This window comes from Glycine max, chromosome 6 (assembly GCF_000004515.6).
Source record: "Glycine max cultivar Williams 82 chromosome 6, Glycine_max_v4.0, whole genome shotgun sequence".
Classification (NCBI taxonomy): Eukaryota; Viridiplantae; Streptophyta; class Magnoliopsida; order Fabales; family Fabaceae; genus Glycine; species Glycine max.
In genome coordinates this window covers 45,862,882-45,982,390 of record NC_038242.2, presented here as the reverse complement: position 1 = coordinate 45,982,390, position 119,509 = coordinate 45,862,882, and the positions used below count along the sequence as shown (strand labels likewise).

The 119,509-nt window shown below is 32.7% G+C and overlaps 7 protein-coding genes and 1 pseudogene across 9 annotated transcripts; 3 read left to right on the top strand and 5 right to left on the bottom strand.

Moving 5' to 3' along the window:
- Positions 1 to 15,325: 15,325 nt before the first annotated feature.
- LOC100803674 (zingipain-2) lies at positions 15,326 to 16,747 on the bottom strand. Its single transcript, XM_003526161.4, is given in 3 exon segments — positions 15,326 to 15,909; positions 16,304 to 16,501; positions 16,504 to 16,747. Coding segments are annotated over 3 exon segments (1,026 nt in total).
- Positions 16,748 to 22,495: 5,748 nt separating this feature from the next.
- LOC100803135 (senescence-specific cysteine protease SAG39) lies at positions 22,496 to 24,280 on the bottom strand. Its single transcript, XM_041016692.1, has 2 exons — positions 23,731 to 24,280; positions 22,496 to 23,297 (listed from the first exon to the last, which is right to left on the bottom strand). The coding sequence occupies exons 1-2, from the start codon at positions 24,164 to 24,166 to the stop codon at positions 22,714 to 22,716; spliced, it is 1,020 nt and encodes a 339-aa protein (XP_040872626.1). The 5' UTR covers positions 24,167 to 24,280; the 3' UTR covers positions 22,496 to 22,713.
- Positions 24,281 to 37,221: 12,941 nt separating this feature from the next.
- On the top strand, positions 37,222 to 38,999 carry LOC113001896 (senescence-specific cysteine protease SAG39). The gene is made up of 2 exons (XM_041016691.1): positions 37,222 to 37,716; positions 38,364 to 38,999. The coding sequence occupies exons 1-2, from the start codon at positions 37,281 to 37,283 to the stop codon at positions 38,954 to 38,956; spliced, it is 1,029 nt and encodes a 342-aa protein (XP_040872625.1). The 5' UTR covers positions 37,222 to 37,280; the 3' UTR covers positions 38,957 to 38,999.
- A 5,840-nt stretch (positions 39,000 to 44,839) lies between these two features.
- On the top strand, positions 44,840 to 50,372 carry LOC100797669 (senescence-specific cysteine protease SAG39-like; annotated as a pseudogene).
- A 14,802-nt stretch (positions 50,373 to 65,174) lies between these two features.
- On the bottom strand, positions 65,175 to 66,984 carry LOC100802616 (ervatamin-B). Its single transcript, XM_003526159.5, has 2 exons — positions 66,271 to 66,984; positions 65,175 to 65,807 (listed from the first exon to the last, which is right to left on the bottom strand). Exons 1-2 carry the CDS (start codon positions 66,695 to 66,697, stop codon positions 65,224 to 65,226), a joined length of 1,011 nt encoding a protein of 336 aa, XP_003526207.1. The 5' UTR covers positions 66,698 to 66,984; the 3' UTR covers positions 65,175 to 65,223.
- Positions 66,985 to 68,129: 1,145 nt separating this feature from the next.
- LOC100305912 (uncharacterized) lies at positions 68,130 to 70,435 on the bottom strand. Its single transcript, NM_001251707.1, has 5 exons — positions 70,369 to 70,435; positions 70,123 to 70,230; positions 69,920 to 69,962; positions 69,070 to 69,265; positions 68,130 to 68,514 (listed from the first exon to the last, which is right to left on the bottom strand). The coding sequence occupies exons 1-5, from the start codon at positions 70,369 to 70,371 to the stop codon at positions 68,319 to 68,321; spliced, it is 546 nt and encodes a 181-aa protein (NP_001238636.1). The 5' UTR covers positions 70,372 to 70,435; the 3' UTR covers positions 68,130 to 68,318.
- Positions 70,436 to 72,924: 2,489 nt separating this feature from the next.
- Positions 72,925 to 74,958, bottom strand: LOC100802085 (E3 ubiquitin-protein ligase RNF133). Of its 3 annotated transcripts, none has more exons than XM_014776774.3 (3): positions 74,403 to 74,958; positions 74,164 to 74,246; positions 72,925 to 73,653 (listed from the first exon to the last, which is right to left on the bottom strand). In XM_014776774.3, the coding sequence occupies exons 1-3, from the start codon at positions 74,541 to 74,543 to the stop codon at positions 73,086 to 73,088; spliced, it is 792 nt and encodes a 263-aa protein (XP_014632260.1). In that variant the 5' UTR covers positions 74,544 to 74,958; the 3' UTR covers positions 72,925 to 73,085. The 3 variants fall into 3 exon arrangements, with proteins under 3 accessions (XP_014632260.1, XP_003526206.1, XP_006582262.1); XM_003526158.4 differs by having other exon boundaries at positions 74,164 to 74,243; positions 74,403 to 74,954; XM_006582199.4 differs by lacking the exon at positions 74,164 to 74,246.
- A 31,522-nt stretch (positions 74,959 to 106,480) lies between these two features.
- LOC100799413 (long-chain-alcohol oxidase FAO1) lies at positions 106,481 to 111,308 on the top strand. The gene is made up of 3 exons (XM_006582198.4): positions 106,481 to 106,946; positions 108,612 to 108,884; positions 109,501 to 111,308. Exons 1-3 carry the CDS (start codon positions 106,710 to 106,712, stop codon positions 111,238 to 111,240), a joined length of 2,250 nt encoding a protein of 749 aa, XP_006582261.1. The 5' UTR covers positions 106,481 to 106,709; the 3' UTR covers positions 111,241 to 111,308.
- Positions 111,309 to 119,509: the final 8,201 nt, after the last annotated feature.

The following is a 119,509-nucleotide window of genomic DNA, read 5'->3' as shown; positions in this document are numbered from 1 at the left end:
GGTAGTGGCTAACAGCATACTTTTTAGTCCCAGCTTCCTCAGTATCATACTTCTTTTCCAAAGCCAGCCAAACTAATTTGGCAGACTTATATGGGCTATAATAATCATAGAGATCATCAGCTAACCCATTCAAAATGAAATTCTTGCATAGATAATCATTTTCATTCCAGAGAGCTAATTCCATAGTCATTTTATCCTTCACTTCCTTCTCAGCATCCTCAAATACCACCGGAATATCAGTGTTCAAAACATAGACAACTTTTCTCATAGTTAAATAAAACATCATCTTTTGTTGCCAACGTTTGAAATTATACCCTTTAAACCTAAAAGGTTTGTTGAGGTCATTGCTGTTCGAGCCAGTAATATCTACGGTAGCCATAGCAGAACCGAAACCGTCTTAAAATTGTTGTAACAAAAGTTTATGGCAAACCGAAAAATTACTGGCTTAGTCACAAACAATGTCTCTTTCTTTAAGACGTTTCGTGGCACTGCCAAAAATTGTGCAAGTAGACTATCAACCACGACGTCCCTAGGATAAAACAGCCCAAATCATTGTATAAGATTCCCACTGCACTGAGGGAACCTTTTCTAGAATTACACCCTCTTGTATGACTTGAAAAGTTACTCTAAAGCCACCTGAAAATATGACTTGAAAAGTCACTCTAAAAGGCAACCGGAAAATGTGACTTAAAAAGTCACTCTTAAAACCAACCGAAAAATATGACTTAGAAAGTCACTCTGAAAGGCAACCGAAAAATATGACCCAGAAAGTCACTCTTAAAGGCAACCGAAAAATATGACTTAGAAAGTCACTCTTAAAGGCAACCAAAATTTTAGAGCGACAGAAAGAAAGAGAGAGAAGTTTGCCGGAAATGCATCGGCTGAAATATGGGAGGGAGAAAGAAAAGTTGAGGAAATATTTCTCAACTGGGGCAAGGAAAAAGGAAGAAATGAGTTCTCTATATATAGAGAGTGAAACACTATTCAAGTATTTATCCTGAGCGATGTGGGACTTGAAGCTTTTTTTTCTTTTTTTTTCCTTTCTTTTTTTTTCAAACTTTCATTTGTACTAATAAAAAGAAAGACTAAATAAAAATAAAATGTTGCATTTTGACTTTTGAGATGCAACTTTTTGTCCTTTCATATGCATTCTCTATCCCACCTTCAGATTCGTCAAAGAATCTCACTTTTCGATGTTAAATGACAAGAAAAATGTTATTGCTGATCAGTATGCTATACAATCAAGATTATAATAAGCATGCCACTGGCCTAACACATATGTCTTTGTATCTTGATGTCAACAACAATCTCTGTAAATTCATGTCAACAATAACCAGGAGTTATTCAATATACATAGTCAATGTTTAATTGATGAAATATTCTATACACAATAGTCAATATAATGTTAATAATTGCACGTGTATATATGCATTTTTAGCTTGTGTGTTACACGGAATATATATTTTTATGTAATTAAATTTTATAATTATAATTATAATTATACATGTTAATATAATTACCATTATATATGCCCACTATTCTTCCAACTAGTTAAAAATATTTTTAACACCTATTTGGTCGATGTATAGCTGTAAAATGTTTGTTTACTGTAGTACGTTTTTCTCAACCAATTAATTATATATGCAATTGCTTATCCAAAACAAAACAAAAAATATTCGTTAAAGTCTCCAATTATCGGTGGTAATTAAACGCTGTTACCTCTGGTCGTATTTTATTTTATTTTTTTGCGCGTGATAGTCTATTTTACTACGGCAGTTGTGATGTATAAATAGATATTTACTTAGTTCATTATTTCTAACGTTCTGAATAATTAATCAGGTAACTTTTTATATTTGTAATATTACTCCATATTTTGGATTTGTATGTTATTTTAAGTGATATTTTTTTTACTTAATTGTAAATTTTATCATCAAATTTTTATTATTTTTATAAATTTTACCACTTAAATTTTACTTTTGTGAATTTTATTATTAACTTTTATAATTTTACAATTTTTATCACTAAATTTTCTTTTTCACGAATTTTAGTATCCAACTTTAAACATTTTTATAAATTTTATCATCCCATTTTTTTTTACTTTTGAGCATGTTTTCATCACCTTGGTAACAAAACGATGTAAAAATGACTTTTGTGCATTTTACTATCATCCGTCAACAGAGATGAAAGTCGGCCTTAGTGATCCAACGATGCTAAGTGGAAGGATTGTCACTCAATGGGTAAAAGTTACTCTAGGGATAATAGGCTAATCTTTCCCAAAGCTCACATTGACGAGAAGGTTTAGCACCTCGATGTCAGCTCTTCGCCACCTTGGAGTGTTGTATGTTCCAAGGGTTGGATTGTTCGCCCATTAAAGCGGTACATAAGCTGGGTTTAGAATGTTGTGAGATAAATGGGTCCATATCTGGTGTGGGCATTAGAGCATTAAGAAGACATTTCCCTAGTACAAGAATATTGGGAAGGACTCACCTTCGGTGTGCCAGTTATCGTGCCCAGCCACGGTAAACGTTGGGTTGCCAAGTGTGGAGTAGATAATTGCTGAAAGCATCTAAGTAGTAACCCTAAGGTGAGTGCTTTCATATTTCAACTTCCCCAAAGCCTCCGGTAGCACAACTGAGATAGTGATGGGTTCTCTGGCCCAACAGGGATGAAGTGAAATTTTTTAAAGAATTCAAGAGAAGGTCACAGTGAGATGAGTTGTTGCTAATTAATGATAGGTGTCAAATAGAAATGCAATGATGTATGTATCTGAGGCATCCTAACAAACCGTAGACTTGAACCTTGTTCCTACATGATCCAATCAATTCGATCTATCTACATCGATTGTGGTTATAACTGATGTAAAAAATTACTTTCTACATTGGTGATAATAATTACAACTGATGTCAAAAGTCAAAATAATACATCTTTCACCAATGGTGATAAAATACATAAAAATTTAAATTTTGGATGGTACAATTTTCAAAAATAAAATTTGGACATGGTACCACATTGCATATAGGATTGAGTTTTAGTGTATATGTTGCATAACGCTTGTGTATTGATCGACATTGATTGATTTAGTGATATTGTGTTTTGATCATTGAGTACGTGAATATTGTGAAAACGAATGAGACGTGTGGTGTTGTGATGTGATGTTGTGTGACAAATTGGTGAAATAACGTGAGCTATGCTTAAGTAAGTTGTATTTTGTTTATATGATATTTATACCTACATGCTGTCTTGTTTCTCTCTATTAGTTAGGAATGTGATAACTCACTCCCCATGTGCTATTTGTGTTTGGATCCTCTGATGATCTCGAACTTTGTATTCGTGGGAGCAGATGATTAGGTGAATGACTATGAAGAACCTCATGTTAGAGGACACGAGAACACAATACTCTGATAGGATGTGACATTAGGGTATAGGTTTCTATATTAATTGCATGAAGTCATGGACGACCTTGTTTTGAGCCAGATAATTTATTATTTATTTGGACAAATTTTATTAAGATGTTAGAAAAGTGAATGTGAACCTTTTATCCTTTTGAAAGGCTTGTATTTAAATATGTTTTAAAAACTTTTAATTAATTCTAATTTCTTATTATGTGAGGGGTAGAGGGTATCACAGTAAAAAATTCATGGGGCACACGATGGGGTGAAAATGGATACATAAGAATGGAACGAGGCATAAATGCCCAAGAAGGCCTATGGGGCATTGCCATGGATGCCTGGTACTAGGGGTAGGAATAGGCCAGACTTTAAAAATTAAAAGGCCTGAGACTATCTTTTTTATAAAATATGCTAGTTCAGGCCAGACTTTATGTAGGTCAGGTCGTAGGCCCCTATAGGTCAGCCTGGCCTATTCCCACCCCTACCTGGTACCCAACTTCTTGATTAAAATCCTCTGCTATATGTGATATTGTTTAGCATTTCCTTAGTTTTCCAATTGTTGATGCATGGAAATTTAAATATTCAATCTCTAATTATGTTTCACAAATGTGCTTCCATGCAAGAAAAAGTTTTACACGATTGATGTTTTGTTGTAAATTAATCAGTATATGGAGTTACTTTTTTATGGCTTAAAACTGCTACAAAATGATAATTTGAATATATATGATCAAAGACCTAATTAAAAAAATAGTTTAAAAACCTACGAGTAATTTAAACTAATATTTTTGCTAGTCAAATTTATATTTGTATAATTTGTTCTTACTACCTTGTTCACATACTATTTTAATATTCAAGGTTAAGAGTTTTATGACTTTTATCCAACAAGGCAGGGGATAGAGGGTTATTGTTATGATCCATTTTCCACCATAACAAGCATTGCTGCATTGGATATATTGGTTGAGTGCGCCTCTTTGGATTAACTCTTCAATTTTGTCATTTCGAGTCCATCATTCCTCTGTGATGTGACCATAATTCTGATGCTACAGTCATTGTTTGGTCTGTGATCTACCCAACCGACGGTCTGGATGGAGGTGGTGATGACAACAACTCAACATTAAATGCCTCTTCCAACACCCTTGCCCGATTTTCATTCGAAGGAGTATAAACTGTATAATATCCGTACTTAGGCCCCTTCTGTGATTTCTTAATTTCTTGTCTTGGTTGGGCCTGAAATGATCTTTCCTACTTGACTTTTCTTCTATTCTCCCGATCTCATCTTGTTGCTAAACTCGGATAACTCCTCTATTTGAATATATCCAACAGCCTTAGCCTGCAACTCGTTCATGCTTCCAGGTAGTTTCTTTCATAAGCTGTCTGCAAATTATCCTGACTTCAAGGCAGTTATCATAGAATGTAGGGCTAAACCAAGATATAGATCTCGGATTTTAACTGAAACTGTAGCAAATCTCTCCATGAATTTGCGTAGAGGTTCATCATTGACATGGTGTATGCTGCAAGTGCAACTGGTGTGGTCTGCTCGTTGCATACTATGCACCAAATCTCTAAGCAAGTGTTTCAAATGATACGATAGACCTCGGCGGAAGCTCTATTTTCTTACATCTAAACACATCAAAGTTCCTTTTGAATTGGGTCTGAGTCAGTAAAATGAGAGAAGTCATGAATACCTTAGTCAATATTTTTATTACGATTGTAAAAGGGATATAAGACTTGTTTTCTTTTTGTAAGACTCTTTTGAAGTTGTCTTTTATGTTAATTATTTTTTGTCTAAAAGACCCTTGATTATTTTATACTAAATGCTTTATGTATTAAATGAATTCTCTCTCTCTCTCTCTCTCTCTCTCTCTCTCTCTCTCTCTCTCTCTCTCTCTCTCTCTCTCTCGTGTAAGGATAGAAAAAAAATAGACTATCATACAATAATATTATAAATCTATAAAGAATTGGTATAAAGAATTTGAAGGGTAATTTTAAAAAAAATATTATAAATCTATAAAGAATTTAATGTTACTAACTAAATTGACTAACTTTCTTGAAGGTTGTGAATTACGTAAAAGAGTCTTATAATTTTAGGGACGGAGGTATATATGGTCAAAAATTAAACCCTTAACAATATTATTAAGAACTCAACTATCTATCAATTATGCTAAATCTTGTTGATTCTAACTTAATGTCTTTCATCATCAATCGTTGAAGACGATGTATCATGTGTTGTTCAACTGAGCAGTTCGGTACAATTCACAGTCAGTATTTATGAAATCAAATCAAATCACAATTACTTAATTTATTTGTATTATAATGTTTATTAGTTACATATAATAATATATAATACTTTTATTATTTATTAAATATTTTCATTTCTTTATTCTGATAATAAAAGTTGGAATGACGATACCAACTAGTAATATATTTATCAATACGTTCAATCACCAAAATTGAATCACACTGGATTGCAAATATTTTTATCTATAAATATAAACACTTATAAAAGATAAGAGAAGATAACACAAAAAAAATTATTAATAGGATTGAATTGATTGATAAAGTGATTAGAGGATAAGTAAAATAATAAATAAATAAAAAATGGAGTGGAGAGTGTTAGGTGGATATTGTTATTGTGTGAGGAGTGATAACAATTTAACAAACTTTCAAACTATAGAGCAAACATGAAACACAATTTGCATAATTGAACTATTTAAGTCGTTGGATAAGATGAATCCAAGGCAATTCTGCACAAACCATGCTTGCATTGCTTAGCAGTTATACCTCGCTGCATCCTTATGTATCCTTTCTCACCCCAACCTGTGCTCCATGAATTCTTCACTATCCCATAGTTAGTTTCATTAGTTGTGCCATAACCAATTGCAGTAACACCATGGTCTAGGTCAGTTCCACATTCTCCTGTGTAAATCCCACCCGAATAAAACATGAAATGTCCATTATTTGCATCAATGGAAACTGACACAGGTTGCTTAGCCACAACTTTCTGGAGTGCCTCCTCACTATAGGAAGGAACTTTCTCATACCGCTTAATTTGAGCCACTCGGGAAGCTGCTATGGTTGTGTTACTAGTCCCATCAACTCCCTTATAGTGAATCTTATATGTATAACTAAGATATGCTTATTCCATAAACTATGCATGTGTCACAAGGAAAGATTTGAACATATTCTCTCTATTGACACATGTGACTATCAATTTGTGTTCTGTAAACAGGGTAACCAAGTGGTTTCAAAATTATCTATCCTTGAAATACACTATGGAATTGCGTTTCTGTTGCATAATAGGGAGTGCGAAAACTATGCACAACGGAAAACTATGATTCTGTTGAGACTTTGGCAAGTGCACCAAATCGCTCTCAAGTAGTATAACTCGGAAGTCCGAGTATCGTTTCCGCAGGGACTTTATTGCTCTTTATTAAATACTTCTCAATTTGTAAGTATGAGTAAAGATAATAAAGACAGAAATAAGGGTGGTTACTAAATCAAATAGTTTAAAAGGAAAACGTCCCTTAGTTGCCCCTCAGATTTAAAATTCAAAATTCAAAATCTTACCTAGGCGCTTAGCATGGGTCTTCGTGCAGCCCACTTGGGTTTTGCTATTGGTACCCCTTCTTTTGCTAACTTCACCTGTTGGGCTTTTTTTTTTTTTGAAAAATAAAGGCACTACATTTTTACAATAAATGTTGGGTTGCCTCCCAACCAGCGCTTAATTTATTGTCTTTAGCTAGACAGTAAGCTTTCTCAAGGATCATTCAAATAGATGATGGTCGTCAATCGCTCTAGTTGTCCTCCGTTATACGGCTTTAAGCGCTGGCCATTGACGATCCATTTCTTCTCGAAGCTCCCTTCTCTAGGGTCCACCAATTCCACTGCTCCATGAGGTCTAACTTCTTTTATGATAAACGGCCCTGACCACTTGGACTTCAGCTTACTTGGGAACAGCCTTAGCCTTGAGTTAAAGAGCAATACCTGCTGCCCTGGCTGGAATTCTCTCCTCTACAACTTCTTATCATGATATGGCTTCATTTTTTCCTTGTAAATTTTGGACGATTCATAGGCATTCAGTCTCATCTCCTCTAACTCCTGAAGCTGTAATTTCCTCTTTTCCCCGCATGCGTTGTTGTCAAAGTTAAGCTACCGGAGAGCCCAATATGCTTTGTGCTCCAGCTCCACTGGTAAATGGCATGACTTTCCATACACTAGCTGAAATGGTGATAAGCCGATGCGGGTCTTGAACGCTGTCCTATAGGCCCAGAGAGTATCATCGAGCTTCAAGGCCCAATCCTTTCTGGATGATGCAACTGTCTTCTCCAGGATTCGCTTGAGCTCCCTGTTAGAGATTTCTGCTTGGCCATTCATCTGAGGATGATAAGGTGTGGCCACCTTATGTCGGACATTATAGTGCTCCAGGACTTTCTTCAACTTGTTGTTGCAGAAGTTCGTTCCTCCATCGCTAATCAAGGCTCGTGGGACTCCGAAGCGGGAGAAAATGTTCTTCTTTAGAAACTTGATTACTACCCTGGCATCGTCCTTCGGCGTAGCTATAGCCTCCACCCACTTGGAGACATAATCCACTGCTACCAAGATGTAAATATTTCCATATGACGAAGGCAGGGGTCCCATGAAGTCTATGCCCCAACAGTCAAAGATTTCCACTTCCATGATGTTCTGCAAAGGCATCTCATTTCTTCGCGATATCCCCCCTGTTCTCTGGCATCTATCACAACAACGCACAAACTCGTAAGCATCTTTAAAAAGAGAGGGCCAGAAAAAACCTGATTGTAGCACTTTTGTTGTTGTTCTGTCCCCGCTGTAATGTCCGCCGTATGATGAATTGTGACAGTGCCAAAGAATGCTCCGTGCTTCTTCCTTTGTGACACATCTTCTCAATACATTATCTACTCCTGCTTTGAACAAATGGGGGTCATCCCACACATAGAAGCGTGCATCTTGTAGAAATTTCTTCCTCTGACTCCAAGTATACTCCTCTGGAATGACTCCCGTGGCTTTGTAGTTTGCCATGTCCGCAAACCAAGGTCTGGTGGTAACCTGCAAAAGAAACTCATAAGGAAATTCATCTCTTACCTCTGGCTCTTCCTTGGTGACTTCTTCATTCTTTAACCGAGATAAGTGATCGGCTACCACATTCTCAGATCCTCTCTTATCCTTGATGGCGATGTCAAACTCTTGCAATAAGAGGACCCATCTAATCAACCTTGGCTTCGAGTCTGTTTTGGCGAGCAGGTGCTTGATGGCAGCATGATCTGTGAAAATGGTGACCTTCGATCCTATCAAGTATGACCTGAACTTCTCCAAGGCAAAAACAACAGCTAGCATTTCCTTTTCCGTGGTGGCATAATTCAACTGTGCTTCATTCAGAACCCTGCTAGCATAATAGATGGCATGAAAGACCTTGTCGTGTCTCTTTCCTAGAACTGCTCCTATGGCATAATCACTGGCATCGCACATTAGCTCAAAGTCTTTATTCCAGTCTGGTGCAATCATCATAGGTGCAGTAGTGAGCTTGTCCTTCAGTGTCTGAAATGCTGCTGAACATTCTTCATCAAACTTGAAGGCCACATCTTTATTCAACAGGTTGCTTAGGGGTCTGGCAATCTTCGAGAAATCTTTGATGAACCTCCTGTAGAATCCTGCATGCCCTAAGAAACTTCTGACACCCTTAATATTCAATGGTGGTGGCAGCTTCTCTATGACATCTATCTTTGCCTGGTTAACCTCAATCCCTCTAGCTGAGATCTTGTGGCCCAGGACTATGCCCTCTCGGACCATGAAATGACACTTCTCCCAGTTCAGCACTAAATTAGTCTTTACGCACCTCTGAAGTACCATCTCTAGGTTCCTCAAACAACTGTCAAATGAGGATCCAAAAACCGAGAAGTCATCCATAAATACCTCGATGCTTTTCTCCACCATGTCTGAAAAAATGGCCAGCATGCACCTCTGAAATGTGGCTGGTGCATTACATAACCCGAATGGCATCCTTCTGTAAGCAAAGACGCCAAACGGGCATGTGAAGGTCGTCTTCTCTTGGTCTCTAGGGTCCACTGCAATCTGATTATATCCCGAGTATCCATCCAAGAAACAATAATACGCCTGCCCTGCAAGTCTCTCCAGCATCTGATCCATGAAAGGTAGAGGGAAGTGGTCCTTTCGGGTGGCCTCATTCAGCTTGCGATAATCAATGCACATTCGCCAGCCAGTGATAGTTCTTGTTGGTATCAAGTCATTCTTTTCATTCCGTACCACTGTCATTCCACCTTTCTTGGGAACCACCTATATTGGGCTTACCCAAGCGCTGTCAGAGATGGGATATATGAGCCCAGCCTCCAAGAGCTTGAGTACCTCCTTTCTGAGCTCTTCCTTCATTGTTGGATTTAGCCGTCTCTGGGGTTGCCGGACTGGCTTGTAATCCTCTTCCATCATTATTCTGTGCATGCAATAAGCAGGGCTAATTCCCTTGAGATCCGATATATGCCATCCAATAGCTTTCCTGTGTTTCTTGAGGATATCTACTAACATGTTTTCCTCCTCTGTCGTAAGTGCATTGCTGATTACTACAGGCTTATCTTCCTCCAAGAACACATACTTTAGATGATCGGGCAATATCTTCAACTCTACCTTCTTCTTCTCGGACGAAACTTTCTCTTCTAGCGTCTCAAACTTGGCTTCTCCCTCAGGAATAGTGTCTTGTCGATCCAAGTCTTCCAAGCAAGCCTTTAGATCTTTCCCCTCTTCACTGGCTAGACAGTCCAAAGCATTTACCATTGCTTTCTCCAGTGAAGACTGTGGTGTCTCGAGAATACTGACATCTTCCTTATCAATCTCTTCTACTCTAAAACACTTCCAACCTTCCTGTGGATACTTTATTGCTTTGAAGAGGTCGAAGGTGATCTTCTGATTGTCAATACTCAACTCCAAGTTCCTATTCCCCATATCCACCACACAGTTGGCAGTCAGCATGAATGGTCTGCCTAAGATGAGGGGAATGTCTGTGTCTTCTTCGATATCCATTATGACAAAGTCCACCGGAAAAGTAAAGTGGCGTACCTTGACTAGGACATCTTCTACTACCCCATACGGCCTTGTAATCGAGCGGTCTGCTAGCTGAAGCGTCATCTTGGTAGGATCTATCTTCAGATTCCCAATTCTTTTACACATTGACAAGGGCATCAGATTGATACTTGCTCCTAAGTCAATGAGGGCCTTGTTCACCGTCTCTTTCCCTATGGTGCGCGGGATGGTAACACTTCCGGGGTTCTTAAACTTCTTGGGTAGCTTCCTCTGTATTATAGCGCTGCAGTTACCCCCTACCACAATGTTCTCATTGTCAATGTACTTCCCCTTCTTGGTGAGGATGTCCTTCATAAATTTGGAGTAAAGGGGCATCTGCTGTAAGGCTTCCCCAAATGGCATAGTGATCTCCAACCCTTTGAATATTTCCAAGAAACGCTTGAAGTAGCGTTCCTTGTTCTTCTTGGTGGGTACCACAGGATATGGGAGATCTTATGGTAGGGCTGGTGGTTCTTCTTTCCTGGCTTCCCGCGCTTTCTGGCTGTTGGTTGTAGGTGGTGATACCACCTTCTCCTCTTCTTCTATCCTTTCTTCTGGTGTCTCTGTCATGTCTTCCTCTGACCGGTCTTCTTCTTCAACCTTACCTTCCTCCTGTGCTTTCTTCTGCCCTCGAGTCAGCACGGCCTTGCATTCTTCCTTTGGGTTCTTCTCCGTGTTAGCCCCGAAAGTTCTAGTGGGCCATTCGGCTTTGTCTTGTGCCAATTGGCCCATTTGAACTTCTAGATTTCGAATGGCTGCATCCATGCTCTTTTGATGGGATCGTGTTTCCTGGATGAATTACAGCAACAGTTCTTCTATATTGGTGGGCTTTTCTTGCTGATTGGGGCCCTGGCTTGGATGCTGGTATGGCGGTTGGTATGGTTGTTGATTCCTCTGCTCCTTGTACTGGTTTCCCTTATTCCTCCACCCTGAACCTTGCGTGAAGTTTCTTACTTGATTGAATCTCGGTGGTCCGTGATTGAATCCTGCTCCCCCTTAGTGGAATCCGGATGAGTTCCCCTAGTTGTAACCCTGGAATCCGCAATTTGGTATGCCCATATAGTTTACTTCTCGAGAAGTATCTTGTTGGCTTACACATTGTCCAGGCTCATGGGTTCCTCCACATGTGGGACATCCTTCTACCTGCAAAAGAGAAGAATGGGAAGAACTTACCGCTTGTAATTGTTGAGGTAATTTGCTGAGGGTTTCGGTAAGGGCTTCGATCTGCCTCGTCAACAGCTTGTTTTGTGCCAATGTCGCATCCTGCGTGCCAAGTTCCAAAAGGCTTCTTTTTGTGGGCACATAACTACGATCACGAAGGATTGCTTGATCACTAGCCGCCATGTTCTCGATGAGCTCCATTGCTTCTTCTAGAGTCTTCAGTTTGATTTTTCCCCCTGCAGATGCGTCTAGTAGCTGTTTCGATTGAGGTCGCAAGTCATCGATGAATATATTCAATTGTACCGGCTCGCTGTATCCGTGTGTCGGTGTCTTTCGTAACAGCCCGTGGAAACGGTCTAGTGCTTCGCTATGGGACTCATCCGGGAATTGATGGAAAGAAGAAATCTCCATTTTCCCTTCGACGGTCTTCGACTCTGGGAAGTACTTCTTTAAGAACTTTTCAACTACTTCTTCCCAGGTTCTTAAGTTGTTGCCTTTGAAAGAGTGCAACCATCGTTTTGCCTCTCCTGCTAGAGAAAAGGAGAAGAGGTTAAGGCGTACCGCATCTTCTGGGACTCCAGCGATTTTTACGGTGTTGCATATTTCTATGTACGAGGCAAGGTGAGCATATGGATCTTCACTTGGAAGACCATGGAAGAGGTTCCCTTGGATTAGCTGAATAAGGAAATACGGGTAGGAAATATTGGCGGCTTGCACCTCCGGTCTTGCAATGCTCGTGAAGAACTGAGGAGTGGCGGTATTGGAGAAGTCCTCTAGGGTGACTCTTCGTGCCGGTTCCCCGTCCATTTCAACATGATGTGGAGAAAGAGGAGGTGAGGTGTAACTGCTTCCTTCTGTGTCTTGTTCCCTTCTTCTTCTTGCAGCGTTGTTACGTCGACAAGTAGCTTCAATTTCTAAGTTGATAGGGACAACGTCTCCAGATGCAGTCCTAAGTCGCATAAAAACACAAAGGCACTACCCGTGCAATTATGGAAGAAAGAAAGAAAGAATAGAAGTAAAGAGAAAATACTAATAGAATAAGCCAAGAAAAAAAGAGTTGGGCTTACAAACTGATATAGTATGGTAATTAAGTGCGAAAATAAAATCCCCGGCAACGGCGCCAAAAACTTGTTGAGACTTTGGCAAGTGCACCAAATCGCTCTCAAGTAGTATAACTCAGAAGTCCGAGTATCATTTCCGCAGGGACTTTATTGCACTTTATTAAATACTTCTCAATTTGTTTAAAAGGAAAGACAATAAATAAGGGTGGTTACTAAATCAAATAGTTTAAAAGGAAAGACAATTAATAAAGATGTCAAGACCGGACAAACCCAATTGGCCTACGATGCATGTAAATATGATATTCATTACCAATGCACTGGTATTAGTTCTACCCACATCTATTAATTACTTGCCCCTGATGTCTCACGTCGGCAAGCCTATTTTAACTACCTATCTCCCAAATGCCTTTGCGAAGATTCAATAATTAAAATGCATTAAGGTTAAGTTCTAGATGTTGCTTAAATGCATGGGCAGTGGGTTATCATTCTATGCCTAGCAATGGTAACCCAAGGATTCTTTTCCTAAGATGTTTTGTTAGGTGCTACCCTTTCCCAAGTGTATAACCCCTAAAACTAATGCATGCATTGAATCTTAAATACTTATTAGGAAATACCCTCTCCCGAGCGAATAAAACCCAAAAGAAATTTAAGAACGAATGCAAGATAACAAGAAAAGAATTAGAACAGAAAAACCTGTGAGAAATTCCCTTTGCATTGATAATTCTTGAAGCACACCGTACATCGTTGGTTTTTTAGGCCTGCTAGGCCCTAGCTAGGGGATTAGCCACTCATGGCCATTGAGGGCTTACAATTGGGGGTGAAAGGAAGAATGGAGATGATAAAAACAAAGAATAATAAGAGAGAAGGGAGAGCTCAGGCTTGGAGTGCTGAGAATAGTGCTCTGAGACGAGATGATGATTCCTTGGGACTGGCTCTCTATTTATAGTTGCTGAAGTGGGCTTTTGGGCATTCATAGTCGCGCTCAGCGCCACACCTCGCGCGCTCATCGTGCCTTGCAGGCTTAGCCTGTGCTTCTGTTGGATCGCGCGCTGGGCACCTAGCTGGGCTTAGCGCGCGTAACGGTTTCTGTTCCTTCGTGCTTAACGCCACACTTAGCGCCTGCATTTGGTTGCTCGCTTAGCGCCTGATGCGCGCTTAGCACCACTGTTGGGCTGGGCCTGCTTCAAAATTTCTTCTTTCTCTTCATTTCTGTTGCCATTTTTGCTTAATGTAACCTCATTTTTCGTATCTGCAACCAGAAATTCAATTTAATTAATTTTTCAACTTTTAATTATAAATAACTGCTAAATAATTAATTTTAAGCCAAAATTTGACTATTTAACTACTATTAATTCACAATTATTTAGCAATTATCAGATTTTGTTGTGTGCTTTTTTTTTTATAAAAAAAGGTATAAAATGAAATCATGTGTTCCATTGAGTATTTATATTTTGTTTCCAAAATACAAAATGTAAATGGGATTCAATTATGTATCTTAACAAAGATCATAACAGAATCGTATTTCCATTGCATATTTAACAAGAGGTGAGGAGAAGGACTCAGGTAAGAGGAAGGGAGGAAGGAGGAAGGGTGGAGTGTTTGAACACATAGGTAAAATGATTTTTTTCCAAGAATTTTAAAGTTTTTGTAGGAACTTAGAACAATTATGATAGGGACCAATAGTAATACCGATGGATAATGATATAGTCTAGACTACTTGTGTCACACTTGAGCCCACTTGCATATGCACCTTATCTAGTGTGGGGGTAACTGCATCCACCAGATTTTTTTTATTTCTTAATGTATATAAAAACAAATTGTCCCTATAAAAAAATATAATTTTAACCCAAAATTCAAACAAACAGAAGGTATTCAATACAAAAACTACATACCAAGTCCAAACCATTTAGTCCAATTCTCATTATTGTTATAATAAAACACAAAAATATATACCACACGCTATATAAAACACCCTGCTTCATGTAACATCCCAACAATAATCCAATAAAAATTTAGATAAAGATTGTCTAAATATATCTTTTAATAAATGAAAGGTAGATTAAATTTTTTTAACATATTAAATTGTTATATATATTTTTTAAAAAAAATATTAGTATAATAATATATTAGATTAGGTAAAAATAAAAAAAATTAGTTAAACAAATCACAAATGATATAATTTGTTGCCTCTGCCTTGATGCCTCATGCTGTATTACTATATATACTACTACTAATGTGTTCCAATATTTGAGCAATCAAACAAATATTTTAACTTGCTAATTCAATTAGATGCACATATTGTCTCATTAGACTATAGTAATGTGCTGTATTTGAATGTATTTTGTCCTTCATTAAGAGTCACATTTGCATTACATGTACGAGGAAATGTCAGAAAATATCTCATTCAAATAAGAAATATTTGATTATCATCCTATAATTACATTAGTAATGTCATCTTATAAGGACAAAAAGGTATTTAAACTGACAAAAAAAGATATAGAGAGCAACGAGTGTTAAGTAGGTATTATTGTGTGAGTAGTAGTAGCAACACATGTACTCTAACTCACTTTGTTACACGTTTACAAGCTATAAAGAAAACATGAAACACGATTTGCATAATTGAACTCTTTAAGCTGTTGGATAAGATGAATCCAATGCAATTCCACATATACCGTGCTTAGCAGCTATACCTCGATGCATCCTTATGTATCCTTTCTCACCCCATTGTGTGCCCCATGAATTCTTCACTATCCAATAGTCAGTTCCATTTTCTGTGCCATAACCCACTGCAGTAACACCATGGTCTAGATCAGTTCCACATTCTCCATTGTAAATTCCACTGGAGTAAAACATGAATGTCGCATTAGTTGCATGAATGGAAACTGACACAGGTTGGTTGGCCACAGCTTTCTGGAGTGCTTCCTCACTATAGGAAGGAACTATCTCATACCCCTTAATCTGAGCCACTGGGGAGGCTGCTATGGTTGTGTTACAAGTTCCATCAACTCCCTTGTACGGGTAGTTAGTCTCACTAGTGATTCCACCGTTTTTAATAATGAATTCAAACCCATCTTCCATGAAACCTCCTTCACATCCATCATCCACACTATCACAATCCACTAACTCTTGCTCTGAAAGGGACACTAGGTTTCCTGTACTTATTTGGTGGATACCCTCAGTTGCAGCTATAGTTGAAAATGCCCAGCAACTCCCTATAATTTTTCAAACAAAACTAACTGATTAACCCATATATCTTTTCAAATTGAGGCACATGCAAAATAATAACAGTAAAGCTTAAATGTGGTTTTAGGCATTAAAAATTTGGATTTTTTTAAAACAATATATAACTATATGATCCTAGTAATAATTTCATATATTTGAAAAGTGACAATTAATAGTGTGCTTAAATTTGATACATAGTGAGAAATAATTAATTATGCTTTCTTGGTAGAGCTAGTAAATAATGATTTCTATTTTTTCAGACCATGATTTTTTAGGCTATAATTGATTTTTTTGTGTTATCCAAACATAAAGTAAAACGAGATGAAGGAAATAATGAAGAAGATGGAGCATAATGAAGTACTTATATGGTGTTATTTGTCTTACCACATTGATCACCTTGGTCTTTGATTGGAGTAACAGCTCCTTTTACCCTCCAGTCTATAGCTTCAGGAATATCGGTCACGTTTTCATACTTAAATCCATTTAACTTAAATGTTGTTGTGCTAAACTCGTAGGTCCTCTTCAATCCATTACGTGAATCCTTGAATTCCTCAAGTGTGAGATCAGCAAGGTGATTAACCCAAGCTTGTAAGGTTTGTTGCCAGCAGCATTGAATGATTCAATGAACTCCACATTGTCCTTGAATATCTGGAAACGTTTTTCCTTCTCTGCAGCATCCTTATACATTTTTCCATATTCTGCCATCCAATTTTCATGTCTTTCTCGCAAGGCTGTTTGATGCAGCTTGCGGGGCATCACTTGGGAAATCCCTACTGCAAGGAAAAGGAATAGGGCTAACATGTGTTGCTTTTGGCCAGTGAAAGCCATTTCTTAATTATCAGCAATGATCAGTTTTGTAAGAAAAGGTTAGTTGGTATATTGTGTTAAAGAGAGAAATGTGAATTGTATGCATTGAAATGAATGAATCTGGAGGTTTATATAGAGATCATAGTACCTTATGTTATGGAATTATTAACGTGAATAATTATGCTTGGTTGCTTAATTTCTGATTAATTCCTTGCCTTGTAAAATTTGCTTTGATTTAGACATTTGTTAATTTGCGGTTGTTTTAGAAGCCAGATATTGGTTTGTTCATTGTTATTGTACATTATTGCATCTCAGGTTGGATACAAGGCAGTTCTTGAAATCATCCAAGCCAACTGGCAACTACGTACAACAAAACAAAAAAGACTGATAGTAATGTTTTTTTTGCATTAATGCATTTTGACTTTTGAGATTACTTTTTGTCCTTTCATTGCCGTACGTTCACACCTTCCCCTAGGTCAAACCGTCTTACTTTTCGATGTTAAATGCACAAGAAAAATTTATTTTAGTGCTAAGAATGCAATATATGATTATAATAAGCATACGACATTACCACCTACTATATGTCATATATATAATGTCTTTGTATATTGATGTCAACAATATTAGTAATGCCTGTATATATGTTCATTGAAATACCATTATTCCAAATCAGGTTGGAGACAAGCAAGTCCTTGAAATCTTCCAACCTACAACAAACAAAAAAGACTAATAAAAGCGTGTTGCATTCTGACTTTTGATCGGTCACTTTTTATCCTTTCATTGCCGTTCCCACCTTCACCTTGGTCAAAGCGTTGATTTTTCGATGTTAAATATGCACAAGAAAAATTTTAGTGTTAAGAATGAAATATATGATTATGATTAGCATGCATGCACCTATGTTTTTGTATTTTGATGTCAACAATAACCAGCAGGCATATATATATGTGAACACTGGCAAAATAAGTTAGAATATCTCATTTAATTTGCAAAACAAAAAGTTTGATGAAAATATCATATTCTATATACATAATCAATGTTATCCCATAATTGCACGTCTAAATTTCAAAGAATTTTAATTTTATACAAAGAATATTCATATTTTCTGTATGTGTATTTTTTAGCTTGTGTGTTATACGGAATAAATGCATATTTTAAATAATTAAAATTTAAAATATTATTTAAATATTAATGATGGGTAACAAAAATTTAAAATGAATTAGTGATTATTAAAGGATTAATTTTATAAAATTTGTATTCTTTTTCATTAATTTAATAATTTTTCTTGGTCTGTGCAAAAAAATTAGGATGACAATTATCATGGGACGAAGAAAATAATTTAATTTTGGCTTATGAATTCTAAAAAAATTAAATAAATAATATTTTGTTAATTTATAAAGACTAAATTTTGATTGTTTAAATAACACCAAGCACTTCTTGTGATTAGGTTGTTCCCTTCTTGTGCTTTTATAATATTTTGTTTTTTTAAAATAAAAACGAATATGCAGATAAATCAACGCTTTTTATTTTCCATTCTTTTATTAGGTACAACATATATCCTTCACCAGATTTACTATTGTAGTATTGCTTGAGCTAGAATCACTTTAGACTATTAAGTTCTTCAAAGTATTTAATATAGTTGTCAATGTTCGAATATGAAATCACTAATTAAATTAACATAATTTTTTATAGTTAATTCACACACTTGATAATAATATTTTTGAATTTAATGTTGTTAGATATATTTTAGTTTAAATAATATTTGTGTTTTTATAATGCATTTAGCATAAATAATGTATATATGCATTCACAACAGTAAAAAGAGTTTTTGCATATATTGCGATTATTTAATCACAAACCGTAATGTAATATAAATTTTTATTTTTATTATAATAATCATAAATTTCGTATAATAGTGATTTTCTTTTAGTTAATAGTACAATTTTTTTTACTGATATATATTTCAAATTAAAATTATATCACTTAATTTAACAACTACCAATATCACTTTATTATTTAAGAGTTAACTAAATTTTTAATTCTTAAATTTCTCAAAATTTTATTTTTAGTCTCTAAACTTTTATTTGACTAATTAAAATCTCTTAACTTTTTTTCCGTAAGATTTTTAGTCCTAAATTTTTGTTTAACAAGTCAATATGTCCCTTAACTGTTTTTATTAAGATTTTTACTCCTTCAATTTTTGAAAAAAAATCAATATTTAGTACTTGAAATCTCATTAATTAAAAAATAATATAGGTTCAAAATTTTATTCAAAAACTAAAAATTAAAATTTTAAAATGTTTAGGAACCTTAACTAGTCAAACAAATATTTATAAACTAAAACCTAAATAAAAAATAAGTTAAAGGACTTTGACCAATCGATCAAACAAAATTTAGGGACTAAAATATAATTAATCCATTATTTAATAATTAATTTTGTGTTTCACAATGGTAATTGATTTGGTAAAAAAAAAAAACCTTAAGATATAAGGCCGTCTTCATCAAAGGTGTCTATTACACTTTTCTTATTAAGCACCGATGCTTGATAAGATTTTGTCAATAATGGAGTTGATGTTTACAGTATTGAGCAGCAGGTGCTTAAATAAGCACCAACTTTTTTCTTCTTTTTGTCTTAGTTATATTTTAATAATACTGAGACAAACAAGAAACTAATAAAAATTAGTATGATAAAATGGAGCACGTACGGTTATTTGTGTGTCTCCTTTTGGCTCTTATAAAAATAACAATCAGTTAATTTTAACCGTTAAATTATAACTAAAAAAATGATTGGTGAGATGAAAACTTTAATTTTTAATACATCATTTACCCAGCTGAGAGATTACAACTACATAAAAGAAGACTTTGTATATTGATTAAAAAAAATTACATTTGTTATACGGCCAATCTCTATGCATTTATAGAAAGTCATATTTTTTAAATCACTTAACTAATTTAAGCAAAGTTATCAATCTTGACTCGTGAACTTAATACGTAAGCTCGTAAAAGTCTACTTCATATAAAAATAATAGTAAAATATCTATAAATAACATCAATTAAACATTTTAACAATATAATAAACAAAATAGTAAATTATAAATTTCACAATAATTAAATAATCAAGTCTATAATGCATCATTACTAGATAATAACTCCAGATGTTATAGTATATAGTAGATCATTTCTATTGAGAGTTTGATGTTATTAGAGAACAAAAGTTTAATACTATTAAATTTGAAATTTTTGTATTTGAGAATAACACACTAAATTATGAAGGTATATTGAATATTAAACAGACAGACAAACAACTCAAATGACTTATATTTTGGTCTAATTTTTTTAACTTGTTAACTTACTGACCGGTGGTAAACTAAGAAGTCTATCTAGTTTACTTAGAATTTATAGAGTCTATCAAGATAAAAAAGAGTATACTCAAGAGTTAATTCACAAGAATAAGTGACTCATAAACTCATGAGAGTTGACGAGTTAACTCGAAATTTGATAACCATGATTTAAGTACTAACTTTTAGATCGATTTTTTAAGAAACTGATCTTAAAAGTTAATTTTCATATCAATTTTTTAAGTGATCGATCTAAAAAGTAATCATTTAAATCAATAAAAAAACATAATGTATTAAAAATTAGGATTTTAACCTGATTATTAATTTTTTTTAATTATAATCTAATGATTAAAATCAATAATTCTCATTTATTATTTTAAATTTCTTTCTCATTATTTTTTTATTTGTTGTTTCAAAAAAAAATATTATACTTTAACTTAAAATCTTAAGATATTATATGTATGAGTTATATATTTTTATTTAATATGTGACTTCACTTTTACACTTTTTAATCCAACAATATTAATTAATAGACTAAACAAAAATAAATTAAGGAACATAGAACACTACTTATAAAACTTATTTTACATTAATTATTTGGTAGAATTTTTTTTCCGTAAGATTTTTAGTCCTAAATTTTTGTTTAACAAGTCAATATGTCCCTTAACTGTTTTTATTAAGATTTTTACTCCTTCAATTTTTGAAAAAAAATCAATATTTAGTACTTGAAATCTCATTAATTAAAAAATAATATAGGTTCAAAATTTTATTCAAAAACTAAAAATTAAAATTTTAAAATGTTTAGGAACCTTAACTAGTCAAACAAATATTTATAAACTAAAACCTAAATAAAAAAATAAGTTAAAGGACTTTGACCAATCGATCAAACAAAATTTAGGGACTAAAAATATAATTAATCCATTATTTAATAATTAATTTTGTGTTTCACAATGGTAATTGATTTGGTAAAAAAAAAAAACCTTAAGATATAAGGCCGTCTTCATCAAAGGTGTCTATTACACTTTTCTTATTAAGCACCGATGCTTGATAAGATTTTGTCAATAATGGAGTTGATGTTTACAGTATTGAGCAGCAGGTGCTTAAATAAGCACCAACTTTTTTCTTCTTTTTGTCTTAGTTATATTTTAATAATACTGAGACAAACAAGAAACTAATAAAAATTAGTATGATAAAATGGAGCACGTACGGTTATTTGTGTGTCTCCTTTTGGCTCTTATAAAAATAACAATCAGTTAATTTTAACCGTTAAATTATAACTAAAAAAATGATTGGTGAGATGAAAACTTTAATTTTTAATACATCATTTACCCAGCTGAGAGATTACAACTACATAAAAGAAGACTTTGTATATTGATTAAAAAAAATTACATTTGTTATACGGCCAATCTCTATGCATTTATAGAAAGTCATATTTTTTAAATCACTTAACTAATTTTAAGCAAAGTTATCAATCTTGACTCGTGAACTTAATACGTAAGCTCGTAAAAGTCTACTTCATATAAAAATAATAGTAAAATATCTATAAATAACATCAATTAAACATTTTAACAATATAATAAACCAAAATAGTAAATTATAAATTTCACAATAATTAAATAATCAAGTCTAATAATGCATCATTACTAGATAATAACATCCAGATGTTATAGTAATAATAGTAGATCATTTCTATTGAGAGTTTGATGTTATTAGAGAACAAAAGTTTAATACTATTAAATTTGAAATTTTTTGTATTTGAGAATAACACACTAAATTATGAAGGTATATTGAATATTAAACAGACAGACAAACAACTCAAATGACTTATATTTTGGTCTAATTTTTTTAACTTGTTAACTTACTGACACGGTGGTAAACTAAGAAAGTCTATCTAGTTTACTTAGAATTTATAGAGTCTATCAAGATAAAAAAGAGTATACTCAAGAGTTAATTCACAGAGAATAAGTAGACTCATAAACTCATGAGAGTTGACGAGTTAACTCGAAAATTTGATAACCATGATTTAAGTACTAACTTTTAGATCGATTTTTTAAGAAACTGATCTTAAAAGTTAATTTTCATATCAATTTTTTAAGTGATCGATCTAAAAAGTAATCATTTAAATCAATAAAAAAAACATAATGTATTAAAAATTAGGATTTTAACCTTGATTATTAATTTTTTTTAATTATAATCTAATGATTAAAATCAATAATTCTCATTTATTATTTTAAATTTCTTTCTCATTATTTTTTTATTTGTTGTTTCAAAAAAATAATATTATACTTTAACTTAAAATCTTAAGATATTATATGTATGAGTCTTTTCACTTATATATTTTTATTTAATATGTGACTTCACTTTTACACTTTTTAATCCAACAATATTAATTAATAGACTAAACAAAAATAAATTAAGGAACATAGAACACTACTTATAAAACTTATTTTACATTAATTATTTGGTAGAATTTATTCGTTTACACACAAACATCATATCATAAGATAAGGAAACAAGCAACTTATTAGGAACACTACGTACGTAGGTGCATATACTAGCCAGAAAACAAAATGATGATTAGAGATACAATCCAACGTGCATGTACTAAATTACACGGTTAAAGGTTTATATATGATGGATTCATAGCAGCATTCAAACAGTTGGATAAGAAGCATTGGTAGCAATTCCACATAAACCTTCCTTGGCACGTATATCTCTCTTCATTCTTATATACCCTTTCTCACCCCATTTAGTGCCCCATGAATTTTTCACCAGCCAATACTTGGCACCACCACGAGCTTTTCCATAACCAATCACAGTAGCAGCATGGTTTGGAGCAGTTCCGCACTTTCCTGTAAAAATCCCACTCGAGTAAAATTGTAAAGCTCCAGCATCAATATAAACTGATACTGGTTGATTTGCCACAGCTTTTAGGAGTGCCTTTTCGCTATTAGAAGGAACATTTTCATACCCTTTAATCTGAGCCACCCCTTGAGTTTCCTTCTTAACCATACAAGTCTTGTTATTTGCTTTGTAGGGGTAGCTTATTTCACTTGCTAATCCTCCATTCTTGGCCACAAATTCAAAGGCTTCTTCCTTATAACCAAAATTGCACCCTTCGCTCTTACCTTTAACACAATCTACCAGTTCTTGCTCCGAGAGAGACACCAATTTACCTGTTGTGATTTGGTGGATACCCTCGATCGCCGCCACAATTGAAAATGCCCAGCAACTGCCTGTTTTCACAAACAAAACCACGTTGACATTATTAGCAGAGTTCTTAATGAAAATAAAAAAGAGGAAGAAAGATTGTGAGTTTGATCTTCTTTATTGAAAAAATTAACATTTTAATGATTAATATTAATATTTTCAGATAAAAAAATAATGAAACACATCAAATATTATGAAAGCATGGAAAGAAGCATCTTATAGTTATTTATTGGTTTATATATATAGTTATATATTGTAGATATATATATATATATATATATATATATATATATATATATATATATATAGTATGAAACATTATTTGGTTGTATTATATATATATGGGATCTAGAAGTTAAACGATTAAACGATTAGGAGAAAGGGAAAAGGGAGAGGAAAAGTTACACATTTGAATATTTCTAATAAAATTATTTGTTGATTAAAAAAAAATACATATACCGCAATTGCCTTGGTCCTTGATTGGAGTGACAGCACCTCTTTTTCTCCAGTCCATGGTAACAGGAATCTTAGTTATACTCTCATACCTAAAAGATGTTTCTGTTGCTGTCTCCACCCCACTTTCCTTTTTCTGAACATTAATTAGTGAAGCCTTAAATTCTTCATTATGAAGGTCAGCAAATTGATTAATGCTTAGGTTGAAAGGTTTGTCCCCAGCAGCATTGAAAGACTCAATGAACTGCACATTGTTTTTGAATATTTGGAAACGTTTTTCCTTCTCAGCAGCATCCGTGTAAAGCTTACCATACTGTGCCATCCACTTCTCATGTCTCTCGGAAGTGCAGACCTCAGACAACCTGCGAGACATGACGTGGAATGTCCACACAGTGAGAATAAGGAACAAAATTAAATAGTGGTTTTGGCTAAATGATCTCATCTTGTAATCAGAGCTATTTGGTTTAGAGAAGCTTTTTTGATGTGTTTGGTTTAGTTTGCAGCAAAGGAAGTGGCAAATACAAGTAATTTATAGTGGTGCATGAGGGGCTCTCTTCAACAGTTGTTTCTCGTAGTGCATCAAATAGTACTAGTTAGCTGTTAGCACAACTTGAGGCCTTATCTTTCACTTTCTACTCGTTCTCGACCGCACTGAACCACGTGTGCTATGCTAATTTGTTGACTCGCTTATTCAACATATTACTTTCAAAGATAGATCCTTTTCCAGTCCAATTGATTAGAATTAGACCACCACACGCGCATTTCCCTGTACACACAATGTGTCGCAAATCGCAATAATTTTAGGTATAAAAAAAATGTGAGTTCTATCTAATTTTATTATTTATTTTCTTTCTTTTCCATTTTCTTTCAACTCAAACGAACTCATCAGTATAACAAATATCTTACCATAATTCATATGTTAAGAAAACGAGGGTTAATGACAATCTTTGCTTACGCCAGCCTCAATGATGCCAGTTATGTATGGAAATGGGGCGGTAGTAATCATGTTTTATGCCTCTATTGTTTGTGAAATTATTAGGTAGTATGGAATAATTATGATTTATATTATATATATATATATATTATAGGGATGGCAACGGGCCCAAACCCGTGGGACCTGTCTTGATTTTGACGGGGAAAATCCGAGTTGACCGAGGTCGAAGTCGGAGTCGGGGTCCAAAGTCGGATTCGGGCTTCGGGGTGAGATTAATAATACCCGCTTCGAACCCACCCTGCTAATACTTAATTTACAAAACGCATTTAAACATGAAATTATTATATTGAATTTTATGTTGTCATGTATAATTTAAAAATATGTTATGGTTATTATTTAAAATTTTATTTTTTATTTTATGAAAAATTATATTTTTTAATAAAATTTTATAAACATGTCGGAGAGGAACGGGGCGGGAAAAACTCGACCCTTCGTGGACGGGGATGGGAAGTAAATGTACACCCCCATTGAGTTTCAGGAGCGGGGACGGGGAGGGAAATGGGGAGTCGGGGGTGGGGTAAGCAAAACCCGCCCCCGATCCGCCCCGTTGAAATGAGGAGGTAATTGATAGAAATTGATTGAAACCATAAATATATATCATAGTCTGTTTTTGCGTGTTAGGGGTAGAATGATATTATCTAGTCAGTTTTTGCATATTTTTTTTTATAATAATGTAAATTATTTAATATAACTCTTTAGGGATTAGGAACGATATTAGGTGATTTAGGCTTTTCCACTTGATGGATCATGATTAAAGTGAGTTAGTATATGGGGTAATAATCATATTCATGTTAAAAAGAGAAAAATCTATTACGATTGCATTAAGAGTATTTCTGGCAAGTGAAGCTCCCAACACATTCCATAACTCATCACCAACACCATTCTGGATCTTACCATTTTATTTAGTACTTGGACAAATTAGTACGCTTGCCAAGAAGTCCATACTAAGATAAAATTAAGATGATATTAGGTACAAAATAAATATAATTATATTATAATATGCCTAGTAAACATTATTTTATCCAAAACAAATATTCATCTGTTTTCTTATGTATATAGATAGGTAGATGTATGAAAAATATTTTTTTTTTAAAAATCAAATTGTGACAAAGTTTTCTCTTGTTTGTTATAACTTTGCAGTGCATTCTTTAGAGATGAGTATGTTGGAATTTTCTATTCCAATAACTAATGTGGACTAATATTATAAGATAATTATATTAGTTATTTATTATTAGTGGATTTTATTTTATGCGATTAAATTAAGTGAGCATGTTACACAACTAACTCAGAGGATATGGACTTAAATGAGCATATGTTAGTGTTGGTCCATTAGGGGATAATAAAAACCCTATTAGATTAATACGCTATGAAAAGATTATGATCTCCAATATACCGAGCCGACACATATAAAATGTATCAAGTGAGAGTGTTTCTCATTTTAATAATGTATAAACTTTAAATCTAAAAGTCCAAGATTAATAAAGTTATATATATAATGGTTATATAATTACTTAAAAAAGTCATATAATTTTTTTTATAATCTTGATATATCATTTAAATAAGATGTAATAATTTTAATATTTATAGTTGTCCTTTCTAATAATATATAAAAGTGTTTTTATTTTATACACTTAATATATATATATATATATATATAATGATAAAATTTTTTACTAAGAATTTTCATGACATACACCTATAAATTTGGACCATATATACAATTATACACAAGGGTCAAGACTAGAGATTATATGACCACGAGAGGAGGTTATGTGCATTTATTTAATTTTAATCTTGATCATCTATGAATAATCTAAAAGTTTATTTTCATTGTTTTGTTTTTCTAAAATAACTTGCGTTTTAGCTTATACACGAACATGTGCATACACAAACATGAAGAGAGAGATAATGTTGGTGTTGTTCAGATTTGTTCATCCCACACATATAACATTACTCTCACAAGCTGGCTTTTTGAATTAATACATTGAGGTCTTCTGGGTGGTCCTTAATTCTGTATGTGTTCATGGCAGCTTCTAAGATGATCCAGAGAAAAACACAGAGAGAACCAGAAAGAGACATAGAGAAGGAGAAAATATGGTAAAGAGGAAAAGTGAAAGGAAGAGGCCAAGAGGGCAACTGCATGTAGTGTATAACATTCAGCCTAATTAGCGTCGGTTTCAATGTTAAGCGTAAACATTTCTATGTTGTGTATGCCTCATATTTCATGGAAATTAAAGACAATATTGTATATTGGGTCACCTGTTTGTTGGATTAATATACTAATATTGTAATTATCAAACGAGAATAGTTTAAATATTTGATGTTATGTTATCCTATTTGTCTATTAATAATAATATAATTTATGTTTAGTATATAAATATCAACCTATGTAATTACTGCTCATACTCGTGCCTGCCCCATTGCGTCACTATATATGCTCCAACCTATCATCCTTATTAAAGTCAGTTCATCTAAATGTTTGTTTGATGTTAAAAAAATATATATTTCAATTTTATTCTAAATTTTAAATAAGAAATAATAATTTAAACATTTCATGAAAAAGAAAATTTGACAGCATTATTAAATAATTATGATTATAATTCAATAATTATAGAATAAATAAAAATTTCTCACCAAGGCTAAATTTCAAATTGAGGATTTATATATATCAAACTAACATTAGCATAGTAATTTTAGAATATATATATACACTTATTAATATATTTACAAGTTATTTCAAAACATGAATAAAAATCAATGTGACCCATGTAATCCCACTGGTAATTAATTATTAAAAGAGAGACAATAATATTAAACCAGCACAAGGAGTGCCAAAGCTTACAATAACCAAATATACTCCATTATTATTGAATAACATAAAGAGAGCAGAATTATGTCTTACAATTTTAAAGCCCTTAAAATATTTTTTCCTAGGTCGTGTATCTGATATTAACAATGTTGGATATATGAAAACTAATTAAAATGGCGAATGGGCTTAAAGGACACAACATATATGCGGAGAAGAAGCTCGACATATCATACAGTTATATATGTGTGGCTACAATGTTCTACTCTTGATGGTAATGGAGTATTCTACATGGACGAAAATATAGCTTTTTCTACAAATTTCATGTTTCAAATGATTCCATGGGGACCACAGATTCATCCATTTCATTGTAATACCAGTCAACCAATAATTGTTATGCTAACTAGCTTTTATGGGTGAAACGCAATTGCTTTATAATTATTTCACACGGAATCTTGTATTTTTTGACTAATGGATATAAGTGCCTTTGAATACAAGGAAAATTAAAGAAAAGAACAAAATGCGCATGGTCAAACATGGAAAAGCTGTCTTTTTGAATACACTAAATTCATATAGTGCCCTACCTTGTTTTTTTCATGATTTTATTATTGTTTTAATCAACTAGATCGATGTTATTTGTCATCTCCTGCTTCTATAAACGTCTTATGTCATTCTATATTTTTCTCAATTTCTGTCTGAAAATATAGAAATTGTAGGAATTGTGTCTAATCACTCTAACAAGAATATATATACATTTTATATCCTGTGTATGTATAGCATTGAATACAATAGAAATGTATCTGAGGCTAAATATCTAATTAACCACTTTTTTTTCTTAACTTTGTATTAGTAGGAAGTATCTATCATAAAAAATAGTGATCGATTATTAATTTTTGGTCCATGACCGTGAATGCTGATAAAATAAATATTTTTTTGATATGATTTATTTTGTACTCAATGTGAGAATTTAAAATTTGGATAATTTCGTTAAGATGTATAAATTGTTAACACTTATGTCAATTTGTTGGTACACTATATGTAACCACTAACAAAAATAAATGCAGTTTTAGTCTCTAATGTTAACCAAACAATATGACATTTCTCCAACATAGATATCATCTAATTGCAGTAAAAAAAAATAGAGAATAAAACATTTGTAAGTAATTCATGTACATATATATATGATTCTTTTCTAAACCCAAAAGAGCTGAGGCAGTGATATAAAATTTGGTTGAGTTTACATGAATAGAGATTATTTATTTAACGGGATTACTTATATGTAAAATTTCTGATCCAGGATTAGAAGATATTGATGATCTATGACCCAGGAAAAAAAATAATTCTTTCCGAGCCACTTCTATCATTAAAGTGCATTTTAATTTCAGTTTTTTCTTTTCTTTTCTTTGCACTCGTGGGAAAATGTAAAAATTTTCAAAGAGAATGTAAGAGAAAGATAATGGAGATTAAGTTAATAAAAAAAATTACTTAAGAACTTTTTGTATATATTAAATTTCAATTATTTACCTGTTGAATTAATAGTATATATTATGTCAACTACCATACACACAAAATTTTAAATAACACAGACATTTGCAATTAAATAATGTCATAATTGACATTTACTTACATTTTAGAAAAATACTATATATCAATTTAATTTATTTACTAAAATATTAGATAGGTTAATTTAAATTTTAATTTATAAAAAATGCTGATTTGATTTATTCAATAAGAAATTTTTAATTTAGTAGTGAGATTAATATTATTAAGTGAAATAAATCTGCGGAGAGTTATTATAAGATTAATTTGATCTCCCATCTTATTAAATTAAAAATTATAATTAAATAGTTCTTATAATTCTAAATAATATAAATTAATCCTTTAATATTTACATTGTTCAATCTTCCTATTAAATATATTTCTAACATATGTGTGTGTTTAAGACTTATAACATAGTTTTTCTAATATTAGAAAAGGGACTCAAATATATTTTTAATCTTTTATGTTATCTTCATTTGGTCCTCTATATTTTAAAGCATTGAATTTAATTTTTATGTTTTTAAAATGAGTCAAAATAGTTATTTTAAAAAAATTATCATTTTAATTTTGAAACATGATTTTAAACTCTTTTTTAACTAATTTGATGTGAGAAACATGTCTCGCTAGATTCACTAATTTACATGAAAATTATAAAATATACCTGACGTTTGAATAAAAAAAAATCCATAAACATAAAAGTGAATCTAATGAGCTATTAAAAATTTGAAAATATTAATATTAATTTCTTTTATAGTTGCTTGTGATGTACACTTGTTTTTCATGTAATTTTTATCATGGTTACAGCTGAATTCTATAATTTTTATGTAAGTAAATTTAATGACACATATTTCTTGTATCAAATTAATAAAATAAGAGTTTAAAATCGCATTTCAAAATTAAAAATGATCATTGTTTCAAAATGACCATTTTATTTCATTTTAAAAATTAAAGTGAACCTTTTAAAATATAAAAGCACCAAAAAGATCAAAACCTAAACTAGTAAAAGTATATTTTAGCTTTAAAAAGTGGTTTGTATTTTAGTTTCTTTGGATTGATCCATAAGATTGTTTTTCAGGTAACCCTTATCAACAATATAACCTTTATTTTTCTTAAATTACAACAAAGAAAATCCTTTAAAATTAACATTGTTAAATCTCTCTGTTATATATATTGCTAACAATATATTTTATGTGATAATCTTTAATTCTCCCCCGTTAATTTCTCTAATTTTTTTTTTTACTTTCTTTTAAAAAATATATAGCATTTGCCTCCAATTTTCCAGACTCTAAAATTAAACCTTTTTTTAGCTGCACATCGTGTATCTGTAATGTCACACTCGCAGACACTTTAATTAGTGCATCAAGACAAATAGCATAATCATACTTCACGTGCGCCACGATTGGTAAGTCAACTAGTTAGTATACTATTGTTGTTTCTTATGGCTGATTCGTTCCAATCTAATTAATATATTAATGCTCCCTTTTCGGACCATCTAGAATGTACGGCAGCCAGACATCTTAGTTAATGTTGTCTTTCAAAAACAAAATTGGGGCTTAGCAATTATCGCTGACATCAGCCCTAATGACACCTATTGCATGTAGCTATAGGTTAAAATGTGAAGTTTATTTACTCATTACAACATACAAATTTATATAATTAATTGTCAAACGATCGCTTTATTTTAATCATCAGTATAGAAATGGTGGGAAAAAATAAAAATTACCAACCAATTTACAATATATATATATATATATATATATATATATATATATATATATATATATATATATATATATATATACTAAAGCTCTTATTTTAAGGAATGTTGAGTCACATATAACCTTAACATATTATACGTCAAATCCCATACTAATTCACAATTGTGTGAGATCCATGTAGGATTAGAAGATTCTCAATCCTATATATATGCAATGTCTTGGGTGTTACGAATTTATATATAATTGCATAGAGTGATATTAGGTCACCCCAATAACTTTATGATCATTTCGTGGAGTCAAAAGTAACAATAACAATAATTATCTTAATTGTTGATACGAAAGTTGTTAAACTCTTAAGTTAATTAATAAAATCTTGAGCTTATAATTCTTGGTAGAAAAATTGAGTTAATTTATTATTTTGGATAAACTCACATAAATTCTTGAGTCAAGAAGCGATGAGTTTAAATCAAATGTTTGTCCTCTATTGACTCCACAATGTCTTTTTAGTAGCTTGACCCTGGCAGTGTTATTAATTATTTTACTATGGGTCAAACGATTTGAAGAAAAATCAACTTCTTTTCTAAATGTTCAGTTTTGGAAACCTAATTACCATTTTTTTTCTATTTATAAAACTCAGATTTTTAAACTTATTTGTTCTAAGACTTGATTCATATAGTATATCTCGTGCATTAATTATTTTAGACTAAAAATATTTTTAGTTAAATAAGAGAGATTATATTAACATGTATTTAGAAAAGAGATAAACATTAATGACAATGATATTTTTAAAAAAATATATAAATTTTAAAAAATTTATTATTATCAACTACATTAATTACTTTTTATTAGTTTTAATAAATTAGATAATTATGTCTTATAATTAAATAATAACAGGAAGTCTTTTTATGAACTTATATTTATGTTGAATTATTATTGTATTAAAATCATATAATGTTATGCATATCTGTCATTAATAGGACAAGGCTCTTGCTTGTTCCCCTTGGATCTATCTCACCCTGCATATAAGAAGCACTAGAGTCGGTCCAGCAGTGAAAAGTTGATATAAATGCATAAAAACTTAGGTTTGGTTTTTATTGGTTTCAGTGTATATAAAAAAATAGTCGTGCATACATATGTGATACACGTGTCGAATAATGTAGATTAATAATTTTTATCAAGTAACTTCCCAATCATCCCATGTATAGCAGAATGAAAAATATTTACAGAAGGAGAAAAAAATGAAACTTAAGTTAAAGAAAAATGAAAGAAAAGAATTGTAATTTTTGTCTCGATTGAAGAGGCAAGTGCTTAGTTTACAATCCAACCACTAATTTTCATTTTATTTTTTATATTCTAATTGAATTTAGCGTTATTAAAAATGTAATATGAATCCATTTAATTACAATGCCTATCCTGACATACAGCTAGCTATAACGTTCATAATGATGGAGTTTGGCATAGACAACAATTAAGTGGTTATTTTTCAGCAAATGCCAATGTTTTAAATCATTCAACGTGAAACTGGGAGTACAGCATATGTAGGGCAATCATCGAATAGTTAAAGTAGCTTTTCTATGGGAATCAACAGTGCACTATTTGGAAACGGAATTTTATAATTTTTGACTAATGGGTGCTACGTACGTCTTTGAATGTTGAAAGGTTCGTGTAATTGATGGAAATTTTATACACATGCAGAGAAAATGGCATAATTAGTCTCCATCTTGTCGAATCCCACAACTCATACAATCACCTTTTCATTTTCTTTTCACACGAACTCCTAGGTGATAAATATATTATCAGTAATGAGTATAACAATAGTCTCTAACAACACTCTTTTTGAACGCTTCCTTTACTACGGATTGATATTTATTAAAATTATATTTAATTTAACTTCTAATTTGAGAAAAAAAAAACTCATTAAGTGAGAAGTAACACCCCGCCAAAAATTTTATTTCTTAATAAATTCTAATCAATAGAAAATATAAGGTATTACATCTCCTTTTAATAAATATTCCGTCTCGTAAGGAATTACACTCTTGTTTTTGCTTTAAAAAAAACTCCACATTGTTTTTGTATATTGGTAATAAACTTTTTCGTAATGTTATTTTTTAAAATCTATTATATTAAATTATTATAGCATGCCATAGATCGATTGGTAGTAAAAGACCTGTATGCACACTCCTACTTGCTAACTTTTACGAGTAAATATTTTTATTCGACTTAAATTTATAAAATAGACAATTTCGTTTATTAATATAGATTTGCGCTAAATACACGTGGAATTGGCATCTTGAACAATGTTTTTTTTTTTTTTTTACTGAATCTTCAACAATGTAATACGCTTGATGCTAATTGAATTTCAAGGGACAACTTTTCTTCAAATTTCATGTTTCAAATAATTCCATAGGGGACTACTGAGTATTGATTGATCGCATATCATTCAACTAAAATGTTTACCAGATATTTTTCTGGGCTCGATAATGCAACTGCATTATTTGTGTCTGCGGAATATTGTTATTTTGACTAATAGATATGTCTTTGAAAAAAGCAGACCGATCCACAAAATAAAGAACAAAATCCAAGCCATTTCGAGGACGTGTAAACAATTCTCAACTAATAATTTAAGTGTAAAACAGTCTTAACTAATCATCTAATAACAAATTATTATGTGAATAACTTTAAGATAATTATTTTAAAATTTAACAATAAACTTAGTATTTATTATGAATTATGATTAAATGACTATGTTTATAAATATTTTTTTCTAAAATTAATATTAATATATATTTAATGTTCATTTTGAATTTTAAAAAACAAATATTTATGCCTAGACCTATATATTAATGAATCAAAATGATATAAAAAAGCAATTGGGACGACAAAGTAGATATTATATTTAAGGTTCCGTTTGGTTGAGTAGAAAGAATGGGAAGGGAAGAGAAGATTTTGAATTTTGAAATAAATAACAGAAAAAATGAAAAAAATATTATTTTTTGTTTATGAAAGTAAATTTTCTCTTTTTTATATTTTTATTTTCACTTCAACCAAATAAAATAATTGATTGTTATCCTTAAACTCTGCATGCTTTAGAGAGAAAAACTGAAGTAATTAAACGTTTAGGGCATGCATAAAAGCTGTATTAAGTGATTATTTTAATTATAATTAAGGTTAAATAAATTTATAATCCCTATAATTTTCCTAAATGTGTAATTAAGTTTTTGAAGATTTATTTTTTTAAAAAAAATCCTTATAATTTTAAAATTTATAATTAAATATTTAAAAGAATAAAAGTTAATCCAGTTAATTTTTTGTTAACTATCATTTTTCATCTGTTGTCTAGACAACTAATAATAAAATATTTATGTTATCTCACGGTTGTTGTGTCATAAATTATTTGATTATGAAACATATTTAAATAAAGTAACAAATTGATTTTTTATTATCAAGGTTTACCAACAAACTTATTAAAATAAATTAATATATTTATAAGAATCATAATTTTTTTGTCATGGGTACTCATAAATCATAGGTAATCTTAATCCACTAATTAAAGTAAAAACAAATCTCATTTATAATGTGTAATTATAGCTGATCTAAAAATATTTTGCACACGATAATTAAATATGAAATGAATAGTAAATTATTTTAACTCAAAGAAGTTTTATATAATTTCCTTAAAAACTTATCCCTTATACGTAAAAAGTGATGATATGATATTGAAGCTTTGCTACATATAAAACCGATTTGACTGTTGAAATTCTTTTTGTTCATAATGGAGCTGGACCAGTTTTAAGTGCTCCCAATATGCTCCTGACGCCCATGATGCTGAAGGAGGACTTGTGTGAAAGTGGACAGAACACACGACCCACATCATTGAATATTAATAATGTAACGTAGTATTATTTTTTTAATGCTGGTACCTCCTGAAATATATCACACTCACACTATGTTTATATTGTATATCAATAATATTGACTAATAAATAAAGAGAAAGTATATATTAAAACTAATGAGAGAGGGTGTGTACTGATATAGGCCAATAACAAGAAAATAGCCCATGGAATGTAATTTACGCACCCAATTTGCAAGACGCAATATGAACAATCCAACATAGTTATTATTAATAGGTACATGTACTATGTTAAACAAAATTAATTAAAAAATTAGTTAAAGACTAAAAGTTAGTCAAAAATTAAACAATTATCTGATAAACACTTCAACTGAAAAATTAATTTATTAAATCGTGTTTAATAAAACTATAGGTTGAAATAACTAAAAAATATAAAATCAAATAAATACAATATTTATAATATAATTTATATAAGTTTTAATTTTATTTTAATGATAAAAATATATTGAGGTATTATAATTTTATTTTTTTAATTAATTTTAAACTCATGATATTTTTATTTATAGACAAATTATTTTCACTATATTTATATTTTCAATTATTATATTTTTTATGTCATATATTCTACTAATAATTTTTTTAATAACTTAAAATATCTTTAATAAAATTTAAAATAAAATAAAAAAGTAGCCATTGTAATTTTATGTTAATTAACATAATAGTTAACATAAAACATATAATATAAAATTATTCACAAAATAGTAGAAAATTAAAGTCAAATAAAGCTAAAATTTATTATTTTCAATTTCGTAAAGTATAATATTAAAATAATAAATTAAATATTATAAAAAATACAATGGTTAAAATAAATAGTATGATCTCAGTAGGAAAAAAATAATTTATTATGAAAATGTGTAGTAAAAAAGAGTGAGAAAAAATTGATATTTTATTTAAAAAGGGTGATAAAGAAATTTAATAAATATTTTAAAGATAAAAATATATAAAAAATTAGAAATTAAAATTTAGCGTTTTAAATTCATGCAGTAAAATGTTAGACAACTGTTTATTAATTGGCAGTTAATTATTAGCTTATATTGTAGCTGATTAGTTGTTAGATTTGCCATCGCATTTCTATTGTATTCAACGCTGTATAGAATATGAATCATGAATGTATACAATTGTGTAGACTGATTAGACACCCAACTCCTACAATTTCCATAAATTCAAAGGTAAAAATTCAGAAGTAGAATATGGAATAATTTATGTAGCTTATGAAATACATGTATAGCGAAGATGATAAGTAACATTCAGCTGAATAAAAAAATTGCATAAAAAAACAGGATGATATTTTTTTATGCTTGATCAAAATAGGATGACATAGTTGAGTTTAACACTATTTATAGTACGTATATTCTTTATTTGACGTCGATATGTTGTTTTTTTATTTTGATAGACATGTATATACATCAGTAAAAAGTTACAAGATACCGTTCTGAAATAAATAATGCACTTGCATATTTTGGCCAGAAAAGCTAGCGTAACTATTACTAGTTGACTGGATGCCATTAATCTGTAGTCCAGTATTGAATTATTGAAACATGAAAAATTAACAGAACAAGCTATCTTTTCATCTATAGAATGCTCCATTAATAAGGAGTATAACATTGTAGCCACATATTATTGACTGATGCGGCGAGTTTCGATCTTATCCGTATATATGATGTGTCTCCACAAGCCAACTTTAATTGCATTAAACATTAATAGATTACCTGAAGAAACAAATTAATTTTTAGGTGATTTTTTTAAAGGAAAACATAATTCTTCTCTCTTTCTTATTATTATTATTATTATTATTATTATTATTATTATTATTATTATTATTTAATTTGCATATCACTTCGTCTATGATAATGGTTTTTACGTTTAGGATCGATTATTCAAACTCTAATTTTTTGTCCTTTCTCTTTTCTACTTTGCTCAAAGAAAATAATTCTTACACACTGATTAGATTATGTACACATGCGCGCCACGTTTCCATATGCACACATGCATAAATTATATATGATTAATTAATGACTAGCGCCACGTTTCCATACACACACATGCACTAGGCGTCATTCGGGCTTTCGTAAGCAAAAATTGTCATAAACCCTATTGTGTGTTTTTCTTATAAAAATAATTAATCATCGTACACCTCAACATTAATAGACACAAGATATTGGGATAAGATATGAATATAAAGATAAAAAGAAAATAGATGAAAATAAAATGGGAGAGAAAGTAAATACTGTATATGATAATATATAACTTCTTTTTTCAAGATAAGAATGGCGAGGTAAGATTCATTTTTTGTTGGTTTACATTAGTAGCACATTCTGGCTAGAGGGACATTGTGGTCGCCAACGTCTGAATCAAGTGGACTGGAAAAGCATGGAACACGTTTTCAAGTGGTGGTAATTAAGAATCTGATTAGGAAACCAAAGTTAATGTTGTGCTAATAACTATTTCATGCACTATGAAACACCATGTTAATTAAAACACCACTATAAATTAGTTGTAGTTGCCACTTCCTTTGCTGCAAACTAAACCAATTTGCTTTGTCTATGTAACAAACACTTCAACAAAGCTACTCTAAATCCAATTTACAAGATGAATTCCTTTAGCCAAAACCACTATTTAATTTTGTTCCTTGTTCTCGCTGTGTGGACATCCCACGTAATGTCTCGCAGGTTGTCTGAGGCCTGCACATCAGAGAGACATGAGAAGTGGATGGCACAGTATGGTAGGGTTTACAAGGATGCTGCTGAGAAGGAGAAACGTTTCCAAGTATTCAAAAACAATGTGCACTTCATTGAGTCTTTCAATGCTGCTGGGGACAAACCTTTCAACCTTAGCATTAACCAATTTGCGGACCTTAATGATGAAGAATTTAAGGCTTTACTAATTAATGTTCAGAAAAAGGCAAGTTGGGTGGAGACATCAACAGAAACATCGTTTAGGTATGAGAGTGTAACTAAGATTCCTGCTACCATTGACTGGAGGAAAAGAGGTGCTGTCACTCCAATCAAGGACCAAGGCAGATGCGGTATTCCTCTTCTCATTTTATTTATCGCTTATGGAATATTTTTGTTTCAAAATATTTGTCGCTTTAGAATATGAAAAAAATATTTTTTTTCTTCTGATACAATTAGACTTAAATTATTTTTTTTATTCTGATATATGACCAATTCTTGTATGGTTTTCAATAAACTTTTTAAACTTTTTTTTTCCTGATAAAATTTAATTAGATAACACTTTGGGAAGTAATTTGGGTAGCTCTTGAGGGATTATAAACAAAACAAAACTTTATCCAAGATTAAGGATATAAAACAAAATTGTTGAAACCAAAATTGATCATTTAGAAATACAAAATATATTTAAGTCATGCTTTTCATAAATAAATTCACTAGTATGTTCTGTCAAAAAACATTCACTAGTATGTGTATAATGTAATTAATTATTTAGTTAGATAAGGTTATATTATCACAAAACTTAATATAATTATTTATTTTCTCAAGATGTGTGCATTACTTTAAATAACAAATAAAATGAGAGGGAAATGGAGGGTAAACCAAATATCTCATTATGACAATAACATTGTGATTCTTCTTTCCATGCTCAATAATATTCCATTGTTTCATTAGAATCTAACTATGCTAAAATATCAACTCTCTTTTTTGTTTGTGAAAACAGGTAGTTGTTGGGCATTTTCAGCCGTGGCTGCGACCGAGGGTATCCACCAAATTACAACGGGTAAGTTGGTGCCTCTCTCTGAGCAAGAACTGGTTGATTGTGTTAAAGGTGAGAGCGAAGGATGCATTGGTGGTTATGTGGATGATGCCTTTGAATTTATTGCCAAGAAAGGAGGAATAGCAAGTGAAACACACTACCCCTACAAAGGAGTTAACAAGACTTGTAAGGTTAAGAAGGAAACTCATGGTGTAGCTGAGATTAAAGGGTATGAGAAAGTTCCTTCCAATAATGAAAAGGCACTTCTAAAAGCTGTGGCAAATCAACCAGTGTCAGTTTACATCGATGCTGGAACACATGCTTTCAAATATTACTCAAGTGGGATTTTTAATGCAAGAAATTGTGGAACTGATCCAAATCATGCTGTTGCGGTAGTTGGTTATGGAAAAGCTCTTGATGGTTCTAAGTATTGGCTTGTAAAGAATTCATGGGGCACCGAATGGGGTGAGAGAGGGTATATAAGGATCAAGCGAGATATACGTGCCAAGGAAGGTTTATGTGGAATAGCTAAGTATCCCTATTATCCAACTGCTTGAGTACTGCTATCAATCAATATATAATAAGATGCTTCTGTTTGATCTTAATTAAGATGCATGTGTAAACGTTTAATTTCTACTAAATATATAATAATGAAAAAAGTTATTATTTCACCTAGCTCATAATATTCTGTTTTCTTTTATTGTTGTTTATTAGTATATTTATAAATGTTATTGTTTTACAAAGTGAATATTATCCTTTAAAAAACATTTTAGGTTTAAATCTTGTATATGAAAAAAGAAATTATCGCTAACTAGTCTCTACCATATTTATTAAGGTAGACATTCTAAAAAATGTTGAAGGACATATGTCGTAGTAGTACTTATGCTAGAGGACGGGGATATAAAGAAAACGTGGTATGCTTTCCATTTTTAAAATGCACTAATTCATCAAAAAGTTGGAAGGGATACAGAGTCTAACGTCTAATGCATGGACTCCGCAAATTCGTGGTCTTTATTGACATGGAATTTAATATTATGATTTTTTATGTAATATTCATTTTTTATGGAGATGATTTTGTTCAGGATGGATATGTAAGACAATTATATATGAACAGTAATTTTTTTTTCTTTCTAATACTTAATACAACTAATGCAAGATTCGAATTTGATACTAGTCGTTATATTTAAACAATTAATCTTTGTATCATGAAAAAATAATCTATATAATAATAAATAATGTAACATGTGAAATCATTCCATTTTAACTTACAGAACGAGTCATAATTAGTAATTTTTATTTTTTTTAAAAGGTAAAAGAGTAGTTGGAAAATCAACGCTCTCCAATGGAAGTATCTCCTAACACTTCCATAATATTACAAAATTTCACTTTGTATCATGGTTCCTCTTCAAGACTTGACCATTCAAATAGCAAATGTTACTCATAACAGTTAAATATGAGTTATTTTTTATGATAAAAATATATTGAAAATATCTTTAAAAATATTTATTTAGCAGTTATTTTTTATTTAAATGTTAGGAATTGATATTTTCATTATTTATGACTTAAAGATATGAAAAGAAGGGATTAAAAGAGAAAAAGATCCAAAAAAAATCAAAAATATGAATAAGGATGGTTTTTAGCATGAGGTCTAAGCCCACTCCAACAACTATAAAAAGAGAGTCAAGTCAAGGAGAAAAGACACCACCCCATACCACCCCGGAGACTCGAAATTCTCTAATGAATACATCCTAAGTCTGAGCATCTCAAATAGAAAAAATCCTTCTTTTTATATCTTTTTTTCATCCCTTCTCCTCCATCAATTTGAATACCTCTTTTCAAGTGTAAGACCCTTTGTGGCTATAAGAGACTAAACCCTTATAGTTAGGGTCTGACAGACCTAAAAAGCCAAAAAAAATGTATTGTATACTTCATATTTATCAATACAAACAGGTGTTTTCTTTCCTATTATCCTTTCTTATTTTAATTTCATGTATAATTCATTCTTACACCATCTTTAATTTAAGAGTTACGTGCTCGACAGAGGATAATCCTTAATAGAAAAATAAGGAAGGTTTTACATGCATCAATTTTAGGGATTAGTCACTCAACAAAGGATAATTTCTAATAGAACTAAAAGGAAGAGATATCTTAATAAAATCATTGCTAGACATAGAGTGATTGCATTATGCCCATGCATCAAAGCAAACATCTAGAATTAGAACTTCATGCATTTTATTTATTGAGTCGTTGCAAAGACATATGAGAGATAGATAGGTAAGATAGGTTTGTCATTGTGAGATATCAGGGGTAAGTATTTTAACAGATGTGGGTAGGAAAAATTCACCAAATTGATAGAGAAAAATCTAAAATAATACATCTTAGGCAAATAAGGCAGGCTAGGTCCCAACATTATCACATTCTGAATTTATCTGTCTTTATCTTCATCTTAATCTTTTAATTTTCTTATCTTATCTTTTTTATCTTCTATTTTTTTTATCTTTTTCATCTTTTAATTTAAATATTTTATCTTTTCTATTTTCGATTTTTATCTTTAAATCTTTTATCTTTTCTTTTAAATCTTTACCTTATCTTCTATCTTTCTTTATCTATTATTTTAAATTCTTTATCTCTTGCTTGTAAATTGGGTTTGCATCAATCTAAGTACAAACAAAGTCTCTGTGGATTCAACACTCGGACTTCCAAGTACTTTATTACTTGTGAGTAATTTGATGCACTTGCTAACGAGTTAACAGTTACCTCTATTTTTCTGTCCTTACAACACCAAGTGTCTCCCCTTATACACTTTGCATCCCTACTTTGAATCAACATATTGGTACCCTTGTGATGTCATCTCCCCCATAGAAATCATATTGACAACAACATAAGGTACAAATCTCACATTTAAGAAAGTTCAAATAGCACGATCATGGAGCTTCATCCTCACACTCTCTATGCCTTCAACCTTCATTTTTCCACCATTCCCTAACTTGAAATGGCTGAATTCTCCATCGATTTTCAAAGTATCAAACATCTTTCGATCTCTGCAAATGTGCTTTGAGGCAGCAAAATCCATCACTCATTTTGTTTTAGCAACCTCATCGTTTGTTGCCAAAAACACATCATCTTCATCTTCAACACTTTTTACTACATTAGCTTGGGAGTTGGTGCCATCTTTGTTCATATCTCTTAATTTTTTCAAGTTCTCCTTCATTTGTTTGCACCTCACTTGCATATGACCATTCTCACCACAATAGTAACATTCTATGTTACTCATATCTCATTGTGGACGCGATTGCAATTTTGATCTTCCTCTTGGCCCATCATGTCTCCTTGAATGATTTCTCCCCCGCTCAGACTCCACTATAACTATTGCATTGTGTTCATTATCAACATTTTCAGTTCTCATCATTATCTCATTTTCTCTAAGAGCGACAGTCACCTTATCCAAATTCAAAGTTGATCTTCCCACAAGCAACGTTTGAACCAAAGCTTTGAAGAACCTTGGTAGTGAGGCCAAAAACAACAGGGATTGCTTCTCATCAGAGATTTTATCATCTGTATTCAACAATTGACTTACTAGTGGATTGAACTTGTTGATGTGGTCATGGAGATCTCTTCCCATCTCCATTTTGAGTTGATACAACTTCATCTTCAAACAAAGGCGATTGGTTAGCGACTTTGACGCATAGATATTCTCAAGCTTCTCCCACAAGGCCTTCGATGTTGTCTCCTTTCACACATTGTGTTTTATCTCGAGAGCAACGACTAATCGAATCATGCTCATAGCCCTCCTTTGGATCTTAGTCCACTCGGTTTCATAGTGTGTCACTCTACAAACTCAAGTACCCCACTCAATGATTACAAGAAATGATAACACTCGCACACAAAGATACTTTTCTCTCAACAAAGTGACTTTGTTTCACAATCTCTCTTCTCACACACTCTCTCTTCATGTGTTCTGTTTCTCTACTAATTCTCTTCTCTATTTATAGTGAAGATTACCACCAATTATGATAAATAAACTCTCTTGGAAGTTGAAACAAAAAAAACTTCCAATACATCCATTCAACTAAGGTTCATCTAGTAAAATGCAATCTTCCACTTTGCATTTAAACCACCTAAACCTTAGTGATAAAGATTCAATTCCCAATGTGCATGCACCTTATTTTTTGACTTGAAACTCTGCAGTTGTATATATTGATAAGGAACCTTGACACGACCTAGCACATATCGGTCTTTTGAGGTGTCTAGAAGGAATCTCCTCCTCCATTTCGAAAAAAAGCTAATATTTAAGAGATGCAGATTTTTAGAAAGATGAGTCCATATTTATGTCATACACATTACTTTTAGCATAGGGTTGGACACTTTGTATGTTTGAGATCTAGAGAAAAAGGAGTCAAGGTGTGTGTGATGGCTTTGGATGCTTTGAGACTAATCTTTCATTGTTTCACCATCAAGAGCTTCTCTCCCATGGTAGCAACTAATTTCTCTTTTGTTGAGGTTTAATGTAATTTCTACCTTAGTTTTATTCAATAAAGCATTGTTATTGATCTTCTTCTATGCCTAATGCTTGCTTTTGGTTTGATCACCATTTTACATGATTCTATTCATTTAATTATAATTGAGAAATTCTTTTGAATGGTAAAATGAAGGAAACACCCAATAATTTTGGTGCCTAGGGATAGGATAAAAAGTATTGGACATCAATAAATCATTACTCAAGGGACTTATGTTCTTTCACTTAAGAAATTAAGGTGGGATAAAATATCATATTAATGATAATACAAGCTTAATAAAATAGGAATATATAATCATTGCATGTTAGGAGGACCAATAAAGTTAAGCCCCTGTGATTTCTCTAATTGAAATTACTTTAATTTTCTAAGTATATCAAGTGTTTGATAGAATTCCTAACCTAATTTCTCTTACTCTTCTCATTTATTTTATTTTTTACAATTGTCTTTATTTTGGTTATTTAATTTCTCTTAGTATTAATTACCCAATAATCACACAAGTACCTGTGGAAACGACATTTTACTTATCATTGTGTTACTTGAGCGATTTGGTATTCTTGTCAAAATCTTAACATCTACCCTTTTCTAGGCTGTCTCCATTGCACACCATCACAGCCACACCCTCAATAATCGATGAGGAAGCTTCAAAGCGATTGATCCCAGCGTGGTTGTGGCATTTTTTTTCCTGGATTTGGAATTTTTTTTTCTTTTCTTTTTCAATTTTGATTCATGGTCTGGTTTGCTTCGTATCCCAGCGTGAAAGATCTGTGATTGTGGAACAATGAATTAGTTTCTGGGTTTGATTCAATCAGTAGTTTCAGGAACGATAAATATATATTTTTAGCTGCCACTATTTGCTAGTTCAAGCTTCAGTGAAATGTTCTTTTAATTTTTTTTTTATTCCTTCATAATCTTGTAATGATTTCTTCCTTGAAACGGAAATTTTTTATTGAAAAATATTGCTACATATTGGCCTAAGTCTGTAAAACCTTGCTAGTTCAAGCTATATAACAATAATCAGTCTTTAGCGGCACTCACCTATATCACCGGTAAAAGCTTCAGCAGCCTAGATTACGCCAGTTTAATTTAATTGCAGCTAAATATTTTAGCAGCCATATATATTGCCGCTAGCCGAAAGGTATTTTTGGTGTTGTGATCATTGAGTCTGCAAATTTGGGTTCATCGTAGTCTTTTAACATGCATAAAATATTTTTTTAAAAATGCAATATTAATTTTTAAGGAGGTGATTTTGTTCAAGACAGTGAAGATCACTGTAGACAAAACTCTCTCTAACTCTTCACCACAATCCAAGTCACATACTCACATACGATGGCTTCTTCATATATTTTTATCCTAATCCCATTTCTCGTCTTCTTGGAATACAACATCCTTTCTTATTATGATTCTATGTGAATTTGTGGGACCCCACTACTTGCAAGATTGTTGTTAGCACGGATGTAGTCTTTGCAGAAAATGAACTACAAAGTGACCACACTAGTGCAAAATAGGGATTTAACATAGCACTACGTTTCCACCCACTCTTATTCAACACACACATATTCTCTCCATAGACAAACAAACATGATACCAAAATTCCTACTTTCGTATCTCTTATTCTAGCTTCGAGTTATTATCTTTCATGAAAAGCAAGAGTATTTTTACCGAGTGAGTCCAACAAATTAGCATGGCACACTTCGTTCAGTAAGAATCTGATTAGAATTGAAAGTAAAAGGTTAATTGAGATCACTAGCTACTATTTGGTGCACTATGAAAAATAAACACATGTTGATGAACTTGAAAAGAGCCCCTTGTTCACCACTATAAATTAGTTGTGGTAGTTTTCACTACCTTAGCTGCAAACTAAACCCATTTTCTTCGTCTATGTAACAAACACTTCAACAATCTACTCTATACCCGATTTACAAGATGAGTTCAGTTAGCCAAAATCACTATGTTTTAGTTCTGTTCCTCATTCTCACTGTGTGGATATCCCGTGTAATGTCTCGTGGGCTCATTAGATCTGAGAGACATGAGAAATGGATTGCACAATATGGTAAGGTTTACAAGGATGCTGTTGAGGAGAAACGTTTCCAAGTATTCAAAAACAATGTGCAGTTCATTGAGTCATTCAATGCTGCTGGGGACAAACCTTTCAACCTTAGCATTAACCAATTTGTGGACCTTCATGATGAAGAATTTAAGGCTTTACTAATTAATGTTCAGAAAAAGGCAAGTGGGGTGGAGACAGTAAAAGAACCTGCCATGGATATACAAAAGCTTACAGAGGAAGCTTGCAGAGAAAACTAAAAGAAGAAGAATGAAAAGAAGGCCAAATTATCAATGAATGAAAGTTAGCTTACAATGATTAAATATTACAGTTTATATAGTTAGTTACAAGATTAACTAACTTGTAGTTAGTTACAAGAGTAACTAACTTGTAACTAACTAACTTTAACTCACTCTAACTAACTAAGCTAATTCTAACTCTAGTTACATGATAACTTATGCTAATAGCCCCCTTCAAGCTAGGAATGAATGTTAGACGTGCCTAGCTTGGAATACAAAAATTGAAAAACACCAGGCAGCAGAGCTTTAGTGTAAATATCTGCAAGCTGATTTGCAGAGGAAATAGGAAGCAATTTCACAAGCCTAGTCATCACCTTCTCTTGAACTATATGGCAGTCAATTTCAATGTGTTTTGTTCTCTCATGAAAAATGGGATTTGCAGCTATGTGGAGAGCAGACTTATTGTCACAATACAAGGTAGCAGGTTGTTGGAAATGTACCTTAAACTCTTCCAGCAAGAAAGTAAGCCATTGCAGCTCACAAGTGGCACTTGCCAATGCTCTATACTCAGCCTCTGACGAACTTCTTGAAACCGTTGCTTGTTTCTTAGATTTCCATGAGATCAACGAATTACCAATGTAAATGGCATAACCAATGGGAGATATTCTAGTGTCAAGGCAACCAGCCCAATTTGAATCATTGAAACCTTTCAGATGGATATTACTATCAGTAGGTAAGAAGATCTCTGCACCCAGAGATCCTTTGATGTATCAAAGGATTCTTGAGGCAGCCTGTTGGTGAGCAAAAGTAGGTTGAGCGAAGTAGGTTGAGCAACAAATTGACTCAAATGTTGTACATCATATGTAATATCGGGCTTGGTATTAGTCAAGTAAATCAATCTTCCGATTAACCTTCTGTATGAAGATGTGTCATCATCTAAGAGAAAAGATCCTGAATGTTAATGCAATTTAGTGGTGTAGTCGGAAAGAGTGGACACTGGTTTGGAACCAAGCATCCCACTGTTATTAAGTATATCCAGAGCATATTTTCTTTGATAGAGATTAATGCCTGTAGGTGTTCTGGCTACCTCAAAACCTAGAAAGAGCCTTAAGTCACCTAAATCTTTTATTCTGAAGGCACTATCCAATAAATGAGTAATGCTTTGAATCTCAATCAAGTCATTTCCAGACAAAACAATGTCATCTACATAGACTAGTAAAGCAATAATGGTCTTGGAACCATGTTTGATGAACAAGGAGTAATCAGATGCATACTGCTTGTACCCATGAGATGTTTAGAAAAAAAGATAATCTAGCATACCATTGTCTACTAGCTTGTCACAGGCCATATAGAGACCTTTGGAGCCTACAAACCTGTCCTGGCTTATCTACTTGCAAACCTTCGAGAAAAACCATGTACACTTCCTCATTTAAGTCACCATGTAAGAAGGCATTATTATTCACATCCAATTGCTTTAGATGCCACTGATTGATAGCAGTTAAAGCCAATAAAAGTTTAACTATAGTTAGCTTGGCCACAGGAGATAGTGTCCAAATAATCCTACCCTTGTATTTAAGTGTAGTCCTTAGCTACCGATCTGGCTTTGTACCTTTCTATGCATCCATCAGATTTGTGCTTGATCATATAAACCCATCTGCATCCAATAGCAATCTTATGCTTGGAAATATTAGTAAGAATCCAAGTATTTTTTAGCTCTAATGCTTTGATTTTTGCATTCATGGCTTCAATCCAATTAGGATCTTTAGAGACTTGATTGTATGACTGAGGTTTAGCTTGTTGTGTGAAAGACAAAACAACATTGTGATAAGAGGAAGACAATTTGCTATAGGAAAGGACAGAGCTGATAGGATAAAGACAATTACTTGTAGAGTGACTGCTACAATTAATGATGGATAAGTGATTTGAAAGTCTTTAAATTTTCTCGGCCTATGTACCTATCTCAAGGATCTTCTAGGGACCTGAGAGTTGTTCTGTGAGGTGGGAGAGTTAGAATCAATGACATTAGATCCATCTATGATATGATCAGTTAGTGATTAAGAATTAAAATCACCAAATTGATCATTGGTATCATGAAATGAAGAAGTAGGTACAGGTAGAATAGTGATTGGATCAAGTTTATTATGATTTGTGAAAGGAAAACAATCCTCATAAAAAATGACATTTCTTGAAACAGAAACAACTCTAGTTTTTGAGATCTGGGGTGACATATCCTTTTGTGTTAGATTTGAAACCCAGAAAAATATAACTAGCAGCTCTTGGATCAAGTTTCTTTCTGTTGGCAGTCAAGGTACTAGTAAAGCACATGTACAAACAACCAAAAACTCTTAAAGAATCAATGTCATAGATGGATCTATACAGTTTTTTATATGGAGTTTTTTTGCCAAGAAAATGAGTAGGCATACAATTAATAAGAACAACATAATGAATTAGAGCATAAGACCAAAAAATGGAAGGAAGATTAGAGTGAGATAAGAGTGATCGTGTAACATTAAGTAAATGTTGGTGTTTTCTTTCTACAATCCCATTCTGCTAAGGAGTTTCAATGCATGAGGTTTAATGAACAATTCCTGTTTCACCATAAAATTGCTTCATAATAAACCCTGAGCCATTGTCTAATCTAATGGTTTTTACCTTTGTATCAAATTGTATTTCAACAAAATTAACAATGTTCTTTAAATGAGATTGTGTTTCAGCCTTTGAATGCAATAGAAAAACCCAAACAAACCTCGTATGATCATCTACTATAGTTAAGACATATTTGTAACTATTCATAGAAGTCACATTACAAGGTCCCCAAATATCAATATGTATAAAAGCAAAGGCACAAGAGGCATAAGAATCACTATTAAAAAATGACAGCCTTTTCTGTTTTGAATGGTAACAAGTATCACATACAATATGTTTATTTAAGGTGAGAATAGGGTATGATTGTTTTAACAAGTATCACATACAAAAGGTTGTGACATGATCAATTTCTCCTGAATCAAGAATCCATTCACATGGACTGGATTTGCTTATATTGCAAGTGATAGATAAAATTTTACCTTTTTGTATATTGTTGGAACCAACAGAACCAGTGATTGTACCAATTTGATTCACATGTGAATTGTTGTGAGCTAAGTTATGTTGTTGTTGCAACAGTGTCATCAAGGCCTTATAATATTGAGAAGACAGCTTTAGTTCATCATTTTGTACTTCTTGACTTCTTTCCAGAACAAGGCCATCACCTTCTTCTTTCACAACATTTACATTGTTAACATTTGATCCTTGAGGCCCATGAAGCTTATGTCCAGGTGGATATCCATGTTTTCTGTAACATTCATCAACAATGTGATTTGTGAATCCACTATGTGTACAAACCTTGCTTCCTTTCCCATCAGAACTCTCTCTGCCAGAGCCTCCTCGGCTACTTCTTCCTCCTAAGTATAGTTTGGAGGAAAACCATTTTTCCTATAACATTTGTCCACTGTGTGATTATCCTTACCATAGTAGGTACATGATTTCGATGAAAGTGAGCCTGCTGCATTGATGAGACTAGTGTTTCCCATCATATCACTGCGATTGATCTGCCTTTCTTGTTGAACAACATATGAGAAGACCTGTGATATGCTAGGTAATGGATTCATCATTAGTACATTGGATCTGACAATGCCAAAATGATCATTTAAACCTCAAAGAAACTGCATAACTTGATCCTATTTCTTCCTTTCTATAACACTACCAAGAGCATCACACATACACTTTGGGTCACATGTACAAATTGGACTAGGCTGATAGCTTTCTAATTCATTCCAAATAACTCACAATTTTGTAAAATAATCACTTATTGTATTATCACCTTGTTTAATGGATGCCATATCCTATTGTAGCTCATAAATTCTCGGCATATCACCTTGTGAGTACCTTGACTTTAAGTCTTTCCATATGTCTCGAGCATCATCCATCCAAAGTATGCTCTGTCTAATTGAAGGTGAGACTGAATGAACAAGCCAATAGACCACCATGTTATTTTACCTCTTCCAAGCTGCGAGAAGTACATGATTTGATGCATATCTCTTAATTGAGTCATCGACAAACTCAACCTTGTTCTTCGCACTCAATGCAGTGAGTATTGAACGACTCCATGAGTTGTAATTTGCTGAATCAAGCATTGGAGAAACCAATGCAATCGCAGGATTTTCTCTTGGATGAAGATAGAAGGGATTGTGTATATTTAAGGATTGATCTTGATGTGATTGATTGTTACTCATGATGAGAAAATGAACAAACAAAACAAGAAGCAGATGATGATACCATCAAAGAACCTGCCATGCATATAAAGAAGAAGAACGAAAAGAAGGCCATATTATCATTGAATGAAAGTTAACTTATTTTTTTCTAATTCACCCCCTCACGCCCAACACTCTTTGGGTTTGGTGCATGGTCCTTTTGAATGGATCTAGGATAGGCTCTGATACCAAGAAGAAATTTGGGCCTAACTCAACCCTAAAAGCTTGCTCATAGGGTGAGGGTTGCCCTCACCTTATAAACTCTATCTTGAGACTATCTCTAGCCAATGTGGGACTTGGGTTTTTTTCTAATTGCTACAATCGAGAGTCTCCATCAAATAACTATAGGTGAATTGGTGTTCCTATCAGAGCAAGAACTAGTAGATTGTGTTAGAGGTGACAGTGAAGCTTGCCATGGTGGTTTTGTGGAAAATGCCTTTGAATTTATTGCCAATAAAGGTGGAATAACAAGTGAAGCATACTATCCTTACAAAGGAAAAGATAGAAGTTGTAAGGTTAAGAAGGAGACTCATGGTGTGGCACGGAATATAGGGTATGAGAAAGTTCCTTCTAATAATAGTGAAAAGGCACTCCTAAAAGCTGTGGCAAATCAACCAGTATCAGTTTATATTGATGCTGGAGCACCTGCTTACAAATTTTACTCAAGTGGGATTTTTAATGCAAGAAATTGTGGAACTCATCTAGACCATGCTGCTACAGTTGTTGGTTATGGTAAACTTCATGATGGTACTAAGTATTGGCTAGTAAAAAATTCATGGAGCACTGCATGGGGTGAGAAAGGGTACATAAGGATGAAGCGAGACATACATTCCAAGAAAGGCTTATGTGGAATTGCTTCAAATGCCTCTTATCCAATCGCTTAATGTGTTCTGATAATTCATATAAATCTTAAAAGGTCATTATAATCGTATATATGCACGCATCTACCAAAAAATAAATAATCGTATATGCACGCATAGGTTGTGCTAGTACTAAAATTGCGTGTAAACTTTTATTTCAACCATATATAATCAGAATAAGATATTGCTAGTATGAATATTCGGAGAATAAGATATTGCGTGTAAACTTTTATTTCTCGTATTTGTATCTTCTGCGCTCTATTGAATTTGAAAGGTAAGTAACTAAGTATAAGGCTTTATCTAGCTCATTCTTACTTTCCTTAATTTTTCGCGTTTGGCAAGGATTATGCTACCCCGAGTAAGGTGCGTTCTAACTGAGTCGGCTCCTTTTTACTTATAATTAAGGTGGGTTGATTTTTATGAATACAACTTGACTCAAACTTATGATAGGCCAAGTTATCAAAGGAGAATTTAACTCAGTTAATTAAAAAGTATGTGTAAATTGTTATAAATCTTTTGATATTTATTTTTAATTTTACTATATCAAAAAAAAATTATAGCCGGCCAAGTTGGCAGATTACAGCATACTTTAACAGCTCAAAGTTGTACGGGTTATGCTGTAATTAATTAGGGCAATGCAATATCTTTTGACCGCAAATATTTATTGTTCACTCTTAATTACCAGGTTGGACTAACAACATTTCTTACTTTTGAAAGTTATACATAATTGGTTTACCTTTCTCCTTCAGCCCTTAGTTTAATTTTGTCTCAAACAGACTTTACCTGGCCTTTTGGCTTTTAATCATGGGGATCAATTTTGTAGTATTATATAGGCCATCGCTTTCTTTGACTCATTCAAGGTTCCTATATTTAGGTTTATTCCTTTTGGTATCAAAAGTTTAGAAGTGATTTTTAATGGAAAATGTTTGATAAACACCTCAAATGTTATCTAATATCTAAAGAGAGAAATAATATATATATATATATATATATATATATATATATATATATATATATATATAAATAATATATGGTTGAGTAATTTAGATTTAAATATATTTTTTGTCCTTATAATTTAGTAATTTTTGTTTTTGTTCTTGTAAAATTTTTATTTTCGCTTAATCCCTGTAAATTATGTTTAATTTGATTTTCTTCCTTAAAGTTCTTTAGATAATGTCTTTTTTTCACTATTTAAAGTGTTATCTAAAGTATTTTAAAGAAGAAAAGTAAGACAGACATATTTTGGAATGACTAAAATGAAAAAATTATAAAAATAAAAATGGAAAAAACACTAAATTATATGAAGGAAAAAAATATTTAAATATAGAATTTATGATGCGATAGAAAAGAGATATAAAAAAATAAAAAAAAAAATTGGTGGAATGTTTAAAATAAAGAATGGTTGACGTATTATTGCTCTTCTTGTAATATTTGGGTTAGGCTATCATAGCCATGTAAGATGTAAAATTGACTGTTTTGCAATGGGAAGAATTTCTTTTTTAAAGTATTGTTAAATATAAATTATTAAAAGTTATTAGGACAGTTTCTTATACCTTTTTTTAGTAAAAAAAAACTCACTTTTTTAAAAGAATAATTAGATTTTTAGTGTTTAATATATTTATTTCAACTTTTAAAAATAATCAGAAGTTGAAAGAAATTTAAATCTGATTAAAATTAGAAACTGTTTTAAATAATTTTTCAAAATATAATTACTTTGTTTAAAGAAAAAAATTATTTTATAATTGTAAACATAATTTAGTTTCTACTTTATTAAAAATTTCTAAACAATAATCACTGAATTATTTGAAATCAAAATCGTTTTTTTTAATATGTAACAAACTCACCATTACCACATGCATCTAAAACTTTATATTTCGATTACATGACAAGCAGTGTATGTTATTTTCTACTTATTGGGGACACAAGATGCTAGCATTTTCCATGTGAGTTCCTTATTAATTGGCATCTGACAATTTTCTCTTCCTAAGAAGTCTTGTATTTTTTATCTTAAAAAAAAGCATTGAGAAGAAATTATATATATATATATATATATACACACACTAGTATGAGAGCCCGTGTAATGCACGGGCAAATTGATTAAGCTTTCGAATTTTTAGTTGTATGTTATGTTTTTTGCAAACCATTATGTTTTGCATCTATTATTTATAAATTTGTAGAATTAGGAGTAGATAATGTAATTAGAAGTTGTTTTGGTATCTGCACTTATATACACCATGGAAGTCTCAAATTTTGAATTTAAATGAAACAAATGTACCAATAGCAACATGCAAAGCATACCAAAAATTAATCACCTCCAACACAACCACAAAAATTGGAAGTATCCCAAGCATGCAGTTTGCAAAGAATAATATGGAAATAAATACATGAAAGTCAAATGTGTAATAAAATTAGAAATATATACATGTTTGGTATAATAAAGATGTTCAGATAGCTAATAAATTTACAAAATTATAGAATTATAATCTAAAGCATCATTTGTGGTATTATAAACCACCAAGAGTTATATATAACAGCTAACATAGATTCGTACAAAAGTTTTTTAAATACTAATTCAGAATAGAACAAAGTTGTCTTCTGGATTTGGAAATTCAAAAATAACTTCTTGTCCAGCTTTCAAATTTTTTTCAACTGCAAAATACCTCCATCCAAAGCCTATTTTTGCACTCTTCTTCTAATGATTGTAGACAATGTTGCATTCTGCATCCCCTTCCAAATTGAAATGTGTGAAATTTGCATTTTTCATGAATGAATACATAGAACTTAGCACGTCCTAAAATTAAGATTAAGTTGATGTGAGATATATTAAATATACAGTATTCAATCCAAGATTGTTTCTAAATTTCAAAAAGTCTTGAATCACTTACCAAACTGTTGCATGTTATTTTATATTGATTCAATAGGACTTTGAACGTGACTAAGTTAGGATTTTGCTTATACAACGAATGTCATTTTGGAAAAGCTCAATGGTTGAGAGTTTCTTTTCAAGACAGTCAACAGGAAAACTGATGATCCCTAATAGGTCATAGTTAATTAATGATTGTCTATTAATCCATAAAAATCTCTTAGCTGAGTCCAGCCAGACACTATAGTTGGAATTTAAAGATTTTTGTTGTATTTAACCGAGTGTATGTTGCCATCTTTTGTCTAGAAGATGTCAAGTATCATCTAAGTCATCTTTCCATCTCGTAGCAAAACTCCTACTAACCTCACCATAAGACTACATATAAAATAAACTAATTTAAACAATATTGAAAAGTTATGTAAGTCTTGAATATTTGAGAATAGTGTTTAAATTGTAACCCGATCCTCAATGTGTACTTTGTTGAACATGTCAGTTTCTTTTTTGTTAATTTTCATCATTAATTTAGCCATGACTTTCCAACACTTCTAATCCCCATCCATTATTCCTAAGTTCTAGCATAAATAGAGGATATACTCATAGAATGGTTAAGCATACATAAAGATGAAAATGCTCAAGCAATGCATAATATAAGGTGTGAACCTATTATGCACACAAAATATGATGTTGGGTCAAACTGTTATGACACCAAAGAATAATAAGAGGATACACACATAAAATGTTATGTTGTCATTACAACATATTTTTCACATTGCTTTCAAATAAAGACACTCCTCCCACCTATTATTCTTAGACAAAATTAAAATTTATAGGTTGAAAGTATCAGTTTTTTGTTTAACATTCACAAAAATCCTGAGCTAATATACTAATGTTGCTATTTTTTTAACAATTTAATGAACACAAAAATGTAGCATTCATTGAATAATCAGTGAAATCCAGAGAATTTTGGAATATCATTTGACTGTAGTGATCCCTTAGTAAAGTTTGATTTTTTATGGTTTAATAACACACACTGCATATATCCATTTTTGTTATCGAAGAATGATACTTCTAGAATGAAAGAATCAGTTTTGTGTTTCAAATTAAAAGCCCTAACATAATTTGTTAAGACTTGATAAAGTTTATCTCAGTGCTCACCACATTCAACATGTTTGGTTAACCAAATTTAGATTTTGTCACAGAGGATCAAATTTATAAACATTCAGTAAAGTAGTATGAAGATGCTTACCAGGTGGAATGGACCGTGGCGGAACGCTACTATGATTGGGTGTCAGACGGCTTGAGCTTGCTCTAGCAATGTGCTTTTCTTCTTCAATGTTAAATACAATCTGGTCCTGCACCAACGTTGCCTCTATTTTCATATTTTCACGAAGCAATGTCACTGAAGCAAGTGAAGTGAAAGGATGTTTGTACTGGTTAGTGGTGCAGTTAATTGAATGAGTAGTTATAATGGTCTAGTGGATGAACGGGCTAGCTAGAGTTCCAAAATGACTAAGGCTCAAGTGTTACATGGATCTCATGTGTTAAATATTATGCCTTTTTTGTATGCAACTTGTAGATTTCTTGTACACCCAACACATATACAAATTTTCAAAAATTACCCTTGCTAATAAATGGATTGGTGACAAAATAGTTGCATTCCTTTCTTCTACATCTAACACAAAACATGTTGGCAAAGACAAAGCGAAGAAGGCCAAACGCAAAAATTCCTACAAAAGTTGAAAAAAATGAGAAACCTGAGATAAAAAAGGACAAAGGAAGAATAAAAAAAATATATGAAGGAAGAAATATGCTAGTAGAGATTTAGAACTGTATCCAAAAGCCTCCACAATAATTCTTTTGAAGTTAGTAAAATGAAAATAAAAGATTAGAAGCATAAGTAACACTGTGATACAAACACTTCTAATACAAATCAAGAAACATTGTATGTAATCAAATCAACGCTGTTAAAAAGACATGAACATGTAGATATTAATAAGAAAGTTTTTATATAAGAATGTTCCAAAAATATTTTCTACACAATATCTAAATCTTTCGTCTTAAAAGCTTCGAACATAATAAATATAAAGAATGACAAAAAAAGACAAACAACTACATCCACCACAATTCAATGATAACAATGTCTTGGAAACAATCTCTAGGTTATTTTTCTTTTTTTTAATTCTAATTTTTAAAATTTTTTTATGTGGGTAGGGGCAATCTTGAAGGAATGCAATTTTTACTGAGCTAATGAGATTCTCAACCAAAGGAAAACAAAGGAGAGAACCAAAGGAAAACAAAAACTTATTGTTGTCGATGTCCTCGTGCTTCCTCGACAATTTTCGCTTCAGATAAAAAAGAAGAACAGAAAAATGAGAATGTATCAGAGGGAGAGAAATGAGAAATAGACTTCATAACCCATGGAGATCCAAATTCAAAATTCAAAAACCTAAACTCAAAATGTAGTGGGAAGACAAACGAAATTCAAATTCAAATTCAAAATGGAGCAGATTTCCTTCTTCAATAAAATATATTATGGTTGCACAAAAACATTCAGCTATACTAACCTACAAAATTGTGAAATAGATCATACCTAAAAGATTTTGACTTTGCTTCTCTACCAATTACATGAACCAAATATTTTGGGTCATCCTGCTAAAAATTTTCATAACATATCTGGTGTTACTCTGTTACATATAAAGTATCATCTACATGTAACCTATTATGTGGGGTGCACGAAGGGAGTAGCTCTTCTTTTGTGCATTTGTTTTGCTTCAAACCAGCCAAGTTATGTGCATTTTGTGCAATTATGCAACTAGAATGGTTATTCTGATGGTTTTATCATGAAAATGTTTTACTCAAAGGGACAAATGTTTCAAAGCTATTTTGCATACCTCATTGTTCTATTATTGCTCATCATTGCTCTGTTATTTCCTTTTCATGGTATTTTCTATCATAACCAATAACAAAAATAACAATAAGGCAATAAAAGGATTGATCATAAAACAATTTTGGTTTGTTCTAGGTTTGCTAAAAAGTAAGGAATATCCCTTTGGCTAAGATTACGCTTAATTCCTGACATAACTTATTGTTTTCTGCATCATATTGGGCATGCTACCCATTTACCATCTGTTGCTATCATATTCAGTCTTTCACAGGAAATTAACAAAATGCAAACAGTTTAACATTTATAATAATTATCAATATAAAACATATAAAACAATATTTATTCACAACAAATACTAATCATAGAGACTTACACAAAAGTTGATACAAAAGCTATATTTGTGCCACAGTATTTGTCTAAACATCCACATCTAAATCATCAAAACATAACCATAACTACAATTTTTTTCTATTACAGAATAGGAACAAATATCATTTTCCTTGCATACATTGAGCATGTCTTCACAATTCCTCCTTCTCCATTGGTACGCGGATAATCTTGGATCATCAATGTCATTAACTCCCGTATTTTTTTCTTGCAATTGCTTAAACGCTCTTGAAAGCTCCAGATCTCCTTTGAAGAACCTAACATGGAATATACGGTCGCCCATATAAATAAACATTATCTCCCTAGGATCATAAATTTCACTTAGCCTTCTAAATTCAGGGCAGTCTTTGTAGATAACAATTGAGTCTTTGTCATTTTCAAGGAGTTCGACCTTTGATACCCTCCCTTGCTTATTGATCAGCTCCCAGTTTGTAGACGCTTCATTCTTAAATGTTTTCCAAAACTTAGGACAAACAATGAGAGTCTTATTTCATTGACATAATAAAAAATGTTTAAAAAGTCGATTTATCAAAAATGTCATTTACATACTAATGTATCTTGTATAGGTTTTTGAAAAACAAAAATAACAAGTACCGAAACAACTCAAGAGGCTATTAAGATTCATGATAAACATTTAAATAACTAAATTATAATCAAGCAGTGATGTAGAGTATCTTGTTTCATATGCACCAGAAACAAATATTATACTTTTCATTTTACTAATTTTTATTTGATTTTATGTTTAAAGGGTTATGTAGCTGAGATCATTTATTTCTAAAGACATCTAGGAAAAATGACTTTGTTTTTGGCTTAATTTATATTGTCTCTATTTTACGGTCAACACATGCACAATGGACTCAATAAAACTCAATATAATATATTATACTAAGACATATAAATGAGTAATAGATACATTGTGCCACTATGTGGAACTTTACTAATCTCAAATTATTCCAAAATATAAGTATGAATTTGTTTTTGCTTAATCACGGTTAGAATTTACCACTCAAGTCATCCAGCAATCCTAAACAATTTCATTTCTTTAATTAACTATTTTACATGTCAAGGTGGTGATTGTTCACATATGAACAATACCAAAATCGCAAAGATCTCTATTTATGGATGACAAAGTAATTTACACTGAAAAATAACTTTTTGAAAGCAATTTCGGAACCTAATTTCTCATTAGTGTTTTTCTTACTATAACCCTTAACAGTAAATTTGTGTATCCTTGTGAAATGACACAACGAAACAATATATGGTTCACTTTTATCATTTCAAAAAACTATATGAAATGGAATACATTATGAGGAAGAAGACATACCCGAAGAAATCGAATGTCGTGAATGCACCAATCATCGCATCTCTCAAAAAATTGTCGTTCCCTAAAGCATCAGCCATGGCATTCTTATTGTTCTTCATTGCTCTTCTTCCCATGCTTTATTTTGCTCTACTTCTAAGAGTATGTTGCCTATTCAAATATGTGCGTTTTGACAGAGAACTTATGAAGTGTGGACTTTTATTGATGCACCTGTTGATATTCTTCTACACCCAACAGTAAGAGTAAAAAACAAAAAATGCCCTTAAGTATAACTTATACAGATTGGCAATCCCGTGATGCTATTACGGATTCACAATCCGTAACACCATTAAGGATTCACAATTTGTAAGGCCATTACAGATTGACAATCGGTAAGAATATTATGGATTGCAAATTCATATGTTTATGAATATTAGAAAATGTCAGATTTAGAAATAAATCAAAAAGTGTTGGGCTTATAAGATTTTCTTCCGGTGTAGAAAGAAAATCCCGTGAAGTGTTTGTTTGTTCAGCTACATATTGGGCGAACATGCATTAGTGAGATATATTTGTTTGAGCCATTTTCTAGTTGCACCACCAAATTTATTTATACACCCATATCTAAACACCAAATACAGAAAATGTCCTTACATATAGATTGGTCATCCGTTTTCATCCATAATTGTATAATCATGGACTTTGGTGACAATTATTTATATTAGTTAACAAAAAAATTTCTTGCATCCAACATATCATTTTATACATGTTGGTTAAAGGCAAAAATAGAAAATACACTTACAAATTGCAGATACAAATTAGTAATCCAGGGCTATTTTTTAAAAAAATTATGATATAATTTTATTTTTTTTACTCAGAAAATCATCGTTCCCTGAAGCATCAGCCATGGCGTTCTTATTGTTCTTCATTGCTCTTCTTCCCATGCTTCATTTTGCTCTGCTTCTGAGAGTATGTTGCCTATTCAAATATGTGCATTTTGACAGAGAACTTATGAAGCGTGGACTTTTATTGATGCACTTGTTGATATTCTTCTACACCCAACAGTAAGAGTAAAAAACCAAAAATACCCTTAAGTATAACTTATACAGATTGGCAAGCCGTGATGCCATTACGGATTCACTATCCGTAATGCCATTACAGATTCGCAATCCATAACGCCATTAAGGATTCACAATTTGTAAGGCCATTACAGATTGACAATCGGTAAGAATATTATGGATTTCCAATACATAAGATTCTTATGGATTGCAAATTCGTATGTTTATGAATATTTAAAAAATGTCAGATTTAGAAATAAATCAAAGTGTTGGGCTTATAAGATTTTCTTCCGGTATAGAAAGAAAATCCCTTGAAGTGTTTGTTTGTTCTGCTACATATTGGGCCAACATGCATTAGTGAGATAGATTTGTTTGAGTCATTTTCTAGTTGCACCACCAAATTTATTGATACACCCATATCTAATATACCAAATACAGAAAATTTCCTTACATATAGATTGCCCATTCGTTTTCATCCATAATTGTATAATCATGAACTTTGGTGACAATTATTTATATTAGTTAACATAAATTTTTCTTGCACCCAACATATCATTTTATACATGTTTGGTTAAAGGCAAAAATCGAAAATACACTTACAAATTGCGAATACAAATTAGTAATCTAGGGCTATTTTTAAAAAAAATATATATGATATAATTTTATTTTTTTTATTTGGGTGGAGACAATATTGAAGGAATGCACCCACCTATTGTTCTTAGACGAAAAAAATAAAATTGTTATGTTAAAAGTATCAATTTTTTGTTTCACATTCACAAAAATTTTGAACTAATATACTAATGTTGAAATTTTTTTAACAACTTAATGAACAAACAAATGTAGCATGAATTGAATAATCTTTGAAATTCAATGAATTTTGGAATTAAGTTGGTATATAGTGATCCTGAAGTATAGAACACAACTAAAAGACATATTTCATATATCTAATTTTGTGAATATTTTCTTTATCGGCTCAGATTGATGTGTTTTGTTTGACCCTTTGGTTGTATACATCTATTTTTAAAATTGACTTCAATTATATTACATTCTTTTCATCCATAATATCAGTAATGAAGAAGTCATTATAAGTCATTTTCCTATGTATTCTTGTGCTACAACCACTGTGCTATGACAATATCCTGAATGAATTGTATCCTCACATTTTTTTTAAGTTTATATTACTAAATATTTTACCAACGATTGAAGTTCAAAACCCACCAACATGTTGTTCACCTCAAATTCATGTGTTTTTCATTTACATTTTGAAATTTATATCTATAATTTGCCAAAAGCCATAATCCATTTCATTATTGTGTTATTAACATTGTTGTTGAATTTAAGACTGGTAAAAATCATATAACTCAGTTGTTGAATTGAATATTAAAAAATCATGCAGATTACACAGTAAAGAAGTTAATTCGAAATTGTAAAATAGAGTTGTCACCCATTATGAATAGTTGGTTAAAAAAACAAACACATTGGTAAACAAACAACATTAACTCTTGAATCACATTACTTAAAGTCACATAAATTCCAATCAAACTTGACATTAACAGAGTACAGTAGTGTTAACCATCACCAAATATTGTCTACAATTTGATATCAAAATACAAAAGACAAAGTAGAGTAAAACAAAACAATCATCCCTACAGTAGCTATAGTCCACTCAATTGATATCAAATCTTCTCAACCTTGATCCTTTTCTTAAAAGAGTTTAGTGACAATTGCATTTCTGAAGATTGACTCTGTATCAACTTCATTCAAATATTTTGTGGTTAAAGTTTAATAAGTCAGCTACTAATACATTAGAAACATAATTTAACAACTAAGTACTAAATTTAACCTAAATGTTGAGGCTGGTTTTCGTATTCTGCACTATAAAAATTCAATATGGTTCTTCCAACAGATTGTAGTACATCAGTATATTGTTCTTTATATTTGCAATGCTTAATTCTACGCAAAGAAATGTTCAAGTTTGAACATTGAGGAGAAGAATCTACATTAATGTAACATAGAATGACATAATTAAACATAGGATAGATATTTTAAATAAGGCAGAGGAGTAAAATAGGGCAATAGTAGGATAGTTTACTAATTAGAATCTTGTATGGAACCTGTGGTGCTACAACCACTGTCCAAATCTTCACACAATATCGATCTTTTCTTAAGTCTGAGGTTAGGCGTAATCGGACTATTTTGGATGTTTTGAAAACTTGTTACACCAAACATTGTTAAATATTGTTATTGACAGAAATCCTGTGGGTGTATTTTGGCTGAGTTGCATCCTCAATGTTATTTTACATTGACACCACAAAAGCATAAAATAGATATGTCATAAAACCCGAGTGTATAAGTATAGAAGTATATAAGTATTAAGTATTTAATATAACTTAGATTAGTCATAAAACACCTCAACTTGGATCAAAGATGTGTCATCAACCAAACATTCTTTGAACAACTTGATAATGGATAAATCAGTACAAATCTTTTTTACTCTAAAAATTTTCTCAAACTGTGAGCTGCATCCACTATGAAAAGCAACAAATACTTATTACTTAATAGAAAACAATAAAATACCATAGAATAGAATTGTAAATACCAACCGTAAAATACCATTTACCCATTATCTTCTATTTGGAGTATGTTCACTTTGGCTAGATGAACCATGAACTCTATCTCCCTATATTCAAAACAGTGAGTAAAAATTTGATAATATTATAAAATATCACAAACGAAATAAATTATAAATTTTTGAAATGAATAAACCTTTGAGTCCACCAGCACCATCTCCATGGGTAATGGTGAATCCATATTTTGAAGCATCCTACAACATAAAGCTGGTTAATACAAATCACATCACAGTCAATACAAAAATGCATTTTAATATTTCAATCTTACAATCTACTAATGTTACAAATAGTTTTTAAAATAAAAAAACATATACTTGTTCAAGCAACACCAAAAAATATAGTACCTATTTGTAATACCTTGAAAACTCTAGACTTTGATAGTAATTTCAACAATCATTTTCGACAGTAATTTCAGCAACAAAGTTGTATTAGTTAACCATTTTTTTCAAAATAAAAAATAATTGAAAGACAATATTCAAATACTTTGGAAACACTTCACTTTGGCTAGATGAACCATGGACTCTATCTCCTTACATTCAAAATAGTGAGTAAAAATTTGATAATATTATAAAATATCACAAACGAAATAAATTGTAAATTTTTTAAATGAACAAACCTTTGAGTCTACCAACACCATCTCCATGGATAATGGTATTTTGCTGCTAGATGTTTGTTTGTTAGTTGAAATATCTGATAACATCCACAAACGAACAACCCTAACCATGATTCATCAACTCTCTTTCTCATCATTGATCTCAGTCATTGAGTTGAATTTGTTAGTCATTTTGTAAAACTAAAGCAGAGTATATTTATAGTGCAAATGGATTTTCAGCAAATGCAACAAAACTCACAAACGAATTTCAACCTACTAAAACAGAGTATATTTATACACATTACATATAATAGGTGATCAGCCTTACACTTGGGTGGGAACACAAACAAATTTGAATTTCAAATTCAAATTAAAAGATGAACATCAACCTTTACCTCTTCAATGAAACTTCATCTGCATGTAGAAAAAGATTATGCTACGCTCTCAAAAATACCATTTGTTGTGTGTTCTTAATCTGCCACACACAAAAGGTCACCTACATGCTACTTATTTCATGCTCATGTCGCTATTATACTTTATTTTTTGACCAAACGTAGTCAATAAGCAATCTTGATTTTTGTGCGTAACCAAACTGTGTTTTGCATGCAACAAGAAGCCTTGCCATGCTGCTTTGTAGCGTGAGTGTGCTGTTGGTTTTGGTTCCATTGGAACCATGTAGTTACTACCAAAAGAAGCAAAATAGTTGAAAGCCTTTCAATCTTCAACTGCACCAAATTGTGACATGTGTACTTTATTTTCAACTGGGGCAGTTTTTGAATCCTCATATGTTACTATTATATATATATGTGGGTGTAGGTGTGTGTATGTATATCTTCTCAAATTTAAGCATACATGTATGGTTGAATAGAAGAATAATTCTTAGTTAGGAAAATGGAGAGGAAAAGGAAATAACATGAAAAATTATGTTAAAAAATGTTCTACTTTGAACTTTTCAGCTATACTGGACTTGCACTGGTTGTTTTATTAGTCGTGATTTTTCATTTTTTTTATATATTGGATTTGACGGAATATGTTGAAAGAGAAACATTAAATACTTAACATTCTGTGAGTTCAGTATCTTTTTTTTTCCTATGTACACACAGTTTTGCCGTCGCAAGGCACAGTTTAATTTTTTAATGGAAATAAACAATGAAAATAAAACACCAATATGAGTAAGCTTTTCTTTTTAGGGAAACCCATGTGAGTAAGCTAATCACCATATTAATGAAGTTGCAAAATGCCAAAAATACAATTCAAGTGCGCGTAAATTTTAGAGAGACGCTTGCATCTCACTAGTCATTATTAAGTCTATTAAAAAAAAAAGTCTATGAGTCTTTAGACGTTATTCGTCTCCTAGAATGAATTAAATATAAGTACTCTACAAAATTAGAAATTTTCCTTTTATAATGATGACACTGAACATCAAACCTAAGATTTCATGCATGCATATTATTCAAATTGTTCAGCACTAGGCTGGCTCTAATGAATTCACAAGACTAAAGACTTTTAATTAGTCTTAATATGGGAATTAATGGGACATTATCTCTTGTAATTGTCTTCAAATATAACTCTTAAGGAATTAAGAGCGATATTAGGTGATTTAGGCTCTCTCACTTGAGAAATCATGATTAGAATATGTTCAAAAGTACAAATAAAAATCATATTCATGTTAAAAAGAGAAAATTCTATTATGATTACATCAAGAGTAGTTCTGGTGTGGAGAACCCCCAACACATTTCTAAACTCATCACAACACCATCTCACAACTTTAAGCATTTTTTTTCTTAACCTTTTATGTTCCATGCTTTGTAGTTAATTCATATAAGTCATATTTGTAGTTAATTAATGAACAAGATTCAATTTGAGTCACAAATTGCTTAAACACTATATATATATATATATATATATATATACAATCGAAGTTCCTATGGAATCAATACTCGATCTTACCATTTTAATACTACTTGTATGACTTGGTACACTTGTCAAAGAGTCAACAATAACAAAACAATGTAAAAAATGACTTTTGTGCATTTTACCATCACTCGTCGTGTAGGAACGAAAGTCAACCTTAGTGATCCGATGGTGCTGAGTGGAAGGGTTGTAGCTCAATGGCTAAAAGTTACTCTAGGTGTAAAAGGCTGATCTTCCCCAAAGCTCACATCGACGGGAAGGTTTGGCACCTCGATGTCAGCTCTTCGCCACCTGGGGATGTAGTATGTTCCAAGGGTTGGATTGTTTAATCATTAAAGCAGTACGTGAGTTGGATTCAGAACATCGTGAGACAGTTCAATCCATACTAGTGTGGGCGTGAGAGCATTGAGAGGACTTTTCCCTAGTACGAGAGGACCAGGAAAGATGCACCTTTGGTGTGCCAGTTATCGTGCCCACAGTAAACACTAGTAGCCAAGTGCAGAGTGGGTAATTGCTGAAAGCATCTTAGTAAACCCACCCCAAGATGAGTGCTTTCCTATACTGACTTCCCCATTGGAGATGGAGCGAAAAAAGTTATGAATTCAAGAGAAGATCACAGTGAGATGAGCCATTTCTAATTAATGATAGGTGTCAAGTGGAAGTGCATTGATATACACAGTTAAGGCATCCTAACAAACCGGTAGACTTGAACCTTGTTCCTACATGATCTGATCAATTCGATCTATCTAAATCAGTTGTGGTTATAACTAATGTAAAAAACTACTTTTTACATTGATGATAATTACAATCGATGTCAAAAGTCAAAATCATTCATCTTATGCCAATAGTGATAAAATACACAAAAATTAAAAATTTGAGTGATAAAATTTATAAAATAATAAAAATTGAATGGTCAAATTTACACTTAAGCATCATTTTTTATAGGATTTTAAGGTGAACCTTATTAAGCACTTGAGTCATGCCATGTTATGATTCATATGCTTATTTGTTTTCCTATTTTCATTTTAGGTTTAATATTTTTTTCGCTCCCATGATGTTTCAAGCAATTTCTATCCAAGCCTTCGGAATTCCAAAGATTATATACATAGTTAGGAAGTTAAATAACATTTAGTATATATCCTCTAGGGTATAACAAAATATATATATTGATATGGTAATAGTTTACATTTAAATACAGCCATAAGTTCAAACTAAGCATGCATGAAGCACAATTTACATAATTGAACTATTTAAGAAGTTGGATAAGATGAATCCAAGGCAATTCCACATAAACCATGCTTGGCAGCTATACCTCGTTGCATCCTTACGTATCCTTTCTCACCCCATTGTGTGCCCCATGAATTCTTCACAATCCAATAGTCTGTTCCATTAGCTGTGCCATAACCAACTGCAGTAACACCATGGTCTAGCTCAGTCCCACATTCTCCGTTGTAAATTCCACTAGAGTAAAACATGAAACCTGCACCGTCTGCATCAATAGAAACTGACACTGGTTGGTTAGCCACGGCTTTTTGAAGTGCCGTCTCGCTATTGGGAGGAACCTTCTCATATCCCTTAATTTGTGCCACTGGAGAGGTTGCTTTGTTACATTTTCCATCAACTGCCTTGTAGGGGTAGTTAGTCTCACTGGTGATTCCACCATTTTTTATAATGAATTCAAACCCATCTTCCATGTAACCACCTTCACATCCTTGGTCTACACCTTTTGTGTCACAATCCACTAGCTCTTGCTCTGAGAGTGAAACTAGTTTTCCTGTAGTTATTTGATGGATACCCTCGGTTGCAGCTATAGTTGAAAATGCCCAGCAGCTCCCTATAATTTTTCAAACAAAATTATGGTAAAACATTAATCAATTCGCCTTTCCATACATTAATGAAATTATGGCTCTCTAAGAATATAACTAAAATTTAAATATATTTGTAGTCCTTGAAATATATTTTTAATCTTTAAAAATTCTCTAAATTCAACTTGTTTATCCCTTAAAAATTATATCTTAAAAACAAAACAATATTTGACTAAAATAACATTATTTCCAAAAATGTATTGCAGTAGTAGAACTAGAAGGACTAATCAATGCAGTAGTAAGGATATTATTGGAAAAAAAAGTAATTAGTATTTTTTTTTATATTTTAAAGTGATAAAAAAAATTGAAGCAGAAATATTTTAAATGTGTCACATAAAATGAGATGAAGGAAATAATTAAAATGAGATGAAGGAAATAATGATGGTTATGGAACATAATGAAGTACTTATTATATGATGTTCTTTATCTTACCACATTGACCTTGGTCTTTGATTGGAGTAACAGCTCCTTTTGTCCTCCAGTCTATGGCTGCAGGAATAGCAGTCACATTTTCATACTTAAATGTTGTTGTGCTAAACTCATGGGGCCTCTTGAATCCATTACGGGAAGCCTTGAATTCCTCAACTGTAAGGTCAGCAAGGTGATTAACACCAAGCTTGTAAGGTTTGTTGCCATCAGCATTGAATGATTCTATGAACTCCACATTGTCCTTGAATATCTGAAAACGTTTGTCCTTCTCTGCAGCATCCTTATACACTTTTCCATATTCGGTCATCCATTGTTCGTGTCTTTCTCGCATCGATGTCTCGTGCAGCTTGCGACACATCACCTGTGAAATCGCAACTGCAAGGAGGAGGAATAGAGCTAGCATGTGCTGCTTTTGGCATGTGAAAGCCATTTCTTATCAGCAAAAAGTTTAATGAGTTTTGGAAGAGAGGGTTTGGTAAGATTCTGTTGTAGAGAGAAATGTTAATTTGGTATGCATTGATGAGAAAGACTCTGGTGGTTTATATAGAGATCATAAACTTTATGTTATGGAATTATTAATCTGAATATCTATGCATGTTGCTTTCTGATTGATTTCCCTGCTCGGGCAAGTTACCTTCAATTTACTCATTTAGACTGGTAGTTCATGTTGTTGTTATTTTATTAATTATTATTATTATTTGATGAAGAGTAGCTTCTGTTCGGACTAAGATGCTTTGCTACATAATCCAAATTCATTAGGCTAATGACTATAGTTTCGTCTGCTATGTTAAAAAACAAAGTAACGACCAACCGACGCATAATACACATCAGGGCATGGTCACAGATTACAGAAGATCCTTTGTATTGGTTTTTATTCAGGTTCGTACATTCTTTGCGTTGAATAAAATCTGCTCGTTGTAGCATTAGCGCCTGAGTTCGTTTGACATGTGGAATTTGACATACACAGGTACCCTTTGAATCATGGTGCTGTAGCACGCATTTTCTCCCCTTACCTCATGTGCCTTAATAATTATTTGTGCAAATGTATTTCTTGTTTGAATGAAATTTAGATGAGTTGGCCAAAAATACTTTAGAAGAGTCAATTAACTGAGGATATTAAACTTTGATCAATGTACATTATGAAAATGAAATAATCCCTTTTTTAAAAAAAAGAAATCTCAAAATTATCATTAATAAATTATTTTTGCAAAATAAATTATAGTATATTAAATCAATTAGCCATCCAGCAAAAAAAAAAAACTCAATTGGCCACGCCCTACATGTCATTGATCCGTCAGTTTCTAGAGGAAAAAACATGATTGACATTTGAGAAGAAAAATTCTACTAATCACTCAAATTTCTTGACAAAGTCTTATAAATATTTTACACCAACAATAAAAAAATATATAAAAAAATCAATTAATCAGGTAGGTGACCAAACTCCGAAGCATATGTACTATCATAGAATCACATCAGACATTGTTTTAATTCACTTTTTTCCCTCATTTTTCCTTATTAAAAATTTTCGTCCTCATTTTTCCTTATTGAATAGAGTTTCGAATAAAAAATATTTTCATCAACAAAAAAAATCTTATTCTTAAAACATAATTAATATGCAGTCCAACAACATCTTGCCCCAGTGTAGCAGAATTACTATTGATTATTGAATGTCAATAGCATGAATTTGCAATGGTTTGGTATTTAGGGGAAGAGTGCCAGGATACCACACTACTTCAAAAGCACACTCTAATAGGTTGGAACTTATTAAAAACAATAAAATCATGAGAAAAATCATTAAATATGATATAAGACCCACAAAATTTGATCATTTTCAATAAATAATCAATAAAGAGAATGCATTTAAAAGTGTCTCACATGTTCTTGTTGCAATAAAAGTGTCGTTTAAAAGGGCTATTGTTAATACATGTGCTTCATCACAAAACTGAAATGAGAAACATTGATTCATAACCTGCCTCAAAATTAAGATACTATCCCAGAAAGATAGTTGACAAAACTGATAAAAACACTCCCCTGAAATGAACTCAGTCTAACTAAACAATCGCCTGAGACTTGTTAAGGATCACTCCCTCATATTTCACCTGGAACCACTTCATAGCATCCTCCTTTGTGACACGGTGCTGGATTCCAACACGGGACTTGCACCTTCGGCGACGTCCCACACGATAGCCAGGACGCTCCAGAACAACAAAGAAGTCCATTCCATAAATACCAGTTGAAGGATCATACCTGAAGCAGAGTCAACAGTCAAGGACCAATATGTGTAAATTGAAATCTTCATAATCAAAGAAATTGAAAACATCATCAAACATGAGGGGAAATTAACCAAAAGTTAGTTGACATAACAAGGGAATGAATCCAAGAGGAATGAATCCAAGAGTGAGACTCGACAATGTCATTTAAAGACGGCATGTAATTTGCAAAGCCAGTCAATCAATTATACATACCATCACGCCTAGACTAATTAACAAATCAACCTAACTAATGCAAGTCCTGCTTTCTCAAAATCATCAAAAACATATTTCATATAAGCGCCAAAGTCCAAAACAACAAAAGAAAATTTTGAAACAACCATATTTATAAACTAGTTAGCATTTGGTTCAAGTCAAAAGTGGAATGCAGCATAATGGGGAAGAGATATGTTATGTCATATCCAAAATTTTGAATATGCATTGTGCACACGACAACCTATATCAAATCATCAACTTCCCTTCAGTCATAAAATGCTTACCGCAGGCAAAAGTAAAAACAACAGCATAAAAACCCAAGAGTTCTTCAACTTACTTGATTCCCAAATCGATATGCTCCTGAATGCCAAAGCCAAAGCAACCAGTATCACTGAAGTTCCTTCTGAGAAGTTCATATTCCTTCACCTTCAAACCACTCTCCAAAAGTTGCATTGCCTTGTCACCTCTGACAGTGACATAGCATGCAATCTTCTCATTTCTTCTAATCCCAAAGGAACGAACCGTGTACCTTGCTGTCAAAACCAAGAGAAGCAAAAAGATCTCTTACCATTCAACAGTGAAAAACAGCCACACGTATACAGTATACAAAACCTTTATCAAACACTAACAGTAAAACAAACTATTTAAAATATTTCACAGAGCAATAGACTATTTTTTCTATCTTTTGGACTCAGAAACATGGTTTAAATTAAATTAAGCAGATAAAAGACATACACTCAAGGATATCAGAGTCCTCATTTTCACTTTTTCCGCAGATTTATGAATCAAGTTCCTGAAGGAAACTTAAAAATGCATTCAATAAACCCACAACTATTCTGATTTTTCCCACAGAACAGGTTCACACTTAATATTGCAATTAATGAAAATTACGAAACTCAAACTACCATTACTTCCCTACTATCAGCCCTGTGAGTCTTGACATTGTAATTAAAGAAAGAAAAATGAAGCTTCAATTAAAAAGCCTAAAATAGACTACCCTAAATCTGGGGGGAGAATTCTACAAAACCACTTCATCAGCAATCTATATTTTTTTTTTAAAAATGATATAATGAGAAAAATTATCAAATTAATTTAAAAACAAAAACTTCCAATGAACACAGATTTGAGATCTATGTTCATTACCATCAATACAGAACTACCCATTTACAAACTTATTGAGAACTAACCTTTGGAAAACACAGGGGCTTGGCCACTAAGCTGTTCCAACACCTACAAGAAGAAAAATAGAAATTAAAAATTTTAATATATATATATATATATATATATATATATATATATATATATATATATATATATATATATATATATATATATATTCCAAAAAAAAAAAAACATTTGTGGAAGCTGCGAGGTGTGAAGGGGTTTCAACCTTAGCGGCTCTGGTAAGACGATCTCCACTCTCGCCAACGGAGATATTGAGGACGAGCTTCTGCACCTTTATCTCCCTCATTGGGTTCGAAAGTTTCTTCTCTGAAGCCTGAAATCAAGTTCATTCCAATTCCAATTAACTATAAAACTATAAATTAAAAAACAAAAAGTAAAGAAAAATCGAGTTTATGAAAAGAGTTAATTTGATTTCGAAAGAAGAAGAAAGGAAAGGGAGAAAGTGGTCTACCATTGGATTTGGGGCTGTTGCGGCGGCAGAGTTATGAGAAGAAAGAGTTAATCAGAAAACCCCAAACAAAAAGGTTGGATGTTTGTCAATTGCACGTATAATAAAGCGGATCCGAAACCACAACGTTGCGGGTTGCTCTTTTTTTGTTTTTGATCAACACACTCAATTTGTTGGGCAATTACTTAATACAACCTATTATTTTTTGGTGTATCTCATTGGAAATAATAAAGCATTTGAATTGACATTTTCACCCTTTATTAATTCTAGTTTAAGGGTGGGTTACTATGGAGGATGTGAGTGCCACCTACTTTGATGGTAAAGAGCCACCGTACGTCTGCACAAACTTCCTCATGGAAACCACTATGATAAGCAGTTGTTTTGTTAGCTCGCAACCTTTGTTGTTTATGATGTTATAGATTAAGCAATTTGTAATGTAAATATATTATGAATTGGTCAATCCATATTCCAGTTTTTTTTGCATTATGAATTAACCGATTAGTAATACCAAAAAAATATATATTATGGATTGACCAATCCGTAACTATATCAAGAAGGTGAAGAGGTGAAGTTGCGCATAGATCTGGTGTGCAAGGGGCTTGTGCATGCGATGGAGGGAGGTGGCAACGGTCACATGTGCAGATCTAGGTGATAAGAAAGTGATTACAACACACGATTGATGATGTCGTCGTTGGGTGGTATGCGCAAATCTGGTGGAAGGTGACAAAGCAACAAGGTGGCAAGAGGGGAAGAGTGGTTTTGGCCCACAAGTTGAAGGTTCATGGAGGAGGTAGTGAGAGAGAGGAAGCTAGGCTTTTGCTTGGAAGAATAAGAAGGATAAAAAAAAAAGGGGGATATTAGATAATATGGGGTGCACCAAGTAAAAGAGGAACTGCACTAAGTAATTTCCATTTTGTTGGTGTCAATTTGAGTCAGACTGAAGAACCATTGGACTCTCTTCAATGGGCCCCAAAATTTTGAATTGGGATAATTTGGGTCACGTTACGAATAAAAGTTTTGTAAACTTAATTCAACACACTGGTTGATTTATAGACTATCTTAAGAAAATATATTTTATTAATATCATCAATGTAATAATTATTTGTCATGTTTTAGCATATTGTGTATCATTATAAATATATTATCAATATTGCACAGTCAGTATAGTATATGACTACATGTTATATTAACATTATTTAATACTAGTTGGAAACTGGCACTATGTGCCTCGACTACTAATTTCTTTAATTTTTCTAGTTTTAAATTAAAAATAAAAGATGCAAATAACTGTTCCCATGGAGGATTTATTTTTTTAATAATTGTGTTTGAGATATAGTTGTGAAATTTGGTTTAGTCCAGCCAATCGAACCGGTCCAACCGAGATTCGGTAGTTTAATTAAGCCGATTCTACTATTAGATCAGTCACGTAATTGATCAGGATGATCTAGTCAAATTCAGTCGGTTAGGTTACCGGATCTCAATTTGACCAATTCGACCCGACCGATCTTACAAAAAAAATAGATCACCTCTACGATGCCCGTGTTGATGTCTCATTATTATTAATTGTTATTTTGAATTTTGGAGTATGGATGAAATTTTCTTGCTCAAATAATGTTAGTTATATACTTATATAATTTTAAAATTTTAATATATGTCAAGTCAAATAGAGCCAATTACTAGCCCGTCAATTAAACCACTAATCCATTATCTTGATTAGGAGAATGATTAGATCGAATTTCACAACTATGATTTGACAAGTTATTTTTTTAATAATTATTTGATTTAAAGTGATTTTTACAACTAGTTAGAGGATAAAATAGTCTATGAAAATATGTACACTAATTAAGAATAATTACCTTTATTAGTTATAGATTATATGTTTTTACATTAACATATAATATATCAAATTCAATAAAGTTATAGATAAAATTGTAGCAAAATGTATTTTATATTTAAATATCTTTTTTATATTTTTTTCACATAAGAATCTAACTTAATATAATAAATTTAATACAAATAAATAAGGATAACAAATTATAAACTCTTTTTATATATGTAAAAAAAAGTTGTGCACCTAGCTTAGATTGACTAGTCAAATTTCTGTCTGAGTTGAATTAAAATTAAAATGAAGATGAGTTTTTAAAACAAGGCCCCTACCCTATATTAAGTTATTTGGGTTATATATACTCATTTTGACCCTATTACACTTTTTCTACATAGTTAATTTTTCAATAAAAAAATAGTTATATAAATACCCCTATGATAGGTGATACTTGCAAGAAAAAAAATATAAATATCATAAGTAATATGATTTAATAAAAAGGAAATAAATGAGTTAAATAGGTGTATATTATATATGGGTTTTTATATAATATTACTATAAAAAATGGTAAATGTACATAATCCATATTTATAAGCCGAAAGTGCATCGCTTGCATGATGATTTGATTAGACTTGTATTTCTATTTTTAAGATTAACAACGAAGCGTTATGGTTCAAGTAGTGAAAAACAGACCAAGGGTCAATAGATAAATGCATGCAGAACTTTAAAGTATACTCTGAAAAATATTGGATAACAAAATGGTTTCCAATCTTATCTCATTAATTTTTATATCACTCACAAGTTCTACCTATCAAATATCATAGTAAATTCAGTGTATATGCTGGAATAAGCTACAAATAAATCAATCTCCCAACTCTAGCAAATTCTTGTGTGTACATTAGTAAGTCATTCTTCCCAATTGAAAAGCTTCTTCCATGGCCCTCAAAATTGACAAAAGCTCTCCATTAATCAAGTTGCTAGGTTCCAAATTTGCAATGTCATTGTTATTGAAGGATGAATGATTCCCCCTTCCAATCTCACAAATCACAAACCTACAAACTGGGCACTGGCCCTTACTTGTTAGCCATGGTACTATACAATCCTCATGAAACATGTGGTTGCATGGAGTGAGCATCACCTCTTCACTGGGATCAAAATCTTCTAGACAAATAGCACAACTCTTTCTATCTTCATCATTTTCTCCCTGCTTCTCTTTCAAAGGCTTTGCGGCATTGTTTCTGTAGTATAAGCTCACCCTCCTAGCATACCTCTTTGGGGGAGGGTCATAGACTACTTTCTTGAGCTTGCTCAAAGCTGCTGATTTGGTAATTTCTACCACCGGGAGAGCTTGTGTGCTTGTTTGGAATGTGGATCTTTGAGGGGGGTGAAGGAAAATCTCTCTTAGCCTTCCGATATCTTCATTGTGAGCATGAATTTGTTGTCTTCTAGGTGGTGGTGCAGGAAAACTGCAAATTGATCAAAAATTGGTAAATTAGCTAGACTTTTGTTCCACTCTTAAGCCTAAAAATTACTAGTTCATGCAACTAAATAGCATAAGCATATCATGGAGGGGTGGGGAGAGGTTGATATTTGATATGGAATTCAAATCATAGTGTTCATTTTCTGTCCTGCTAGAGAAAGAATTTCATTACTACCAAAAATTAGGCTCTTGGTGTCTTCCTTTTGGATTCCTTGAGAATAGTATTTGATTGTTAATTCATTTACCAATTGAGAACAAATTGTGAAATCCTGAATTTGTAGGAAATATTTTTAACTAGATTTCTCCTCAATGGTCATACTCGCATCAAACCTAATTCTTACTATCTAATTCAGTGAAATTTATAGAAATTGATACATGCATTCATATCTCAATCATTAAAGCATTTGATTATTCATTGAAGACAAACTTCTCACACTGATTACCATTCTTGGGAAGCCTAAACACATAAGCAAATTAGTATGCAACTTGGCCTTACTTTGGTATACTGTGGAATCCTAAAGGATTTCTGAAGTCCGAAAATCGTTCTCGAGCTAATACACCCGAACTTCTGCCATCCTGCTAATATTATGAACCAAGATTATATACTGACTATCATACTCAAACAATGATAGTTCCATTCTCTGTTTCCATGAACATAAATTTAGTTTGCCTTTCTTTTCTGTGTCATCATGTCCTAAAAATAATGTCACTAAAACAATAATAGAATAAACTTACGGTGGCATGAGTAGAGTGAGATCTGTAAAACACAGGCACCTCATTGGATTCACGATGATTGAAAGTGTGGTCATCAAAGGATCTAAAACCTCTTTGCCATGACCCTGGCAAAGGTGTGAAATTGTTCATGTTGCGGCTCATGATGGTTTCACCTTCCTCTTCAATTGATCATGTAAAATACTTTTCTTTTTCGGGGTGCAAATATTGCTTCATATGTCAACTTCGGGAATTCATTTGTTCTGTTCATGTGGGTGTAAGCAAGAATATATCCTTACAGTGATAATGGTGTCACTTCTACTCATACTTTTTGATGAGTTCCTTCATTTTCCATGCTGATTCAAAGCCTGATTCTCACTCCATGTTGAAGATGCTCTAGTAGCTGCTGCTCAGAAATTAAGCAAAATAAATCAAGGAAGAATCTTATTCTCATATGTTGATGGATGCTTTATTAATATGATGCGTATTGGAAGTTCTGAGAAGATGGAAAGGGCTCCTAAAAAAGGAATAAAATGAGAGATGAAAATTTTAGAAGGGAATATATATAGTTGCATCACTAGTTTGAAATTTGTATATGAGATGATAAGTGATAGTTTCAATTACAGACGACCATTGTGGGCCTTTCTTTCCGCTGCTTTCCCTCAATTCTTGTCCAATTTTGATCACAAAGCAGGATGGGAATTGGTTACTTTTAAAAGTTAGTGCTTTGTTAAGGACACCACCTGTCCCCATAAAATATATAAAAAAACAAAAACAAAAAAGGTGTTATTGCTTATGAAAAAAAAACTCAAATGTGAAAATTGAAAAAGAAAAATGGGAAACTTTTTGAAAGGCTAAAGTATCATTTTAGTTTGTTATATTTTTAATAATTTTTGCTTTTATCTTTATATGTTTTAAAATTCCTATTTTAGTTTTCTAAAGTTTCATAAAGCAACTAATTTCATCATTCCATCAATTTCAAACTAATGTCTTTCACGTTTTACATTTTAAAATAATTAATTTTATCCTAATGAGAGTTAAAATCTGCACACATTTAAGAGAAGTTTGTTATCATAAAATAATTAATCTAAATAATGTGATGATTTTTAATCGTAAATATAATGATTTTAATTTATAAAAAATTCCCAACACCAAGAACCGATTCTCAAATCCCTAATCTTAAACTTAAATCCAACCGATTTCAGAACATCCAACCAAAATAAAGTCTATCTTTCAGCCAAGTGCACGTAGTGATAATATACTTCTTCCCTTCTCAATTATAAGAAGAAAAAAGACATATGATAATCACAATAGGATCCTTCAATTGCTTGGAAGAGCTCAGGTTCCAAGAGTTTTCCTTTATTAATATTTTGGTTATGTGTTGTTGACTCTGAAACTTACACATTGTATCATTTTTTTGGAATTCAGAACAGATTGACATGTAGGATTACGAATCAATCATATGTGGGTCTAATACTTCCTAAAAATTTATACGTCTTTAAATTAGTTAAAAATCGTTGAATCCGTAAAAATCCGATAAAATCCAGTGATTAACCGGTTTCTCTTAAAACAATTTTTTTTTCTTAAAAAAACTTTTAAAATAACATTGTTTTAGTTTATAATTTATGATACTTTAAGTGAAATTTATTTTTTATTATTATCAATTTATACATATTATGTTTTTTTTCAATGTTGTTAGGATATTATATTAAAATATTTTATTGAAATTGATTCAATGCCCCTTAAATCATTGATCTTTATAGCAGTGCTTTCGTGGATTTGATGATGGGTCTCATTCCGATAACATTCCATTGTATTTCCATATGAGAGGCTGCTTTGAATTTTGCAAGTAATTACAGAAATGGAAATTGAATTGTTCAAAATTAATTACTTTGAATCATCTTAAGACTTACGTGCCCTGTGGTCTAGAAAAAGGGATGGACCATGCACAAAAATATAAAATATTAATTACTTTGATTAGTTAGGGATGAACCAGAAAAATATAAATTATTCAAAGCAAGTCCTTTGAATCTTGGGATCTTAAATACGACGATACTGTTTTAATAATAGAAAAAACACATATTGCTGAAAAGACTTTGCGGAAGCTCGCGTCGACGGCATGTGCAATAATTAAATTTCATACGACGAGAAGAGTCACGTATTTGTCCTTCACCTTCGTGGTAGCTTCTTATAGCCATGCCTGTCCTACAACTTTTATATACCATACAATAGGGCATGCAACTATTTGAAATCGATTTAATGAGTTGTAACTCGGAAGTAAGATTGGATGATGACTTTTAATTGGATAATTCATTTTAATCATGTAATTGAAATATTTTAAGGTGAAATTATACGTTTGAATAAATCATTTAAAGAGAAATTAAATTCAGTCATTTTAATAAAGAATTTTATTCAACAGAGAATGCATGAATTGAAATTTTTTGCAAAAATGAGAGAATTTTAATTTCTTTGCAACTCCTCTCTACGGCCGGTCTTCGTTTCACTCTCTCACAGTCACGAAAACCTTCATTCAAATCGTACACTCTCGATGGTTATTACCTCGTTCAGATTGCATACTCTCACAATGACTACGACCTCCGTTCTCTCTTGATTCAGATCGCACATTTTCTTCATACAAGGTTGGTTTCTCATCTCCATTATCTAGGATTAATTTGCGATTTGTGCTTTGTTCCCATTGTCGTGTTATCTGGATCTGAATTTTAAATAAATTTACTTCCACTATTGGAGATGTGGGAGAGGGCTTGGGGTTCTATTTCAGTTTGAAATTTTTATTTTTTGTTTGGGGTTAAGTTAGGTGGTGAACACCATGTGTTTGTGAATATGCATGAAAAAGGGAGAGAAAAATTATTTAAATTCCACTAGTAGGTTTAATATTATTTTCAGTTTCCATTAGGTTTAATATTATTTAGCAGTGAAAGGGACCTCCACTAGTAGGTGCATAAGTGGAAAATTATAGCAAGCAATTTGCACCTTTGTTGATTTTGCTGAAGCAACGATCTTTATTATATAAAGTATGTTTGTACACATTACAATACTTTATAGGTTAATGATAGTCCTTGGATATATTCCTTATTATCATCATGACTTTAAGTGCTCTATAAGATTTGTCTAAATGGTTATGCCTTTCATCGTGCCTGCCACCATGTGTTTGCTATGTTAGTATCAATGCTGAGAATTGGTAGCAAGTACATTTTCTTTCAAATGTATAGTAACTTATTTTTATTCCTGATCCACTGTTCTTATGTAATGTTGATATCCTAAAGATTAGGTTGAGCTAATTTCAAAAGCTTTTAACTTGTAGATATGGAGAACATACAACAATGTTATACTTTGCCAGCATAGAAGTAATGTGTAGTTAATAATACCTCTGATTATTTTGTTTACCCTGCTTCTTGTATCCTTTATTTTATTAGGTAGCTAACAAATACCAATCACCATATTTGAAAATACAGAAGGGGAAGGGGATGGGGTGGGGTGGGGAATTAGATTCTATGAAATGGAAACAAAGTTTTCAGTTGAACCATACTGTTCTTAACCAATAGGAATGTTAAAACCACCATGACTTTAGATGCATCTTCATCCTTCAGCAAGTCCATTTTCAGTTTTATTATTTTTGGGTTTGTGATCATCAATGTGAAACTTTTCAGCAAGAGTTGAATTTCTATTTTTACTTTTCTCACTTACCATAACGTGCACTGTTCAATATTGCTATGTTATGCCAATTGCCCGGACACTCACTAGTAGTAGTAATTAATACTGTTATTAACACGGTGCTGTATTTATAGTTTCAATTAAGTGGTTTGCTAGGAGTCACATAGAATGCTTACATACTGGAAATTTGACTAATGTGTTGGTGCCTCATTGATTCTAATTGTGGTTGGCATATTCACCGTGCATTTTTTGGGTCATTTGGAAAGCAATGGTTTGATTATTATATGCAAATACACTATCTACATTGAGTCATATCATATGTAGTGGAAGCACTGGATATTTATGTGCAGATCCCATATAGGATGAATAAGTTCCTATATCTTCTCATATTTATGTACTATGATATATAAAATATGATATATAGAAATCCTTCATCATTTTGCCTCAATTTATCACTCTGGTCTTTGATTGTTATTATGAATGAGTTAATGTATAACACATGCCATAGTATTTTTTTTTTTTTTTATCAGCACATGACATAGTATTGTTGTTGCCGGCTGTTTCAAAATTTGAACTATATGTACATTTATATATACTTATTTAACTCAATATATTCTACATTCTAATTTGTACTTCAGGATGAAAACTCTACACTAGTTAGTAATTCCATCTAGTTTTAGTCCTATAATTTCTTTTCATGAATATAAGCCCCTATATTTTTTCTTATGGTTAATTATGTTTCTAGGTTTGAAAATTCTATACCAATCATTACTAATACAATGATTTTTTGTTGATGTGTAGATCGTGAGAATGTTTTTTGGCTTATGTGGGGACTATTTTTTTTTAATGAAGCTTTTCAAAATATATTGATGTCTTAGGTTGTATTCTGGAATCATTAATGTTCAAATTATTCTCATTTTTATATTTTTAATGACACTGATGATGATAAAATATAAAGAAGGTACTTTATATATGCTTCCTTTTGTTTTAGTTTTTCTTGTTGGAATATATATTTTTTATGCTTTAGTTCTAAATTCATATTTTTAAAATATAATTGGAGAAAAAAATAAAAAAAAATGAAATATAATATATTGAAATTAGTTAATTCAAACAAAAGACTTCAAAAATATAAGGAATTTAAATTGGTTTATCCAAACAAGAAATTTGAAATTCAAGGAATTTAAATTGGTTTATCCAAACAAATAATTTTAAAATCCAAGAATTTTAATTGATGCATTTTAATTTCCCTGAATTTTAAAATCCTTGGAATTTTAAAATACTCCATCCAAACAAACACTAAATTCAATTGTGAAAAAGCAAAATGAGAAACTTCCTAGCTAGTCCTAGGAACCAACACCTATACGTACACTAGGTCAAACTTTCCACGAGATGACAATGAATTTAATTATGTATTCACACAGATATAAAATATACTAATTTATATAATAACTAATGTTTCTATCATTCATAACCCGTCATAATTTTTATTAAAAAAAAATTGTGATTTCACTAGCCCGGAAGTATCTATCAAACATAGTGCTCTCATATTAATTGAAGAATAATTTCAGAGAAAGAAATACTTAAATGAATAAGAATTTCCCTAGATAGCATTGTCTTCATCCCATTTCATCCAATTATAAAATTTTAACTAGTGGAGGTAGTTTCTCAATACCATCAATTTTAGCTTTGTCTACCTCAATCCCTTTAGCTAAGATCTTATGACCCAAAACTATCATTTCCTAGACCATGAAATAACGTTTCTCTCAGTTTAGCACTAGGTTAGTCTCTACACAATGCCACAACACTAATTCCAGATTGATTAGGCAACAGTCAAAGGAGGGACTGAAGACTAAAAACTCATCCATGAAAACTTCGATGCATTTCTTTACCATATCAGCAAAAATGGCTAACATACACCTCTGGAAGGTGGTTGGAGCATTACATAACCCAAATGACATCCTCCTATAGGAAAAGCACCAAAATAGCATGTAAAAGCGGCCTTTTCTTGGTCCTTGGGGCCCATTGCTACCTGATTATACCCCGAATAGCCATCTAAGAAACAATAGAAAGTTTATCTAGCTATCCACTCCAACATCTAGTCCATGAATGGCAGAGGGAAGTGGTCCTTCCTTGTGGCATCATTAACCTTGTGGTAATCTATGCACATTCTTCATCCTTTGACTATCTGTGTAGGGATGAAGTCACTTTTCTCATTGCGGACCACAATCATATACCGCCTTTCTTGGGTACCACTTGGACTAGACTCACCCAAGCACTGGCATAGATGGGATAGATAAGTCTTGCCTCAAGAAACTTGGGGACTTCCTTTCATACCTCTTCTTTCATGGATGGATTAAGCCTCCTCTATGGTTGTCTCACTGGCCTATAGTCAGCCTTCATCATGATCTTGTGGATGCAGTAGGAAGTGCTAATTCCCTTAAGATCGGGATGTGCCAACCAATGGTTGCCTTATACTTTTTTAGCACCTCCATTAACTGCGCCTCTTCATCTAAAGATAAATCATTACTGATCACTATTGTCTTGGCATCATTTTCTTCTAGAAAAACATACTACAAGTGAGCGGGCAAGACCTTCAATTCTACTTTAGGCTTCTCTGTTGCACTATCTTTCTTCAATTCTTTAAAGACATATTCTCCTAGGGGAATCTCCTTCAATTTGCCTAAGTCCTCTAGACAACCATGAGATCTTTCTCCTGCTCATTGGTCAGGCAATCAATTACTTTCATCAAGGCCTTTTCCAATGGTGAATGAATGGTTAAGCACTGCACAAAAAGGTCTGCTTTTTGCTCAACCGCCTCTACTTTGAAGCATGTTTTGTTGTCACTGAGGTGTTTTATCGTTTTGAACAAATTGAAGGTTACCTTTTGGTCCTCCACACTCATTTCTAAATTGTCATTCCCCATGTCCACAACACATTTGGTAGTAAGCATGAATGGATGACCCAATATTAAGGGAATATCAGAATCCTCCTCTATGTCCATGATCACAAAGTCCATCGGAAAGATGAACTGGCAAACCTTAACCAGGACGTTTTTAACTACACCATATGGCATGGTAATGGAGCGATCTGCTAGTTGAAAAGTCATCCAGGTTGGGGCAATCTTCAGGTTCCCAATTCTCCAACACATAGAGAGAGGCATCAAATTGATGCTTGCCCCCAAATCAATGAGAGCTTTGCCTACTGACAGTCCCAATAGAGCATGGAATGGTCATGCTTCTGGGATCTTTAAATTTTTGTGGCAAAATTCTCTATATCACAACACTGCAGTTAACTTCTACCACGATGCTTTCATTGTTGATGTATTTTCCCTTTTTATGAGGAAGTCCTTCAAAAACTTAGTATATATTGGCATTTATTGTAGGGCCACTCCAAAGGGAATGGTAATCTCCAACTTCTTGAATATATCAAGAAAACAAGCAAAATATCATTCTTTCTCTTTCTTTGATGGCACTAAGGGATACGGGGCTTCTTTCACTGGGACTGATGATGCTTTTTCCTTACCTCCCTCGCTAACTAACTCTTGGTCTTAGAGATTAAAACCTCATCACCACTTTCCTTATACTCATTTTTTTTCTTTTTCATTCTCCTTATTTTTTTCATTTTTCTCATCTCTCATATTTTTCTCTTTATTTTTAGCCTCTTTTTCTCTCTTCTTATCCTCTCCTTTCTCATCACTCACATCCCCCACTTCTCCCCCAACTCTCTTTCCTTATTCAGCACTCTCCCTCTTTTGGCTCCTTGTGAGAACCGCCTTACACTCCTCTTTGGGCTTCTTCTTAGTATTGGCCACAAAGTTCCCTATGGATTTTTCAGCCAATTGCTTGGCTAATTGGCCCACCAATACCTCCAAATTATTGATGGCCGACTCAATGTTCTTATGATTTGACATAGAGACCTGCATAAACTGAGTCAAAGTGTCTTCTGACTTGGTGATTCTCTTATACAAATTAGGTCCTTGATTGGGAAGCCAATTAGACAAACCTCCTTGATCCTTGTTGAAGTTATTCTGGGGGTGGGATCTCCAACCTTAACCTTCATTTTCGATATGAGGGCTTAGCCTACCAAAACTACTCTTGATGCAACGTTGATGATTTTTGTCTATTCAATATTATTTCAATTATAACATACATCTACTTGTATACTCTAGCCATGATTCCTCACACGAAAGAGCCTAATCTACCTAATTTCTCCCCTATCCAATAAGAGATAAACTAGATAAATTGCATTATAAATAAATATGCATAAAATAGGCTAAAGAACACCATTATATCCTTAGAGAAGAGTTATTTAGATTCTTAAGAGATAAACATTTTCCAATGCCTAAACCCTATAACATAACATGAGTATGGATGATTAAGTCGCAAACATGGAAATAAGCATAGAAAAGAGACAATGAAACTGAAATAACATTAAATAGATAGTAAGAATCATTACATCAAGAGTGTTTGGTCGCTAAGCTCCCAACAAGGGTGGTTTAGTTTCCCATCATCATAGGAGGCTTATAAATACTAAAAGGGATGAAGGTGGTGGAAGAGAATGGAGGAAAATGGAGAGGAAGGGCAAGAAAAGTTCCAAATGGATGGGTTTCACTTCAATAGACGTGCCTTAGCTTTATGCTCTCCGTGGGATGCTAAATGAATTGTTCTCTCTCTTTGTTCTTTCTCTTTGTTACCTTCAATGGCCATGCGCTAAGCGCTCCTGCATGTGATAACTGGCTTCCCATGTGACTTCTTCATGCTAAATGAGGGTTACGTGCTGAGCAACCACAATGTGCTGAGTGAGTGTAGCGCACTGAGCGAGACTCTCCAGATCTTCAAGTCTCTTACATGCCTTCTTCTGTGTTTCAACAAAAAAATATATCACCAACGCATTATAAATTTATCAATTCGAGCACCTACTAGATAAAAACTCAAAAGATGCCAAAATGCTAATATTTAACATAAAAAGAAGCAATAAAAAAGGGAAAATCAGATGGTTTCTGTGTGACTTAATTACAAAATTTACTTATGCATAACAATTAGCATAGCTGAAGAAATAAAGTGAAGCTTTTGTCACTCCACCCATATTTGACCTTCACATTAACCAGACTTAACACTGCTGAAAATAGTGTCAATGACTTCTTACACCCCGAATACAAAGGCTTTTTTTGAATCACTTTCTAATGTATCATACATAGGTGCATGTGCTTGCTAAAAATACTCTTGTCCAAGATCACAAATCATATCCTCTAGTCGATCTCTCATTTCTACATTAATCGATTTAGTTTGGAACCCCATTTGCATGTCTGTCAATTCACCATGTCATATCCATGTCCTATAATTCTTCTTAATCTCATCGCATAGAAAATGTTCTCATATGTCATCTAGTACTTTTCGTTTCCATTCAAATAGTTTATACAAGAACAAAAATATTTTTCATCCTCATTTGGTCGAGTTTTTTCAAAGGTGAATTGCAAGAAGTGTTCAACCCCTTCCTCGTACGCAGGGCTCATGCAACTCGCATTCATCCAACTTTGATCCATCTAATAACTCTATGATACTCACAAAGTTATTCCATGCACGAAAACCTCACTTTTTTCATTAAAGGTGTGATCTTATCTAATTCAAGAAGACATTTTTTTTAAGTATATTCATACATAAAGGTTAAGTCTTTTTTCTTTGATTTCATAAACTTTTTGGCAGCATTTCACATTGATCTCCAAGTACACGACATGAAAGTGGTGACATGAATTTCACCACAATCAAGTATGCACGTGGAGAGAAAAGTGAAATACATTATACTGAAATTTCATTAATACTACTAGAAAATATAGATTTAACATCGTTACCTTAACATCAATTTTGGATAAAAATTGATGTTAACAAAAACGTGGTGGCATAATTGTAAATAACGTGACTTCATTAACATCGGTTTTTTGAAAAATCGATGTCAACATGACTGAGTTAACATCAGCTTGTTGAAAAGCCAATGTTAGTGAAGTAATGATAACATCAGTTTTTCAAAAAATTGATATTAATAAATGATACGTTAACATCGTTTTTTATAAAAGAAAATTGATGTTAACGTTAACATCACTTAGTTAACATCAATTTTTACTAAAAAACGGTGTTAAAACCTACATTTAAAAATATATGAATTGCCTCTATGAGCCCTATTTTGTCGTGTTGCCTTCTTGTTCTTCATCTGATCAGTTCCTTTTCTTGTGCGCGTTCTCTATTGTGAACATCGAAAATTGCTTCCCCACCTCCTCTTTCATGTTCACCTCTTCGCCGTGTTTGTTCCGTCAGCAAGTAACACCTCACGCTTCCTCTTCCTTGTGTTCTAGCATTTTGTCGTCACCACCTTAGTCGTGTTTCGTCTTCTCCATTTGGTTTCAAGAAAACGAAACGTGGGTGAGATGGTGACAACATCGCAATGCCTTTGCTTTATGTCTGAAATTGATAATGGTGGTAAATGCTATGGTAGTTTTGTTGTTATTGTGATTCTCTAATGAAGCTTGTGTTCATAAGCTATGGTTGTGTTGTTGTTTGTTTTTTATTTTTGCTTGGTTTGTGGTTATTACCATGGAAGTTAAATTATACATATCTTTTTAAGCTATGGTAGTGCATCCTGTTTTATATAGTTTTGGCCTTTTGGGCTATGCATATGATAGTAGCTTCATGTACACACTACTAGAAAATAGGCTTTTGTTGCACAATTTTGTTTATGGTTTGCATAGTTTTGTGTGTATGTGCTTGTTAATGAGACTTTGTGCCGGTGTGAGAATTCTGCCACAGCCTTAGGCCCCTAAAATAGGAATATCATATTGGTATCATATTGTGCTGGTGAGAGAATTCTTGGTTGTGCAGATTTATTGGTATCATATAGTTATGTCAAATGTATCATGCATATTAATGTCATGCTTATATTGTAAATGGAGTTTAGAAACCATGGATGAACATCAACAAAACTGGAAGGAAATGGCTAACACAATGATGAAGATTAACAAAGAATCAGATGAAATGTTCTAACATTGTTCTTGTTATTGATCAGGTTAGAAATTATTTCAAGACTATTCTAAAATAAACATGACTTGATATATAACAATACTTTTGTTTATATTAATTTGTTTGTTAAATGTAGCCTTATGGTGAAATGAGTATGTCATTTGCTGTAAAATGGAAGGATGAACTAGAGCCTACTTGACATCTACTATACTCTAGTGGCAACATGCACTCTATCACATATAACTAAGATCTGGTGAGCCCAGCTCTACTTGCTAGATGGACAAAACTTAGAGAGTTCTATGGGCTCACTGGAAATCATCAAGTCACCTTGACCCACTATAGACAAAGTGTTTTCCTCCTCATCATCTTCAAAAGCAGCTCTGAACCAAAAGCTTTTCCTAAATGACACTCTTTGTTCCACCAATTTCCTAACTCAGTCACTTTTAAAGTCCTCCTAACTGAGTACAAAGTGACTTGCAGTAGTTTGATGAGTAATTAAGCACTCCTCTCTGTATATCAAATTTTGATATCGTATGGTTATCTAATATGAATTTCTTTTGCATTTCAGGATGTGCCGAGTACCATGTACTCATTTATGAAAGCTGCAGGATTCACCTATTTGAACTTTGAAAGGACAAAGTGTAGAATAGTTTATAATCATCATAAGAAGATCGTAAAAATTGGAAATGGATGGATGACTTTTGCACAAATAGAATTTGTTTCCTGGAACTCAAATTATATTTGAGAATTTGAGTTCCCAGATGATCTTCTAACTTTGTTTTATTTTGGCTTTGTTTGTAATTAATGTATATTACTACTCTAATATATTATCAATTTGCAAATTTTTGTTTATAATATGTTATTTTGTTTAGAAATGTTTATAACTACTTATGGTACATGATATATTGATATACTTTGTTTATAACATTTGGTGCATGGCTGATTTTATGTGTTTTTATACAACTTTGAACGATAAGTTGTGATATGCAGGTTGCTAATTAAAAAAACAAATACGATATTTAAAAATAAATCATAAAACAACATCAATTTTTTCGAAAAATCGATGTTGGTAAGAAAAAAACATCGATTTTTCAAAAAACCGATGTTTTTTGCTACAATAACATTGGTTTTTAAACAATCGATGTTAATGTTGATAAATTAACGTCGGTAGTTTTAACATTGGTTAATAATCAATGTTGAAAGTCCTTAATAACCGATATTAAAAACCTGTTTTCTAGTAATGTAAATTAAATAAAAGAGAGTTAACCTATACAAATGAATGTACTATAAAAAATGACTCTTTTCAAATTGTCCAAATAAACAGTTCAATATTCAGTACAATGATTAATTCAAACTATCAAGAAGAATCATTATATTGAATCTCAAACAAAAAATTAAGGTTCACTCGTAATTAACATAACTTATATATAAAACAATAGTTATTAATCACATAAAATAAGTTATAAAAGTATTTGTAGCAAAAAAGAGTCTAAAAAGAATATGAAAGACATTCGTACTTATGATGATGATCGGTAACAATTTTTAACAATGAATGTCGTGATTACAATGCAAACAATGCCTACAAACAAGAAGAAATAAGCAACTGAAAATAGTTCAATTTTTTAGACAGGTCCTCCCTATGGCTAATATTTTCTTTGAATTAAACAAATTGAGGGAAAAATCGTTGTAATTGATTTTTCCGCCCTTCTTACCATTCTAAAAAAGATGATCATACGTCAAGATTGGCTGTTCGGCTTCAATTAAGTATGGTAATCAAAAGAAGTTCTTCCTTGTTAACAAACATAAGCTACATTAATTAAGACTTTTTAGTATTTACGAATTAATTTGTCAACATCAACATTATTTATAGTTAAATATGTTGTTGGTCCTGTAAAAGTTTTTAATTGATTTTTATTTTTCTAAAATTTAAAATTACTAATTTTAGTTTTTACTGTTATTAGACATTGGTTAACTACTATTTAATGGAAAGGCACATGATCAACCTAGGTGACACTTAATAATAAAACATATCTACGGTCATGCCAACGTATTTCCGTAAAAAAAAATTGAGACCTAAACAAATGTTTTCATCTGTTCTAAAATGAATTCTAAGTATTAAAATTATTATTTTAATTTATAGAAGGATTAAAATTTAAGAAAAACTTTTACATGATCAAAATTAAAGTTCAATATTTTATAGGAATTAAAACAATCACTTCAAATTTTACAGGAATCAAAACTAGAAAAAAAAATATTTTAGAGATGAAAATTTAAATTTACTCATTAGACAAAATTTCAAAACATCTTTAATCAAATAATTTACAATAATAATTTAAATATAAATAGTTTTAGGAATTATATAGTGTTACTTGGGATGAGCACTTAACCTTTCATTAGACACGCGCGTTTAAAGGATGTCATATGATGATAGACTAAAATTATTGATTTGAAAATTTACAAAAAAAAAAAAAAAAGATTTTGACCATAACAAATAAGACATGCAATATCCTCAAAAACATATAAACTAGGTTTGGGCTCCACCAGATGTCAGGCTCATTGGGCCCAATTTCAGGAAGGAAGAGACAAATAAAATGAGTAGTGGTTACAGCTTACTAATAATGTAAATAGAGGCCGAATGGATGGGTATAGAATGGGTTAAGGAGCTACGTGTTCAAAAAATAATGAAGAATGTAAATACTCAAATTTCACTCTTCCATACTGAAGCACAAATAAGGAAAAATAAATAACTGATGCCCACTTCCTTTCTCACGGTCTAGCAATGGATAACATACAAGAGCAGAATTCTCATTAATGGGTGGGTAGGACTACTTTCTGTCATTGCTATTTCTGCAGTCCAGGGCAGTTATTTTATTTCGATTAGGATGGAGGGAAACTATTTTTGAAAAAAAAATTAACTGGTTTCCTAAAAAAATAGAATAGATTATTTAGCACAAATTTTCAGAAGGTTGAGTACTTTTGCACATGGACATTGTTGGGTTCTGTCTAACATGCCCAAACTTTGCTAGCAAAATAGGACACAAAGGAAGAACTCGGAAATCTGGTGTTCTTCAGCTAGATTTTACTGTTCAAGGTCCTTTGACTAGATCTAAGGGAATGGACCATAAAAAAAAAACCAATAATAATTGAAATTGAACGACATTTCACTTTGAAAACTAAATTTCACTTTGAGGGAAACATCCTTCTAAAACATGATAAAAACGTAGAAAGATATTCAGCATTAGAGAAAATATAGTTTCCTATCCCTCTACATAGGTTCGAGTGAATCTATGTTGATGACACAACCTTCTAAAGGATTGAATTGTGTTCTTACGTAGAAATTATTGCTTGGTCCGGAACTATCAGGTCAAATGTGATCTTAACCAATAATAAGTATGCGAATCTTATTTGGATTGAATCAAATTGTAAGTGAAACTAAATTTAATTGGTTTTGTTTCCAAACTATTTCAAGAAAAAAGGAATGCATTATTTTATAAAACCAATTCAGTTAACTAGATTATTTTTACAAAATTAATTCGATTAACCGAATTAATTTTTATTTAAATATTTTTTATTTGAAAAAAATAGTTCAAAAACTAGTTCGAAGTTAGTTCGACTCTTAGAACCAGTTAAAAACTAGGTTAGTTCATAACCAATTTTTTAAAATCAGATAGGTTTTGAATGAGTTTCTAAATTAATTTAGTTATTTGGATATAAAATTGAACTAATTAAAACAGCTTAAAACCAGTTCAATTCGGTTTTTTTTACAGAACTAGTTTTTGCACACCCCTATGCAATTCTTATCGGTCACGGAGGTTAATGATTAACATCATTATCTAAATCAATTTAAAACCCATCTTTCTTAATCTGCACTACAAATCATGGTTAACATTTACACATTTGTTTCAAATTCAAAACTATTCCAAAATGGGTGAAAATTGCAAATCATTCAAGGAATCTTCCCACATTTTCGTGGAAAGTAAGCAAGGGCCGCTGCATCGCCGCCCGGATGTAGTGAAAAGTAAGCAAGGGTTCCCACATTTTCGTGAACGGGTGTGGGTAAAGAAGCTAGTTCATGACAGGAGGATTCGCTTTGGTACATGGAATATAGGCACACTTACTGGAAAATCTATGGAAATAGTAGATGTTATGGTGAGGAGGAAGATCAATTTTATGTGCCTACAAGAAACTAAGTGGACAGGTGAAAAAGCGAAAGAATTAGACAACTCGGGATTTAAGCTGTGGTATACGGGAAAAATCAGATTAAGAAATGGGGTAGGGATTATTGTGGACAAGGAGTGGAAGAAGGATGTCGTGGATGTAAGAAGAGTAGGAGATCGTATCATAGCCTTAAAATTGGTAGTGGGACAGGACACCTTTAATGTTATTAGTGGGTACGCACCTCAGGTTGGGTTAGCAGAACACTTTAAGGTAAAATTTTGAGAGGATTTAGAAGGGGTACTTCAGGATATACCCCAAGGAGAGAAAGTTTTCCTAGGAGGGGATCTCAATGGACATGTAGGTAGCGTGACTAGAGGTTTTGAGGGGGTGCATGGGGGTTTTGGCCTAGGGGAGATGAATGGGGAGGGTAAATCCATCTTGGAGTTTTCGGAGGCTTTGGATCTTTCTATAGCCAATACATGGTTTAAGAAAAGAGCGGAACATCTTATCACTTACAAAAGTGGAGGGACATGTTCTCAGATAGATTTCTTCCTTATCAGGAAGCCTGATAGGAAGTATTGCTTGAACTGTAAAGTTATCCCGGGAGAGAGCTTGACTACCCAACATAGAGTTTTGGTCATGGATGTAAGAATTAGAGATAGGGCAAAGAGAAGAAGTCATATGGTAGCACCAAGGATCAAATGGTGACACTTGAAGGGTGAGAAACAAAGAATCTTCCAACAAAAGATATGGGAGGGATGGTGTGGACAATCACAAGGAAGTGCAAATGATATGTGGAACAAGATGTCCCAAGAGATTATTAAAGTGGCTAAAGAGACGTTGGGTGAATCTAGAGGTTTTGGACCTAGGGGTAAAGAATCGTGGTGGTGGAATGAAAGTGTTCAGAGCAAAGTTAGAGTAAAAAAGGAGTGTTTCAAGGAGTGGTCTAGGTGTAGAAATTCTAAAACTTGGGATAAGTATAAGATAGCTAGAAATGAAACCAAAAAGGCAGTGAGTGAGGCAAGAGCCCAAGCTTTTGACGGACTATACCAAGCTCTAGGAACCAGGGACGGAGAAAGATCTATATATAGGCTTGCTAAGGGTAGAGAGAGGAAGACTAGAGATTTGGATCAAGTAAAGTGTGTTAAGGATGAAGAAGGCAAAGTCTTAGTGCATGGAAAAGATATCAAGGAAATGTGGAAGGCGTATTTCCACAACTTATTTAATGATGGATATGGATATGACTCTAGCAGTCTAGACACAAGAGAAGAGGACCGGGACTATAAGTACTATCGTCGGATTCAGAAACAGGAAGTAAAGGAAGCGTTGAAAAGAATGAGTAACGGTAAGGCGGTGGGGCCAGACAACATACCTATTGAAGTGTAGAAAACTCTTGGAGATAGAGGGCTTGAGTGGCTCACCAAACTCTTTAATGAAATTATGAGGTCAAAACGCATGCCGGAGGAATGGAGGAGAAGCACGTTAGTGCCAATCTATAAGAACAAGGGGGATATACAAAATTGTGCAAATTATAGGGGAATCAAGCTCATGAGTCATACCATGAAATTATGGGAAAGAGTGATCGAACGGAGATTAAGAAAGGAGACTCAAGTTACTGAGAATCAATTTGGTTTCATGCCGGGAAGGTCGACCATGGAAGCGATCTATTTATTACGGCGGGTGATGGAGCAATATCGCATGGACCAACAAGACTTGCACTTGATTTTTATTGACTTGGAGAAAGCGTATGATAGAGTGCCTAGAGAGATTTTGTGGAAAGCTCTAGAGAAGAAAGGGGTTAGGGTTGCATATATTCGAGCTATCCAAGATATGTATGATAGGGTATCGACTAGTGTTAGGACACAGGGTGGAGAGTCAGACGATTTTCCCATCACAATTGGTTTGCATCAAGGGTCAAACCTTAGCCCCTACCTTTTTACCTTAATTCTGGATGTCCTCACGGAAAAAATCCAAGAGATAGCGCCGAGATGCATGCTTTTTGCAGATGACATAGTCCTCCTTGGAGAGTCGAGGGAGAAGTTGAATGAGAGGTTGGAAACTTGGAGACGAGCTCTAGAAACACATGGTTTTCGCCTAAGCAGAAGCAAATCGGAGTATATGGAATGTAAGTTCAACAAAAGAAGGAGGGTTTCTAACTCAGAGGTGAAAATAGGAGACCATATTATCCCTCAAGTCACACGGTTTAAATATCTTGGGTCTGTAATACAGGATGATGGAGAAATTGAAGGGGATGTGAATCATTGCATTAAAGCAGGATGGATGAAATGGAGAAAAGCATCGGGGGTGTTATGTGATGCAAAGGTACCGATTAAGCTAAAGGGAAAGTTTTATCGGACTGCGGTAAGACCGGCGATTTTGTACGGAACAGAATGTTGGGCGGTCAAGAGCCAACATGAGAATAAAGTAGGTGTAGCGGAGATGAGGATGTTGCGGTGGATGTGTGGTAAGACTTGACAGGATAAAATTAGAAACGAAGCTATTAGAGAGAGGGTTGGAGTAGCGCCTATTGTAGAGAAGATGGTGAAAAATAGACTTAGGTGGTTTGGACATGTAGAGAGAAGACCGGTAGACTCTGTAGTGAGGAGAGTAGACCAGATGGAGAGAAGACAAACAATTCGAGGCAGAGGAAGACCCAAAAAGACTATAAGAGAGGTTATCAAAAAGGATCTCGAACTTAATGATTTGGATAGAAGTATGGTACTTGATAGAACATTATGGCGGAAGTTGATCCATGTAGCCGACCCCACCTAGTGGGATAAGGCGTTGTTGTTGTTGTTGTATTCAAGGAATCTTCCAAAGCAACCTAAAATAAACCCAAACCAAGCGTTCTTGGCAGCATAGGTACTGCCAAATCATCTATGCAAACTGCATTTCTTTCAGCATATTGTTACCAAATTATTGTTCACAACTCACAAGGATAAAGTAAGCCAAAAACAATATTATTGATATATGTCCAATGTTGAGTTGGGTGTCCAGATAAGACATGACATGTGATTAGGGACTTCAAATAATTTTTTTTCAATTTAATAGGGACATCAAACAATGTTCAACAATTTAATAGGGACTTAAAATGTAAATGTCAATACCAATCGAAATTACAAAAATGATTATTGTCACAATTGAGCTTGTCAATACTTCTTCAAAATGTCATTACTAAACTTGAAAAAAACTTGTGATTAATTACATTAATATAGCCCCTAACCATAATCACAATCACAACCTTAAACTAGTTCTTCAACAAAAAAAAAATCAACAACAATTTACAAGAACTACTTCATTGCAAATGTAGTGGTAAAACACTCAACAAACCCCAAAGGAAGACCATAATGCAACCTAAGATCTTCACCCTCTTTCTCCTATGTTCTTCAATAACTTTGACATATCCTTGACATTGAGTCTCTTCTTTTGCAAGCATCTTCTTCAAGTTTTTTACCTGTTCATCATACAAATGAATTCTTTCCTCATATGATGCAACTTTCTTATACTTCTTCAAGTCATTGACATGCCTCACTCAAATGAGTCTTCCTGAATGCTTGAGCAAGAGGAACTTAAAAGCTAACACTACCACAAAAGCGTGTTTTTACATCGGTTCTACAACACATTCAAAGACGATTTTGAATCGCCTTTGTAGCCAACGTCATAAAAAATCAAGACTTTCAATGACAGTCTCAAAAACAACTGTCTTAGAATGTGCGTCCATTTCTAAGACGGTTCTTTAAAAAATCGTCTTAGAAAGAGATCCTTCTAAAACAGTTATTCGCTAAGAACCATCTTAGAAGGATTTATTTCTAAGACAAAGAACTGTCTTAGAATCCTCAATATATTTTAAAAAAATTAAAAACCTATTAAATTAATTACCTCTAAATAGTTATTATTAAATTCATAACCAACAAACAAATTTAATGAAAAAATTAAGCAATTTATCATACACTTAATTAACAACATAAGAGGCAAATGATACATAGAAAAAAAAAACACCAATACATTTAATCTATAAATTCTAGAACCAAAAGATTTGTCATTACTATTTTGCAGTCAAATATTTAGCATACACCAAAAACATGGATAAAGGTGGAAAAGAGACAAATATTTAGCATTCATATATTTAGCAGTCAAATATTTACCAAATCTTCAAGTGCCTTAAAGATTTGTGCCTCTAATAAGCCTTCCAATTTGATGCCTTTCTCAACACCCAAATCTAGAATTACGGAACAAATTATAGGAAATCAGGGTCCATCACAAATAGATTTTGAAAACGATGCAAATAAAAAAAAGATACCTTAACAAGATATAATCAGAAAGGAACGTCAAAGATGGACAATTGAAAAGCTCCCTTTATAAACTAGAATTCTTGCCTTGGAAATGTTTTAAATAGTTGAGTTTTACAATTGAAAAGCTCCCATAAGCTAGAAGCTAATCAACATTACATCATTATATGTAACTTTCGGGCCTTTCTTAAAGCAAGTGCAATATATATTTTCCTTATTTTAGATTCTCCCCTCCTGCGAAATTTGTCATGCATACCTATTTTGTTTACATTTACATAAGAAAGCATGTTGACCAAATTTTTTTAAAAATGATAACATAATTTCTTTCAGTAGTAATCTAGAAGTGCACAATAGGAGGGTATTTCTTACAACTAAATAAAAGCATGTAAAGTTATTGTGTTTGAGTATCAATTATGCCCAAAAAATGAAGCACCCTATAGATTGCAGAAGGCATGAACCTTATCCCCATGAAATTATTCTCTTGCAATCCAGATATATTAATGCAATATTTAATACAGGGATGGATTCAATAGGCTGAGATTTCAGCTACACAAATTTAACACCTGTACAATTGAATTTTCAACCACATTATATTATTTTTGTGTGCAAGAAAGAAGCATAATTTTGCTTTTGGATAACAATCAAAATTGGGATAATATTAAAATTTACTTTCTAGTGGCAACTAATACTATTATTTTTTCATAACTTTGCAGCCCCACTGAATTCTATTTTTTTTCATAACTTTGTAGCCCCAGATATGAAATTAAGGGGACAATGCAAATTAACTAATTTTTTTTGTCTAAGTGCATTAATGTCAATTTATAAATCCTTAGTTCATATTATAAAAACTAGGGCATGAAAGGGTTGGTAATGGTGATACAAAATGTGAATGCAAGACACAAGGTGACAAATTCAAATGTAAAAGATAAAGAATTAAATTTAAGATGGTTATACCATATCTTGACCATAATTGGGGTTCAACTCCACTGCACTCACGGATTAATATGGGCAATTTTGGGTTCAATGTCTTTAGTTCCTTATAATTCCTTTCCACAAAAGCCCTGGGATATAAAAAAAAGAATAAGAACTCATATATATTCAAATACATATGGCATGTAAGTATAACTAAGCAACCAAGCAATATACATAAATAATAAATAATGCTGAGAAATTTCAGCCCAAAGAAAGGTAACATATCTGTTTATAACCTTGTGGGTGAGCTTGCAGGTGATGACTGGCACATCCAAAACTAACGTTCTTTTATGTTTTTCAAAAGATTTCCTCTCTATGCCATTGCTTCCCTAGATCAAAGTTATAATATTTGTGAGATTTTACCTCATCACAAGGCAGAGAAAAAAAAGGTGTAGTCTAACAATGCTACTGCTACCACTTGAAGTAGTATAAATGGAAAAGCAAGTGTTCAAATGAAATCCTATTCCACAATAACTTTGTAGAATGTTCCCAAATATGAAAAGTGCAGTAAATACAAAAGTATTGCATGTCTAAACTACAAATAATTGACAACAAGTAAAAAGGCCCAAAAAAATATTTAGCATACAACAAAAAAGATAACTATAAATTTCATAGATACAACATTTCAACTACAGTGTAGTCTCATCTTAGTCCCAACTGCAGTGTGTCACGGGATTATGCAGCTGCACCCAAAAGCAAATATCTAGTAAGGTAAGCTTCAAAACTAGAAGTAAACATTAAATGTCATATCCTTTTGAATTATTTGAATAAATTTATTTGTCATATGCTACTATTAGATTCAATGAATGGGACGTAGACACTATAATTGTCTCTTCCTCCAAACCTATCATCACTGCCACCATTGACGGCGGCGACTATGCTTTTTCTATCGAACAACATCAATTCAAGCCTCTGATCGAGATAAAAAAGCATAGGTCCTAACAAAAACGGAGTGATCCCAGGAGCTAGAGTGAACCTCATCTCTGAAATCAGACATGTTGAGGAGCTTGGTTCCCTTACGGGTGGCGTAGAGGATCTCTTGTTGGAAGAATGGTGGACCCTCGTTCATGAGCTTGTTCACGAGCATCAGTGCCTTGAGCGACACAATCCATTCGCGCATCTTACCCAATCGCTTGGACATGGCGGTGACACATGTGTGGATGTAGCCGCACGAGTGAGACATGAGGTTCAAGATCTTTCTTATGTACTTGTCACTGACAGGGTCATCTTCGTGGCTCATCGCCTTCACAATCGTGACCTCCATCTCCGACGCCATGTTGCTCGCGACCTTGACTATTCCTATGCTGGTCTGGTCCTTCACCACCTCAATCACCTTCCGGATCATTGTCGGAGCCATCGCAAATCCCAACCTTATTCACTTAGACACTAAACCCTGGCTGAATTAATAAACTAAAGTTGAAAAAGCATTGATAATAATTGAAAATTCATGGGGGATTACCTGAGGTCCTAGATCCGAGTGAAAACGGGTTGGATTGGTGCTAGATTATAGGTACGGGGTGTTTGGGGTAACATCCAATGGAGAATAAAAGCGTTAACCTTGTGATCTCTGTTTCAGATCTATGGTGGCCTTTTCCTCTTTCAATCCATTTTGTTCGCTTTGGAGGAGTTACAGATTTTGGCTCTAAACTCAAACGACCAAGCTTAGTAAACATTCTTTCCTTTATTGGGCTTTATTGTGGAACGCATACGAAGACGGTTCTTTCTTGAAACCCGTCTTCGTTTAAATTTCCAATAATTACATAAATGCCACTGTGTCACATTCTAAGACGGTTATGCATAACCGTCTTAGAATGTGCGTTATAAAAATAAAATACAGTGATCTTAATTACAAAAATTCCTCCGTGTCACATTCTAAGACAGTTTCCGTATAACCTTCTTAGAATGTGCGTCGTAAAAAACAAGTTTTTTTAGTAGTGTAAATGATGAAGTCAAGCTCGCATAAGTGTGGCATGTTATGGGGAATTCCAACACTCAATAATCTTTGAGCTGTGGGAACTTCAATGATTCCTGGATTTGGACGACCTTCTATCTTTTGATTTTCCATGTTCATATCCTCTAGTTGGATTTCCTCCTCTTGATTCTATATGCAAAATTGAAGAGGTTGACATTTCACCTGACTTTCTCTATCAGATCTCTTCATTGAGAACTAGATCTACCCACAACTCTGATAGTAGCATTCCATCTTTCTGATAGAGAAGATAAAAGTACCAATGCTCGTACTTCTTCATCAAATTCAATTCCAACTGAACTCAATTGTGTTGCTAGTGTACCTTATGTCATCCGCAAACTAAACAATCGCCTCATCAAATTAACTTTGTTTGAGGCTGACAACTTTTCATACATATATACTTGAAAAATGCCGCCATAATATCCATTGTGGTAGTTTCTCTTGCAATGTTGAAAGCAACATTTCAGGATGATGTCAAAAAGATAACTCTGAGAGCTTGTTTGTCAACCTTCATCTGTCATGCCCTCTGGTCAATTTCCTGAAAGAGGTTGATACATTTTTTTATACAATCTTTGATTTGCATCTTCCAAAAGCTAAAGTTCGCACCATCTAACTTCTCAATTTTCACCTTTCCTTTTTTTGCAGCCATTACTCCCACTCAAATTTGACTCCCGCTGGATTGTTTAATATAATTGATAGAAATAACAACCATAACTCTCATACCAATTGTTGAAAAATTACATAAATTTCCTATAATCAAATTTGTGAGAAATAGAATAAATGCAGAATAATCACACACAATATTTATAATGGAGTTCAACCAATTATGCCTACATCCATGGGTTGCTACATACCTTTTAATGAAAAGGGAAAAATAAAATATAGTGTTTACAAGCACTCAACTCACAACCCAATTACACCCAGAAAATAATAATATTTTCTTTTACTAAAGTTTTTCTCTCACTAAAGCCTTTTTCTCTCTTTCTCTATTGGAATGATTTACAAATAAGGTGAAGGATGTTATTTATATGGGAAGAAAGAAATTATCTTTGGCACATTTCTTTTCCTAATAAATTGACATTTTATGTTTTTTAGTACTTTATGAAAATTTTAAAATATAAATTTAAAAAGAACCAATGTTATGATTTAATTTGGAAAATTAACTCATTTTCTTTAATTTGTATTAAAAAAATTTACTCGTGGTCTTGAATCTCATTTTGTAATTATACCCTCAAATAAATTTCTTTAATTTTTTTAAACATGCTATTTTCTTCCAAGGACTTCTTATAATTTTTTCTTATTTATTTAGACTAATTGTGTATTGCTCTTATTATTTAAAATAATTCTAATTGTTATTAACATATAAACAAATTTAACAAAAAAATGACTTAATTAAATTTTTCATACCTGAAAAATAGGTCATTTTCAAATTACTATTGCACATTCCCTTTTTTCAACTAAGTCTCTAAAAAAATTTACGTTTCAACTTCATACCTGCCATTAGTCCCCTTCCATTAAGTGATGATGTGATAGACAGAGTGTCACGCCATCAAGCCTTATCACTAAACACGTAGTGCCATGTCTTAATCATTTTCCTAAGTTGTGTTTTATTCTCTTTCTCTCTCTCTGCATTCTCATCTTTGAGCTTTGATGACGAGCCTGTGGTGCACAGAGACCAGCATGATGGACAACGCCACCAACTATGATGGAACCGAGTTATGGTTCAACCCCGAGCGCACTAACTGGCTCACCAAGCAGGGCGAGTACATCAAGACCTAGCCCTCCGCTGGTTCATCCTCTAGCAAGGCTAGCTTTTTTGGTTCAAGGAATCCTCCGTCATGTGCTCATCTTGTCCACACGGCATCATCCCCATTGCCACGTGTCTCAATCAAAGGCACGGAAGACATCCTCAATAAGCCAAATGCCTTCGAGCTCTCCACGCGCTCTGACACCATGTACTTCATCGTCGATTCCGAGAAGGAGAAGGAGGATTGGGTCAACTCTATTGGACGTTCCATTGTCCAGCACTCCAGATTCTGAGATCGTCGATTATTATAACAACAACTCGGCCAAGCGTTATGGGCTACTATGAGGGTTGGGTTCACCTCTGCATCTATAGTACCTAACTTGGGTTTAATCAGGCAAGATGATCATGTTAAGGTGATGAGAATTAGGAGAGACCAACTGAGTCAACTCAGTGAACTCGTTACTAACGAGGTCAAATAGCTCGATGTGGTGAAAGGTGAAGCCTCGCCTTCTGGTTGCGACAACAATGAAGTTGTTGTTGCCTGGGGAGGTAGAGGTAGCGAGTGTTGGTGGCATGTAAGGTGCTTCATGTAACACCCCATTTTTCATAAAATAAATTAAAAGGATTTTATTTAAAAATAAATAGAGTTTTTAAAAAATAATGAGGTTTTTGTAATTAAATTAATATGGAGAAATAATTTATTAATTAAAATAATGTTTTTAAGATAAATAAAATAAATATCTGTTTTTAGAAAATAAAAAAGAATGTTTTATTTATTCATTTGATAAAGAGTAAAATAAAGTTTCTTTTTATAAAATAATAAAATAAAGAAAAATAGAGTAAATAATAGGTTGAGAGTATCCTAACTATAAATAGAGACATATTAGATCAGTTTTTACATTTTAAGATACGTCTCTACACTCTTTTTCTCTCAAATTCGTTTTTACCTTTGCAACTCATTTTCTCACATTCCCACAATTGGGATTTGCAAAATAATGTTTGTAGAGAAAGAAATGTTCCTCGCACAGAGCCAGTAAAATTGAGGCTCCAATCCCATCTCCTTCTCTCTAATGTTTGGAAACCCTAGCAGAGTAACCTAAAGAAAAGCTTGAGGAATCTAAGGAAACCACTAAAGATGTTGTTATCATTGTCAGATTATGCACGTGAGCCCGTTTAGAGGTAAGTGATGAGTTATTCACAGTTAGGGAGTAGTGAGAACATGTGTAGGGATCCATAAAGGAACCATTGAGATGGGTTTTAGGGTGTTTCTGCAATTTTGATTCTATCTTTACAACTATAATTGTGAATTATATATGTTTGAGGATCAATTAATCTCCAGATGAGAGATTGTTGTGAAATTGATATGTTCTTGTATTTAGTGTGAACCCTAGAAATGAGGGCTTTTTCTAATTAGCGTGAATTGACGAGATTAAGTAAGAAGAGATTTATTGTAAAAGAGAGTGATGTGTGTGTGTGTGTGTGTGCGCGTGCGTGCGCACACATGTGTGTGGTTTGAGAATATTATGATTTATATGTGTATATTGTAACTTATGAATATTGTTATGAATGTTATGAAGATGTATACATAAATATGAGGCATAATGACATATCATTTTCAGATCATGAAATTGTGATTGAGATTGAGTATAAGTGATAAGTTGAGCATGTGTTAATCTGTGGGTATACAATGAAGAAACTTAGGTCCAGGTAGAGCCTTAGTCAAAGCATCTGTTGAATTATGATCAGTGCTGGTCTTCTCTAGGTTCAACTTTCCACTTCCAATGATTTCTCTCACAAAGTGAAACTTGATATCTATATGCTTAGTCCTCTCATAGAATGTTTGATTTTTAGCCAAATATATGCCACTTTGGCTATCACAATGGACCATAGCAACTCTTTTCTGAGCCTATAAACTCACTGTCATTCCTTTCATCCATATTGTCTCTTTCACTGCCTCAGTCACATCAATGAACTTTGCTTCCGTTGGGGACAATGAGACCACCTTCTACATGTTGCACTTCCAGCTAACAGTGTTTCCACGAAACTGAAACATATATCATGTTAATGACCTCCTAGTATCAATGCATCCAGCATAATCTGAGTCAACAAATCCTGTCACATTCTTTGCACTTTCTCTGTGTTTCTTATACAACAATTCAACTTTAATGGTTTCCTTCAAGTACCTTAGGATTCCCTTCGAAGCCTCCCAGTGTAGTTTTCATGGTTTCCCCATGTATATATTGACTAGACTTACTGAGTAGGCTAGATCAGACCTTCTACATATCATTACATACATCAAGCTCCTTACTGCATTTCCATAGGGTACATTTTTCATATAGTTTGCTTCTTCTTACTTTAGTGAATTTTGGTGTGAAAGTTTGAAATGTTGAGCCATATGAGTTGTCACTGGCTTGGACTTCTCCATACTAAACTTCTTCAACACTTTGGCTATATAGCTTTTCTATGTAACAGTCAAGATATTCTTGGTTCCATCCCTCAGGATCTCTATTCCTAGAACTTATTAGGAAGCCTCATATCCTTCATTTCAAACTCACCTTTAAGCATTTCTTTCACCTTTACAATCTCCACTTTGCTTTTGCAAGCTATCAACATGTCATCTACATATAGCAGTTGCACCTTTTGAATCCATTCTACACATAATGAAGGTGTCAAACCTTTTGTACCACTACCTGGGAGATTGTTTGAGGTCATAGAGTGACCTCTTTAACAAACACACCTTGTTCTCATCACCTTCTTTGATGAATCCCTCTGGTTAAGTCATATGAATCTTCTCACCCAGTTCTCCATGTAGGAAGGTTGTTCTCACATCTAATTGTTCCAGTTCTTGTTTGTTTTGAGCTACTAGTGCAAGTATCATTCTAATTGAAGAATTTTTTACAAGTAGTGAAAATACCTCATTGTAGTCAACTTCTTTCCTCTAAGTGAACCCTCTTGCAACTAATCTTTGCCTTGAACCTTGCTTTTTCAATCCCTGGAATTTCTTCAATTTGAAGATCCACTTGCAGTTGACTTGTCTAGTCCCTTTTGGTTTCTCCACCAAAACCCAAGTGTCATTCTTCTAAAGTGAATTGATTTCTTCATACATAGTAGCAATCCAATTTTTAGATTGTTTGCTCTTGATGGCTTTAACATAATTCCTAGGCTCATTAGTCTCTATTTCTTGTACTACATTCAGTGCAAAAGCAACCATGTCAGCATGGTCAAACCTTAGTGGTGGGTTAATGACTCTTTTTTCCCTATCTTTGGCCAATTTATAATTTTGTAGATTAGGTTAAGTCTGTGCAGGCTCATTCTTCTGATTCTCAACTTTGATCTCTAGTCTTGGTCTTTCTTTTACTGGCTCTACCTCCATCAGAACACTATCATTTATGCTTGATCCTGATTATTGATCTGTTAAGGCCTTCCTTGTGTAATACATCTTAGATTCCCTAAACACAACATCTCTACTGATCAAAACTTGAGGTTGGACCTTCTCCATACACCACAACCTATAGCCCTTGACTCCTTGAGGATATCCAAGGAACATACACTTTAGATCCCTTAGTTTTAGTTTTCCTTGCCTTATGTGACCATATGCCACACATCAAAAGGTCTTTAAATGTCCAAGATTTGGAGGGTAACCACTCCACTTTTCTTCTAGAGTTTTCATCTCAATAGTAGTGGATGGACTTCTATTTATTAAGTTATGGTCATCACAACTTCAGGCCAGAATGTGCATAACAATTTGCATCAATTTGACTCTCTCTATAAGGGTTCAGTTCATCCTCTTGGCTAGTCCATTTTGATGGGGAGTGCCCCTTACTATCTTATGCCTCTTAATCCCTTGTTTTCTACAAAACTGATTGAATTCTTTTGAGCAGAACTCTAAACCATTGTCTGTTACGAGTTTCCTGACTTTTTTGTTGGTTTGAGTTTCGACCAGTACCTTCCATTCCTTGAACTTCTCAAAGGCTTCACTTTTCTGCTTGAGTTGTAGATCCATACCTTCCTAGAGAAATCATCAATTATAGAAAGGAAATACTTGTTCCACTGTGTGATGGTACTCTTGTTGGCCCCTCATACATCACTGTTGATGTATTCAAGTGTACCTTTGGAGTGATGCACAACAGTGACAAACTTTAACCTCTTTGCCTTGCCAAGAATACACTGTTCATAAAATTGTGGTGACACAACACTATCTTTTCCTAGTAGTTTCTTCTTGCTGAGTTCCTTCAACCCTCCTTCACTCATGTGTCCAAGCCTTTTGTGCCAGAGACTTACATGCGAATTAGTTTCCTCGGTCACACTTGCCATAACCCCTTTTTGAACATTTCCTGCCAAAAGATGCAAGACATTTTTCAACTTGCCTCTCATGAACACCGTGGAACCTTTGGTGATCTTGAGAACTCCACCCTCAGCCCTGCACACAAAACCTTGCTTGTCAAGCATCCCTAGAGAGATTAGATTCCTCCTCAATTTTGGCACATGTCTAACCCCTTGCAGTGTATTAGTAACTCCATCAATAAGTTTTAGAGTAACAGTACCAATTCCCACTACTTTGCAAGCTTTATTGTTGGCAAGTAAAACTTGCCTTCCATCAATCTTCTCATAAGAATTGGACTGTTCCATTGTAGGACACATGTGAAATGAGTAACCCGAGTCAAGAACCCAATCTGGTTTGACTGGTGCCTCTGAAACACATAAGACATCAACACTTTCACACCCTTCTAAGGCAACGTCTACATCACCATTGTTGTGATCCCTTTATTTCTTTTTCTTCGTATACTCGGTACATTCTTTCTTGAAGTGTTCTTCACTTCCACAGATGAAACATCTCTTCTTCTTGCCTTCTTTCGATTTGGATCTTGTACCATTCTTGTCCTCAAATTCTTTCTTTCTAGGCCTCAAACTAGTGAACAATCCCTCTGCATCTTGATTGCCCTTACTTTCTGACTTCCTCCTCAACTCCTTTGTAAACAAAGTTGCATGTACTTCCTCTAAAGAGAGAGTATCCTTGCCATAGATGAGAGTATCAGAGAGGTTGTCAAACTTGTTCCGTAATGATCTCAAGTGCAAGAGTGCTTGGTTTTCATCTTCTAGGGTGATTTCAATATTTTCTAGATCAAGGATGATCTTATTGAAGTCATCCAAATGATCTTCCAACGACTTTCCTATTGTCATCTTGAGGGTGTATAATTTCTGCTTCAAGTATAACATGTTGGCCAACGATTTGGTCATGTATAGATTTTTCAACTTGTTTCAAATCGCAGCAGCTGATTTCTCTTTCGAAACTTCCCTCAGTATTTTATCTCCAAGAGACGGGATCAAAGCACTATGATCCTTGTCAAGAACCTCCTTCTTTTCCCTTTCTGACATTGTTGTAGGTAACCCATTTTCTCCTTCAAGAGCCTGCTCCAGTCCATGATGAACCAGCAACACCCTTATCTTCATCTGAAATCATTCTTGATGGTAAACTTCTCAATATCAAACTTTGTAGAACCCATTCTTGATTTTACCAAGAACAACTTCCCTAGAAAACCCAACCTGGACTCTGATACCAATATGTTATTGAAAAGAGAGGAACACCTAGGCTAATCGAGAGTGTTTTAAGAAGATGAGAGAATTATTGGGAGAGGAGTGTTTTGTGTATTGTTCCATTGTGAATGGTGCTAGTTACGAGCCTTATAAAGACTACTACACTTCCACTAATCACATAGGAAAGTTTGTTATGAGAAGTAACATAATTTCCTAACTCCTAACAAACTCTCCCTTCCCAAAAATAGAAAAAGCAAAAATAATTGTTTAAGGTAAAACCAATTCTAAGAGTAGTACTAGTATTGTGCTTGATTTTTCTCTTGTAATTTGAAAATTAAATTCAAAAGTACTATATTTAAAATGTTTAGTTTATGAACAAAACTTAGGTTGAGTGCCTTGTATCTTGTTGGTACTGCTTTGCACTAAAAGCATTGCATTTGGCTGATTAGTAGTAACAGTTACAAGGAAGTGGAAAGAGCAGTTGGCTGGTTTGAGGGAATGCAGAAAACATGTGGTGTTTCCAATAGTACGTAAAAAGAGTATTATATATATAACTGTGCATAAGTTTTCTCCATATATATGATGCAATGTTTATATTTAATTTGAGAAGCAGTAAAAACAATTTAATTTGAGAAAACATATCAATTTTCTGTAAGAAAATAATGTTTTCATATAAAGTTGCTTCCAGAAAATGAAGAATAATTTAGAAAAATATTTTCTAAGTTTGTCGGTAATTAATCAGGAAAACATTTTACTTCTTGAGTTCTTGTATTATAAACTGTATTTTTATTTCAGAAATTACATATATACCATTTATTTTATATGCAATTCATGCATAAATTTAACCCATGACAAAATAAATTAATTCACTTTGGTCTATGTGCAAAAAGACACATGTTAGAGAAATCTGAATCGGAACTGAGGCCTGCAAGTCGCGGACAAGAAAAATGGAAACAAAAAGAAGAGAGATTATCCAACTAGAAAGATTGACGGTTTAGAAATCGCAAACTTAGCTATGTTTTAGTAAGTTATATCATTAGTTTCTTAAGAAAAAAGTTATACCATTAATAAATTTTAAAATAATATTTAATTATAACTTACTAGTATATTTCAGTTATAAGAAAAAATAAGTAAACGCGTACATTAACAAATTTAATAAATATAATAATAAGAGCTAAACACAATTGCGCGCACTTAAAAATTAATATACGTAGAAATAAAATTCAAATTAATAGTTTGAGGGGACAAATTTAAAACACTACGTGTGTAGGGATCTAAATTTTCCAATGTCGCTAATTTACTTCAGAATAAAATAAGTAATTTTTAATTGTTAGTAAAAAATAACTATAAGTATTTTTTAAAAGACATTAAATATCTTCTACTAGACATCATCTTACTTGAGTGGAGTAAGATCATTTGCTCAAATAAGATTATTTTTTATTACAAATAAAATTATTATGAATGATAAAATTAAATTAATTATTACGAGTAATTACATAATCATAAATATATTAAAATGTTAATGATTAACTATTTTATCCACAATTAAAATTATTGACTTTATTTTGTATAGATTAGAAAAGTCAAATTTGTGTTGTGGAATCAGCTGAGATAAAATCTAACGCACCGCACGTTTGAGAAGTAACTAAAATTCGTGCCAACTGAAATTCAAACAGTCTCTTGTTTGTTGTTACAGATTCTCTCGATGGATATGGTTAAAAAAAAAAAGAACCATTTATTATCATTTATCAGCAATAAAAGTTGCATACAAATAAATTTAAAACACATGTGATCTGTCTAAGGTTTTTTTCTTTACCAAATTCTTAATTATTTGTAGTACTTCTTTTTAATAATAAAAAAATTGGAATATGTTTCTCGATAATTAAGACTGACTTTTGTAATTTAACAAATTGAAATTTCAATTTTATACAAAAATAATATAAAATATCAAAGATACTATACTTTAGTTTAGTTCTTTTCTCATGGGTAGTTTTGAAAATTGAGATAAAATAATGAACAAATAATTTTTTTTATGAGTATGGTAAAGACATTAACTAAAAAAACAAAATTATTAAAATTTAGATAAAATAATGTACAAATAATTTTTTTAATGACTATGGTAAAGACATTAACTTAAAATAAAACAAAATTATTATAATCAAAATATTACAAATATTTTACCCATAGGATATGTAAGATTTCGTTATATGCGCGTGCAGAGAGAATTTGATTCTCTTTGTGTATAATTTTTTTTATAATGAAACATCATAAACTAGATTAGTCTACCAATGAATTAAAGCTAACATGTGATCTTTGACGCATGACAAAAAAAATATTAACAATCTTTTTTAACTTCTAAAAACAACTTATTATTTATTAGTAAAAGCATATTAAACATTCTATAAATTCATGTACATTCATAAATAAAAGTCTATATCGAAATTTTAGTTAGTAGTAAAAAGTAAAGATATTAAACATTAATTCTTTAAATAGTTACATATTCATTAATAAATGTCTATATAAAGGTTGGGCAGCTGATCATAGTTAGTTACAAATACATACTTACATGGCAGCCAAATGACCCAATCGTGTAAATTACCCATTTCCACCGATGGAAGGTGTGATATAGAAAACTCCGAAAGTTAATGAGAGTGGAGCCACACCTCCTTGGCGCCCCACAACGCAAAAAGTATAAACTATATGAAAGTAATAATAAACAAAAACTTTATGGTCAATTACATCTTATGTACCTTTTTTTTTTTTTCATTTTCTTCCCCCTCAACCTCCTCACAATTATTTTCACTTAAATAATTGTTATTCTCTATTTCTATGTGTATATATAAATACTTGCATGTTTATACACATAATCCATTAAACCCTTGCATATCATATAGTTCTTCTTGCATAAGGTACTCAGCCATACTAAGCTGGTGGTCAACAATTCAACATCATAAGTGATCAAAGAGAGAAATTGAAAGAGATATGAGAAAAGAGTGTCATCCTTTGTTAAGGGGAGGGAGAGGAGATAACAAATATAAACATGGATTTTCTACGGCTGAGATGGAGTCACTGACAAGCATATGTGAAGTTGTGTTGCCTCCTTTGCCTATGGATGCTCTGAAGATCAGAAAGGAAGACCATGATGATGATGATTCTAGCAATAAGAGTCTTCAGTCCTTCTTGGATATTTCTGCTTCTCGCTATCCAATCCCTCATGAGGTATGAATATATAATAAAGATTAAAATATGTTTCAGGACTCTTAATTTCCTGTTAAATTTGGTCTTGGTCATCGTATTTTAAGAATGATGATTCTGGTTCTCCTATTTTTTATAATCAGCAAATTTGGTCTTTTTCTATAGAACTTGGCATGACTAAAATAAATTTTTACCGAAAATTAAGAAACCTAAAATACTATTTATCCTGTAATATTATAGTATACTAGTGTATTATAAGTATGCAATTAACAATTTCTTCCTCACTTCTTCTGTGTTATTTTTTTGTTCTGATTTTGCAAGAAACCCCGGTATGCAAAAAACAGCTTTGAGTGCATAAGTGGGACCCACGTAGTTACCATGTGCATATCGCAAATCCAGGCAGTTGTCCATGTTGTTAATGTGTGTGTGCCTGCATGATGATCACATAAATATGAGGATTTAAATGGTTTCAAATACTAGTAAGTGAAAGACAGTAATTGCAAAATCCAGATTGATATTCACCCCTTTTATGAGACTTGGGAATCTCGCAATGAAATTGAAGGATTGATACATGTAACTGTGTATACTAGAAATCATTAAATGTGATCCAAATATCACTTGACCTTATACCTGAAAAATTAACAAATAATAACTGAAATTGTGCATTGCAGCCTGGCAACTACTTATTACTGTCCTTGTATGTGAGTGTCGTGTCCTGGTCATGTACTTGAAAAAGAACCGCTTTCAAATAATTTGGTTTATTTGATAGGAAGTTCATGTGGCATTCATATATTTGTGCAATACGGGAGAAAAAAAAAATAGAATGAGTTTGTGTCCTAATTACTGGTGCATTCACTTTTGATTCAATTTAACATATTGCAGCATTAATCTACTAGAATTTAAGGATAAATATTTGGCTTATCTTCTAAACAATTAGTGCTTACAATTATTTTATTATTTTTTGTTAATTGAAATCCATTTCATCTTACCAAGAGAAGTGCTGAAACAGTGAAACATTTCGCTGCACCCTAGCCTGCTTCACAGATAAGAAATTCCCTGTAATACTATGTTATCCCAAAGGTGATACATTAGTGTCAAACCAAATCAATGGATTCATTTATATATTTAATGACTGTATTGTTAGTGTAAATTTTTATATTGTATATAATTCATAAGTTTTTTAAAATAGTTATTATATATATAGTAATTAGTTTGTAATTGGATAGCAGGATAATAGTGTAAAATTGTTTTATATTATTAGTGCATAGGTTATTTTTTTCTTCATTTATTTAGTATAACTTCAACTGGTTTTATTTTTTTTTATTTATTTCCAATCACTCACCGTCACAATGAATTTATGATGAAGCATTAGAAAGTTCAGAGCCAAGTGGTGAAACTAGGGGCCAGGGTACTCATTATTTAGTCTAGGTTAGGCTCCTACTATTAAATTTCTTTTATCTAAAATCGATTTATTGCATTCTAATTTAGGTGCAACTGTGATAAATTTTAGATTCCCATTTTTTTCCAACCATATTGGTAGAATCCGTTTATGTGGTGGTATTTATTTAAAAACTCTTTAAGCTGAACTTGAACAATGTGATTGTAATGTTTGTTAAATTAGTTGAATAATCTTTTTCTCTACATTCTTCATATCTCACATATATCCTGTTTCATTTTCAATGGCAACAGGTTGCCGAGATGATAACTAAGAGAAGTTTAATTGAAACAGTAATACTGATTAGAGTGGTTTTATGGCTGCTGGCAACAAGGTTGGGCACCTTGTTGCTCTGTGGTTTCCTCTGTCTTGGTGAAAATTGGCCCTATATCAACAAGTTCTCAAACATATCTTTGGAGAAAAGAGAAAAGATTATGCAGAAGTGGTTGAAGCATAGGTTCCTCACACCCATTAGACTGACCTTTGCTTGCATCAAAGTCTTGTGCCTCTTTGTTTTTTTCTCTTGGGTATTATTCAGCCTTGATCCAAAGTTCTCTTATTAACTATCATTGTTCCTTGTCATCTGAACATAGTGAAATCGTAATAGACAATTTAACATGCTAAAAATTGGCTAAAATATAATTTTTAGTACATTTTATTTTTTGGTTTTAATTTGGTCTTTTATGTTTAAAAAGTTTCACTTTAGTTTCTTAAAGTACTAAAGTGACTCTATTGGACCAAATTGATCCTTTGGTTAGAGTAAATTGACAGAAAAATCAACTTGGTTTCTTATTATTTATCTAACTTAGTAAATTGAGCCTTAACCACAATTAGCTAAAATTAAACATTTTTTATGTTAATTTTAGTTAACTTGTCAAGGCTCATTTGATGTGATATCTCTTAGAGTTTGTCATGTGTTATCAAGTTGACTAAGTTATTATAGTAAATTGAGAGAAGAGCCAACTTAGTCTAATAGAGACATTTTAATAGAGTAAAATGAAACTTTTAAAACTTATCAGAACAAATTGAACCAAATTATAAGATGAGGAACTAGAGTTATAGAAAATTGATCAGAATTATTTTAGCCTAAAAGTTTTTTTGAAAAATGGACAGTTGTAGAAAATTTCTGGAAATGTTTTTCAGGTTGATGAAAATGGTGATAACCCAGCATGGAAAGCCATTGGATATGAGGTACCTGCTGATGAGAAAATGACCAACACCTCCAACACTAGGCCCCTTGAAAAGGGGATTATAGAAACCATGAATGAATCTGACTCCACTCTTCAACAGTCTCTTGCCAATAAAGGCCTCAATGTTACACTAGACTCCAAAAGCAACATCCTCAAAGTCAAATGTGATGCACTAGTTGTTGGTTCAGGTTGTGGTGGAGGAGTTGCAGCTGCTGTTCTTTCAAGTGCTGGTCACAAGGTGGTTGTTCTTGAGAAAGGAAACTATTTTACTCCTCAGGATTATTCATCTCTAGAAGGACCTTCCATGAATCAACTATATGAAACTGGAGGGATCCTTGCTTCTGTGGACTCAAGAGTACTAGTTTTGGCAGGATCAACAGTGGGAGGTGGCTCTGCTGTTAATTGGTCAGCATGCATTAAAACCCCACACAAGGTGTTAAAAGAGTGGTCTGAGAGCCACAAGCTTCCCTTCTTTTCAAGCCAAGAATATCTCTCTGCAATGGAAAATGTGTGTGAAAGGATTGGTGTCACAGAAAACTGTTCACAAGAGGGATTCCAAAACCAAGTGCTGAGAAAAGGGTGTCAAAATCTTGGCCTCAAAGTTGACTATGTGCCAAGAAACTCTTCAGGGAATCACTACTGCTCATGTGGTTATGGCTGTCCTAAAGGAGAGAAACAAGGGACTCAAGATACGTGGCTTGCAGATGCAGTTGAAAGAGATGCAGTAATAATAACAGGATGCAAAGCTGAGAGGTTCTTGTTGGAAAGTAACAGGAGTGGAAATGGCAGAAAGAAGAAATGTTTAGGAGTGACGGCAAAAACATTAAACAGCAGAATCACAATGAAGCTACAAATTGAGGCCAAAGTGACAATTTCTGCTGGTGGAGCACTTTTGACACCCCCTTTGTTAATCTCTAGTGGACTAAAAAACAAGAACATTGGTAAAAACCTTCATCTCCACCCTGTGCTAATGACATGGGGATACTTCCCAGAATCAAATGATTCAGAATTCAAAGGCAAAGTCTATGAGGGAGGTATAATAACATCAGTCCATAAAGTGCCATCACCAGACTCCAATTCAGATTCAAGGGCCATAATTGAAACCCCTTTGCTAGGACCAGCATCCTTTGCAGCACTGTGTCCTTGGGAATCAGGACAAGACTTCAAAGAAAGAATGCTGAATTACCCTAGAACTTCACATTTGATCACAATAATAAGAGACATGGCTTGTGGACAGGTAACAACAGAAGGAAGGATCAGCTACAAGCTGAATGAAGTTGACAAGGAGAACATGAAGGCTGGCTTGAAACAAGCACTGAGGATTCTTATAGCTGCAGGAGCAGTTGAGGTAGGAACACACAGAAGTGATGGTCAAAGACTTAAGTGTGATGGCATTGGTGAAAATGAAGTGCAAGAGTTTTTGGACAGTGTATGTCCAATGGAGGGGGCACTTTCACCAGGTGAGAAATGGAACATATATAGTTCTGCACATCAAATGGGGAGCTGCAGAATGGGGGTCAGTGAAAAAGAAGGTGCAGTTGATGAAAATGGGGAGACATGGGAGGCTGAAGGGTTGTTTGTTTGTGATGCTAGTGTGCTTCCAAGTGCTGTTGGTGTCAATCCCATGATCACAGTTCAATCAACTGCATACTGCATCTCTAATAGAATAGTAGATTATCTTAGAAGGGATTAAATAATCTCAGAAGTTTGTCGAATTTTCTTTTTCAATTGGAAGCATGCTGTTTTAGTTTGATTATCAAATTAGGTGTGTGTTTTTACTATAATGTTATGTATTAAAGAGGAATGCTAGTGATATTGTGATTCACTGGCACTCTTCCTTTAAAATTTATTGGAAATTGATAAATTTTGCTTCTTATTTAATATAAATTTGGAGAAAGAATTATTATGAGAAGCAAAACTTACCTAAAATGATGATTTCAATAACAAAAATCTGAAATTTGAACCCAATAACACCCAACATGAACAAAATGACTCAACCTGATGCGTCAAACATCTATTAGCATTTTCATGCATCTTAGTGTATTTATTTTACATGATGTTTGTACTACATTACTTTTCTTTACATCGCTTAAATAATAGGGTAAAGGAGTGACGTGGCTGTGCATGGATCTTCCAAAGAAACTAATGCATCATGCATGAGCCTGATTTAAATGTGGATCAGAAATGTGTAATTGTCATTTTCAATATATGGTGTTACAAAAGATTAAACAAATAAATATAGACAATGATTGGAATAATGTCAGCCAAGTACTTTCGTTGTCTACTTTGATTGTCCCGGTAGGTAAGTTGAATGTTGCGGCAATTGAAAAATTGGCATGATTAGCGGTCATACCTAATTTTGTTTTTGAAAAGGCTATTATGCATTTATGCCTGATATAGGATTGACAAGCTTAGGAGGAAATAACTAATAAATGCCGTAACAAATGTTTGGAAGCAACAGGGAACACCTAATTCATTGCGTTTTGGTAACGAAACGAGAAGAAATTGTTAGAAAAAGAGAAGAGACCAGAGATTATTGAGAAAATTTTCTTTATTTGGCACACTTGTTTATATGATTTGGTGTTCTATTTAAAGTAGAACAATCCATAGGCATTGTATAATTGTTCAATTAAGACACTAAATGTACATAATCTCATAACATTTTTAATATGTAGTGGTTAAAAAAAATGAAGTCCAATAATTCTTATTAGCTCACACTCATTCATATTCTAATAATAACTCACCCATTTATTTTCTAACTATTACTATTTCTAACATCATCGCTTAATTAGAAAATTCTCAATTAATTTTCTGCACTTCAAGTCTTGCTTTCAATCTTCTAATATTTTCAAACTCCACGGGCTTAGGCAAAATATTTACAACTTGGTTTTCTATCTTCGCATGAACAAACTCCACTTTTTCTTTTTCTTACTCTTTTTTTAAAACTTGAACACCCATTTGATTCCAATTATTTCATGACTCTTAAGAAATTTTGACAACTCTCAAGTGTCATTCTTTTTATGGCATTGATTTCTTCCTTCATGACTTGTTTCCACCTTTTGTCTCATTACTAGAAAATAGGGTTTTAATATCGATTATTAAGGACTTTTAACATTGGTTATTAACCGATGTTGAAAGTAGCGATATTGAAAGTAATACCGTTAACATCGATTTTCCAAAACTGATGTTAACATAAAATTACAACATCGGTTATTTAAATAACTAATGTTATATAGTAAGAATTATAAAAAAAAGTCATATATCTTCATATCAACATCGGTTTTTACCAAAACCAATGTTAATATATGCATATAACATCGGTTTTTAGTGAAAAATGATGTTAATATATATATATATATATATATATAGTAACATCGATTTTGAAAAAAAAATCGATGTTGCTGGTAATAAAACAACATCGATTTTTATTAAAAACCAATGTTGTTTTCTTATAACAGACATTAGTTTTTGGTAAGAATCGATGTTGCTTTATTACCCGCAACATCGATTTTATAAAAATCGATGTTGTTGATGAAGTTTAACATCGCGGTTTTTTAAAAAACCGATATTAATATATACATACAACATCCGTTTTTAGTAAAAATTGATGTTATTTTTTAGGTTTTTTTAATATGTTATCTTTTTTTAATAACCCCAAACTAACCCGCAAATTTAAAAGCAGAACCACAACATATAATTTTCATTCTGTTTCAAATAGTTTTTACCAGAAATTTCATCAAAAAATTATTATTTACTATGAATTAAAAGAATATTTAATGTTAAGGAGACATGAATTGTAAAAAATGTAAAGTAACTAAACTACAATTCCAAAATTGTTTAAACACTAATTGTTTCATTTTTAATTTTCAAATAATAGGTTGACCACTGGATGCGAAGCGCCTTCAATCTCTCTGATTCCAATGGTCTAGCATCATTGAAATACTGCATGATATAATAAAACATAAGTCAATAATATATAATACCAATTATAACAAAATAAAATATGTTTGAATTAAGTAATTATCGTTTCCCAATTATTCTTGAAACTTTCTAAGATTATAGTAGACATCCAGTGCATGACGTAATACTCACACTCAGGGTTTTCTTTTTGTCTATTACACTAAATACATTATGAAGTTTAGATATTCAATGTTAAGTAAAAATTAGTCTACACAATATTAAAATATAACTAGAAGCATTGTTTAAATGGTTTACTTTAACAACACTCTACCTAGTAGAAGCCTTGGATTTACTTTGTGGAGTATCGTCAAGTCCTTTTAAAGCACTATTCAATACAAACATGGATGCGTATTGTACAATTAAAATATTGATGTTCCCGACTCATGCTAATGCAAATGTTTTGAAAAATAAAACTAACTTGTTAATTATTCCCTTAAGGTAATTGTTTGGCCTATTATGCAACGAACAAAATCACATGACAACATTTTCCTTTGGCAAAATGACGATATTTGTTAATGTGTATTGCAGTGGAGAACAATATAAGTTATTATATTATTATACATTATTTAAATTCATTTGTTCAGTTTAACTTACTCATTCAAGTAAGCTCCTAGGAACACATCCCTCTTTAAATTCTGCATCCAGTTCTTAATGTATCTTTCTGATTCAAATTGTGATTGTCCAGATCTTTGTATGGACTGTGGCTCGAGGAATCCATAAACATCGAAATTCCCGATCGCATACTTTTCTCGGTCATATGCCTATTGTTGTTAAAATAAAGTTAATTATGTATGAATTTAAAATAATAAGTTAGGTAATAGAAAATAATATAAAGTGACTTAAAGAATCCATAATTGTATAACAAAGATGCTGAGACATTGACCACCGTGTGCTATTTCATACAGATCTTCATGCTTTATCTACAAGGTGAAGTCGTTATTAAACAGCCCAAACACGGTAACATCCCATATAACCTACAACGGCTTTAGAAAAAGTTGTGGGATGGTCAATGTCATTAGATATAGGGGATCATTGACATCATACAAATTTGTCCGGTCCCATAGCTCCCTATTTATCCAACACAGTTAATTAAGATAATTTAATAACAGTGAACACTTTAATTGAAGTAAAAACATTTGATCACAATGAAATACATGTTCGGATAAACGTTTCACAAGATGTGTCAACCAAGCAATGAAGGTGTTAAGTGTCTATTCCACTAACTGAACCTCTTGAGTGGGTACAGGAATAAGAGCATCTGCATCTCTAACTTCCTCAACACCAACCTTAACTTGATCATGGTGCAAAGGGATGTTGTGAACGGTTGTGGACCCCTTATAAAGTCTTCCTAGGGAAACCAGGCGGGGAGGATTTTCTTTGACGTACAACCCGCATTTCTCTGAGTCACCCGTGTCTAGGTCATTCCCTGAGGGATCAACACAACACTCTTTTCTGCTAACACGAGCAGCTGAAAGACCAACCTCTTGCTCAGAAGGTAATGCGAGTCCCTGTGATTGCATCTGCGATTGAAACTAGGATTGCATCTGGCTAAAGGACAACATTAGTTGCTAGTCACTTTTCTATGATCGACTCCTCCAACTGGTCCCTAATCTTTTGCGTCAGTTGCTCCAGTTCTTCGGGAGCCATGGACAAAGAAGTGATGGAGGTCCTTGGAGCCGGTCCAAAATATTGTTTGATCATAACACCGGCTGCAGTCATTACATCCTAACTTCTATGGGCGACAAAGGAACCCAGTGAGGCCTGCTCCTCCAACGAATCTTGTAACAAACACATTTATTGGTTTACTCAATCATACAATAAACATAAATAATTACAATTAACAATTGAAAGTGATTCAATCTTGTCAGTAATTTCATTTGCTTCCTTAGACCTCATTTGACCAATTTTCTCGATACAAGTCATCTTCCACTTCACGTGTCGTCTGATAGGAGATGGAGGATCAATCACGGTGTTAGCGCTTCCAGATTGAGCAGCTTCCTCTAGTTGTTTCTTTTTCTTCTCATTCATCAACTTCTTTTCAAGAAACTCATAACCCTCACGAGACAACACGTGAGGGGCAGTGTTTTGTCTCTAAATGGCATGTGCCTTTTTTCGCACATCCTTTAAAAATTAAACATTATCCAAAGTTATTATTACTGACAATAATAAGTAAATTTAATGTTTAAAACAATGAAAATGACAAAGTTACCTCACACAAAGGGTCTCTACGACTCTGACAAAATTGGGTCCACTTTTCCTTGCTAATGTTGTACTTTTCACAAGCAGTGTCATCAACATTGTTCTTGTTGGCTGCAAGTGCTCATTTCAAAGTCAAATCTGAATTAAATTGTCTCCACCGCTCCCCTACAGTCTGAAGTATTTTCTTTTTGGTCCTCAGATCAGATGCTTCAGGGGTATCAAATTCAGCCTGACAAACGAAAATTACATTTTATTATAAACTAAAATACAATTTTATTGTTAATCAACAACATCCAACATTTAAGTTAAATACCTGAATATCCTCCCATATCAAATCCTTCTGCGCAGTAGGGCCTTGTTTACAATTATCGTATGTCACATCTACCTTATCTTGAGTGACAATCCCCAAATATGTTCTTAATTTCTTTTTGTGGGGATCGTAAGCTTTTCCTGTTGTAAGATCCACATGGACCAGGGGTTTCTCTACCCCAACTGGTCTAGTCGCCAATGATCTTAGGCATGTGGCTTTTCTTATCTGCTTCATGGTAGAAGGGGAATGTCATGTTGCATCAAGAGGAGGAGAGCTAGGTGGTGTAGTCATTTGCTTGTAAAGAAAAAAAAACATTAATTTTCAAGATAATCACAAAACTCCATAACTTATGTAATTGAATGGACTAAAATGAAGTATATAATAAAAAAAATTACATTAGACAATGTTAACTAATTCTCCTTTATCATGATCATTACGATTAGCATGAGCATCCTTAGCTTCTTCTTCTCTGGCGACGTTAGGAGACATTTGTGTGGACAAAGGACTAACATAAGTATCAATGTATGAATCATCATCTTCAACATTAACACCAATTGTTTTCCCATGTAGAACCATTGACCACCTTTCATCACAAGGGTCTTGAACATAAAATACCTGTTTAGCTTGTTCTGTCATGATGAATGGGTCATTCTGGTAAGCAAGTTTCTTAAGATCTACCAATGTAAATCCCACATCATCAGTCTGCACACCGATATTGCTATCAACCCACTTACATTTGAAAATGCAGACGATAAATTTCACATAGTGAAGCTCCCAGATTTCTTCAACGAAACCAAAGTAAGGGATGGAAGCTACACAGGGATTGCCATTATGTACACTAGCAAAGTGTTGAGATTCATCCCTTAAGGTAACCCCACTATTTTGCATTGTACTTTTCTCGTCTTGTGCTTTTGTATAAAAGGAATACTTGTTTATATCGTATCCTTGCCAAGTTATAACATTTATTTTAGGCCCATCTGCTAGCTTTCTTAATGATTCAAAAGCATTGTCATCAATAAAGATTATATCTTTAAGCCAATCTAGGTAAGTCTTGTTATGCTCTTTCAAGACCTTTTTTTTAGACATTTTTGGATTACTTTCCTTCACTAAACCTTTATGGCAAAGTATATATGGCAAAACTTCATTACTATTATTCAATACATACAAATGAGCTTATTGCAACTCTTCTACACTTGGAGTGATAACATGCAGTCCTCTTGAACCTTTACCTCCCAATCTTTCAATGGCTTGTTGCAACTCTTCTACAAATGAGTTTGTTGCAACTCTTCTACCCATACCTCCCACTCAGGAAGCCCAACAGGTTTTGCTTTTTCAATGTACTCTAAACAAAATTCAATGGCTTCTTCTGCAATGTACCTTTCCACAATTAATATATCATTCCACCCATATCTGGTCTTCACATTAACTAGACTTAACACTACTGACAACAATGTCAAGGAATTCTTGCACCTCGGATACAAAGGCTTCTTTGAATTAGTTTGCAATGTATCATACATAGGGGCATGTGCTTGTTGAAAAGACTCTTGTTCAAGATCATGAATCATATCCTCTAAGCAATATTCCATTTCTACATCAAACGGTTCAAATTGGGACCCACTATGCATGTCAATCATATCCTCTAAGCAATATTCCATTTCTACATCAAACGGTTCAAATTGGGACCCACTATGCATGTCAGTCAATTCACCATGAGTATTTGTTGTCTCCTGTTCAAACAATTTATGCATGGACAAAAAACTTTCTCGTTCTCATCCGATCAACTTCTTTCCAAACAATTTATGCATGGACAAAAAACTTTCTCGTTCTCATCCGATCAACTTCTTTCCAAAGAAAATTGCAAGAGTTGTTCCACGCCTTCCTCATACACAGGGCTCATGCGACTTTTATTCATCCAACTTTGATCCATCTAAATAATAACTCTTTGATACTCACAAAGTTATTCGATGCATGAAAATGTCACTTTTTCATTTAAGGTGTGGTCCTATTGAGGAAGACAATTTTGTTATGGTAGATTCATACATCAAGGTTAAGATTATTTTGTTAAATTTAACGAAATTTTGGCAGCATTTCACATTGATCTCTAAGTACACGACATGAAAGTGGTAAAATTAATTCCCCGACAATTAAGTATGCATTCAGAGAACAACTAGAAATGCATTGTTCCAAAATTTCATCAAATTCAAAAAAAATAATCTTAACCTTAACGCATGAATCTACCATAAAAATATGACTCTTCCCAAACTGTCCAAATGGACAATTCAAGATTCAATACAACGATTAATACAAATTTTTTACAATAATCATTGTATTAAATCTCAAACGGGAATCTAAGGTTCACCCATGATGAACAAAAGTTGTATATAAAGCAAAGTACATAATGACAGACAACAACGTACAAAAGCATTGGTAACAAAAATAAGCATCAAAAGTTTATGAAAAACTTTTGTACCTATGATGATGATCAGTATAGTGTCCAACAACGAATGTCGTGATCATGATGCAAACAAGAAGACAAATAGTGCCTACAAATTAAATATTTCAATGCTAAGTGAGATATAAGACAAACTTGGATATATCAAGTAAAATTTGATCATATATATAAATTGAGATTCAAAAAATCTCATGATCTTTGTTAGTCTTTTTTTCAAGATTGATTAATGAGTTTTAACATATCTCCATTAGTGAAAATTCCCTCAAACATCATTGTGCCTTTTTGTTCATATGAAAGAATGTGATCATTTCTTCCATTGGCAACCAGACACACGCTCACTCTCATCTGTATTTAGAATTTAAAAGCATTTTTTGTCCAATGATACTTGAACTACATTATTCTAACAACAACAACTGAAACATACATCTTACTATTCAAAATCTAAGAACATACATGTAGTACAAAATGCATAATTAGTTGTGCTAGTTTTGAAACTGTGTAAGAGATTCATTTCTCTTTATCCTCTCTCTTGTGTCACTCTCCTTTAAAAAATGCAGCTACACTGGACCCCACCAAACACTCATTCTCACAACTTTCACCTCAAAATAGTTTGAATCAATTGCACTCAACATTCACCCACTTAAATCAAAAGGGAAAAAAACTTTTAGCCATATCTATTGGATGAAGTATAAGGAAAGGAAAATAATAATTTTACATCCTTGATACATATGCGTATAAACTGTACCATTAAAAAATAATATAGAAAATAAAGTATTATCAATATATACAGGGTGACCAATTTTATATCCTCAACTCCGTGCTCATATTGATAACTGTACATGAAAGAAACAAAGATCAAACTCAGAATCACTTAGTCATCAAGTTATCAATCAAATTATGATACAAATTTTATACCCTGAACTAACCTCATGTTGATATTAATAATTACAAATGGAAGAAACAAATATCAGACTTGCAATCACCTAGTCATTCAAGGTATCAATCAAACTATTATACATTGACATGAACCAACTTTTTTAG

What these genes read in the sequence shown, in the direction of transcription:
- LOC100803135 (XM_041016692.1), bottom strand. Translation starts at nt 24,166, where the DNA reads ATGAGATCATTTAGCCAAAACCACTATTTAATTTTGTTCCTTATTCTC. An exon ending in CAAGGACCAAGGCAATTGCG is followed by an intron (nt 23,298 to 23,730) that starts GTATATGTATTT and finishes TTGTGAAAACAG; the next exon opens with GCAGTTGCTGGGCATTTTCA.
- LOC113001896 (XM_041016691.1), top strand. Translation starts at nt 37,281, where the DNA reads ATGAATTCCTTTAGCCAAAACCACTATTTAATTTTGTTCCTTGTTCTC. An exon ending in CAAGGACCAAGGCAGATGCG is followed by an intron (nt 37,717 to 38,363) that starts GTATTCCTCTTC and finishes TTGTGAAAACAG; the next exon opens with GTAGTTGTTGGGCATTTTCA.
- LOC100802616 (XM_003526159.5), bottom strand. Translation starts at nt 66,697, where the DNA reads ATGGCTTTCACATGCCAAAAGCAGCACATGCTAGCTCTATTCCTCCTC. An exon ending in CAAAGACCAAGGTCAATGTG is followed by an intron (nt 65,808 to 66,270) that starts GTAAGATAAAGA and finishes GAAAAATTATAG; the next exon opens with GGAGCTGCTGGGCATTTTCA.
- LOC100305912 (NM_001251707.1), bottom strand. An exon ending in GTCTTACCAGAGCCGCTAAG is followed by an intron (nt 69,963 to 70,122) that starts GTTGAAACCCCT and finishes TTCTTCTTGTAG; the next exon opens with GTGTTGGAACAGCTTAGTGG. An exon ending in CATATCGATTTGGGAATCAA is followed by an intron (nt 68,515 to 69,069) that starts GTAAGTTGAAGA and finishes ACTCTGCTTCAG; the next exon opens with GTATGATCCTTCAACTGGTA.
- LOC100802085 (XM_014776774.3), bottom strand. Translation starts at nt 74,543, where the DNA reads ATGAGCCGCAACATGAACAATTTCACACCTTTGCCAGGGTCATGGCAA. An exon ending in CTCACTCTACTCATGCCACC is followed by an intron (nt 74,247 to 74,402) that starts GTAAGTTTATTC and finishes TCATAATATTAG; the next exon opens with CAGGATGGCAGAAGTTCGGG. An exon ending in GGATTCCACAGTATACCAAA is followed by an intron (nt 73,654 to 74,163) that starts GTAAGGCCAAGT and finishes ATCAATTTGCAG; the next exon opens with TTTTCCTGCACCACCACCTA.
- LOC100799413 (XM_006582198.4), top strand. Translation starts at nt 106,710, where the DNA reads ATGAGAAAAGAGTGTCATCCTTTGTTAAGGGGAGGGAGAGGAGATAAC. An exon ending in GCTATCCAATCCCTCATGAG is followed by an intron (nt 106,947 to 108,611) that starts GTATGAATATAT and finishes CAATGGCAACAG; the next exon opens with GTTGCCGAGATGATAACTAA. An exon ending in TCTTTGTTTTTTTCTCTTGG is followed by an intron (nt 108,885 to 109,500) that starts GTATTATTCAGC and finishes AATGTTTTTCAG; the next exon opens with GTTGATGAAAATGGTGATAA.